Source organism: Myxine glutinosa, chromosome 4, assembly GCF_964187855.1.
Source record: "Myxine glutinosa chromosome 4, kmMyxGlut1.1, whole genome shotgun sequence".
NCBI lineage: Eukaryota > Metazoa > Chordata > Myxini > Myxiniformes > Myxinidae > Myxine > Myxine glutinosa.
The window spans coordinates 112017593-112161771 of record NC_136264.1 but is presented as its reverse complement, the minus strand read 5'-3'; the positions used below and the strand labels follow the sequence as shown (position 1 = coordinate 112161771).

The 144179-nt window shown below is 44.7% G+C and overlaps 1 long non-coding RNA gene and 1 pseudogene across 1 annotated transcript; one reads left to right on the top strand and one right to left on the bottom strand.

Annotated features, from left to right (window-relative positions):
• The first annotated feature begins 52700 nt into the window (after positions 1-52700).
• LOC137426241 (uncharacterized) lies at positions 52701-143741 on the top strand. The gene is made up of 3 exons (XR_013623133.1): positions 52701-53573; positions 53643-53974; positions 143225-143741. It is a non-coding gene; the product is annotated as an uncharacterized LOC137426241 (long non-coding RNA).
• LOC144891486 (uncharacterized) lies at positions 55811-66955 on the bottom strand (annotated as a pseudogene).
• Positions 143742-144179: the final 438 nt, after the last annotated feature.

Genomic DNA, 144179 nt, shown 5'->3' with positions numbered 1-144179 from the left:
TTGGAGAAAGCACCTATATCAACTGCCAAACAGATTCAAACTGACCTTCAGACACAAGGTACGACAGTGTCAACTCGCACCATTCGTCACCAACTCAATGAAAGGAGACCCATGAAGACCCCACTGCTGCTGAGAGATAGACATAAGAAAGCCCGAATGGAGTTTTCCAAAACGAACCTGAACAAGCCTAAATCCTTCTGGGAGAATGTCATGTGGACAGATGAGATCAAATTAGAGCTTTCTGGTAAAGCACATCATCTCTATGTTAACAGAAAACAAAATGAAGCTTTCAAAGAAAACAACACCTTCCCTGCAGTCAAACATGGAGGAGGTTCAGTGATGTTTTGGGGTTGCTGTGCTGCCTCTGGCACTGGGTGCCTTGAATGTGTGCATGGCATCATGAAATCAGGAGATTACCAAGGCATTTTGGAGCACAATGTTCATCCCATTGTCAGAAAGCTGGGTCTCCAACGAAGGTCATGGGTCTTGCAGCAGGACTATGCCCCCAAAAATACTTCAAACAGCACCCAGGAATAGTTCAAGACAAAACGCTGGACTGTTCTGAAGTGGCCACCAATGAGTCCAGGTCTAAATCCCATTGAACACCTGTGGGGAAATCTGAAAACAGCAGTTTGGAGAAGACACCCTTCAAATCTGGGAGAACTGGAGCAGTTTGCACGAGAATAGTGGGACAAACTGCCAGTAGAGAGGTGTAGGAAGGGCTTGACTGCAGTTATTTTGTCCAAAGGCTGTGCTAAAATTTCTATTTTCTGATTTAAAGCGACAGATTAAGTTCTGAATCAAAAACAAAGGTTCTGTAATATTAACAGTTAAATAAATAATAGTGGAGACCAAATAGTTTCGTCAATTTCAACATATTTATCGAGAAAATTGTGTTATTTGAAAAAACGTGCAAGGGTGCCAATATTTTTGAACACGAGTGGACCATTATATTCAAGAAAGAATATCGCACAGATCACTGACAAAGAAAGAGCAAGCAAAGGCCTATTATATTATTCATATGATAATCTGTGAAAAAAATGCCTCCATAAACTTAGAAAATATAAGATAAAAGAAACACAGATGCCTTCCATGTTGATCGATGTCAAGGTATACATTCCTTGCCCAAAGTAATTGGCACTTACCACCATGGTGTGGAACTTTCTGGATGTCAAAGCAAACGCCTCACCAACTGCTCGCACCTATACGGGTTTCCCACCTGGAAAACGTGCAATTCACCAGATGATGCATCATGTCATGCAAAGCGTTAACCTAATGAAAATGTAACGGTTTAAAAAAAAATGGATTCTTTATGAAATGGCCTTCCTTTAAAATCTCATGCACAATCATACAGGTTATATGATCAAATATTAACATGCATTATCAAAACTGCATATTGTACGTACTTTACTTCGAATGACAAAGCAAAGCAATCAGTGGTCTTTCCCTCGCGGTCCCTCTGTGCTGTCTTTCCCTCGCGGTCCCTCTGTGCTGTCTTTCCATCGTGGTCCCCCTGTGCTGTCTTTCCCTCGCAGTCCCCCCTGTGCTGTCTTTCCCTCGCGGTCCCTCTGTGCTGTCTTTCCCTCACAGTCCCCCTGTGCTGTCTTTCCCTCGCGGTCCCTCTGTGCTGTCTTTCCCTCGTGGTCCTACTGTACTGTCTTTCCCTCACGGTCCCTCTGTGCTTTCTTTCCCTCACGGTCCCTCTGTGCTGTCTTTCCCTCGCGGTCCCTCTGTGCTGTCTTTCCCTCGCGGTCCCCCTGTGCTGTCTTTCCCTCGTGGTCCTACTGTACTGTCTTTCCCTCTGGGCCCCCTGTGCTGTCCTTCCCTCACGGTCCCACTGTACTGTCTTTCCCTCGTGGTCCCACTGTACTGTCTTTCCCTCGTGGTCCCACTGTACTGTCTTTCCCTCGTGGTCCCCCTGTGCTGTCTTTCCCTCGCGGTCCCTCTGTGCTGTCTTTCCCTCGTGGTCCCACTGTACTGTCTTTCCCTCGCGCTCCCTCTGTGCTGTCTTTCCCTCGTGCTCCCTCTGTGCTGTCTTTCCCTCGCGGTCCCTCTGTGCTGTCTTTCCCTCGCGGTCCCTCTGTGCTGTCTTTCCCTCGCGGTCCCTCTGTGCTGTCTTTCCCTCGTATTCCTACGGTACTGTCTTTCCCTCGTGGTCCCCCTGTGCTGTCTTTCCCTCGCGGTCCCCCTGTACTGTCTTTCCCTCGTGGTCCCCCTGTGCTGTCTTTCCCTCGCGGTCCCCCTGTACTGTCTTTCCCTCGCGGTCCCTCTGTGCTGTCTTTCCCTCGCGGTCCCCCTGTGCTGTCTTTCCCTCGTGGTCCTACTGTACTGTCTTTCCCTCTGGGCCCCCTGTGCTGTCCTTCCCTCACGGTCCCACTGTACTGTCTTTCCCTCGTGGTCCCACTGTACTGTCTTTCCCTCGTGGTCCCACTGTACTGTCTTTCCCTCGTGGTCCCCCTGTGCTGTCTTTCCCTCGCGGTCCCTCTGTGCTGTCTTTCCCTCGTGGTCCCACTGTACTGTCTTTCCCTCGCGCTCCCTCTGTGCTGTCTTTCCCTCGCGCTCCCTCTGTGCGGTCTTTCCCTCGCGGTCCCTCTGTGCTGTCTTTCCCTCGCGGTCCCTCTGTGCTGTCTTTCCCTCGCGGTCCCTCTGTGCTGTCTTTCCCTCGTATTCCTACGGTACTGTCTTTCCCTCGTGGTCCCCCTGTGCTGTCTTTCCCTCGCGGTCCCCCTGTACTGTCTTTCCCTCGTGGTCCCCCTGTGCTGTCTTTCCCTCGTGGTCCCCCTGTGCTGTCTTTCCCTCGTGGTCCCCCTGTACTGTCTTTCCCTCGTGGTCCCCCTGTGCTGTCTTTCCCTCGTGGTCCCCCTGTGCTGTCTTTCCCTCGTGGTCCCCCTGTGCTGTCTTTCCCTCGCGGTCCCACTGTACTGTCTTTCCCTCGCGGTTGTCAGCTCTTTCACGAGCCTCGATTCAGTATTTAAAAAAAAAAAAAAAAAAATCTGTAATTGTGTTGAAAAAATAAACTGAATTTACAACAAACCTTGCTTGACATCCATTACCAAGGAACCTCCTGGAAATCTCGTGTTAATGACGGAAAAAAAGACGTCTCTCGAAAGCGTTTGTACTTACACAGAGTTTCCTCATCCCCGTTTGTATTGTGTAATTTAATTTAAATATGAGATAAAAATGGAGGGGCAATGCACCGGTAAAGGGGAGCTATGTCTCTCTCTCTCTCTGATGTGCTATGCTCTTCCAAACTTCCAAAACAAGTTCGTGAGCAAATATTACACTGGGTGGTTTGCAATTGTCTTCCAAGCGTTAGTTATGGCAGGAGTTTGGATGATTTTACCCTTGCATGTAGTGATTGGGCCTCGGAGGCTTACTTCAATTATAACCCGAAAATCCGACACGAATGCAGGCCTGAGGCCTTCGAGGCCCCACATAAATGTTGTTGTACTACTATGTTATATCATTATTTTCTTGATATGAGCCTCATTATATGCTCCTATAACTTCGTTACAAATAATTCAGTGACAAAAATATGAAAATTAAAAAACGTTACACCAATACATTTGTGGGGCCTCCTCCCAATGGCGGCATTGTTGTAGGATTTTTGACAGTTGTGGACATATACATTCTAAATAAAAGGATTTGTGAATCATATTTTTTGATCAAATACTCCTCCATGAGCCTCAACCTTTTAGAGAAAAAAAAGTTGAAAAACCAAGAACAAAATATTTTTTCAAAAAAAACCCAAACAATGATTCATTACGTGTATGGGATTCTTCCAACTAATAGGATTAATGATTCACATTTCTGAGCAAATACACATCTGAGCATCGACTTGGATTGAAAAAGCATATATGAAAGAAAAAAATCTATGAAAAAAATTAATGAATTAAAAAAACATCTATGGCTGCGGCTTCTATGGCTGCGGCCATCGATGTTTATATCTATGGCTGCGGCCCAATGGCTGCGTTTATGTCGGATTTTTGATGCCTGCATCGAAGAATTAAGAAGTACACACCTGCGTGTTTCGGAATTTGTTCAGGATGCTGGCGATGAGTCGCCTGCATGGACGTCGCATAAATTGGTGAATCACCCTGAGTGTGAAACAACTCGTGTCCATCACTAACAGGTATACATACCACCACGTGATTGAGAGTCTGGTTTAGAGCACCAAGGCCTACGAGCTGTGAATGCACGTCGAACGACAATGGATGAACGGACTGCACCTGCACTTGTTAGTCCCCTTCCGGTGTAAACCGGAGGGGACTTTAGGTTTGCACTCCGTCCCTCCGTATGTCAGTCCGTCACGCAAAGAACAGTTTTCCGGACTTTTTTTCGAAACGCTTAATGCCAATGATTTCAAACTTGGCACATGGTTTCCTCATGATAAGCTACAGATCAAGTTCGAACTTCACGACGTTTCGATCATTTTTGACAAAGTTATGGCACTTTGAACTTTGGTAATTTCCCCAACGGTTTTCCGGACGACAAACTGCCGGTAGGGGACATGTGTTGCAGCGCAATACTCACAATGCTTGTTTAACTTTGGTTACTTTACACGACGACGTTTACTTATTAATACAGCCGTAAACTTTTACTCGAATGACGGAATGTCGGTGTTAAAAGTTTGCGGTAAAGATGCAATTTACAACATAAAACGAATGAGAACTCTTCAACGTGAAGATAAAACTCGAACTTCTTGCGCGAATCGTGGGCGATGAAAATGGAGGCAAAAAGTTTGTTTGAAAACGTTTTCAAAAGTTAGCCAGTGCGCTCCGTCGTGGAAAGAACTAGAACGGCACTTAGTAGAGAGCATAGCCATATCACTCAATATCATATCATAGCCATATCATATCACAACCTCCACCTGGTTGGCCATATCACTCAACTTGGTGAAGAATCACTTTAAAAATTAAATAATTCTCATATCGGAATCCATATTAGGATGTTCAGCAAAATCGAAAAGAATCGTCCTGGTCAGACACACAACTTGTCCACCAAGTTTCATCCAAATCCATCCATAACTTTTTGAGATATCCTGCTATGTATCGTTTTTGGCCCCGTGTCGCAATGTTAAAGAATCACATGAAAAATTAAATAATTCTCATATCGGAATCCATATTAGGATGTTCAGCAAAATCGAATCTATTTGTCCTTGTCACACGCATGACATGTCCACCAAGTTTCGTCCAAATCCGTCCACAACTTCTTGAGATATCCTGCTATGTATCGTTTTGGCCCTATTTTCCAATGGTCGTCTCTCGCTGAAATTTTTCAGTTAAAAAATTCCAGTATCCGGATCCGAATCTTCACCAAAATGTAATCATTTCGTCCTTATCACATACAATAACTCTCTGCCAAATTTCGTCCGAATCCGTCCACAACCTTTTGCGATATTTCGTTCACAAACGGACAGACAGCGGTGAAAACAAAACGTCCATCAACCTTTGGTGGCGCAGGTAACAAACGGAGAAAGGAAGAACATCCGACTCGAAAGTTTTCTCAACAAACTCTCCGGTTCTCGCGATATTTTGTGATTATTGGTTCTCATCGACATACCTGTTAACCGAAGCTTTGCATCGAGGAGAGAGTGTCCACCGCGACAGCAAGAGGAGGCAATGGATCCTCGGCGATGTGAAGGTACAGCGGACTCGATGAGCACAACAGGAGGATGAGCCCGGGATGGTCCTGGTTTTATATCAAAATCCTAAATCCCGATTACAATCAAGTACAATTACACTTAATGTTGAGCAATCAACACGTGATTAAGTGTTCTTATTGAAATGTAAAGGAAACGATAATCGATGACAACACCTTTTTACATGAACCATTATCTTCAAAGAAACTTTACTGTGCGTACAGATTACATGATATAAATATTTAATTGCCTCATCAAAGCAAGAGCAAAGGCACGTGATGGATGACGCACCACGTGATGGGGGAGGCGGTGATGAACATTTGGAAGTTTCGTCAAAGATGGAAGTGTAAAAAATACGTTTTTGTTTTGAATTGTTCAGATCAACGTTTTGACGCCGTTTTCAAACCAGGCAGAAAAATATATTTAAAAATCGATGGAGGGAAACATCGAAAAGAAAGTTCCGTTTGTTCATTGCAGGAGAGTCCGAACTTTTAGATCGAAATGAATTCGCATGGAACATTTACCTGCCCTTCTTTTACCTGTCAATGAAGTTACATTCATTATAAAACATTGAATTCCGAGTCCCACGGACCGACGAGGAGAAAGTAACCATCTTGACCTCACATTATCCATGTCCCAGAGAGCTGCGAACAGTCCAACAGTTGAACATAAACAAGAATCTTCCTCTTCAGGTTCCTGATTATGAAACACATGTAGTTCGGCTGTTTCATTCATGACATTCCTCTTCACATTATAAATAAATATTTCCGCAAATTCAACTCACAGGGAATATTTTGTGACTTCAATTCGTGTCATTGCGAAATTTCCCATCCTCTCGGTACGTAATTAATCGACAGGGTTAACTTCTTCCAGACCCGAAACATCATTGAGAGCTGAATAAATTCATCATCATATATTATATTGTGTGAACTATAAGGTCGGAAGTATCAATACCTGAACCCGTTTACAATAAGGGAATTCTTATCAACATTCCCAACTCCCATCAAACTTTTCTCCACTTCATTTCACCCTTGACAGTTTATCCGTAAAACGAGAAACTCGATACAAGCGCCGAACAAATGATCATCAGTTTAAACGCGACAACATCCGCGTCTCGTCCAGCTCGGAGCCGCAGGGAGCGGCACACGTCGGGTGTGGGGGGTGCGGACTAGAGGGGGGATGGTGAAGGATTGGGGAACTTAGAGGTAGAGGTGGGGAATGGTGAGAGGTTAGAGCAGAGGGAATGGTGAGACGTGAGAGCAGAGGGGATGTTGAGAGGTTAGAGCAGAGAGAATGGTGAGAGGTTAGAGCAGAGGGGATGGTGAGAGGATAGGGCAGAGGGAATGGTGAGAGATTAGAGCAGAGGGAATGGTGAGAGGTTAGAGCAGAGGGAATGGTGAGAGGTTAGAGCAGAGGGGATGGTGAGAGGATAGGGCAGAGGGAATGTTGAGAGGTTAGAGCAGACGGAATGGTGAGAGATTAGAGCAGAGGGAATGGTGAGAGGTCAGAGCAGAGGGGATGGTGAGAGGTTAGAGCAGAGGGGATGGTGAGAGGATAGGGCAGAGGGAATGTTGAGAGGTTAGAGCAGACGGAATGGTGAGAGATTAGAGCAGAGGGAATGGTGAGAGGTTAGAGCAGAGGGAATGGTGAGAGGTTAGAGCAGAGGGGATGGTGAGAGGTTAGAGCAGAGGGGATGGTGAGAGGATAGGGCAGAGGGAATGTTGAGAGGTTAGAGCAGACGGAATGGTGAGAGATTAGAGCAGAGGGAATGGTGAGAGGTTAGAGCAGAGGGAATGGTGAGAGATTAGAGCAGACGGAATGGTGAGAGATTAGAGCAAAGGGAATGGTGAGAGGTTAGAGCAGAGGGAATGGTGAGAGGTTAGAGCAGAGGGAATGGTGAGAGGTTAGGGTGGAGGGGATGGTGAAGGATTGGGGGAGATAGAGATAGAAGTGGGGGATGGTGAGAGGTTAGAGCAGAGGGAATGGTGAGAGGTTAGGGTGGAGGGGATGGTGAAGGATTGGGGAAGTTAGAGGTAGAGGTGGGGGATGGTGAGAGGTTAGAGCAGAGGGGATGGTGAGAGGTTAGAGCAGAGGGAATGGTGAAAGGTTAGAGCAGAGGGGATGGTGAGAGGTTAGAGCAGAGAGGATGGTGAGAGGTGACAGCAGAGGGGATGGTGAGAGGATAGGGCAGAGGGGATGGTGAGAGGATAGGGCAGAGGGGATGGTGAGAGGATAGGGCAGAGGGGATGGTGAGAGGATAGGGCAGAGGGGATGGTGAGAGGATAGGGCAGAGGGGATGGTGAGAGGATAGGGCAGAGGGGATGGTGAGAGGATAGGGCAGAGGGGATGGTGAGAGGATAGGGCAGAGGGGATGGTGAGAGGATAGGGCAGAGGGGATGGTGAGAGATTAGGGCAGAGGGGATGGTGAGAGGTGAGGGCAGAGGGGATGGTGAGAGGTTAGGGCAGAGGGGATGGTGAGAGATTAGTGCAGAGGGGATGGTGAGAGATTAGGGCAGAGGGGATGGTGAGAGGTTAGGGCAGAGGGGATGGTGAGAGGTTAGGGCAGAGGGGATGGTGAGAGATTAGGGCAGAGGGGATGGTGAGAGATTAGGGCAGAGGAGATGGTTTTTTTTTTTGGTTTTTTTTTTTTTGTATGCTGAATCGAGGCTCGTGAAAGAGCTAACATTAACTTCACAAACAAATCGACCAGACAAACAAAATACACAAAAAGAGGGAGCGGAAGACAAGATGGGGAGAAAAGGGGTAGCACACACACACAACATCCGAGAGCAGGGAGATGTGTGGAAGGGAGAGGGCCCGGGGGGAGGAGGCGTGGGAAGGGGGGGGGGGGGAGGGAGAAGTATAAAGCACAAGGACACCAAGTACTTCCAGGACAAAAGTTGGTATTTCAAAAAGTGGAATTGGGGTGAAATTAGTGGGGGTAGAAAAGATCAAGGTTTTGGATGGGGGAAGATAAGAGATGGTGGTGAACAGCTGTTTTAAAGACTGGGAGGGTGGAGTGGGATTGAAGAGAGTGAGGGAGTTTGTTCCAGAGGCGGGAGAAAAGAGGAATGAAGGAGTGAAGGTGAGCAGAGAGTCTTGATTTTGGCAGTTTAACCAAAAGCGGGTTGCAGGCAGATCTTGTGCGACCTGTAGGAATATTTGCGGGACAGAGCCCAGAGAGAGCTGGGGGGGCAAGGCCAGAGAGGAGTCGGTAGAAGATGGAAAGACCACCAACCTGCCTGCGGTGAGTGAGTGAGAGGCCCTTGGAGTTAGCTTCATCGCGGGAGATTCCAATGATTCTGAATGCTTTGGTTTCAACAGCGTGAAGGCGAGCTAGGTGTGAAGCAGGAGCACCAGCCCAGAGGGGAGAGCAGTATTCCATTGAGCTGCGGATGAAAGCCTTGTATGTGGTGAGGTGCTCAGGTGTGCCAAGGAAGGACTTCGCACGACGGAGTATGCCCAGTCGGCGACTGGCTTTGGAGGCCAGATTTGAAATGTGGTTTTTCCAGGAAAGATCATGGCAGATAGTGAGACCCAAAAGCTTGAGTGACAGAACTTCTTGGAGAGGATTATTCAGAAAGTGGACGGGAGGGTTGTCCAGTCGGTCTTTTCGGAGAGACATCGTAAGAGTGTGAGATTTGTCAGGATTGAAAGACATGTTCCACTTGTTTGCCCAGTCTGTGATTTTGTCCAGGTCTGCAGAGAGTGAGGAGGCTGCAGACTGCCGATCTGAGGGATGAAGAATGGAGCGACAGAGAGTAGAGTCATCAGCAAAGAGATAGAGAGGATTTTCAAGAGAGTCAGAGAGATCATTGATGAAGACCAGAAAAAGCACAGGGCCCAGAACACTGCCTTGGGGAACTCCAGCCTGAACAGGAAGAGGAGATGAGAGAAACCCATTCAGGGCCACACGTTGACTACGACTAGAGAGGAAGTCCGCCAGCCATGCGTGGAGATTTCCATGGATATCAAAAGAGGAGAGTTTGTTGAGCAGAGCGGGGTGCCAGACCGTATCGAAGGCACGTGATATGTCAAGGGAGACTGCTCTAATTTCCTGTTTGGCATTGAGGACCTCCAACCATTGTTGAGAAAGCAGAAGCAGCATGTCCAGAGTGGAGTGTCCAGGTCTGAAACCAAATTGATGATCAGAGATCAAGCCATTGGAGAAGAGGAAAGATTTCATATCTGAAGCAATGATGGATTCCATGACTTTGCTGATAAAATTGGGAGAAGGCTGATTGGTCTGTAGTTGCTGGGATCTGTTTTTGCACCTTTTTTGTGCAAAGCGGTGATGTTGGCAGATTTCCAAGCAGATGGAAGATGACCTTGAGCAAAAGAGAGGGTGAAGAGAACAGAGAGGGGGAGTGAAAGAGCGGAAGAACATGATTTTAGGACCCGTGGGCTGATGCCGTCAGGTCCAGTTGCAGAATCAGAGTCGAGGGTTGACAGAAACTTTTCCACCTTGTCAGGAGGAAAGGACACAGAGTCCAGGAGCAGCTGGGTACGACTGGGTACGGTGGGTACAGAGAGGGATGGGTTTGGGACACAAGATTTAGAGGCAAACACAGAGTTGAGGCATTCAGCTTTTTCACGTGCGGAGTCAGCCGTGTGGCCATTTAAGGTGAGGGAGGGGATGGAGGGGGAACAAACACCAGAAACAGATTTCACCAGACGCCACCAGGATTTGGAAGAGGGAGACAGATAAGAGAGTTCGGTCCTGAGGACGGAGAGATATTGTTTCCTGGCTCTCCTGAGGGTGGACACACACTTGTTTCGGGCTTTGTGAAAGGAAATGAGATTTCCTTCCGTTGGATTTGCTTTCCAGGAGACGAAAGCAAGTTGTTTCTGGGCAATAGCCTCACCACAAGATTCCGTGTACCATGGACGGGAGGAAGGGTATGACAACTGAAGACGAGAAGGGATAAATCTGTGCATGAGAGAGAGCAATTTACTTTGGAAGAATTCCCAGGATGAGTTGATGTCAGAGGCAGTAGAGATGGGAGACCAGTCCAGATGATTGATGGCTGCTTGAAGACCGTGCCAGTTGGCCTGAGTGAAATGCCAGACTCGTCGACGCTGAGGAGGCTCTCTGAAAATGGTCAGAGAGATGTCCACTTTAACAAGCACATGATACTTTAACAAGCAAACAAGATAGATAGAAATGGTGAGAGGTTAGAGCAGAGGGGATGGTGAGAGGTTGGGGTAGAGGGGATGGTGAGAGGTTAGGGCAGAGGGGATGGTGAGAGGTTAGGGCAGAGGGGATGGGGAGAGGTTAGGGCAAAGGGGATGGTGAGAGGTTATAGCAGCGGGGATGGTGAGAGGTTGGGGTAGAGGGGATGGTGAGAGGTTAGGGCAGAGGGGATGGTGAGAGGTTAGGGCAGAGGGGATGGTGAGAGGTTAGTGTAGAGGGGATGGTGAGAGGTTAGTGTAGAGGGGGTGGAGAGAGGTTAGTGTGGAGGGGATGGTGAGAGGTTAGTGTAGAGGGGATGGTGAGAGGTTAGGGCAGAGGAGATGGTGAGAGGTTAGGGCAGAGGGGATGGTGAGAGGTTAGGGCAGAGGGGATGGTGAGGCGTTCGGGCAGAGGAGATGGTGAGGGGTTAGGGCAGAGGGGATGGTGAGAGGTTAGGGCAGAGGGGATGGTGAGAGGTTAGACGTCTTGATCAAAGCCCTCTCCAGCTCACGGTGTTTCCCAGCATTCGGACAGTCCGGGTTGTCGATTAGGCCACACATCTCTAGCATCTTCTCAAAGTACTGAGCACGGGTTGACGTCGTACGGCACCATCTTTGGAAGGCACCGGACATGGAGAAGAGCCCCACGAATCCACCTGGAGAGATAAATAATGGAGTGATAGAAAATATTTTAATACTAACTTTCATCTAAAACACCAAAGTAGTCACAGTATTTCAGTACCTGCTGACTTGGCGAACTTCATGAAGGTCTCCTCCATCGTCTTGCCCACCAGGCTGAGAGCACCAGGAATGAGAGACCGTGCCACGGCGATGCCACACTTCTTCAGCAGCTGCTTGGCTCCATGATGAGACTGATTGATATTTGTCAGGAACGCCTCCAGCCACAACAACAAGATAGAAAGGATGTAAGTAACTATTTCATCACGACTACAAATCAGATAATGACATCATTTATTCTAGTTTACTCACACTACTAATTTTAAGATGTCGTGGTCTTGCCGAGGTGGCCGGCACGCACCTTGTCTTCATAGGCCACATACTTCTCGAGGATGGTGAGAGTGGAAGGGTCCTGCAAAGTAAGGTCGAGGGTCTCGCGACTACATGTCTGCATGAGATTGAGCAGGGCCTCGGGGTTAGTGACCTCAACTTTCTCCTCCTCCGTGAATCTCTCAATTAACAACCGTTTCATGGCTTCACTGACTGTTTTGAGACAGAACAGGGCTTTAGTGTATGCCTTCCCACTCAGCACACTATTCAGGCAGCCACTTGTGACGAGTCCAGCCTCAATGAGGATTTCAGAGTAGCCTGAGCCCCTGCATTTGTGACCAGTCACCATACCCATGTAATTCATCCCGGTGTGGAATGGCCAATTGACATTGACATGAAAAAATGACATTGCTTACCGCTTCTGTGGCTTGACCTGTCGTGCAAGAGGAGAACATTATTGGCAAAGTTTTCTTCTTATTTTCATTTATTGAATTAATAGTGTGTTATATTGTCTTATTTAACCCTAATTAATCACAAGTATTATCATTTCCAGTATGCATGGGCATCTTATAGTTTGGTATATTTGAAGTTAGATGTCTGGCAAGATTTGGAGTGAAATTTTCCTGATTTTTTGCATACTCTTCGAGTTTTATTGTATTAAACTTGTTTAAATCATGAAAATAACCATCTCAAACGATTCCTCAGGCCAGAATTAGCCGGAAAATGGGATCATTTGCCTCTGTATGATGTCCAGTTCAAAAGTTATACCAATTAGCGATTTTCATCGGAAATCTAAGATGGCCGCAAAGATGGCAGTCAACGGACCCCATGGGACAATATTTCGTATTGGGAACATGAAAATTCGTTTATTAGACACCTTGAGGATTCCAAAAGTGTAAGTTAGACAAGTCAGGAGATGACGATGGTTCACGAGCGAGCGGTATTCAATGACAAAGGTCAAAACCGACATTGAAAATATATAAATAGGAATGTATTATCTGTTATGAGCCTAGTTAGCTCCACAATACCGAAAATTCGGTTCGATTCCGACAACTTTGAAAATTTGACCTTTGTGACCTTGAAATGTCAAAACGAAGGTTACTGACCTTGAAATGAGAAAGAAAATAATGTATAATCAGTTAAGAGGTTAGTTAGCTACACAATACCAAAAATTCGGTTCGATTCAGACAACTTTGAAAATTTGACCTCTGTGACCTTCAAAGTTCAATGGTCGAAGATTATGAAATTTTTTGGAAAACTTGTATTTCATGATGTATGTGATAATATAAGATCATGTACGACATTTCACCATCAGGAAGCGCACAATGTAATAAAACCATCAAAAATCGACTTTTCTAAATTTCGTGACCTTGTGACCTTGACCTTGGGGCGAAAGTGAAACATCGAGTTCCGTGGGGCTAGACACGTGACATTGGCCTAACCAAATATCGAAACACCTGTCACATTCCACCAAACGCCTCGGAGAAGATGTAGCTTGAACTCGATTACCCCCTCAGCTTAAAAAGACATCTTTTTCGGGCGTGGCTTCGCCCACAATGGGCCCCATACGCCCACTCTTGGCAGGACACAACTAGATCATGATATCAACCTCACACCCAAGTTTCATCAAGATCGGATCATATCATCGGGTAGTTATGCTGTGGACAGACAGCCACACAGACACACACACATGACGAATATAGTGGTCACTCTGTTTGATAACTCGTGAACCAAAAAATATATCAACGAGGTGCATGGGGACCCCTTCTTCCTTCTCAACTAATTGATGAACCATCTCTGCTCTGGTCGCGCAAGTGACGTCACAGTCATGATTCACAGGTTCATTACCAGACCTTGCAGATGGTTCGCTGTTCCCACTCACTGTGGCTTCAGAACTTGTTTTGGCCCGAATATTGATGGGGCACCGCATCGCACGCCGGGAGCTCCTGAATGAGAATTCGGTTGCATCGGAGTGTTTGACCATTTGCTGATGTGAGCAAATATGACCGTGGCTCTTCACACATGGAGAGAACCGTGGCCGGCTCCCAACAATGGGTGTTGTGGTTCTGAGGAGAGAACCATGGCCGGCTCCCAACAATGGGTGTTGTGGTTCTGAGGAGAGAACCGTGGCCGGCTCCCAACAATGGGTGTTGTGGTTCTGAGGAGAGAACCTTGGCCGGCTCCCAACAATGGGTGTTGTGGTTCTGAGGAGAGAACCATGGCCGGCTCCCAACAATGGGTGTTGTGGTTCTGAGGAGAGAACCGTGGCCGGCTCCCAACAATGGGTGTTGTGGTTCTGAGGAGAGAACCGTGGCCGGCTCCCAACAATGGGTGTTGTGGTTCTGAGGAGAGAACCGTGGCCGGCTCCGAAGAATGGGTCTTGTGGTTCTGAGGAGAGAACCGTGGCCGGCTCCCAAGAATGGGTGTTGTGGTTCTGAGGAGAGAACCTTGGCCAGCTCCCAACAATGGGTGTTGTGGTTCTGAGGAGAGAACCGTGGCCGGCTCCCAACAATGGGTGTTGTGGTTCTGAGGAGAGAACCGTGGCCGGCTCCCAACAATGGGTGTTGTGGTTCTGAACGCGAACTCACTGTCCAGGGTATAAGCCCGACATTTCGTGTGTCCGAGCATGGTTATCGTGGTGGTGCTTTTGTAAGTAGCGGCGCCTCTCCAGCTCCTCATGGATGAAGTTGTCATCGTCGTGCACGTTGGTAATTCTGGTTGGTACCAGCGATTTGATTTTTCTGCCGCATCAGCAGTTGAGCAGGACTTGCCAAGCTGTAGATCACCGGGGTGGACCTCCAAGCCAGCAGAGCCAGATGAAAATCGTTTTCCCACACTTTTTGATTTGCGGAGGATAGATTTCACAGTCTCGACTTGGCGCTCAATGAATCCATTAGATTTTGGGTATGTTGGGGATGAAGTGACATGGTCAAAATTCCATTTCCCAGCAAAATGAACGAAATTATGCGCTGGAGAAATGAGGACCATTATCACTCATAAACGTATCAGGAATTCCGAATTCAGAAAGCCTCTGTAAAACGCTTGTTTTGCTGAAATAATGTTCCACTTTGATCCAGGCGGTGGCGCTTCACATTCTCCTCCATTCGCTTGAAGAAGTCCACATCCTTATGTGGATAATGTGGATGAATCTTCTCCAAATGGAGCTTCAACTTCGATAGCAGCAAAGATTGATTTCCGAGAATTTTCTGGCACAGGACGCATTTTCCCTTTAATTCTCCACGATCATGTAAGGATGTGAATCCAAACCTTATTCATTGCTCATCATATCCTCGTTTTGTCATTTCAGGAGGGTTTCTGGAAAAAAAAAGGAATTTTTTTTTTTTAAAGACTAAAAAATATGCAGGGAATAGTGGGTGGCTACCACTGGCCACCACCAACACACACAGAATTGAACTCTTGTTTTAGGCCTTGTGCGTGAAAAGATTATATTATTTGGGCAAACATTGGGCAGTCCCTGTGGCCCACCTGGAAAACGTGCTGTGGCCCACTTATTGGGAACCCATGGCCTAGAGGCTTGTGTGCGTACATCTAGGGCCTAGGCCATCCTCCATCCGAGGCCATCCTGCCAGTCCATCTCATGAAGTTGCTTCTTGTTTAAAAAAATTAACTGCTCAAAGCAATTAGCCTCAAGGAATCAATCCTTCACAACAAACCTCTTTTAAGAAATAAATCCATATAAATATCCAACACACACAAACACGCACACAAACACACCCCGATCAACAAACACAAACACACCTCGATCAAACAATCAAACAAACACACACCCACATTGTAAGGTATCTCGACAGAATACAATCGATTGTTGCACATTTATTGACTCTCCAGATGAAGGCCCATTTCATCCCAGAGCCGTCCGAGCTGAGCCGTAACTCCCGGAAACGGAAATAAACCCGCGGTCACGATATCGGGATAAGACGGGGAATGTTTGCACCTTCATACATGACATCCTCCCCTTTAAGTCCAAAATTCCCAAGAGCAATACGTACGAGATTTCCAAAATTGACATTCCAAAAGCAACATTTCCAAAAACATGTGAAAATATGTGTGCAAACAAAAGCAAGTGCACACGGGGATATTTCTGCCCCTGTGTGTGTCAACGTGAAAAAAACATCTTCAAACATTCAAACGGTCGGGTGCTTTTCTCTCGCACATTGAGCGTCGCGGTGGACCAGTGGATACAGAGTCCGAGGTGATTCCTTTGGTCTCCACGAAGGGTGTAGCGTTCGCAGAGGTTTTCAGGACGTCCGACCCGACTGGAGCGGCCACGACGATCTCCGGCAGTGGCGATTCGAACTGTTTGGGCAGGGTTTGGGCAGGGTTTGGGCAGGAATTTGCAATTTTGTCAGGGTGCCGGCGATAGTTCACCTACTCTTCGCGAAGGACACCGTAGGATCTTTAACGTCCATCAACTAATACCGGTAGACGAGAACGCCAGTTTAAAGTTCATCCGAGGGCCGGCACACACATTGATTAACAGTTAACTAGATGGTATTCATAGAATAATTACCCGTGCAATCAACTTGGTGTGAGCCAACTCTTCTATTTTTAAAGATTTTTATTTGATCCAATATGGTTGCCAGACCACGTGACCAGACATCATCATTAACATATCTTATTCCCCTTGTGGAGCACTGTCTTGGCCAAAATATTGGCACCCTTGCACATTTTTCAAATATTGTAATATTTCTTCCAGAAAATTGTTGAAATTAAGAAATCTTTTGGAATCCACACATGTATTTCTTTGCTTTGCAGTGGAACAAAACAAAAAAAAGCTGAAACAAATTAATAAATACAGTATTAGCTTATTCCGCACAGAAATCCTAAAATGGCCCGGACAATATTATTGGTACCTTTGAGAAGTTGTTAGAAATAATTAGATTTCAAGTAGGTGATTCTCCTTTACTTTGGAATTTAACTCACCTGTGGTGAGTTGCAGGTGCCTGCAACATAAAAATCACTCATTCAACCGGTTTGAATAGAGAAAAGGCGTCATTCTGCTGTTTTGTGTCACTATCATGGAGAAAAGAAAGAAAACCAGAGAATTGTCTGTGGAAGTCAGACATAAGATTGTAGCCAAGCATGGACATTGGACAATCTCAAGGCTACAAGTCCATCTCCAGAGACCTTGATGTTCCTGTGTCCACCGTACTCAATGTTATCAGGAAGTTAAAGGCCCATGGCACTGGAACAAACCTCCCTGGACATGGCCGCAAGAGAAAACTTGATCATAGATTGCAGCGAAGGATTGCTCAAATCGTGGAGAAAGCACCTCGATCAACTGCCAAACAGATTCAAGCTGACCTTCAGACACAAGGTACGACAGTTTCAACTCGCAACATCCATCACCCAACTTAATGAAATGGGGTTCTATTCTATGGTAGGAGACCCAGGCTGAGAGAGAGACATAAGAAAGCCTAACTGGAGTTTTCCAAAACACACCTGAACAACCCAAAATCCTTCTGGGAGAATGTCCTGTGGACAGATGAGACCAAATTAGAGCTTTTTGGTAAAGCACATCATCTTTATGTTTACAGAAAACAAAATGAAGCATTCAAAGAAAAGAATACCTTCCCTACAGTCAAAGATGGAGGAAGGAAGTTCAGTGATGTTTTGGGGTTGCTGTGCTGCTTCTGGCCCTGGATGCCTTGAATGTGTGCATGGCATCATTAAATCAGGAGATTACGAAGGCATTTTGGAGCACAATGCTGAACCCAGTGTCAGAAAGATTGGTCTCCGTCAATGGTCATGGGTCTTGCAGCAGGACAATTACCCCAAACACACTTCAGAAAGCACGCAGGAATTGGTTCAAGAGAAAACGCTGGACTGTTCTGAAGTGACCAGCAATGAGTCCAGATCTAAATCCCATTGAACACCTGTGGGGAGATCTGAAAACAGCAGTTCGGAGAAGGCACCCTTCAAATCTGGAAGAACTGGAGCAGTTTGCAAAAGAAGAGTGGGCCAAACTGCCAGTAGAGGGGTGTAGGAAGCTCATTCATGGCTATAGGAAGCGCTTGATTACAGTATCCAAAGTCTGTGCTACCAAATATTAAGTCTCAGGTGTCAATAATTTTGTCAATGCCATTTCGTTTTATTCTCTGATTTTAAAGGATATATTAAGTTCTCAATCAAAAACAAAGGTTCTGTAATATTAACAATGAAATAAAGAATTGTGGAGACCAAATACTTTTGTTAATTTCAACTCATTTTTAGAGACAATTGTGAGTTATTTGAAAAAGTGCAAGAGTGTCAATATTTTTGGCCACGACTGTACTTGACAATGAACCATGTTTAATTTCTTTTTCATCGAGCGTTTTCGGAGATATAGAGGTCCAAGGTTTTTCCAAGATGGCGTCCTTACCACGTGATTTATGATGTCGTAATTATAACTACAAAATTATACAGGAGTCACTCCTTTCAGTCAGATGTCTTCGTGCTATATTTCAAGATTACCGTTACCGGGCGGATAAAAGCACAATTTTTGGCACGACGCTCCCTTACGGCCTATTAATTAATGTTAGCCTAGGAGCCCTCCTGAGTTTAAAAAAAAATTCTGCATTTCAAAAAAACATTTAAAATATATATATTCTTTTTTTTGAGTCTGCCACGGCTTGGAGAAACGATATGCAGAAGAAGAGTCGTACTTTCATGTACTGGGACCTGATCATGAAATATCAAACCCTCATTCTCATCTTCATCAGGGCTCACAGAAAGGAAAATTTCCCTCTAGATGTGGAAGTCTTGGAGGAACTCACACCACTGTTCTTTGCCTTGGATCATGTGAACTACTCATGGTGGATGCCTGTCCACATTAGGGACATGAAGTCCTTGCCTGAAACTATCAAGGATGAGTGTGAGAAGTGTTCTCACTGGGTCCTTTCCAAGACCACCAACAAGTTCTCTACTATCCCATTTGATCAGGCTCACGAGCAGGAGAACAAGTTGTGAAAGGTTCGGGTGGTGCTGTTGGGCTCACAGAAAACCCTGTTGCTTTTCGATGATGGATGCTCTCGGGGCCAGAGATGGCCAGACTGCTGAAGCAGTTTGAGGAAGAATACCTTCCTGATAATGACATGGAGATCCCAAAAAACTTCCAGCACCATGAGCAGGGTCTCTCAACACAGAAGATTTTCCAGAGACAGGTTTCCAGCCTCTCCGAAACCATCAGACGAATGGGAAATCCATTATTGGATGATTTCCTAGATCTAGTAACTCTCGACAGTTGCAACTGCACAGACGAATCAGTGGTAGCCGCAGTGCGCACCTTGGATGATACAGGCAAGAAATAGTACCAGGAATTTGTCAAGAATGTGCTTGATGTGCGCAGCCATTCTATCCATAACCCAATCAAGAGGAATTCTCTAGTGCTCTTCATGAAACCTCAACGCAAGGCAATATCTAAGCATGGGAAGAAGATCAAAGTGCTTCAGAACAATGTTGCACTCTTTGCCCAGCTATATATATCTATGCAGAACCGGGATGGTGACTTGGCCGACTTCTTTGCACATGAAATACAGTCCTTCCCTCCTTCCCTCTCAGACTTTGGCAAGCTTCATTTACCAAACACGATGTCTGACCTGCTGCAATGTCTTGAGCAGCCTGTACAATCAGAGCCACCTTAAACTTACGACTGCAAAGTCCTGGATGGTGCCGTCATCGTCCACTGCCTGCCCACTACCAGCATCAGCACCTTCCATGAGGATGCAGACAGGGTATTCATCCCTTACCTGGAGAAGCAGCTGCAGGCTGCCACGAGATTGGATGGTGTGTGGGACACCCACCAAGGATGTGCTACTCCAACATGTCCGACGCGCAGTGTATCAAGCAAGAATCTGGACGACCAGCACACAAACACAGCTAGTGGTTCCTTCTCCACAGGATTTTGCCTGGATCAAGGTATCACAGTCATGGATACCAGTTTGGGTGACAATTCCAGAGGTTTCCAGATCGTGCAGGGAGCTGATCAAATGCTCCTGCAAAGGAGACTGCTCTAGCTGCAAATGTGGCAAAGCAAATCTGGACTGCTCACCACTTTGCAAGTGCAAATGTACTCCAGAGAGCATTGCACACAGTGTGTTACTGCAAGAGACATCACAGGACAATGCCACAAACTTTGTAAGAAACTGTGACTGTTATTATGAACAAATTGCATTCCAACTCAACTCCATGAAATGGCCTACTATTGTCTCCGTAGTGTGAGAGAGTAAGGGAAATTGAGAACTACTTGGAGACCTACGAATAAAGCATAGAGATGTTATTTGCTTGAAAATTGAGTTTTGTCTGTACAATTCAAATTACTGTAGTTATTCTAATAAATGCCTTGGACTTTTTAATATCGTCTTGACTAGCACAAGGCCAGTTACTGAAATACATGATTCCCTATTATTCACTTTATTGGGTGATAATATTTCCCTTCCAGAAGAGGGTGGATGTTTATTTGAAATTTGTCATTTATTGGAATAATAACGGTCTTTATAATATTTTACAATGACAATGTATTGGTACTATTATAATGTCCACAATAACATTCAACTACCTCAAAAATCCCAAAATTGTCAACCACCCACGGTTTCTTATGACAACCAGGTTTCGAGAAAAGCTATATTTTGTCATCGGTCGGCCATCTTGAATTTTGGTGTTTTACATGAAAAAAAATTTAAACTACGGAGGGCTTCTAGGCTAACATTAATTAATAGACCCCAAGGGAGCCTCATGCCAAATATTGTGCTTTTATCCGCCTGGTAACGGTAATGTCACTAAGCCACCTGAATATATGGTGCAAAATTTAGTGTCAATCCGACCAGCGGTTGCTGAGAAAATGATTTTTTTTCAATGCAGACATGCAAGTACGTACGCCACACTTACGCACGCAAGCAATGGCTTAACCCCGTCTTTCGCTTCGTGAGTGCAGGGCAAAAACTCTACTTGTAAAACACCAGAATAACAGTTTATAGCTGGGTCGGGATTTTAACCCAGGGCTGTGTCGTATCTCATTACCAAGCAGCTAATTGCTATCGCTGGCCAAGCCTGTCTCAAGATCAAGTTCCTTATCAACTGTTTCGTTGGGTTGCTTACGCCACCTGGTGAGCGCTCCACAAGTGTAAATTATCCCGCGCACACAAAGCGAAAAGTGGGGTTTTCAACCCCCACCACCTTTCATGTAACAGTACCAAGCTGTTGCTGTCCCACATTTTGTACAATCCTATTCAGTGCTCTCTGTCACTTCCAAACCTCCTTCTCACTGACTGCCTTCGATACTTCCTCAGTCCACTACTCTTGATTAATATTACTTGATATTGTCGTGTGGCCGCCTTTGATTAAAATCAGATGGACACGGAAGCCGATTGCTAGGGCCTTAGCCCTTGAGGCGAACACTCAATGGCGGACTCCAAAAACAAAAAGCTACACCAAAGTGCGCGGAATGGAGGGCGGCGGCGCAAGAGCCCTGCAGTCTTACCTGTTAAATAATTGTTCTGCAGGGAAACTGCGTTCAGAAAAAAAATAGAAAATAATATAAGGGTTTATTCGCAAGGATGGTGGGACAGGAAAAGCATGCGCCGGTAATAAATATCCTAATCGGGACGTCCCCACACGACAGATTCCGGATACGAGACGAGGGAATGAATTACGAAAAGAAACGTTCGTTATGGTGTGTAAGTGGTGTGCGGTCTTATCTGTCCGTCGTCTTGTCCATACGCGGCTCCAAGCTCTGATGCGGAGAAACCCTCCGTCCGCCTCGCGTGCTTCGCCAGGCCCGAGCCAACGCCCTCGCTCCGCTGCACACCACGAGGTACCGTTCACCACTCTAAGCTCCAGAAGCACCGAGCACCGCTCCAAGCACAACGAGCGAACCGTCAGCCCGATGAAGAGAAGCGCAGGGACCAACAGATGTCGTTCAGCGCCAATAGACCAGCAAAGAAGAACGCCAAAAGGGGAGAGAGGGCCAAAGAAGAGCAATTGCGACTGCACGCTATGAAAACCCAAGAGAGCTGCTGCTCCGAGCCAAGTGCGAATGTCCTCCAGCGCCCCCTTTTATGGCCTGGCCTGCGACGTCGGTCTCGGCACACCCTCTGATTGGTCAAGTGCTTCCCGCACCGGTACTGCTCGACCCCCTCCCTGCCCAGCCAACCGTCCTCCCGCGTGTGGCCCCCGGCCTTGCCACGAGGCCGTTGCAGGCCAGCTGGAGGTGTAGTCGCCTGCAGCCCATGCAGCGGTACCCCGAACTGGCCCCCTGCCCGTTCTCTTCCGAAGTCCTCGTCAGGGAAGGGAATTTAATTACTGTGTGCAATAAAGGGCCTATCTAAGTGTCTACAGGTGTGCGTTGCCATAAGGGACAAATGTTTGATCACCAGGTTTGACAAACAAGGGCTGTTATCTTTAATCCCTACAACTACCGAGCACACGAACATCCTGGTATGTTCACAGGTATACTCCTTAACCGACAAACCGGACTAAACACACAGAACCTCTGAAAGGTCGCTGTTACATGGCAATCTAATATACTCGAAACACACAGACCACACAACACTTACCACACTCTAGCTATGGATCCCCCCCCAATCCCTTTCATGTAACAGTACCAAGCTGTTGCTGTCCCAAATTTTGTACAATCATATTCACTGCTCTCTATCACTTCCAAACCTCCTTCTCACTGACTGCCTTCGATACTTCCTCAGTCCACTACTCTTGATTTATATTCCTTGATATTTTACCCATTCCTGATGTTACCCATTTTCATCCACTCCTCCTCCAAGCCCTCGGCTGCCTCACTATAGCCTCTCCTTGTGCTTTGATGATGATGACCCCACCTTTTTGCATTGCGATGATGCATAGGGCTGCTGAACCAGTTTCCTTGGCTATTGGGTACAATCCTGGACCGGTCGCCACTCCCACACAGGATAACTGAATGACTCATTCATCCCAGTAAGCAGGTACTCATTTCACCGACCTCAGAAGGATGAGTCTGAGTAAACCCACCTGGTGTTAATTCAATAGCATGACAGGGACTTGAACTCAGGACCCTGAGATATCAAGCCAGCCACATTAACTGTTAAGCCAACACCAGGCCCCTTGTACTTTACAGCGACATTATATTTGCACTTCCACTACTTTATAGTCTTCCGGCCCACTCTCTTAACTTCCTTCCTCTTCTGCCTGCACACAACAAATACTACAGGCTTGTGCTGGGTTGTGACATGCTCTATTATCACTGCCTTGCAGCCCTTGATCCTCCACACCTGTTACTTCCTAACTATCAACAAACCCAATTCCATTTTGTGCTATCCTTGCATGCATACGATATTGTGGCTCTCCCACTGATGGACAAGCTATGGCTAAACTGTTCCATGCCACCAGTTCTACCAGATCTCTACCCTCACTAGGCCCTGTTACCCATCCGAATCTGCCAACATATTGTAACGAATGTGGAAACGTTACAATGTGAACGTTACAAAAGTATGGTAACATCCTCGTAATGTAAACAATGGTCGCAGCCGTCCTCCTAGTTAATTCCATGAAACTTACACGCAGGTCACGATATATCTTTCAAATAGTGTATTTCCTTATTCCATGTAGGCTAAATATGTGTTTCCCACTAGATTGACTTTGCATTGTATCAAACAAAATAAGCGTAGGCCCTTCCAATTTCCCCAAACATCTCCGCTCTCCAAAGTTCCTTTCAAAAGGGGAGTTGTTTTCAATCCCGCAGGCCGCCATTGCCCATGTGCTTTGAGTCGGAGAAGAAAGGCGTGTCTCCACCTCGTCATAAGAGGGAAGGAGTGAACCAGCCCTAACAGCCAATCAGCACCGCGGTGAGCGACCCGGTAGGCGTGCCCTCGGAGCCGGCGGCTTGATTTCGCCCGAGGTGATAAAAGCGACTGTAAGGGACTGCTTTAGGAGATGACCTGGGAGATGAGCAAAGAGGTTGCACCAAGAGGAGCGGTGAGATGCGAAACGCTCCAAGCCAAAGAGGAGAGGTACTCGGCAAGGAAACCAGCTTTGGAGAGACGCGCTGAAAGGAGGGAGACGGCTCCACCACAAGAAGAGGAGCAGGTGTGCCGAACCAGCGCGTGACGTCGACCGCAGCGGATACGCGACGGAGGGTTTTCCCGCCAAAACCGCGAGGAATTGCGAGCTGCTGCCTCCCGACTTTGCCTCCCTCTCAAGCAATCCACCTCAAGCCCTACCTGCCTGCATTATCCCCTGTGTAAGTGTGAACGTCCTGTCCTGCTCGTTGTCTTGGGGTTAAGTAAAAATGAATAGTGTAAGTTAACGATTCGCTGTGTTACTGCTTCTTCCATCCATTGCTGTGTGTGTATAATAAATCTGTTCTTCCTCCGTATTCTTCTTCTTCTTCTTTTTCATTCTCTTTCGGTCGCTTTAGAGGTTTCCCGATTGAATATCTGTGGGGCGATCTGGTCAACGTCGGGTGGAATCGGGTTCTAATCGGGGAGTAACTGTTCGGACGCGGTTAAATACACCACCGCTCGGTCAATATAACATCTAAAACCGCGTCTGTAACAATATATTATCTTCATCTGGCTCGATTACTCTCACGTGTGAGCTGAAGTCTCCTGCAACACATAGCATCACCGCCAATTCAGCCATTCCCAGCCTCCTCTTGAATGCATCCCTGAACTCCTGCTTCTCCACCTCAGTCCTTCCAGTCTGTATCCCATACACTGATATAACATCAGCCATTCGTTTCTGTATCACAAACCATGCCATAACTATCCAATCCTCCCATCTCTCATCAACTTCTTGTTAATCACTACCAAAACTATTGTCACGTCTGAAGCTCCCGTTAAAACAGGAACCTCAGCGCCGAGTTTGACTCGAGAGATTGGGCGAATGATATTTTATTATATATTTTACTTTATTTTAATATGATTTCTCTTATCTCCCCTTCCTGTTCAGGCTGGAGTTCCCCAAGGCAGTTTTCTGGGCCCTGTGCTTTTTCTGGTCTTCATCAATGATCTCTCCGACTCTCTGGAAAATCCTATCTGTTTGCTGATGACTCCACTATCTGCTGCTCCATACCTCATCCCTCAGATCGGCAGTCTCCTCACTCTCTGCAGACATGGTCAAAATCACAGACTGGACAAACAAGTTGAACATGTCTTTCAATCCTGACATATCTCACACTCTCACTATCTCTCTTCGAAAAGACCGACTGGACAACCCTCCCATCTACTTTCTCAACAATCCTCTCCAAGAAGTTCTGTCACTCAATCTCTTGGGTCTCACAATATGCCATGAACTTTCCTGGGAAAAACACATTTCCAAGCTGGCCTCCAAAGCCAGTCGCCAACTGGGCATTCTCCGTCGTCGTGTGAAGTCCTTCCTTGGCACACCTGAGCTCCGATACACATACGAGGCTTTCATCTGCAGGTCAATTGAATACTGCTCTCCCCTATGGGCCAGTGCTCCTGCCTCACACCTCGCTCGGCTTCACACTGTTGAAACCAAAGTTTTCAGAATCATTGGAATCTACCGCGAGGAAGCCGATTGTGAGGGCCTTTCACTTACTCACCGCAGGCAGGTTTGGTGGTCCTTCTGTCTTCTACCGACTCCTATCTGGCCTAGCCCCCCAGCCCTGTATGTGCTCTGTCCCCCAAGTACTCCTACAGGTCGCACAAGATCTGCCAGAAACCCTCTTCTGGTGAAATTGCCAAAATCAAGACTCTCTGCTCACCTTCACTCTTTCATTCCTCTTTTCTCCCGCCTCTGGAACAAACTCCCTCACTCTCTGCAACCCCACTCATCCCTCCAGGTCTTTAAAACATCTGTTCACTACCATCTCTTATCTTCCCCAATCCAAAACCTGATCTTTTCTTCACCTGTTAATTCCCCCAGATCCACTTTTCTGAAATACCGACTTCTTTCCTGGAAGTCCTAGCAGTGTCCATGTGTTTTTTACCTGTCCCACACCTCACCCCCCTTCCCACACCTCCCCCCCCAAGCCTCTACCTCCCACAGATCTCCCGAAGTCCCTGCTCTCAAATGTTGTACTTGTGTTCTTCCCCCTCTCTCCCCATCTTGTCTCCCGCTCCCTTTATTTCATCTTATGTGTCCTTTCGTTTTTGGGTTTTTTGTCATTAATGTTAGCTCTTACACGAGCCTCGATCTTTCTAACAACCTAACCTGACAGGTCCCTATTACATGTCAATTTAACTGCTACTTGAAACACATGGACCACACTACTTACCATGGTATGACTATGGATTCCCTCCACCAACCCCCTCCCACCCTCCCCCCTCCCACTATGACACTATGATTCAAACTCCATTACTTCTTCTATCTCTTCCTGCATGTAACGTCTTGTATCCTCATACCAACCTCTCACTCTGTCCACTTTCCATTTGGGCTCCTAAACACATAATCTCTAACGTCCTTCTCTACATCATCTCCACCACCTTAACTCCTCTTCCATCCGTTGTTCCCACATTCAGACTGTCTATCCCGACCTGCCATCTTAATCTGCCATTCTGGCAGAGCTATAGTGCCTAAAGGAGGTATTCACACCCCTTGACTTCTTTCACATTTTGTTGTTACAGCCAGAATTTAAAATGGATTAAATTGAGATTTTTTTGTCACTGATCTATCAACGGTTTGGTTGAACATTGGCGAGATCTTCTGATGCACTGCCCATTAACAGACTCGGCGCGCTCCGAGCGCCTCACCACACGTCGTTTAAGAGGGGTAGGCATCTTTGACCATTTCGGTGTCTTTTGGGTCTTCATGGTGTTTTGGGTCTTCAGGGCCATTTGGGTCTTCGGAGTATTTTGGATCCTCTGGGCCTTTAAGGTGTTTTGGGTCTTCAGGGTCTTTTGGGTCTTTGGTGTCTTCAGAGGCTTTTTGGGTCTTAAGGTTCTTTTGGTTCTTCTTGGTCTTTAAGGGTCTTTGGGATATTTTTGGTCTTTGGTGTGTTTTGGGTCTTCGGGGTCTTTTTGGTCTTCAGGATCTTTTGGGTCTTCGGGGTGTTTTGGGATTTCTGGGTGTTTTGGGTCTTCAGGGTGTTTTGGGTCTTCCGGGTGTTTTGGGTCTTCTGGGTGTTTTGGGTCTTCGGGGTGTTTTGGGTCTTCGGGGTGTTTTGGGTCTTTGGAGTCTTTCAGTTCTTCAAGGGTGATTTGGGTCTTCAGGGGTATTGGTGGTCTTAAGGGTCTTGGGGGAATTAAAGGGTCGTCAAAGGTCTGAGGGGGTTCAGCAGTCTAAACGTAATTATGAGGGTGTTCATTTTATTTGAAGAAGAAGAAGAAGAAGACGTTATCGTCTCTATATATAAAGGAGGAGTGTGTCTGTCTGTCTTGATGTCTGCTTAGAACTCAAGAACTACACATCGGAGAAAAGTTTTAGACACAGATTCGGAATCAGCATAAAATCCCGGTGGTTATAGGCGACTTTTTATTTTAATATCAATGGTTTAAAAAACCGGGCCAGCTGCAATTCCATGGTGTAGTTTGTGGCGGCGCTATTGCCCCTTTCCGATCCCATGACGCATTGCGGTTCCGATTCGCGATAAGGTCTATGCGCTATCACCGACACTTTTCCACCTTTTCCATACCTTTTAATCAGATTTACCTTATCGTCCATCGTAACCACATTACGCTTGGAAACACTAGCATTTATCCTTCTTCGGACCCATGGCTAACACAGACACAGTAAAGGAATACTGTACGTCGCCTGTTTTGAATGAGAATCAGCAGTGCGCATACGTACAGTATACTGTACGTACATATTTATATTTTTTTAATGTGCTTTTTATTGTATTTTAAATTGTTTTTTTAGCTTATTTTATTGTTAATTTATGTACTATTTTATGCGCACTGCTGCGCAACTCCAACACCTTAATCTGGGAGGACTCTGGGAGGCTCTGGGAGGACCAAAGGAGAAGGTTATTTTATTGTTAATTTATGTACTATTTTATTTATTTTAAATATATTTTTAAGGAAAACAAATGTTTTCACGTCCGTAGGAGTGACGTAATGTCGCACATAATGATGTTCGCTGCCCGGTCATGAAAGAAATTATGATTCTCTTGACAAAGTGACATGAAGATCAGGCAGTAAACCTCCCAACTGAGTTTCTCAACAGTCGTCAGCCTCAATTCTAAAATCCTTAATTTTCATCCTATTGACTTGAACTTTGAATAGGATTTACATATCGGCTTACTGAATTAAACCACCAACTATTTTTGAGATCGGCGTAGGCCAAAAGGTCAACGTAGGCCAAAGGTCAACCACTCTTTTTTTTTAGTTTCTAAAATCCTCAATTTTCATCCGATTCACTTGAAATTTGAATGGGATTTACATATCAGCAAACTGAATTCAACCAACAACTATTTTTGAGATCACCATAGGCCAAAAGAGCAACATAGGCCAAAAGTCAACAACAATTTCAAATTTCTAAAATCCTCAACTTTCATCTGATTGACTTGAAATGTGAAGAGGATTTGCATATCAGGTCACTGAAATTGAACCACCAATTCTTTTTGAGATCAGCATAGGCCAAAAAGTAAACATAGGCCAAAGGTCAACAACTTAAGGTGAAGTTTTTAAAATCCTACATTTTCATCCAATTGACTTGAAATTTGGATAGGATTTGCATATCGGGTCACCTAATTCAACCACCAATTATTTTTGAGGTCTAAAGGTGAAAATATCAATATGGGCCAAATTTCTAAAATCGTCAATTTTCATCTAATCGACTTGAAATTTGAAGAGGATTTGCATATCAGATCACTGAATTAAACCAACAACTATTTTTGAGATCACCATAGGCCAAAAGGTCAACATAGGCCAAAAGTCAACAACAATTTCGAATTTCTAAAATCCTCAACTTTCATCTGATTGACTTGAAATGTGAAGAGGATTTGCATATCAGGTCACTGAAATTGAACCACCAATTCTTTTTGAGATCAGCATAGGCCAAAAAGTAAACATAGGCCAAAGGTCAACAACTTAAGGTGAAGTTTTAAAAATCCTACATTTTCATCCAATTGACTTGAAATTTGGATAGGATTTGCATATCGGGTCACCTAATTCAACCACCAATTATTTTTGAGGTCTAAAGGTGAAAATATCAATATGGGCCAAATTTCTAAAATCGTCAATTTTCATCTAATTGACTTGAAATTTGAAGAGGATTTGCATATCAGATCACTGAATTAAACCACCAATTATTTTTGAGGTTAACGTAGGCCAAAAGGTCAACAACTTATTTCAGGAATATTTCAAGACATATTTCTGGCACAGGGGCAATCAATGAAGGTTGTAGGCTACACATGGGAAAACAAAATGTGGAATCGCAGGAAGAAGGACATTCCAGTAGACAATTATCCTGGAGTTTATGCCAGCAGCGCAATTGGCAGAGTCTACACAATTCATCCAAAGAACAGAGACTGTTTCTTTCTGTGCCTTCTCCTGCACACTGTCAGAGGTCCAACATCCTTTAAAGATTTGCGACGGGTTAATGGTCAAGATTGTGCCACCTTCCGCGATGCCTGCCGACTCCATGGTCTATTGGAAGAAGATGAACATTGGAAAAAAGCCATTGATGAGGCAGCAGTCTCACAGGCACCAAAACAACTACGGCAGCTGTTTTCCATCATATTGGCAGCATGTGACATTCAGGATCCAGAGAAGCTCTGGGAGGACCACAAAGGAAATATGTCTGAAGACTTTCTTGACTTGGCCAGACGTCAGAACCCTGGTGTGGATATTGATTTCAACTGTGCAATCTACAATCAAGCCCTGATTGAGCTAGAGAAGCACCTGATTGCCTATGGCACCACTATTGCAAATTGTGGAATGCCCCAACCAGAAAACAGCATTGAGGGAATGGCTCAGGGGCTTCTGAGGGAAACAAACTACAACATGGAAGAGCTGACCACATTTGTCGAGCAGAATGTCCCAAGAATGGTTGAGGACCAACAGCAAGCCTTTACTTCTATCCTGAAGAGTGTTGATGATGATGCTGGCAAGATATTCTTCCTCGATGCTCCTGGCGGGACAGGAAAAACATTCCTCATTAATATCATCCTGGCCAAGGTTCGTCAAAATTCGGAAATTGCTCTGGCTGTGGCCTCAAGTGGAATTGCAGCTATACTTCTTGAAGGAGGAAGGACAGCACACAACTTTCAAACTGCCTTTGGATTTGACCAAGCAAGACACCCCAACCTGCAACATTAGCAAGAATTCAGCAAACGCCAAGATCCTTCAACAGTGCAAAATCATCATCTGGGATGAGGCTACTATGAACCACAAGCAGGCATTCGAAGCAGTGAACAGAACACTCCAAGATATTCGCAACAACAAGAAAATCATGGGTGGTGTGACAACTGTTCTGGCTGGAGACTTTCGTCAGACTCTCCCAGTCATCCAACGGGGCACAAGAGCAGATCAAGTCAAGGCCTGCATCAAGTCTTCTTATCTCCTCTGGCCACATGTGCAAAGACTTACCCTGAATACCAACATGAGAGTCCACCTTCTTGGTGACAACACTGCAGGGGCGTTCTCAAGCCAGCTTTTGAAAGTTGGCAATGGCCTATACCCTCAAGATGCATCAGAACAAATAATTCTACCATTTGGACAGTTTGTTGATACAAAAGATGACTTGATCAAAAGGGTCTTCCCCAATATGGAGACCCAGTTCCAGGACTCATCATGGCTTGCCGAAAGAGCCATTTTGGCCCCCAAGAACAATGCTGTTCAAGAGATCAACAATTTGCTCCTCCACCAACTTCCCAGTCATGAAATAAATTATGATTCTCTTGACAAAGTGACAGATGAAGATCAGGCAGTAAACTTCCCAACTGAGTTTCTCAACAGTCTTCAGCCTCAAGGACTCCCAACACACAGGTTGATTCTCAAGGTGGGAGCACCAATCATGCTTCTAAGGAATCTTGATCCACCAAAGCTGTGTAATGGAACACGAATGACAATCCAGCAAATGATGCCGCATGTCCTAGAGGCAACCATCCTCTCAGGACAATACAGAGGAGAGAAAGTATTCATTCCAAGGATACCACTTATTCCACCTGACCTTCCATTCTCCTTCAAGAGGCTTCTGTTCCCCATCAGGCTATGTTTTGCTATGTCCATCAACAAGGCGTAGGGGCAATCAATGAAGGTTGGAGGTTTGAACTTCACAGAACAAGTGTTTGCCCATGGCCAGCTGTACGTGGGCTGCTCGAGGGTTGGAAAACCAAGCAATCTTTGTCTTGGCACCAAGTGTTACATATTTATGTGAATGTATGTGAATTACCATTCAGGTCTTTGCTTATCCATGCGTATTAGATTAAGGGTTGTTGTGGTTGGAGGGTCAGGAGCCCTTCTGAAAAAGTGTCCGGAAACGGAAGTGACCGGAAACGGAAGTGACCGGAAACGGAAGAAGAAAAGACACGAGGAAGAAAAGGGACGAGTATTATTCTTCCTCGCCCCGCTCCGACGAAAGGTGGGATCGACCTTGCGCTGCGTGGAAAATCGGCGTTCCGAAGCCCGTCTGGCGAGAGGAGTTAACGGGACGTGTACCTACCCGGTGGAGACGTCAAGTTGACGTGGGGCCGTGCATCGACCCCGCGTCTGGCACCGTTCGCGGCACCGTCTAAACAGACGCGTACGGGTCGCACGTTGGGGGCCTAACACGCCTTGCAAGCAGCGTGGGGCTTTTGGCTTGCTTTACCGAACCCGTGTCGCGTGGCCACGAGGGGCTGCCGCCGCGGTGCCTGGTACGATACCTGCTCGGTGGAAACACGTCCACCCGGGGTTCGTTCAACCGCCCGAGTGCGGCGACGCCGACCAGCATCTCGGTCAGGAGGGGCCCAGAGACATTGTGAGGGGCAGAGACCAAAAGGGGGTCGTGAGTACAGAAGTGGACACACATATATAAGATGGCCATCTTAATCATATAGGGAATTGATTGTGGATTGGGAATTGTTGATGGTTGCTTGTTGTTGATTGCTCGGGGAATATCCGTGATTGTATCATTGAAATCGTATGATATCCTTACCCTGGAAATATATCATTGCACATCAGTTTCTCTTGGGTGGAATTCATAGGGATTGCGTTGCGAAAGCGCATATATATAATACTACTTTCTGGCGAAGGTCCTCTCACGGTCCGGGGGTCACCGAGACCAGGTAGTCACCGAGGGGACCACGTAACACAAGTAAGAAAACCAGTAATGTTGTATACCCAGAGGTTTTGAGAAATTGAAAATTGACAAAACGTCATGTAGGAAATGTACTGTGATATTGCTCTAAAATATACATGTTCTTTTCATCATATATTTGTCTTATTCTTATTCAACCCGGGCGAAGCCGGGTACCTCAGCTAGTCGCATATAAACATAGCGACAAACATAGTGACATAACCATATACGTTTGCTCTATTACAATAAGATGGTTGAACATTGGCGAGAACTGCTGATGCACTGCCCATTAACGGTATGGTTGAACATTGGCGAGAACTTCTGATGCACTGCTCGTCAACGGTGTGGTTGAACTTCCCAGAAATGGCGAGTCTGGATTATTACCCTCACAGGAGGAGAGGGTATTTTATTTGAGTCCGTTCGTTTGAGTCCGTTTGGCAAAAAAAAAAAAAAAAATTTTGCAAGTCTGTTGATCACTCCGGTTTGTGTGTGTGTTTGTCTGTCCGCTCACATATACTTGCCTACAGGTCACAATTTTAAACCGATCTTCACCACACTTTAACAAATGGTAGAGTTGGTAGTCCGACAAAATCCTATGTATTTTGGGGTCAAAAGGTCAAAAGGTCAACATAGGCCGAAGGTCAACCACTTTTTTCAAATTTCTAAAATCCTCAATTTTCATCCGATTGACTTGAAATTTGAATAAGATATACATATCGGTAAATTTAATTTAACAACCAACTATTTTTGAGATCAGCATAGGCCAAAAGGTCAACATAGGCCAAAGGTCAACAACCATTTCAAATTTCTAAAATCCTCAATTTTCATCCGATTGACTTGATATTTGAATAGGATATACATATCGGCTTAATTAATTCAACCACCAACTATTTTTGAGATCAGCGTTGGCGAAAAAGTAGGCCAAAGGTCAACCACTTTTTGGGGAATTCTAAAATCCTCAATTTTCATCCGATTGACTTGAAATTTGAATGGAATATGCACATCAGTGGACAGAATTCAACCACAAACTATTTTTGAGATCAGCTGAGGCCAAAAGGTCAACATAGGCCAAAGGTCTACCACTTTTTTTCAAATTTCTAAAATCCTCAATTTTCATCCGATTGACTTGAACTTTGAATAGGATTTACATATCAGTGGACAGAATTCAACCACAAACTATTTTTGAGATCAGCTGAGGCCAAAAGGTCAACATAGGCCAAAGGTCAACCACTTTTTCCGAATTTCTAAAATGCCCAATTTTCATACGATTGACTTGAAATTTGAAAAGGATTTACATATTGGCTAACTAAATTCAACCACCAACTATTTTTGAGATCACCTTAAGCCAAAAGAGCAACAAACGCCAAAAGTCAACAACAATTTCAAATTTCTAAAATCCTCAATTTTCATAAGATTCACTTGAAATTTGAATGGGATATGCACATCAGTTAACTGAATTCAACGAACAACTATTTTTGAGATCAGCATGGGCCAACAGGTCAACATAGGCCAAAGGTCAACAATTTCAAATTTCTATAACCCTCAATTTCCATCCGATTCACTTGAAATTTGAATAGGATTTACATATCAGCAAACTAAATTCAACCACCAACTATTTTTGGGATCACCATAGGTCAAAGGTCAACAACAATTTCAATTTTCTAAAATCGTAAATTTTCATCCGATTGGCTTGAAATTTGAAAAGGATTTTCATATCACCTTACTGAAAGCAACCACCAACTATTTTTGAGATCAGCGTATGCCAAAAGGTCAACATAGGCCAAAGGTCAACAACAATTTCAAATTTCTAAAATCCTCAATTTTCATCCGATTCACTTGAAATTTGAATAGGATTTACATATCAGCAAACTAAATTCAACCACCAACTATTTTTGGGATCACCATCGGTCAAATGTCACCAAAAATTTAAAATTTCTAAAATCGTCAATTTTTATCCGATTGGCTTGATATTTAAAAAGGATTTTCATATCACCTTACTGAAAGCAACCACCAACAATTTTTGAGGTCAACATAGGCCAAAAGTTCAACATAGGCCGAATTTCTAAAATTGTCAATTTTCATCTGATTAACTTAAACTTTGAAGACGGTTTGCATATATCAGGTCACTGAATTCAAGCACTAATTATTTTTGAGGTCAAAAGGATGCCCCACTGAGTGCCATTCCACTTTGTTCTGTTTTGCCAAGTGTCACTCTACGAGTGATTTTTCATATTGTCTGTTTGTCTGTCCGCTCACTTATACTTGCATACAGGTCACAATTTTAAACCGATCTTCACGAAACTTCACCAAATAGTAGAGTTCATGGTCCGACAAAATCCTATATATTTTTTGAGGTCAAAAGGTCAAAAGATTACAACATAGGCCAAAGGTCAACCACCTTTTACAAATTTCTAAAATCCTCAATTTTCATCCGATTGACTTGAAATCTGAATAGGATATACATATCGGCAAACTGAATTCAACCACCAACTATATTTGGGATCACCATAGGTCAAACGTCAACAAAAACGTCAACAACCTCTCAGTGACGGATTAATACAGCAAGTACCCAGTTGTGAAGAGAATGGAAGGCACGAGGAGCAGTGCTTTGATGCATGACGAGCAGACCAAGCCAAGGTCACATCCGAGTGCTTCAGTATGTTCGGCACCTGAGGTGAACACATGTAGATTCCCACCTCCCAAGTCCAAGCGAAATGCTGTTCAAGCGGCCAACACGCACCAACATACCAAGCATTCTGTTGCTTCCTGCACAACAAGGACATCAGGAAATTCAGGAACGATTTAAGTAACGGGGAGACCGGATGGCGAAGCAACACAAGAGAACGGATGGGCCGGAATGACCTGAATTGGCTATTGGACATCAGGTTCGGATTGTGAACAAGGACACGGACCAATGGTAGGCCAACCCCGGGGAAAGTTATGGTGCGCTGCAACAAACCCCGTGTTGTATCCAGTAATCACACGAAACGTAGGCCTACTGCTTGTGAACGTCAACGGTTTAATCACCAATCACCCAGCCTTCGCCTTCAGGACTCATGCCAAACCGCGTGCCTCTCTCAGCTCCTCCCACACTTTCTACTCCAACCGTCATTTCCGTTTCCGATGACGTCACTCCCATATTCCAAACATATCAATCATAAACATGTGAATTCCAAACATAACACTCCGCTCTGCGCGGGGTGCGCAGAACACAGCAAAGGTGAAAAGTTCAGGCTCTCGATCGCTTTGGTGTGTGTGTGAGTGTGTGTGTGTGTGTGTGTGTGTGTGTGTGTGTGTGTGTGTGTGTGTGTGTGTGTGTGTGTGTGTGTGTTAGTTGTGATTTTTCACTAACACATAACCATTTACAGTGTGAATTGAAGTAAAATATTACTTCATGACCTGAGGGCTGAGTTCAACAAATTAATTAAATATCAGAAATATTGTTGTTTCCTTCACTGAGCGCATGCACAAAGTGGATTCATTCATTCCCAGGGAGCGTCCAAAGCGAGGCCACGCCTATCTAGCCAGGGCAACGTTTAGGGAGCCATCTGTTGACATGAGACAGCGATGTATACAGGTCTCATACGTCAACACGTCTCTCAATCATGGAGACTCATTCACGTCGCGAGCCCATCCCCACACACGTCTCTCTGTTCGCTTCTGCATCTTCCAAGCGGCCATACCGCCCTCGACCGACCACAAAACTCCCTTTCCGCTGTCATAGTAGTTCGAGAACACATGAGGAAACCGTGGTAGCTGTATTCGAGTCTATATACCTATTGTGTATATCCCTTTACAAACTCTCACCCAATCATCACTAAATATAACCAATGCCTGTTCAGCCTTGACTTCCTCAAGGCAGTTTTCTGGGCCCTGTGAGCTTTTTCTGGTCTTCATCAATGATATCTCCGACTCTGGAAAATCCTCTCTATCTCTTTGCTGATGACTCCACTCTCTGCCGCTCCCTTCCTCATCCCTCAGATCAGGCAGGCAGCAGCCTCTTCACTCCTTCACTACTTTCTGAACAATCCTCTTGAAGAAGTTCTGTCACTCAAGCTTTTGTGTCTCACTATCTGCCATGATCTATCCTGGGAAAACAACATTTCCAGGCTGGCCTCCAAAGCGAGTCGCCGACTGGGCTTCCTCCGTCGTGTGAAGTCCTTACTTGGCACACCTGGTGCTCCTCATCACATACAAGGCTTTCATCCACAGCTGAATGGAATACTGCTCTCCACTCTGGGCTGGTGCTCCTGCCTCGCACCTTGCTCAGCTTCACGCTGTTGACACCAAAGCTTTCAGAATCATTGGAATCTCCGCGATGAAGCTACCTCCGAGGGCCTTTCACTCTACTCACTCACCGCAGGCAGGTTGGTGGTCTTTCTGTCTTCTACCGACTCCTCTCCGGCCTTACTCCCCCAGCTGTCTCTGTGCTCTGTCCTCCAAGTATTCCTGCAGGACACACAATATCTCCCAGCAACCCTCTTCTGGTGAAACTGCCAAAATCAAGACTCTCTGCTCATCTTCACTCTTTCATTCCTCTTTTCTCCCACCTCTGGAACAAACTCCCTCACTCTCTTCAATCCCACTCCCCCCTCCAGGTCTTTAAAACAGCTGTTCACCACCATCTCTTATCTTCCCCCATCCAAAACCATGAGGTTTACTACCCCCGTTAATTCACCCCAGACCTGCCTTTTTGAAATACCGACTTCTTTCCTGGAAGTCGAAGCAGCGTCCATGTGTTTTATACCTCTCCCATCTTCCTCCCTCCTCCCCCCCCCCCCCCCAAGCTAATTTGTTAGCTCCCCCCCCCCCACCCCACACAGATCTCCTGATGTCCCTGTTCTCTCCTGTTGTACTTGTGTGCTTCCCTCTCTCTTCCAATCTTATCTCGTCCTCCCTTTAGTTTACCATGTTTTATGCGTCAGTTTGTTCTTATGTGATTATGTTAGCGCTTACACGAGCCTCGATCTTGTATCCAAAAAAAAAAAAAAAAAACGCCGCCTCGTTGGCCATATCACTCAATGGTGAAGAATCACTTAAAAAACTTATACTAGCTGGATCCGGATCAGGATCTTCACCAAAAGTAAATCGATTCTTCCTTGTCAGACACTCATTCTGTCCAACAAGTTTCATCCAAATCCATCCATAACTTTTTGAGATATCCTGCTTTGTATCGTTTTTGGCCCTATATCCCAATGGTGAAGAATCACTTGAAAAATTCTACGAGCAGGATCTGAATCCGGATCTTCACCAAAATCTAACCATTTAGTTATTGTCACATACGCTACATCTCTGCCAAATTTCGTCCGAATCCATCCACAACTTTGAGATCTTTTGTTTACAAATGGGCAAACAAGCATACAGACAAACAAGACAGATATGAAAACATAACCTCCATCCACCTTTTGTTGGGGAGGTAAGAACAACTGAACAAGACCTCTTAAGCCATAACTAATGCAATGGCACATCAAATGAGGAACAGTCTGATGATGAACATAATGTCATGAGGTTCTTCTTCATCCCTCGTACGCAGCACAAGGCTGTGGGGTGGCACCATTGGCTGTGTGGTGCGGCTGTGCCATGATGTTTGAATGAGTGAAAGCCCTCTGCTGGTTAGGGCAGGAATTTGTAATTGGTTCAAGGCGTCTGCATTTGCTCGCCTACTCTTCACAAAGGACACCATAGGATCTTTAACATCCGCCAATGAATTCTGGCGTTTAACAGGACGCCCGTTTAACGTCCATCCGAGGGATGGAACACACATTGATGAATCACCTGCCTGTGAAACACCAGGGTAATAGTTTATAGCTGGGTCGGGATTCAAACCTAGGCTAGACGGTCTAGAGCAGTGTTTCCCAACTTTTTTCGCTTTGTGGCCCAACTGGCTTTTGACCTGAGTCATGGCCCATGTCATGTGTCATGGCCCAGTGGGGATCATAGCAATTTTTTGAAACCAAATAATGTCAACAAGACCCACAACTTAATTCAATTTAGACTTTTAGAGTGTTTAATGGAACAATATTTCTCATTTGAACAATTTATTTGTGAAATGAATTAATGCGAGTGAGTAAAGCAAATGTATTTGTGACAAAGGGTCTTGCGAGAAATTTTTAGAACAGAACATCAAGAAAATCAATTGAAAAGGCAAATGAACACTTCAGACTTCAAGGCTTTTCATAATAAACGAATATTTATTATAAATTAAGAAATGAAACTCTATTAACACATTGCAATAATAACCAGGAAAATAAAAAATATTTGAAAACTCATCTCCAGGGTGCTTTGCTTCTGGGCTGTAACACAAAATGATTGCAGTATCTGCCAATTGAAAAAAAACCTCAAACCAGTTTAACCTGAAGCTACTTTAATGAGAGATGTTCTCCTGAATTTTCTGCACCAGTTTCCAAATCCTAGGTTCTGTTGTATGAAGCGCACATCTAAGATCTGCCTCACATTCAAGGCGGTTCCGAGCCTTTGTCTTCAGCTGCACAAACGTTGAGAAGCCTGATTTACAAAGATAAGTTGTTGCAAAGGGCAGGAGTTTCCGAAGGTGTTCCTTTGCAATGTTGGGGTAGCTTCCCATCATTTCTGGCCAAAACTCAGATATAGAGGAAGCTTCAAAGACATCTCTGCATCCAGAATCATTTTGAAATTCAATCAGTTCATCTTGCAGGTCATCCTGGACGTCACTGACTTTAACAAGAAAAGGATTCTCATGAGCTCCAGTCCTTCTCTCCCAATTTCTGGAAAGTACTGCAGAAATTATTCTCTGAGACAGCTGAGGTGTGTCACAACATCCTTTGCAACGCCAGGATCCAACGACTCATTAATAGTGACTTCTGAAAGAGATTCAAACATGGTAAAGTTCCCTTCCTCAGCCTCTCGTTTCCAGTTTTCAAGTTTCTGTATAAATGCACTGAGAGTGTCAATGAACTGAATGATAGTTGTTCCCTTTCCTTACAGCTTTAGATTCAGTCTGTTCAGTTGATCAAAAATATGCACAAGGTATGCAAGGCGAAAGACCCACAGCTTTTCATGGAAGTTTGTGCTTTTCTTGCATCTGTAGGAAACTCTGCAACTCTTCTCGGAGTTCAACCACTCTTGCCACAACATTTCCTTTTGATAGCCAACGCACCTTGGTGTAGTGAAGCAGGTTCTTATGCTCTGAATCCATTTCTGTGCACAATTGCTTGAACAGTCGGGAATTCGAAGCATGCTTTTCACGCAGTTCACAATTTTGATGACTTGTTCAAGAACATCCTGAAGATGAGATGGAAGGGTTTTTGAAGCAAGAGCTAGCCGATGAATCAGACAATGAACAGAAATGATACCTGGAGATAGATTTCGAACAAGCGCTTGGAAGCCACTTTTTGCTCCGAGCATAACTGGGGCGCCATCGGTGCACACTCCACAGAGATTGTGCCAGTTCAGTTCCTCATGGTCAAAGAACTCTGTTACTTTTTCTATCACATCCACAGCTCTGGTATTTCTTTCGAGAGACCGGCAAAATAAGAATTCTTCCTTGATGGAATCACCTTTCACATACCAAACGAAGGCAAGAAGCTGGGAACAGGATGAAACATCTGTGGATTCAAAATGCAGCGTCTTTGATTTCAGCAATCACCTCTTCTTTTATGTCGCTAGACAAGTCAGCAATCCTCCTTTGAACCGTATTATTTGACAGAGAAATTTTGTTGAACTTTTTTTCAGCTTCTTCTCCAAGCAGAATCCTAGCCATCTTCAGAGCACATGGCTTGATCAGAGTCTCTCCGACTGTGTGAGGTTTCTTCTGTTGCGCATTGAGGAGGCTGACTGCTAGTGGGGCAGCGAAGTGCCAAATATCAGTACAATTGTTCAGATTGTGGTAAAAGCACCAAATTTCGTACAGTTCATCTTGAATACATAATAATCAATTTCAGATATAGTGCAAAGAAAAAAATCCCCCTGGTGGCCATATTTGGCCAAAATCCAAGATGGCCACCAGCCGAGCCGTGAATTTCTATTAAACCCGAAATTTACTTTAATATTCAAGCTACAGACATGAATAAAACATCATTTTGTATGTTTTCAGACACAAGGAATCCAATTACAGCATTAATTCTTTCATAAAATGCATATATTTCAGCATAAAGGGCATGTTTATGTCGAAATTTTCAACAATCGACGAACAATTGACCGGATTACATTTTGGAATATTCACGATGACAACAGTCGGAAAGGTGAATGCTTACTTTCTAATATGACTATTAACTGTATTCAGAAACAATTCTTTTCTCTTTTCTGTCAGGTCTACATGTATGGCGCCAATGATGCCATCCAGGTGTTAAGTCTGAACCTTCGGAGCTCCCACAATGTCGACACGGAAAAAGTGTAAGCTCATTGAACATGAGAAGCTGTCCTCACCTCGAAACACACCAGGACCTATTGATTGGACAATATGTGTGCTATTTCAAGAACGTTCGACTGCACGACTTCAGTGTCCTGCACTATCAAAACGAACAGATGTGGGAGCTGGTTATGACACATTGGCTGACAATTTGAAATGTTTTCATGACTTGGGCAAGCCAGCGGTGGCTATAGATATATCACAGCTTGATGAGGGTGATGGCATTGCAAATACGTTGTCCAAACATAGTGCCAAATGGCATCACTCCTGCCGCTTGAAGTACTCTGCTAGTCGGCTGACAAGACTACAACCGGTGGAACCATGCACCAGTCAGAAAGGAGATGGTCCTTATATGCGTCGACAAGCTAGTGAAGATCAAAGTAGTGATACATGTTTCTTCTGTGACATAATGGGAACAGAAAGTAGTCCGCTGCACGAAGCAATCACGTCAAAACTTACACAACGTGTCAATCACTGTGCTTTCAAGCTACAGGATCAAAAGCTAATTGCCAAACTTAGTGCGGGTGACCTAGTGGCACAGGAAGCGAAATACCATTCAGCATGTCTGGTGAAACTGTACAATGCTAGCAACAGGAAAGTAGAGGAAGAACAAAACCAGAGCCCAGATGGACAGGCTCACGGTATAGCTTTGGTCGAGGTAATTGGCTATATCGAAGATATACGTTTAGCTGACAAGACCGTGGCTCCAATATTCAAATTGAGTAATCTCCTGCAGCTGTATACGGATCGCTTACGAGAGCTAGGGGTGGACATATCGGGCCGTATAAACTCGACACGTCTGAAAGAGAGACTCCTTGCCCATGTATCAGGTCTTCACGCATACAGGCAAGGTCGCGACATCCTTCTGACATTCGAAGAGGATGTAGGACTTGCTCTGAAAGATGCATGTTTGGATGACTTCGATGATGAAGCTATTTGCATCGCAAAGGCAGCACAGATTATTCGCCGAGACATGCTGAAGAAGCACACATCACACTTTGATGGCTACTTTGAAAAAGGATGCCAGGAAGATGCTGTACCAAAGTCGTTGGTAGCACTACTTGGTATGCTAATGGATGAACCCAATATAAATAACAAGGCATCAGACACAGTGGGACAAGCAACTCTGAGTCTCGCTCAGCTGTTGCAATACAACAGTCATGTGAGAAGGCGCCAGGAGTCCACCAATTCGCATCACTGTAAGGACAGAGAGACCCCACTGCCTGTTTATATTGGCCTGATGATCCATGGACATACGCATAAACGTGAACTGGTGGATATACTGTTTCATCTCGGCTTGTCAGTTTCATATGACAGGGTTCTTGGCATATCGACAGAACTTGCCATCTCAGCGTCTGAGCAATATCAAACTGATGGGGTTGTGTGTCCACTTGTCCTGCGTAAAAATCTATTTACAACTGTAATTTAGATTTACAAAATATGATAGATTTACAAAATCTATCAAACTGCTGCAGTGGACAATATCGACCACAACCCCAGCTCAACTACAGCATGCGAGGCCTTTCATGGTACAGGAATATCCCTGTTTCAAAACTGAGCAACAGCGTCTGATGGTATTGTACGTGAACCCGCCATTCTGCAACCAACGTCTTCAAAAACACAGATACCGCAACTTCCGGACTCGTACACAACTTTGACACCGGTTACACTGATCAAGAAGGATCCCATTGTTCCATTGCAGAATGGTCCACGAACATGTGACAAAGAACTTGTGAAATCTTCTATTGATTGTGAAACTAAATGGCTGAACAATACCCAAGACCTTATCACCAAAGAGCTTCAGAGCACAGATGAGCCAATATCGTGGGGTGCGTTCCATGCAAACAAACTGGAAAGTCCAATAAACTTTGATGTCACAATTACATCACTGTTACCGTTGTTCTCAGACGATTCCAAGTCTGTCGCCATGATCCGTCACGCAATGGATGTTGTAAAATCTGCGGTTGAACTTCTGAATTCTGGTCAGGTACCAGTGTTAACAGCGGACCAGCCTCTGTTTGCAATTGCAAAGCTGATCCAGTGGAACTGGCCAGATGTGTATGGAGAAGAAAAGTTTGTTATTCTGCTTGGTGGACTCCACACAGAGATGGACATCTTGAGAGTCCTTGGAAAGTTGCTGGACGGAAGTGGCTGGACACATGCGCTAACCCAAGCAAACGTTGCCACAGCAGGGATGGCTGACTCATTTTTAAAGGCGTCACATGTTACAAGAACGAGGCATGCCCATCAAGTCACTTCTAGTGCATTGTCAATCCTCATGCGTAAAGCTTACGACACCTACATGTGTGAGGAAATAGAACCATTGGCCTTTGACAAGTGGTGCCTTAAACAGGCTGAGATGTCTCCACAGTTCCAGTACTGGCTGATAATTATATGATTAGAGCTCCTCGTTTTGGTGTAAGTGAGGTCTATTCGTGAAGGGAACTTCGCACTCTATGTCGCAACCCTAGAAGCAATGGCTCCCTGGTTCTTGGTCTTGGATAGCCGAGATATTGTTGATTCAGAAATAGCGGATAACGTGCGCTCCATAGAGAATTTGGGCCAGCAGCGTATGTTAGAGAGAACAACCCCTATAATGGATCCCATCAAGAGAAACAACATACCTTTGTTCAGCCGACCACCACCAAAGGTCTCATCTAAAGCAACACACCTATCATCACTTAAAAGTGACTGTGCACTGTTTTCGAGACTCTACATAGCTCTACAAAGCCCATTATGTTGAAATAAATGTATTTTATGAAAGAATTAATGCTGTAATTGGATTCCTTGTGTCTGAAAACATACAAAATGATGTTTTATTCATGTCTGTAGCTTGAATATTAAAGAAAATATCGGGTTTAATAGAAATTCACGGCTCGGCTGGTGGCCTTTTTGGATTTTGGCCAAATATGGCCACCAGGGTGATTTTTATCTTGGCACTATATCTGAAATCGATTAATATGTATTCAAGATGAACTGTACGAAATTTGGTGCTTTTACCACAATCTGAACAATTGTTTCACATATCTGCCCCGCTATGGAGATGTTTACGTTGTCGGTTGCTTTGTTAGCAAAATCACTCATAGTATGCAGCTGTTTGATGTATGTGGCCGACGTCTCGTATGTGCGCCCCAGTTTCAAGGCCTCGTTAAGAGTAAAGGTCTTAGGTTTTGTCAGAAGCACCTTCTGAAGTCGGACATTTGGGTACTTGCAATGATCTGTTCTATCAAGCGGTGATCCTCCACTTGTCTGGAGCTGAAATCACACTTCTGAGATTGAAGCTTGCACCGGCTGATGAAGGCATCCAGCCACTCACCGAGATTCTGGCAGCAGTAACGAAGCTCCAGTCGACAGATCCTGAAGTTATCCGAGGGTTCCATTTGTTCCAGGAAGCAATTGAAAATATGTGCGGGTTGCTGCCGCTGTTTTTCTGTTAAAGTCCATGTGTTGTACCGGTTGAGGCCTTCCTCTCCCACTTGAAGCAGGATCAGTGGCACCTGGTTGTTCTCTGTAATGCCTCAAACTTGAAAGTACAGCCCCAATCGCTGCCTAAACATCTTAAAGGCCGCCGCTGTGTTAAGCGCGGTCCAATCCATGCACGGCATTCCCGCCAGGTCCGCCATTGTGAACGGTGGCTGCGAGGTCAACGAGGAATGAGCCGATTATAAGAAGCACGGGAAACACTGGCTTTTTGCCTCGATGAGCTCGAATATGCGTCGTAAAACCGCTGCCACCATGTAAAGTTCCGATGTAAAATAGATCACGAGGTGATGTCAAAGAGAACAATCACTTATTGCAACACCCGGAATCATGTTCATGTCGACGACCCCGACGACCCCGGAACTCCGCCTTCATACTCCAGTCCAAAACGCAAGCAAGCACTTCCGGTTCCACACAACTAATGTAATACTGTCAGGGAATAAATATTCATATTGACAGTATTGCTAAAATATATATATCTCAATGTGATCATGTGTAAAGTAGTATATGTTTTACTTTACGAATGAGTAAAGTGCATAGAACTAGCAGGTGGGTGGGAGAGTTAATTTCAGACAAAAATGTGTAACGCTCGTGGACTGCCATCTGTGTAGAAAAATAGCCTATGTTCAGTTCACTGCAGGCTGCAAATTCTTCCTCAGCAGGTCAGAGTATTTGACCTCTTGAACAGAAATAAGTACTAGCTGGCCAAGAGAGAGCCAAATAAGGTTTTGGATAAGGGACACCCTGCATGCTCTGCAACATCAAAGGAGTTTGGGGCTTTAAAACCAGGAGAAAGTTGCGAGCAGAGAGGAGAGTGGACGGGGAACAACTGGAGACTGGTCAACAACTGAACGAGCTTCAAAAGACCTACAGACCGAGCTTCAACCAAGACCTACCAAACAAGCTTCAACAAAGACTGGAACAAAGACTCATTAAAGATCTCGGCTTAGTATACAACAAATTCTCAAGTATACAACAAATTCTCAAAAGTGAATAAAACATTGATTTTGCTAAACCGAGTCTCTTGAAGTTTTAGTAACATAACACCAGTAATTGTTAATAATTCTCCAAGAAGTGGTGGCCCGTAAGGGAGTCAACTCCACAGAACAAGGTAAGCTTTTGTTTGTTATCTGTGTAGTCTGATGTTAATCTGCGCAAAATAGTTCAGTGTTTGAGTTTTGTGTATGTTTGTTGATATGTGGGAAGAGAAAAAAAAAAAAAAAAAAAAAAACACGAGGCCTTTAACAGGTTTCAGAAATGATGACAATTTTTTTTCTTTTCTCTTTTTCTTCCAAAATTTCTGTATACGCATTTTTCAGGGATGGTGCCATGGACCGTCACAAATATCCACTAAAGCCTTTTGTCTTTAGAAAAGGTGCTGTGCTTTCATGAAGGACCACTGATATGGTATATACTGTATAATTATTGTACGATTTTTTTAATTTCAGAAATCATGACGATAAAAATGTTTAAAAAAAAAAAAAAAAAATTGTTTTTTTTTGTTTTTTTCTGTAATTTGAATTTTTTTTTTCGGTACATTCTACGAGTGCAAAGAGCCACTAACGAATCCCGGGACGTTAGCGAAAACGGTGCTGCATTCGTCCAGTCATGAAAATATTTTGTGTGTATGAATATGCTTTTTGTGTATTCATTTGATTTCATACGTGATTCCAGTTCAATGGTCTGTGTCACATATCTCCCCATTCCTTTTGTATGATGATTCAAATTTGTTGGGTTCCTACGGTTGAGACTTATACAATATTTTTCCTGTGGTGAGCCTCTTCTTTGATGTGGTCACGAGGGACGAGTCGATATGCTCTCGCACAAGTTGAACAGCGATTTAAAAAAAAATTTTTTTTTAAAGTGATTAAAGCGATTTTTAAAAGCGATTTTAAAGCGAAAAAGCGATTTTTTAAACACGATTATCTGAGGATTTTTTAATAATTAGCGATTTTTGTAAAAAACTGCATTTTATACAGCATACATTGCTAGGGACAATCGGCTGGATTCGATTTTCAAACATGCATTCCCAGTGTGGTAACAACAGTGAGCATTGTGAGCATTGTCACAAAAGCATTGTCATAAAAATTCATCTGACACGTGTTAGCGTGCGCGCCAGGCCAATTTGTCTGCACGAGTCGACAGACAGTCCAAAAATAGGCATTCTTTTCCACGTCCAGCCAGGCACGTTGTAAAATGCGTGCAGGCAGGTTGCCCATGGCAACGCTTGGTGTTGCGGTTTGGTCCCGTCCACTTTTACATATGGGATCAGAAGCGATTTTTTTAATGTAACCTCTTTCACCTTTTCTTGCCCTACACCCCCCAACCTTCCCCCGCCCTTTCCCCCTCCCTCCTTCCGTTCCCCCCCCCTCCTTCCTAACTCCTTACCCTTACCCCATCTAACTATTATCCAAACCCCCCCCCCCCCATTTTTTCTTCCCTTCTGCATCCCTTTCCCCTTCCTTTTTTCTCTCCAAACTTACTTTTTACCTGTATATTTACATCCTGATTAGAAAAAATATATATATTTTTAGGATTTTTTATGGCGGCGGCCATCTTGGACCACAGCTAAAAATCCTTCAATCAAGATGAAATTTAATGAGAGCCAATCCCATGCTACTGTGATCCGGAATCTCTAAAAAAATAGAACCGTGGAATGTACATTTGATCATTTTATATTTCATCTGTCTTTTTAATATTTTAAAAAGGGAATTTATTGATATAAGATATTATGACATTTGGCAAGGCAATTAAATGGAGGGAAACCAATGATGAAATATATTGTGATCTGTTTATACATGAATGAATTTACATGTACATGAATTTGTTGACCCCAACCCAATCCTAACCCTAACTTCATTCTACCATTATCCACCCCCTCCAAATCATGTTATATTACTGATTGTATGAGGCATGTATAGGATCGTTGATTGTATGGGATTGAATGGGATTGCATATCCCATTGGATCCCATGTTGATTTCGCATATCACCTCATTATGTGGCTTTATGTGTTTTTGTGTGTGTGGGTATGTGTTTTTCATTCTCATTTTTTAAATTTCTCCCTCTCCCTAAAAAATATGGCCCCATAGTGTTAAAGTGATGAGTGCCATGATACGACACAGTTGGAATGGTTAAATAATACACAGATGAGTGTAATGGCTCGCACAGAAGTTCGAGAGGGAGACAGTATTTACCATATAATCTCTCACAGCCTTGTAAGGGAGTCATGAGTGCGGCCAATGATACACAGCTATCTTTAGGTTAACTTTAGGTTAGGTTAGGTTAGGTTTAGGTTAACTGAACAATGAGTGTCGTATTTCGCATAGTATTAATACCCCTAAGGGAGCCCCCCACCCCCCCCCCCCCCAGCCTCATTCCTCCCTTGTTTGCTTTCTCCTCTTTCAGTGCATCCTGCCACTCCTCCTACTCCCTTGCCCCACCCTTTTTCCTCCCCTCTTTCCTCCTCTTTTTACTCCTTTTTTACCTGTCTTTTACCTGTTTTCACCTTTCATAGTTCTCATTGTTTTCTCTCATTGTTGATGAGATTCATCATTGTCATCATGATTGTCATATTGTTGATTATTATTGATGTTCATTCTCAAATTTTGTTAATGATAACTGTTTCATTGTTGATTATACCACGTGGATGTGTTGATACAGGAAATGTTTGTCTTCTGCAATGGATGATTATGGTATGACTATGTTTATGAATTGCCATTCATTGGTACACATTTCAGGAATCTTACACCATTTTAATTGTCAAGAACTTTGAGTGTCTTGCAAAGTGAGACATGGTGGGTGACACATGACATGACATGTGACATCACATGACGTGTGACATGTGACACGTGACATGTGGCACGTGACATGTGAGACATTGCCCAATGGACTGGCTCATGTCTGTCGGTTCAATTTTCGCTGATTGTCTCACAAATGAAGGGTTGAGTTGCCTTCAGTGGTTGTTCAACTTTAATTTGTGATACTAGGGCATGCCCGTACTATATATATATCTAAAATTATATCCCCCCCCCCCTCTATTTACATGAAATGGTTTGGTCCAAAGCGAACGGCTTGCGAGTACGGTGACAATCCCCCCCCTCTATTTACATGAAATGGTTTGGTCCAAAGTGAACGGCTTGCGGAGTTTGGTAAAGAAATCGCCATAGCGTGCACAAACGCGCAGGAAAGCGAAAGAATCGCAAATTAGTTTTAATTAGTTTTAAAACATAGTTTAACGCCAACATAGCGGCAACATAGTTTGCCAACGTGAAAAAAATGAATACGCTCTCAAATGTGCCGTCCGAGGCAGAGTCTGTTCGCCACGTTCGGCACACGTGATAGCTCGCTGCTCTCTGATTGGTTGAATCGTTTTTTGGACATAGCTCGGTAACTACTTGTCCGATTAATATGAAACCTTGAAAAGGCACATCCTCAGGTCACCAGCAATATACCTGGCAAGTTTCAAGTATATCAGACCGGTAGTTGTCGAGAAACAGCGGTCGCATACACACACACACACACAGAGATTACTGGAATTATAGATAGATAATGACCACACAGGATTGAACAAATATGTCAGATATGATCCAGAGGCAGAACGGTTATTTGTCAATTGGCGGAAGGTATGGGTACGAGGTGACGACCGACATGATCGAATACCTCCGCCAGCGGACGGAACTGTTTTGCCTACATTGGGAACAGGCTTAGATATAGAGTTATCAGACTGATAAATGTGACTTTTGATATTGTCATATATGATGTATTATTATTAGGATTTTATTGATTAATGTTGGTAAATTGATTGAAATTGCATATTTGAATTGATTCTGATTCTGATCCGATTGATCTGATTGATTTTGATCTGATTAATTTAATCTGATCTGATTTATTTAAATTTAATTTAATCAAGTCAATTGATGGATGAATAAAAAGTGCGGTCTCAAGAAAGAAGCTTTGAGACATTTGCAAAACATCAATGTGCAGACAACCTGGGATGATGAGCGAGGTGGTGAGTCTAGTGGTTATTTGTTATATTATGTGGTTATTTTTGTTTGACCCCCCCTTAACAGGACTTACTGATCCAGACTCATCTGCAACACTGATCAGTGAGATTGGGGTGTGGGAAAAGCCACAGAACAGGGAGACTCTCTGGCAATCACTTGAAGTCATCAATTGCAAAGGTGGAGAGACACTTCCTGGACGATTACGGAGTCAAGCTTATAAGAAATAAGCTAGGAAATTGACAGGGGGTACAAGTGTAATTTAAAGTGTAGTCTTGGTAGTTCTCTGGTACATTGAGTAAATACTGAGTGTTATTCATATACAGGCAGAATGGGGAATGCAGCTTGTAAGAATACACAAGGACACCCAGATATTCCAAAAAAAGGTACTTGTGCATATTATATGTATGACCGATATGGTGAAGAGGCGATTAGTGAGGTTGAAAATTGGTATTTGTGGACAAAGGGACATGATAAGGAGTTTCCAAGAGATGGTACATTTGAGCGAAGTCGATTGGAGAGATTAGGACAAGAATTGAAAGCCAGGAAGCAACATAATTTAACAGTAGACTGGCTTGCATTCCATTATTGGGATATGGAATCCAGGAATAGGGCACAGCAAGGACGTATATTGGACCTAGAACTTAAAATAAAAACGATGCAGGATACATTAGAGGACATAAATGCACAACTGCCCTCGAACATAGGAATAAAAGTGACAGTTGTCCCATCTGATTCCCATTTGTCTCCCCAAAAAGGACGGTACAGAGAATTTTTTCGTGTTTCAGGTGAGAACCAGAGATTGCAGTGGCAACTCAGGGATCTGGAGATGCAGCCCAGAAATACAAGTGAACAGGTGGGCAGATCAGGCAATGACAGAAACCGATGTTACAAGTGTGGAAATATGGGACACTGGAAACGACGTTGTCCATATTCAAATAGGAAGACTAGTTCATAGGACAAACCAGGATCAAGGGTACCAGTGCTTACTGGTACCTCAGATAACGATTAGGCCTTCATTGCTGCAGATCCCAAATGCCAACAGACCAACATGAATAATTGTTCATGCTTCTTGTCTAAAAAAAAAAAAAATTTTTTCGGAGCAAGAATGAATTTTACTTTTGCTTATTAGCGAATTAATAATTAATTGATTAAAATGCCAAAATTGGATTTTTTTTGGAACATGAATTAAAAGATCCAGAATTAGAGTTCATTCTGGAAGCCTCATATTTGCCAATTATAAATGTGGTTTTAGGGAGTATTTTGGGCGAAACAATTTTTTACAACAAAACAATTACCAAAGTGTGGAACATTGCTTTGCAAAATTTTTTGGAAACCAAGTGACGAGCATCACATGATCAGCAGGTGGGCATTTTGGACTATTTTTTGCATGCTGATAGGTCAGTGGTCGACTGACATGTAAATAGAGGTGTTGTAAAATTTGTACAATTTGTAAATTTGTACAATTTGGATAAATTATTGTGGGACCAAAAAGGGTAATTTCAATGTGACATTATAGGGGTTTTCTAAAAAATAAACTTTTTGTCTATTTGTGTATTAGCGTTTCTAAAATTAAAGGATAAATTTTACGAAATTGAAATGCAATTGACACCCATCTTGATCTGTTAATGATGGTTCAAATGCAAACAAATATACATAATGCTTGGGTTTGTGTATGTTTGTGTGTCAATGTTTTTTTGTTTTGTGTGTCAATCTTATAAGAATAGCCAGAAAATTCGTAAAATAAAATAGGAATATAATTTGATTATGAACATTATCTCTTTTGTCAAGGGCGATGGAATATACGGATGTGATGTGCTAGGTTATGAGCGGCCATTAATTAATAGTAGAATTGTGAGTAATTTTGGGATTCCATTTTTGATAGAATTTATATGAGAATAACAGCTATTTATGGATAGGAGCTTCATAAACAAAATGAGTACAAAATTAGTCAAATTTGGAAGTGGTCTTACACTGACTTTCCAGAGTACTCTGGTCATGGATTTTTACATATATAAACTTGACCTTTATCAGCATATAAATTGTGCTGTATGTATGGATGTGTCTTAGGCATAGATGATATGGGCAGATAGTAAAGAAAATTTTGTTGCATTGAACTATTGTGAGTTTTACAACGAAATGCATTGTGAATCTTAAAACCGAGGGGCAGACGTGAACGCGCTGTTATGTTTTTTTTACACTCAGAACACGATGTTACGTGTACCTGCAACATATTTTGTTAATCTGCCACACCTATATTGGCATACTGGTGTCAGTAGTATTCACTAAGTTGCATAGGAATGGATGAGCAACAGTTGAAGGGGGTATACAACCACGTATTTGGATATTTTCTACAAAAGTAGGGGTTTCAATAAGTGGTAGCTGTACACATGGGATTTATCAAATTAAGTTATGCAGTTTAAACAATGTTACTGGTAAACAGAAGGGAAATGGATAGTAAATAAATTCTTCAATGCTGGGTAAATTTAATGAGATATTACAAAGACTTATAAGAGCTACTGTTCTTCCTTATAGCAGTGGGAAAAGCGAGAATTACAACCAAATGAATCTATAAATGAATGTGATAGGGATAATATCCTCAATTTGTGTTAGCCACTTTTGCGGCCATTTAGGCCAAACACATTGAGAGAAAATTGTCGTTCACTACGTAATTTACACATGGCTATTTGTAAAAGGGAAGTTGTTGCGATGGGCAACATTTCTGAAGGTTTATTAAAATGTTATAATATGACATGTGTCAAGGCAAACTATTGGATGGGAAAATTAGATCTGGTTATAGAATGAATTTGCTGACCCTTTGAAGTTAATTCTTTGAAATTGATTGTTTTACTAGTATTTTGAGTTCACATTGGAAATAGTTTGGTAGAGCTTTGTTAAAACCTATGGTTGTGGTATTTTGGAACGAATTCACAGATCATAGGAAGTTGATAACAATAGAAATAAATATGGACCCCGGGAGATAGGGGCATCAGGATAAGGCAAATAATCAGATTTATGTTATAGATTAAGGGATTTTTCTTTAGTCACATTTTAAGAAGTTGTTAGTTTGGTATATAATGTTGAATGTCATTGACATATAATTATGTTATAGGTATGAACAAATACGAGGAGTAGCAGCTGAGATACTCCAATATTTGTTTATTGGATTAGTGTTTATATTGGCAATAGTTTTAGTAGTGGCTTGCTTGAAAACCTTAGTGACGGTGGGTTTGAATAAGATAACAAACAACACTATGATAGTGCAAGCAGCCACAAAAGAGGGAATAAACAAAGCAACAAATGAGGAAATGAATGTGGAACCACAAAAGAGGAAGACTTCTATGGCGACATGAATACTGAGATTCAACGATTGAATCAAGTAATGTTGAAAATGAATACAGTAGATTTAAAATAAGGGCATAACAACTTGTTGTGAACTATGTCCGTTTTATAAGATCAATGAACTCATATCACCACAAGTTACGCTGTTAAAGAAAAACAAAAAGCGGGGAGGACTATGCTAATAACACATTAGGCATAGTTTGCTTGTTTGCAAGAATTGTTGGGAATTAGATATTCCTGTTTGTGATTTAAATCATATATAATCATTATTAATGCATTTATTTTCTTTGAGTTGAGTTACAACACCTGCATGTGTTTAATTTTTTGAATTATATGAACCTGAAAGCAATTGTGGATGCTATTCTTAGTTTTAGTAGTGTAAAACACATGTCTGATTTGAATATTATTCGTGTGAAGTTGTTATAAAATATAGTGATTTCATATTACAATGTACCCCATCTGATTCAATCTGTGTGGAGAGCAGATATAAATGTGGCTAAGTAAAGGAAAGACAAGACCATATCCCAAATGGAGTGATAACGACATCTGGGAAGAAGTTTGAAAAAGGAAAATTTGTGAAAATGAAGTTAATCTTGGCATACACCCTCTTTCTCAAAGAATGATGAAGAAATGCTCCTTTGGAAGATGGATGTTTACCTTCACCAAGGGAAAATTATGTGACCATTTGTCTGGGTCACACTGCAACATATGGAAAAGGGCGATCACTTACTTGTGTTCAAATACCTCGAACATTCATCACATCAGCAATTGCAGGACGACGATATTTTACCTGCAACGTTTACGGGATACGGTGACGTGTGTCATTACTTCACCAACTTCCGGGGAGCCAGCATGGAGCTGCAAGCGAACGACTGCCTTTTCCTTCACAACAGCTGTGCACGATTCTGCTGTGGGCTCCTGGTATGGACCATGGGCAACTGAGTACCATGGTCCCAACATCATCATTGCGGATGCATCCGGCATCCCTGCTCCACATCTTGTTGACAAATCAACATCACATCAATACTTGCTCCATGCTCACGATTAGTGAGGAGGCAAGTCGACTACAACTGGATGGAGGCCTTGTTCAAATCTACTATGGCTCACAGCAAGAGTGGCAAGGATGCTGCATGGAGAGCAGGGTCAGTCTTTGACTCTGCCCAGCTATCACAACAGCGGAAAATCCTATGCAAATAGTGAAGGTGTGATGAAGACAACAGGAGAAAAATGTTTTATGCTGAAATTCCAAACACAAGTGATCCGCCCCTTTTTTCAAACAAAGAAAGTCAATATTTGATTAAAGGCAAATATTTTGCCAAATGTTGCAGATGCTTTATTATTTTGATGAACTGAAATTATTGCGTTTTGGTGAAGGTGAAATGTTTTGTGATCTTTATGCAAATGAGTTGAATTGAATTATCAACATAGAAAGAGTCAATGAAGGTGAAATGTTTTGTGATCTTTATGCAAATGAGTTGAATTGAATTATCAACATAGAAAGAGTCAATGAACAAGGAAATGTATTGTGATCAAAATTCTTCCAGAATGACGGTGTATGCCTTAGGAAATTGAATTACCAGATTAGTGTTTTGAATATTTAAATGTGGTAATGTTTAGATTAATGGTTAATATAAACATAAATGAAAAACTGGGGATTGTCAGGGAATAAATATTCATATTGACAGTATTGCTAAAATATATATATCTCAATGTGATCGTGTGTAAAGTAGTATATGTTTTACTTTACGAATGAGTAAAGTGCATAGAACTAGCAGGTGGGTGGGAGAGTTAATTTCAGACAAAAATGTGTAACGCTCGTGGACTGCCATCTGTGTAGAAAAATAGCCTATGTTCAGTTCACTGCAGGCTGCAAATTCTTCCTCAGCAGGTCAGAGTATTTGACCTCTTGAACAGAAATAAGTACTAGCTGGCCAAGAGAGAGCCAAATAAGGTTTTGGATAAGGGACACCCTGCATGCTCTGCAACATCAAAGGAGTTTGGGGCTTTAAAACCAGGAGAAAGTTGCGAGCAGAGAGGAGAGTGGACGGGGAACAACTGGAGACTGGTCAACAACTGAACGAGCTTCAAAAGACCTACAGACCGAGCTTCAACCAAGACCTACCAAACAAGCTTCAACAAAGACTGGAACAAAGCCTCATTAAAGATCTCGGCTTAGTATACAACAAATTCTCAAGTATACAACAAATTCTCAAAAGTGAATAAAACATTGATTTTGCTAAACCGAGTCTCTTGAAGTTTTAGTAACATAACACCAGTAATTGTTAATAATTCTCCAAGAATACCATTACACGTACCACAGCCTCAAGCGCCCCCACCGTCTTGCTTATACGGTATCTACCCGCTGCCTCGTAGAAACGCACACACATGTGTGATGACATCTTTGCCATGGTCCTTCAGGGTGGTGAAATGCGTGCTTTGATGCCTTTGTGCTTTGTTGATTTTTGAAACGTGTGTGAATGGGTAAGGGATTTGTGTGAATGAATGAGGGTGAAATCCACCGAGCCAGGTCACTCACCTGTAACACCAGGACAGGGCCCGTGGAAATTTGGGGCCCATTGGGATGGCCCCGCAGGTAACATTTGGTATTGTGGCACCCACGGGGGAACGTGGTCTGAAGGAAGGGGTATGTTGTTTTTATTGAAATTTTGCAATGGTTGATAAGTTTTGTGGTTAACGTAAGTTTGTGTGTGTTGCTGTTTTTCTCTTCCTCCCCAGGAGTTACGAACGAGGATTCTAATGATTGTAAATATTTGAAATGTAAGTTGTTGCTTAAGGGGGTAGAACGGTATGGAGAACAGGTAAGTCGATATGGCTCACTTCGCACAGCCCTCCTGATTTATTTCATAGGCTGATTAAGTGTGAGTCAGTAAGTTGCAAGACTGGGTGGGTAGCACCTGTAATGAACCTTGCGGGAGCTACGGTTCCAGAAGGGGGGCTGTGTTATCTCATCTCAACATCTCAAGGAATCACAATTTGTATTCTGCTTCACATACTTTTATTCAAAGGACAAGGAACTCAAAACATTTCCCCAGTTTCACAGATTGTAGCAAGGAGAAAGGCTCGGCAGGCGGGGAGCTGCTCATCAGAAAAGATTGTTGTTGCAAGGTCAAACAAAGATTTTGTCAACAGCTTCCCAAAACAAGACAGTCAGACGCTAGGGAGGCAAATGGGTCATATTGCCCCTAATTAGCCTGAGATTCGAATGAAATCCCTTACACATGTTTCAGAAGGTGCAACCCAGGTCTCAAAGTATCCACCTTCGTGTGTGTGTGAGTTGTGTTTGTGTGATTGTGTGCGTGTCCATATATGCATGTATAGGTGTGTATGTTTGTGTTGTTGGCTGCTATCTCCACATGTGGGTGAGTTTCTAGTGTGCGGTGTCTTCTCCCCCATGTGAATTAGTTTGTGTTTATTTAAATTTGATAACTGATTAAAAACCTTCGAACACACAGCACACTTGTATGGTTTGTCCCCAATGTGAATGTGTCTATGTTCATTTAAGGCTAATTGACGACCAAAAACCTTAGAACACACGGAACACTTGGGAACACTTTCCGGCTTCTCCCCCATGTGAATGAGTTTGTGTGTATTTAAATGTGATGATTGACGAAAAACCTTTGAACACACAGAACACTTGTCCGGTTTCTCCCCGTGTGAAATAGTTTGTGTGTATTTAAAGTTGATGAATGACGAAAACCTCCAGAACACACAGAACATTTGAATGGTTTGTCCCCAATGTGAATGTGTCTGTGTTGATTTATGGCTACTGGACGACTAAAAACCTGAGAACACACAGAACACTTCTACGGTTTCTCCCCCGTGTGAATTAGTTTGTGTTTATTTAAGCTTGATGAATGACGAAAAACCTTCGAACACACAGCACACTTGTACGGTTTCTCCCCCGTGTGAATTAGTTTGTGTTTATTTAAGCTTGATGAATAACGAAAAACCTTCGAACACACAGCACACTTGTACGGTTTCTCCCCCGTGTGAATTAGTTTGTGTTTATTTAAGCTTGATGAATAACGAAAAACCTTTGAACACACAGCACACTTGTACGGTTTCTCTCCCGTGTGAATTAGGTTGTGTTCATTTAAGCTTGATGAATGACGAAAAACCTTCGAACACACAGCACACTTGTACGGTTTCTCCCCCGTGTGAATTAGTTTGTGTTTATTTAAGCTTGATGAAGAACGAAAAACCTTAGAACACACAGCACACTTGTACCGTTTCTCCCCCGTGTGAATTAGTTTGTGTTTATTTAAGCTTGATGAATAACGAAAAACCTTCGAACACACAGCACACTTGTACGGTTTCTCTCCCGTGTGAATTAGGTTGTGTTCATTTAAGCTTGATGAATGACGAAAAACCTTCGAACACACAGCACACTTGTACGGTTCTCCCCCGTGTGAATTAGTTTGTGTATCTTTAAGCTTGATGAATGACGAAAATCTTCAGAACACACAGCACACTTGTATGGCTTCCCCCCAATGTGAATGTATCTGTGTTTATTTAAGGCTACTGGACGACTAAAAACCTTAGAACACACGGAACACTTGTATGGCTTCTCTCCCGCGTGAATTAGTTTGTGTGTATTTAAATTTGATAACTGATTAAAAACCTTCGAACACACAGCACACTTGTATGGCTTCTCCCCCGTGTGAATTAGTTTGTGTTTATTTAAGCTTGATAAATGACGAAAATCTACAGAACACACAGCACACTTGTATGGCTTCTCCCCCGTGTGAATTAGTTTGTGTCTATTTAAGCTTGATGAAAAACGAAAATCTTCAAAACACACAGAACATGTGAATGATTTGTCCCCAATGTGAATGTGTCTGTGTTGATTTAAGGCTAATGGATGACTAAAAACCTTTGAACACACAGAACACTTGAACGGCTTCTCCCCCGGATGAATTCGTTTATGTATATTTAAATTTGATAACTGATTAAAAACCTTTGAACACACATAACACTTGTACAACTTCCCTCGTTGGTTGTTATCTTCATTCGCAGGTTTCAGCAGGTGCAACGCAGTCCTCCCACAACTTGATGTGTCCATCTCCATTTGATCCTTTTGACTTGCTGCTGATAATCACAAAATCCTTACAACGCTTGTGCTGATTCTTCACAAATTTTGTCTCAATGTGCACGAGTGTGCAAAATCCTTAGGACACAATGAGCATGTGTTCAACTTCTTCCCAGTTTGTCCTTTGTGATGTTGAAATAAAACTGAATAAGACAAAAAAAGGAGAAACAGCAGAGAGGGAGAGAGAGAGAGAGAGAGAGAGAGAGAGAGGGAGAGAGAGAGAGAGAGAGAGAGAGAACAGACAATTAGCCTATTAAAAATCATTTACAAAAACCCTTTTTAATGAGCGATCATTCAAATTTCACCACCTCCCTACACCACAACAATGATACGTTACACGTCGTGAATAACTTTTGACAAATATATTCCATTCACGAAACCTCCGCGGAGGTGATTATTTCCCTGGTGATGATTAAAGGGAATTTACCAATCAATTTCAGATTCCCAAACAAAGGCACCAAGACTTGCTCATAGAGCTTGAAGGTGTTGTCACGTAGTGTGCTTGACCGAGTCTTCATCGTGCCTAATTAGTGTGCGAATAAAGATAGGTCGAGGTGCTTGTCTCTTCACACCCTCTTCAACCTTTTGGACTGGCGTCGTAACGGGCGGTCGCGTTTTTCGTGTGCACCGTGAAGGGAACATTCGGAGCTTTATTGAGCCTTTACCACGTTGGGGGATGGGGGTGGGGAGGGGGGGGGAGGTGTTGTTAGACTCAGTGCTTCTCGAAAACCAGAAAACAACAAAAACCAGAAAATTGTCTGAGCAGGTCAGACACAAGATTGTAGCCAAGCATGGACAATCTCAAGGCTACAAGTCCATCTCCAGAGACCTTGATGTTCCTGTGTCCACCGTACACAATGTTATCAGGAATAGAGTAGCCAACCTCCCTGGACGTGACCGCAAGAGAAAACCTGATCGAAGATTGCAGCGAAGGATTGTTTCAATGTTGGAGAAAGCACCTATATCAACTGCCAAACAGATTCAAACTGACCTTCAGACACAAGGTACGACAGTGTCAACTCGCACCATTCGTCACCAACTCAATGAAAGGAGACCCATGAAGACCCCACTGCTGCTGAGAGATAGACATAAGAAAGCCCGAATGGAGTTTTCCAAAACGAACCTGAACAAGCCTAAATCCTTCTGGGAGAATGTCATGTGGACAGATGAGATCAAATTAGAGCTTTCTGGTAAAGCACATAATCTCTATGTTAACAGAAAACAAAATGAAGCTTTCAAAGAAAACAACACCTTCCCTGCAGTCAAACATGGAGGAGGTTCAGTGATGTTTTGGGGTTGCTGTGCTGCCTCTGGCACTGGGTGCCTTGAATGTGTGCATGGCATCATGAATTCAGGAGATTACCAAGGCATTTTGGAGCACAATGTTCATCCCATTGTGAGAAAGCTGGGTCTCCAACGAAGGTCATGGGTCTTGCAGCAGGACTATGCCCCCAAAAATACTTCAAACAGCACCCAGGAATAGTTCAAGACAAAACGCTGGACTGTTCTGAAGTGGCCAGCAATGAGTCCAGGTCTAAATCCCATTGAACACCTGTGGGGAAATCTGAAAACAGCAGTTGGGAGAAGACACCCTTCAAATCTGGGAGAACTGGAGCAAGTTTGCATGAGAATAGTGGGACAAACTGCCAGTAGAGAGGTGTAGGAAGCGCTTGACTGCAGTTATTTTGTCCAAAGGCTGTGCTAAAATTTCTATTTTCTGATTTAAAGCGACAGATTAAGTTCTGAATCAAAAACAAAGGTTCTGTAATATTAACAGTTAAATAAATAATCGTGGAGACCAAATAGTTTCGTCAATTTCAACATATTTTTCGAGAAAACTGTGTTATTTGAAAAAAAGTTCAAGGGTGCCAATATTTTTGAACACGAGTGGACCATTATATTCAAGAAAGAATATCGCACAGATCACTGACAAAGAAAGAGCAAGCAAAGGCCTATTATATTATTCATATGATAATCTGTGAAAAAAATGCCTCCATAAACTTAGAAAATATAAGATAAAAGAAACACAGATGCCTTCCATGTTGATCGATTTCAAGGTATACATTCCTTGCCCAAAGTAATTGGCACTTACCACCATGGTGTGGAACTTTCTGGATGTCAAAGCAAACGCCTCACCAACTGCTCGCACCTATACGCTCGCACCAAAGCAATTTCCCACCTGGAAAACGTGCAATTCACCAGATGATGCATCATGTCATGCAAAGCGTTAACCTAATGAAAATGTAACGGTTTAAAAAAAAATGGAATCTTTATGAAATGGCCTTCCTTTAAAATCTCATGCACAATCATACAGGTTATATGATCAAATATTAACATGCATTTTCAAAACTGCATATTGTACGTACTTTACTTCGAATGACAAAGCAAAGCAATCAGTGGTCTTTCCTTCGTGGTCCCTCTGTGCTGTGTTTCCCTCGCGGTCCCTCTGCACTGTCTTTCCCTCGCGGTCCCTCTGTGCTGTCTTTCCCTCACGGTCCCTCTGTGCTGTCTTTCCCTCGCGGTCCCTCTGTGCTGTCTTTCCCTCGCGGTCCCTCTGTACTGTCTTTCCCTCGTGGTCCCTCTGTGCTGTCTTTCCCTCACGGTCCCTCTGTGCTGTCTTTCCCTCACGGTCCCTCTGTGCTGTCTTTCCCTCACGGTCCCTCTGTGCTGTCTTTCCCTCGCGGTCCCTCTGTGCTGTCTTTCCCTCGCGGTCCCCCCTGTGCTGTCTTTCCCTCGCGGTCCCACTGCACTGTCTTTCCCTCGCGGTCCCACTGTACTGTCTTTCCCTCGTGGTCCCTCTGTGCTGTCTTTCCCTCACGGTCCCTCTGTGCTGTCTTTCCCTCACAGTCCCTCTGTGCTGTCTTTCCCTCACGGTCCCTCTGTGCTGTCTTTCCCTCGCGGTCCCTCTGTGCTGTCTTTCCCCCGCGCTCCCTCTGTGCTGTCTTTCCCTCGCGGTCCCTCTGTGCTGTCTTTCCCTCACGGTCCCTCTGGGCTGTCTTTCCCTCACAGTCCCTCTGTGCTGTCTTTCCCTCACGGTCCCTCTGTGCTGTCTTTCCCTCGCGGTCCCTCTGTGCTGTCTTTCCCTCGCGGTCCCTCTGTGCTGGCTTTCCCTCGCGGTCCCTCTGTGCTGTCTTTCCCTCGTGTTCCTACGGTACTGTCTTTCCCTCGCGGTCCCTCTGTGCTGTCTTTCCCTCGTGGTCCCCCTGTACTGTCTTTCCCTCGTGGTCCCCCTGTGCTGTCTTTCCCCCGCGCTCCCTCTGTGCTGTCTTTCCCTCGTGGTCCCTCTGTGCTGTCTTTCCCCCACGCTCCCTCTGTGCTGTCTTTCCCTCGCAGTCCCTCTGTGCTGTCTTTCCCTCGCGGTCCCTCTGTGCTGTCTTTCCCCCGCGCTCCCTCTGTGCTGTCTTTCCCTCGCGGTCCCTCTGTGCTGTCTTTCCCTCACGGTCCCTCTGTGCTGTCTTTCCCTCACAGTCCCTCTGTGCTGTCTTTCCCTCACGGTCCCTCTGTGCTGTCTTTCCCTCGCAGTCCCTGTGCTGTCTTTCCCTCGCGGTCCCTCTGTGCTGGCTTTCCCTCGCGGTCCCTCTGTGCTGTCTTTCCCTCATGTTCCTACGGTACTGTCTTTCCCTCGCGGTCCCTCTGTGCTGGCTTTCCCTCGCGGTCCCTCTGTGCTGTCTTTCCCTCGTGTTCCTACGGTACTGTCTTTCCCTCACAGTCCCTCTGTGCTGTCTTTCCCTCACGGTCCCTCTGTGCTGTCTTTCCCTCGCGGTCCCTCTGTGCTGTCTTTCCCTCATGTTCCTACGGTACTGTCTTTCCCTCGCGGTCCCTCTGTGCTGGCTTTCCCTCGCGGTCCCTCTGTGCTGTCTTTCCCTCGTGTTCCTACGGTACTGTCTTTCCCTCACAGTCCCTCTGTGCTGTCTTTCCCTCACGGTCCCTCTGTGCTGTCTTTCCCTCGCGGTCCCTCTGTGCTGTCTTTCCCTCGCAGTCCCTCTGTGCTGGCTTTCCCTCGCGGTCCCTCTGTGCTGTCTTTCCCTCGTGGTCCCACTGTACTGTCTTTCCCTCGTGGTCCCCCTGTGCTGTCTTTCCCTCGCGGTCCCACTGTACTGTCTTTCCCTCGTGGTCCCCCTGTGCTGTCTTTCCCTCGTGGTCCCCCTGTGCTGTCTTTCCCTCGCGGTCCCCCTGTACTGTCTTTCCCTCGCAGTTGTCAGCTCTTTCACGAGCCTCGATTCAGTATTTAAAAAAAAAAAAAAAAAAATCTGTAATTGTGTTGAAAAAATAAACTGAATTTACAACAAACCTTGCTTGACATCCATTACCAAGGAACCTCCTGGAAATCTCGTGTTAATGAAGGAAAAAAAGACGTCTCTCGAAAGCGTTTGTACTTACACAGAGTTTCCTCATCCCCGTTTGTATTGTGTAATTTAATTTAAATATGAGATAAAAATGGAGGGGCAATGCACCGGTAAAGGGGTGCTATGTCTCTCTCTCTCTCTCTGATGTGCTATGCTCTTCCAAACTTCCAAAACAAGTTCGTGAGCAAATATTACACTGGGTGGTTTGCAATTGTCTTCCAAGCGTTAGTTATGGCAGGAGTTTGGATGATTTTACCCTTGCATGTAGTGATTGGGCCTCGGAGGCTTACTTCAATTATAACCCGAAAATCCGACACGAATGCAGGCCTGAGGCCTTCGAGGCCCCACATAAATGTTGTTGTACTACTACTATGTTATATCATTATTTTCTTGATATGAGCCTCATATGCCTATAGATATGCTCCTATAACTTCGTTACAAATAATTCAGTGACAAAAATATGAAAATTAAAAAACGTTACACCAATACATTTGTGGGGCCTCCTCCCAATGGCGGCATTGTTGAAGGATTTTTGACAGTTGTGGACATATACATTCTAAATAAAAGGATTTGTGAATCATATTTTTTGAGCAAATACTCCTCCATGAGCCTCAACCTTTTAGAGAAAAAAAAGTTGAAAAACCAAGAACAAAATATTTTTTCCAAAAAACCCCAACAATGATTCATTACGTGTATGGGATTCTTCCAACTAATAGGATTAATGATTCACATTTCTGAGCAAATACACATCTGAGCATCGACTTGGATTGAAAAAGCATATATGAAAGAAAAAAATCTATTAAAAAAATTAATGAATTAAAAAAACATCTATGGCTGCGGCTTCTATGGCTGCGGCCATCGATGTTTATATCTATGGCTGCGGCATCTATGGCTGCGTTTATGTCGGATTTTTTATGCCTGCATCGAAGAATTAAGAAGTACACACCTGCGTGTTTCGGAATTTGTTCAGGATGCTGGCGATGAGTCGCCTGCATGGACGTCGCATAAATTGGTGAATCACCCTGAGTGTGAAACAACTCGTGTCCATCACTAACAGGTATACATACCACCACGTGATTGAGAGTCTGGTTTAGAGCACCAAGACCTACGAGCTGTGAATGCACGTCGAACGACAATGGATGAACGGACTGCACCTGCACTTGTTAGTCCCCTTCCGGTGTAAACCGGAGGGGACTAGAGGTTTGCACTCCGTCCCTCCGTATGTCAGTCCGTCACGCAAAGAACAGTTTTCCGGACTTTTTTTCGAAACGCTTAATGCCCATGATTTCAAACTTGGTGCATGGTTTCCTCATGATAAGTTACAGATCAAGTTCGAACTTCACGACGTTTCGATCATTTTTGACAAAGTTATGGCACTTTGAACTTTGGTAATTTCCCCAACGGTTTTCCGGACGACAAACTGCCGGTAGGGGACATGTGTTGCAGCGCAATACTCACAATGCTTGTTTAACTTTGGTTCCTTTACACGACGACGTTTACTTATTAATACAGCCGTAAACTTTTACTCGAATGACGGAATGTCGGTGTTAAAAGTTTGCGGTAAAGATGCAATTTACAACATAAAACGAATGAGAACTCTTCAACGTGAAGATAAAACTCGAACTTCTTGCGCGAATCGTGGGCGATGAAAATGGAGGCAAAAAGTTTGTTTGAAAACGTTTTCAAAAGTTAGCCCGTGCGCTCCGTCGTGGAAAGAACTAGAACGGCACTTAGTAGAGAGCATAGCCATATCACTCCATATCATATCATAGCCATATCATATCACAACCTCCACCTGGTTGGCCATATCACTCAACTTGGTGAAGAATCACTTAAAAAATTAAATAATTCTCATATCGGAATCCATATTAGGATGTTCAGCAAAATCGAAAAGAATCGTCCTGGTCAGACACCACAACTTGTCCAAGTTTCATCCAAATCCATCCATAACTTTTTGAGATATCCTGCTATGTATCGTTTTTGGCCCCGTGTCGCAATGTTAAAGAATCACATGAAAAATTAAATAATTCTCATATCGGAATCCACATTAGGATGTTCACCAAAATCGAAAAGAATCGTCCTGGTCAGACACCACAACTTGTCCAACAAGTTTCATCCAAATCCATCCATAACTTTTTGAGATATCCTGCTATGTATCGTTTTTGGCCCCGTGTCGCAATGTTAAAGAATCACATGAAAAACTAAATAATTCTCATATCGGAATCCATATTAGGATGTTCACCAAAATCGAATCTATTTGTCCTTGTCACACGCATGACATGTCCACCAAGTTTCGTCCAAATCCGTCCACAACTTCTTGAGATATCCTGCTATGTATCGTTTTGGCCCTATTTTCCAATGGTCGTCTCTCGCTGAAATTTTTCAGTTAAAAAATTCCAGTATCCGGTTCCATATCCGGATCTTCACCAAAATGTAATCATTTCGTCCTTATCACATACAATAACTCTCTGCCAAATTTCGTCCAAATCCGTCCACAACCTTTTGCGATATTTCGTTCACAAACGGACAGACAGCGGTGAAAACAAAACCTCCATCAACCTTTGGTGGCGCAGGTAACAAACGGAGAAAGGAAGAACATCCGACTCGAAAGTTTTCTCAACAAACTCTCCGGTTCTCGCGATATTTTGTGATTATTGGTTCTCATCGACATACCTGTTAACCGAAGCTTTGCATCGAGGAGAGAGTGTCCACCGCGACAGCAAGAGGAGGCAATGGATCCTCGGCGATGTGAAGGTACAGCGGACTCGATGAGCACAACAGGAGGATGAGCCCGGGATGGTCCTGGTTTTATATCAAAATCCTAAATCCCGATTACAATCAAGTACAATTACACTTAATGTTGAGCAATCAACACGTGATTAAGTGTTCTTATTGAAATGTAAAGGAAACGATAATCGATGACAACACCTTTTTACATGAACCATTATCTTCAAAGAAACTTTACTGTGCGTACAGATTACATGATATAAATATTTAATTGCCTCATCAAAGCAAGAGCAAAGGCACGTGATGGATGACGCACCACGTGATGGGGGAGGCGGTGATGAACATTTGGAAGTTTCGTCAAAGATGGAAGTGTAAAAAATACGTTTTTGGTTTGAATTGTTCAGATCAACGTTTTGACGCCGTTTTCAAACCAGGCAGAAAAATATATTTAAAAATCGATGGAGGGAAACATCGAAAAGAAAGTTCCGTTTGTTCATTGCAGGAGAGTCCGAACTTTTAGATCGAAATGAATTCGCATGGAACATTTACCTGCCCTTCTTTTACCTGTCAATGAAGTTACATTCATTATAAAACATTGAATTCCGAGTCCCACGTACCGACGAGGAGAAAGTAACCATCTTGACCTCACATTATCCATGTCCCAGAGAGCTGCGAACAGTCCAACAGTTGAACATAAACAAGAATCTTCCTCTTCAGGTTCCTGATTATGAAACACATGTAGTTCGGCTGTTTCATTCATGACATTCCTCTTTACATTATAAATAAATATTTCCGCAAATTCAACTCACAGGGAATATTTTGTGACTTCAATTCGTGTCATTGCGAAATTTCCCATCCTCTCGGTACGTAATTAATCGACAGGGTTAACTTCTTCCAGACCCGAAACATCATTGAGAGCTGAATAAATTCATCATCATATGTTCTATTGTGTGAACTATGAGGTCGGAAGCATCAATACCTGAACCCGTTTACGATAAGGGAATTCTTATCAACATTCCCAACTCGCATCAAACTTTTCTCCACTTCATTTCACCCTTGACAGTTTATCCGTAAAACGAGAAACTCGATACAAGCGCCGAACAAATGATCATCAGTTTAAACGCGACAACATCCGCGTCTCGTCCAGCTCGGAGCCGCAGGGAGCGGCACACGTCGGGTGTGGGGTGTGGGGGGTTATGGGTAGAGGGGGGATGGTGAGAGGTTAGAGCAGAGAGAATGGTGAGAGGTTAGAGCAGAGGGAATGGTGAGAGGTCAGAGCAGAGGGAATGGTGAGAGGTTAGAGCAGAGGGAATGGTGAGAGGTTAGAGCTGAGGGAATGGTGAGAGGTTAGAGCAGAGGGAATGGTGAGAGGTTAGAGCAGAGGGAATGGTGAGAGGTTAGAGCAGAGGGAATGGTGAGAGGTTAGAGCAGAGGGAATGGTGAGAGGTTAGAGCAGAGGGAATGGTGAGAGGTTAGGGCAGAGTAGATGGTGAGAGGTGAGAGCAGAGAGGATGGTGAGAGGTGAGAGCAGAGGGGATGGTGAGAGGTTAGAGCAGAGGTAATGGTGAGAGGTTATGGCAGAGGGGATGGTGAGAGGTTAGGGCAGAGGAGATGGTGAGAGGTTAGAGCAGAGGGGATGGTGAGAGGTTAGGGCAAAGGGGATGGTGAGAGGTTAGGGCAGAGGGGATGGTGAGAGGTTAGGGCAGAGGGGATGGTGAGAGGTTAGGGCAGAGGGGATGGTGAGAGGTTAGTGTAGAGGGGATGGTGAGAGGTTAGTGTGGAGGGGATGGTGAGAGGTTAGTGTAGAGGAGATGGTGAGGGGTTAGGGCAGAGGGGATGGTGAGAGGTTAGACGTCTTGATCTCAGCTCTCTCCAGCTCACGGTGTTTCCCAGCATTCGGACAGTCCGGGTTGTCGAATAGGCCACACATCTCTCGCATCTTCTCAAAGTACTGAGCACGGGTTGACGTCGTACGGCACCATCTTTGGAAGGCACCGGACATGGAGAAGAGCCCCACGAATCCACCTGGAGAGATAAATAATGGAGTGATAGAAAATATTTTAATACTAACTTTCATCTAAAACACCAAAGTAGTCATAGTATTTCAGTACCTGCTGACTTGGCGAACTTCATGAAGGTCTCCTCCATCGTCTTGCCCACCAGGCTGAGAGCACCAGGAATGAGAGACCGTGCCACGGCGATGCCACACTTCTTCAGCAGCTGCTTGGCTCCATGATGACTGATTGATATTTGTCAGGAACTCCTCCAGCCACAACAACAAGATAGAAAGGATGTAACTATTTCATCACGACTACAAATCAGATAATGACATCATTTCTTCTAGTTTACTCACAATACTAATTTTAAGATGTAGTGGTCTTGCCGAGGTGGCCGGCACGCACCTTGTCTTCATAGGCCACATACTGCTCGAGGATGGTGAGAGTGGAAGGGTCCTGCAAAGTAAGGTCGAGGGTCTCGCGACTACATGTCTGCATGAGATTGAGCAGGGCCTCGGGGTTAGTGACCTCAACCTTCTCCTCCTCCGTGAATCTCTCAATTAACAACCGTTTCATGGCTTCGCTGACTGTTTTGAGACATTACAGGGCTTCAGTGTATGCCTTCCCACTCAGCACACTATGCAGGCAGCCACTTGTGACGAGTCCAGCCTCAATGAGGATTTCAGAGTAGCCTGAGCCCCTGCATTTGTGACCAGTCACCACACCCATGTAATTCATCCCGGTGTGGAATGGCCAATTGACATTGACATGAAAAAATGACATTGCTTACTGCTTCTGTGGCTTGACCTGTCGTGCAAGAGGAGAACATTATTGGCAAAGTTTTCTTCTTATTTTCATTTATTGAATTAATAGTGTGTTATATTGTCTTATTTAACCCTAATTACTCACAAGTATTATCATTTCCAGTATGCATGGGCATCTTATAGTTTGGTATATTTGAAGGTAGATGTCTGGCAAGATTTGGAGTGAAATCTTCCTGATTTTTTGCATACTCTTCGAGTTTTATTGTATTAAACTTGTTTAAATCATGAAAATAACCATCTCAAACGATTCCTCAGGCCAGAATTAGCCGGAAAATGGGATCATTTGCCTCTGTATGATGTCCAGTTCAAAAGTTATACCAATTAGCGATTTTCATCGGAAATCTAAGATGGCCGCAAAGATGGCAGTCAACGGACCCCATGGGACAATATTTCGTATTGGGAACATGAAAATTCGTTTATTAGACACCTTGAGGATTCCAAAAGTGTAAGTTAGACAAGTCAGGAGATGACGATGGTTCACGAGCGAGCGGTATTCAATGACAAAGGTCAAAACCGACATTGAACATATATAAATAGGAATGTATTATCTGTTATGAGACTAGTTAGCTCCACAATACCGAAAATTCGGTTCGATTCTGACAACTTTGAAAATTTGACCTTTGTGACCTTGAAATGTCAAAACGAAGGTTACTGACCTTGAAATGAGATAGAAAATAATGTATAATCAGTTATGAGGTTAGTTAGCTGCACAATACCGAAAATTCGGTTCGATTCAGACAACTTTGAAAATTTGACCTCTGTGACCTTCAAAGTTCAATGGTCGAAGATTATGAAATTTTTTGGAAAACTTGTATTTCATGATGTATGTGATAATATAAGATCATGTACGACATTTCACCATCAGGAAGCGCACAATGTAATAAAACCATCAAAAATCGACTTTTCTAAATTTCGTGACCTTGTGACCTTGACCTTGGGGCGAAAATGAAAAATCGAGCTCCGTGGGGCTAGACACGTGACATTGGCCTCACCAAATATCGAAACACCTGTCACATTCCACCAAACCCCTCGGAGAAGATGTAGCTTGAACTCGATTACCCCCTCAGCTTAAAAAGACATCTTTTTCGGGCGTGGCTTCGCCCACAATGGGCCCCATACGCCCACTCTTGGCAGGACACAACTAGATCATGATATCAACCTCACACCCAAGTTTCATCAAGATCGGATCATATCATCGGGCAGTTATGCTGTGGACAGACACACAGACACACACACATGACGAATATAGTGGTCACTCTGTTTGATAACTCGTGAACCAAAGAATATATCAACGAGGTGCATGGGGACCCCTTCTTTCTTCTCAACTAATTGATGAACCATATCTGCTCTGGTCGCGCAAGTGACGTAACAGTCATGATTCACAGGTTCATTACCAGACCTTGCAGATGGTTCGCTGTTCCCACTCACTGTGGCTTCAGAACTTGTTTTGGCCCGAATATTGATGGGGCACCGCATCACACGCCGGGAGCTCCTGAATGTGTTGAAGTGTTTTACCATTTCCTGATGCGAGCAAATATGACCGTGGCTCTTCACACATGGAGAGAACCGTGGCCGGCTCCCAACAATGGGTGTTGTGGTTCTGAGGAGAGAACCGTGGCCGGCTCCCAACAATGGGTGTTGTGGTTCTGAGGAGCGAACCGTGGCCGGCTCCCAACAATGGGTGTTGTGGTCCTGAACGCGAACTCACTGTCCAGGGTATAAGCCCGACATTTCGTGTGTCCGAGCATGCCTATCGTGGTGGTGCTTTTGTAAGTAGCGGCGCCTCTCCAGCTCCTCATGGATGAAGTTGTCATCGTCGTGCACGTTGGTGATTCTGGTTGGTACCAGCGATTTGATTTTTCTGCCCCCATCAGCAGTTGAGCAGGACTTGCCAAGCTGTAGATCACCGGGGTGGACCTCCAAGCTAGCAGAGCCAGATGAAAATCGTTTTCGCACACTTTTTGATTTGCGGAGGATAGATTTCACAGTCTCGACTTGGCGCTCAATGAATCCATTAGATTTTGGGTATGTTGGGGATGAAGTGACGTGGTCAAAATTCCATTTCCCAGCAAAATGAACGAAATTATGCGCTGGAGAAATGAGGACCATTATCACTCATAAACGTATCAGGAATTCCGAATTCAGAAAGCCTCTGTAAAACGCTTGTTTTGCTGAAATAATGTTCCACTTTGATCCAGGCGGTGGCGCTTCACATTCTCTTCCATTCGCTTGAAGAAGTCCACATCCTTATGTGGATAATGTGGATGAATCTTCTCCAAATGGAGCTTCAACTTCGATGGCAGCAAAGATTGATTTCCGAGAATTTTCTGGCACAGGACGCATTTTCCCTTTAATTCTCCACGATCATGTAAGGATGTGAATCCAAACCTTATTCATTGCTCATCATATCCTCGTTTTGTCATTTCATGAGGGTTTCTGGAAAAAAAAAAGGAAATCTTTTTTTTTTAAAGACTATAAAATATGCAGGGAATAGTGGGTGGCTACCACTGGCCACCACCAACACACACAGAATTGAACTCTTGTTTTAGGCCTTGTGCGTGAAAAGATTATATTATTTGGGCAAACATTGGGCAGTCTCTGTGGCCCACCTGGAAAACGTGCTGTGGCCCACTTATTGGGAACCCATGGCCTAGAGGCTTGTGTGCGTACATCTAGGGCCTAGGCCATCCTCCATCCGAGGCCATCCTGCCAGTCCATCTCATGAAGTTGCTTCTTGTTTTAAAAAATTAACTGCTCAAAGCAATTAGCCTCAAGGAATCAATCCTTCACAGCAAACCTCTTTTAAGAAATAAATCCATATAAATATCCAACACACACAAACACACACACAAACACACCTCGATCAAACAATCAAACAAACACACACCCACATTGTAAGGTATCTCGACAGAATACAATCGATTGTTGCACATTTATTGACTCTCCAGATGAAGGCCCATTTCATCCCAGAGCCGTCCGAGCTGAGCCGTAACTCCCGGAAACGGAAATAAACCCGCGGTCACGATATCGGGATAAGACGGGGAATGTTTGCACCTTCATACATCACATCCTCCCCTTTAAGTCCAAAATTCCCAAGAGCAATACGTACGAGATTTCCAAAATTGACATTCCAAAAGCAACATTTCCAAAAACATATGAAAATATGTGTGCAAACAAAAGCAAGTGCACACGGGGATATTTCTGCCCCTGTGTGTGTCAACGTGAAAAAAACATCTTCAAAGATTCAAACGGTCGGGTGCTTTTCTCTCGCACATTGAGCGTCGCGGTGGACCAGTGGATGCAGAGTCCGAGGTGATTCCTTTGGTCTCCACGAAGGGTGTAGCGTTCGCACAGGTTTTCAGGACGTCCGACCCGACTGGAGCAGCCACGACGATCTCCGGCAGTGGCGATTCGAACTGTTTGGGCAGGGTTTGGGCAGGAATTCGCAATTTTGTCAGGGTGCCGGCGATAGTTCACCTACTCTTCGCGAAGGACACCGTAGGATCTTTAACGTCCATCAACTAATACCGGTAGACGAGAACACCAGTTTAAAGTTCATCCGAGGGCCGGCACACACATTGATTAACAGTTAACTAGATGGTATTCATAGAATAATTACCCGTGCAATCAACTTGGTGTGAGCCAACTCTTCTATTTTTAAAGATTTTTATTTGATCCAATATGGTTGCCAGACCACGTGACCAGACATCATCATTGTACACCGCTCCTTTCCTATGCCATCTCCAGGCATTGCAAATCGTCATTGCCGGGCACCAAAGGGGGCTCGGCAGTGACGCACGCTGAAAGAGAGTACTCAGTTTTCACTCTGGTTTCTTTCTTTCTTGTTTTCTTTCTTTCTTGTTTGTCCGGGCGATATCTCAGCCATCCTTTGAGCTAGGAAGCTGAAATTTCGGCACAATAGTGAGCAAGTCTTTTGTCAAAACCGGTATTTTTTTTTTTGATTAATCAATAAATTGAGGAGTTATTTAATTATTAGCGATTAATTAAGTACTTATTTAATTAATCAAATTTCCTTTCTCTTCTGACCATTAACTCAGGCACCTTTTGAGTTAGGAAGCTGACATTTGGACATGCCAATGACCAGGTGATTTGGCTGCAAAGGATATTTTTGATTTATTAATTAATCAATTAATCGATTAATTATTTAATTATTCGATGAATGACAAAAATTTTTTTTTTTTTTAAGTTACAGATTCTGATGAAATAGTGGTAGTTCATGTGTTCTCTGACCAAATTGATTAATAATTTAATTTTTTTATGATTATTATTTATTTATTTTCATTATTAATCATTTATTTTCTTTCTCATTTGGCCAATATCTCAGGCACCTTTTGAGCTGGGAAGCTAATATTTGGACATGAGTGACCAAGTGATGTGGCTATCAAGGATATTTTTGATTTATTGATTAATCATTTAATCGATTAATTATTTATTGATTAATCGATTAATTATTTATTGAGTAATCAATTAATTATTTAATTTTTTATTAATGACTTATTTAATTAAATTTCTGAAAGATACATCTTCGGATGAAGCACTAGTGGTTTAGTTATGCTATTAGCCAATTGATTATGAAAATATTTTGTGATAATCTTTTATTGATTTTAATTATACAATTCATCAATCAATTAGTGTACACCTCTCCCTCCCAATGCAGCCTCAATGAGCTGCACTGCGGTATTGCCAGGCGCCGGAGGCGCCCCGGCAATGCCGCTCTGTAGGATATTTAATTATTTGGCATGGGGGCGGTGTACTTTGAATGTATGTGTACTTGTTAACATATCTTATTCCCCTTGTGGAGCACTGTCTTGGCCAAAATATTGGCACCCTTGCACATTTTTCAAATATTGTAATATTTCTTCCAGAAAATTGTTGAAATTAAGAAATCTTTTGGAATCCACACATGTATTTCTTTGCTTTGCAGTGGAACAAAACAAAAAAAAGCTGAAACAAATTAATAAATACAGTATTAGCTTATTCCGCACAGAAATCCTAAAATGGCCCGGACAATATTATTGGTACCTTTGAGAAGTTGTTAGAAATAATTAGATTTCAAGTAGGTGATTCTCCTTTACTTTGGAATTTAACTCACCTGTGGTGAGTTGCAGGTGCCTGCAACATAAAAATCACTCATTCAACCGGTTTGAATAGAGAAAAGGAGTCATTCTGCTGTTTTGTGTCACTATCATGGAGAAAAGAAAGAAAACCAGAGAATTGTCTGTGGAAGTCAGACACAAGATTGTAGCCAAGCATGGACATTGGACAATCTCAAGGCTACAAGTCCATCTCCAGAGACCTTGATGTTCCTGTGTCCACCGTACGCAATGTTATCAGGAAGTTAAAGGCCCATGGCACTGGAACAAACCTCCCTGGACATGGCCGCAAGAGAAAACTTGATCATAGATTGCAGCGAAGGATTGCTCAAATCGTGGAGAAAGCACCTCGATCAACTGCCAAACAGATTCAAGCTGTCCTTCAGACACAAGGTACGACAGTTTCAACTCGCAACATCCATCACCCAACTTAATGAAATGGGGTTCTATGGTAGGAGACCCAGGCTGAGAGAGAGACATAAGAAAGCCTAACTGGAGTTTTCCAAAACACACCTGAACAACCCAAAATCCTTCTGGGAGAATGTCCTGTGGACAGATGAGACCAAATTAGAGCTTTTTGGTAAAGCACATCATCTTTATGTTTACAGAAAACAAAATGAAGCATTCAAAGAAAAGAATACCTTCCCTACAGTCAAAGATGGAGGAAGGAAGTTCAGTGATGTTTTGGGGTTTCTGTGCTGCTTCTGGCCCTGGATGCCTTGAATGTGTGCATGGCATCATTAAATCAGGAGATTACCAAGGCATTTTGGAGCGCAATGCTGAACCCAGTGTCAGAAAGATTGGTCTCCGTCAATGGTCATGGGTCTTGCAGCAGGACAATTACCCCAAACACACTTCAGAAAGCACCCAGGAATGGTTCAAGAGAAAACGCTGGACTGTTCTGAAGTGACCAGCAATGAGTCCAGATCGAAATCCCATTGAACACCTGTGGGGAGATCTGAAAACAGCAGTTTGGAGAAGGCACCCTTCAAATCTGGAAGAACTGGAGCAGTTTGCAAAAGAAGAGTGGGCCAAACTGCCAGTAGAGGGGTGTAGGAAGCTCATTCATGGCTATAGGAAGCGCTTGATTACAGTATCCAAAGTCTGTGCTACCAAATATTAAGTCTCAGGTGTCAATAATTTTGTCAATGCCATTTCGTTTTATTCTCTGATTTTAAAGGATATATTAAGTTCTCAATCAAAAACAAAGGTTCTGTAATATTAACAGTGAAATAAAGAATTGTGGAGACCAAATACTTTTGTTAATTTCAACTCATTTTTAGAGACAATTGTGAGTTATTTGAAAAAGTGCAAGAGTGTCAATATTTTTGGCCACGACTGTACTTGACAATGAACCATGTTTAATTTCTTTTTCATCGAGCGTTTTCGGAGATACAGAGGTCCAAGGTTTTTCCAAGATGGCGTCCTTACCACGTGATTTATGATGTCGTAATTATAACTACAAAATTATACAGGAGTCACTCCTTTCAGTCAGATGGCTTCGTGCTATATTTCAAGATTACCGTTACCGGGCGGATAAAAGCACAATTTTTGGCACGACGCTCCCTTACGGCCTATTAATTAATGTTAGCCTAGGAGCCCTCCTGAGTTTAAAAAAAAATTCTGCATTTCAAAAAAACATTAAAAATATATATATATTGTTTTTTTTGAGTCTGCCACGGCTTGGAGAAACGATATGCAGAAGAAGAGTCGTACTTTCATGTACTGGGACCTGATCATGAAATATCAAACCCTCATTCTCATCTTCATCAGGGCTCACAGAAAGGAAAATTTCCCTCCAGATGTGGAAGTCTTGGAGGAACTCACACCACTGTTCTTTGCCTTGGATCATGTGAACTACTCATGGTGGATGCCTGTCCACATCAGGGACATGAAGTCCTTGCCTGAAACTATCAAGGATGAGTGTGAGAAGTGTTCTCACTGGGTCCTTTCCAAGACCACCAACAAGTTCTCTACTATCCCATTTGATCAGGCTCACGAGCAGGAGAACAAGATTGTGAAAGGTTCGGGTGGTGCTGTTGGGCTCACAGAAAACCCTGTTGCTTTTCGATGATGGATGCTCTCGGGGCCAGAGATGGCCAGACTGCTGAAGCAGTTTGAGGAAGTATACCTTCCTGATAATGACATGGAGATCCCAAAAAACTTCCAGCACCATGAGCAGGGTCTCTCAACACAGAAGATTTTCCAGAGACAGGTTTCCAGCCTCTCCGAAACCATCAGACGAATGGGAAATCCATTATTGGATGATTTCCTAGATCTAGTAACTCTCGACAGTCGCAACTGCACAGACGAATCAGTGGTAGCCGCAGTGTGCACCTTGGACGATACAGGCAAGAAATAGTACCAGGAATTTGTCAAGAATGTGCTTGATGTGCGCAGCCATTCTATCCATAACCCAATCAAGAGGAATTATCTAGTGCTCTTCATGAAACCTCAATGCAAGGCAATATCTAAGCATGGGAAGAAGATCAAAGTGCTTCAGAACAATGTTGCACTCTTTGCCCAGCTATATATATCTATGCAGAACCGGGATGGTGACTTGGCCGACTTATTTGCACATGAAATACAGTCCTTCCCTCCTTCCCTCTCAGACTTTGGCAAGCTTCATTTACCAAACACGATGTCTGACCTGCTGCAATGTCTTGAGCAACCTGTGCAATCAGAGCCACCTTCAACTTACGACTGCAAAGTCCTGGATGGTGCCGTCATCATCCACTGCCTGCCCACTACCAGCATCAGCACCTTCCATGAGTATGCAGACAGGGTATTCATCCCTTACCTGGAGAAGCAGCTGCAGGCTGCCACGAGATTGGATGGTGTGTGGGACACCCACCAAGGATGTGCTACTCCAACATGTCCAACGCGCAGTGTATCAAGCAAGAATCTGGACGACCAGCACACAAACACAGCTAGTGGTTCCTTCTCCACCAGATTTTGCCTGGACCAAGGTATCACAGTCATGGATACCAGTTTAGGTGACAATTCCAGAGGTTTCCAGATCGTGCAGGGAGCTGATCAAATTCTCCTGCAAAGGAGACTGCTCTAGCTGCAAATGTGGCAAAGCAAATCTGGACTGCTCACCACTTTGCAAGTTCAAATGTACTCCATAGAGCATTGCACACTGTGTGTTACTGCAAGAGACATCACAGGACAATGCCACAAACTTTGTAAGAAACTGACTGTTATTATGAACAAATTGCATTCCAACTCAACTCCATGAAATGGCCTACTATTGTCTCCATAGTGTGAGAGAGTAAGGGAAATTGAGAACTACTTGGAGACCTACGAATAAAGCATAGAGATGTTATTTGCTTGAAAATTGAGTTTTGTCTGTACAATTCAAATTACTGTAGTTATTCTAATAAATGCCTTGGACTTTTTAATATCGTCTTGACTAGCACAAGGCCAGTTACTGAAATACATGATTCACTATTATTCACTTTATTGAGTGATAATATTTCCCTTCCAGAAGAGGGTGGATGTTTATTTGAAATTTGTCATTTATTGGAATAATAACGGTCTTTATAATATTTTACAATGACAATGTATTGGTACTATTATAATGTCCACAATAACATTCAACTACCTCAAAAATCCCAAAATTGTCAACCACCCGCGGTTTCTTATGACAACCAGGATTCGAGAAAAGCTATATTTTGTCATTGGTCGGCCATCTTGAATTTTGGTGTTTTACATGAAAAAAATTTAAAACTACGGAGGGCTTCTAGGCTAACATTAATTAATAGACCCTAAGGAAGCCTCATGCCAAATATTGTGCTTTTATCCACCTGGTAACGGTAATGTCACTAAGCCACCTGAATATATGGTGCAAAATTTAGTGTCAATCCGACCAGCGGTTGCTGAGAAAATGATTTTTTTTCAATGCAGACATGCAAGTACGTATGCCACACTTACGCACCCAAGCAATGGCTTAACCCCGTCTTTCGCTTCGTGAGTGCAGGGCAAAAACTCTACTTGTAAAACACCAGAATAACAGTTTATAGCTGGGTCGGGATTTTAACCCAGGGCTGTGTCGTATCTCATTACCAAGCAGCTAATTGCTATCGCTGGCCAAGCCAGTCTCAAGATCAAGTTCCTTATCAACTGTTTCGTTGGGTTGCTTACGCCACCTGGTGAGCGCTCCACAAGTGTAAATTATCACGCGCACACAAAGCGAAAAGTGGGGTTTTCCACCCCCACCCCCTTTCATGTAACAGTACCAAGCTGTTGCTGTCCCACATTTTGTACAATCCTATTCAGTGCTCTCTGTCACTTCCAAACCTCCTTCTCACCGACTGCCTTCGATACTTCCTCAGTCCACTACTCTTGATTTATATTACTTGATATTGTCGTGTGGCCGCGTTTGATTAAAATCAGATGGACACGGAAGCCGATTGCTAGGGCCTTAGCCCTTGAGGCGAACACTCAATGGCGGACTCCAAAAACAAAAAGCTACACCAAAGTGCGCGGAATGGAGGGTGGCGGCGCAAGAGCCCTGCAGTCTTACCTGTAAAATAAACCACAGGCAAACTGCGTTCAGAAAAAAAATAGAAAATAATATAAGGGTTTATTCGCAAGGATGGTGGGACAGGAAAAGCATGCGCCGGTAATAAATATCCTAATCGGGACGTCCCCACACGACAGATTCCGGATACGAGACGAGGGAATGAATTACGAAAAGAAACGTTCATTATGGTGTGTAAGTGGTGTGCGGTCTTATCTGTCCGTCGTCCTGTCCCGACACGGCTCCAAGCTCCGATGCGGAGAAACTTTCCGTCCGCCTCGCATGCTTCGCCAGGCCCGAGCCAACGCCCTCGCTCCGCTGCACACCACGAGGTACCGTTCACCACTCTAAGCTCCAGAAGCGCCGAGCACCGCTCCAAGCACAACGAGCGAACCGTCAGCCCGATGAAGAGAAGCGCAGGGACCAACAGATGTCGTTCAGCGCCAATAGACCAGCAAAGAAGAACGGCAAAAGGGGAGAGAGGGCCAAAGGAGAGCAATTGCGACTGCACGCTATGAAAACCCAAGAGAGCTGCTGCTCCGAGCCAAGTGCGAATGTCCTCCAGCGCCCCCTTTTATGGCCTGGCCTGTGACGTCGGTCTCGGCACACCGTCTGATTGGTCAAGTGCTTCCCGCACCGGTACTGCTCGACCCCCTCCCTGCCCAGCCAACCGTCCTCCTGCGTGTGGCCCCCGGCCTTGCCACGAGGCCGTTGCAGGCCAGCTGGAGGTGTAGTCGCCTGCAGCCCATGCAGCGGTGCCCCGAACTGGCCCCCTGCCCGTTCTCTTCCGAAGTCCTCGTCAGGGAAGGGAATTTAATTACTGTGTGCAATAAAGGGCCTATCTAAGTGTCTACAGGTGTGCGTTGCCATAAGGGACAAATGTTTGATCACCAGGTTTGACAAACAAGGGCTGTTATCTTTAATCCCTACAACTACCTAGCACACGAACATCCTGGTATGTTCACAGGTATACTCCTTAACCGAGAAACCGGACTAAACACACAGAACCTCTGAAAGGTCGCTGTTACATGGCAATCTAATATACTCGAAACACACAGACCACACAACACTTACCACACTCTAGCTATGGATCCCCCCACCCCCTTTCATGTAACAGTACCAAGCTGTTGCTGTCCCACATTTTGTACAATCATATTCACTGCTCTCTATCACTTCCAAACCTCCTTCTCACTGACTGCCTTCGATACTTCCTCAGTCCACTACTCTTGATTTATATTCCTTGATATTTTACCCATTCCTGATGTTACCCATTTTCATCCACTCCTCCTCCAAGCCCTCGGCGTCCTCACTATAACCTCTCCTTGTACTTTGATGATGATGACCCCACCTTTTTGCATTGCGATGATGCATAGGGCTGCTGAACCAGTTTCCTTGGCTATTGGGTACAATCCTGGACCGGTCGCCACTCCCACACAGGATAACTGAATGACTCATTCATCCCAGTAAGCAGGTACTCATTTCACCGACCTCAGAAGGATGAGTCTGAGTAAACCCACCTGGTGTTAATTCAATAGCATGACAGGGACTTGAACTCAGGACCCTGAGATATCAAGCCAGCCACATTAACTGTTAAGCCAACACCAGGCCCCTTGTACTTTACAGCGACATTATATTTGCACTTCCACTACTTTATAGTCTTCCGGCCCACTCTCTTAACTTCCTTCCTCTTCTGCCTGCACACAACAAATACTACAGGCTTGTGCTGGGTTGTGACATGCTCTATTATCACTGCCTTGCAGCCCTTGATCCTCCACACCTGTTACTTCCTAACTATCAACAAACCCAATTCCATTTTGTGCTATCCTTGCATGCATACGATATTGTGGCTCTCCCACTGATGGACAAGCTATGGCTAAACTGTTCCATGCCACCAGTTCTACCAGATCTCTACCCTCTCTAGGCCCTGTTACCCATCCGAATCTACCAACATATATTATCTTCATCTGGCTCGATTACTCTCACGTGTGAGCTGTAGTCTCATGCAACACATAGCATCACCGCCAATTCAGCCATTCCCAGCCTCCTCTTGAATGCATCCCTGAACTCCTGCTTCTCCACCTCAGTCATTCCAGTCTGTTTCCCATACACTGATATAACATCAGCCATTCGTTTCTGTATCACAAACCATGCCATAACTATCCAATCCTCCCATCTCTCATCAACTTCTTGTTAATCACTACCAAAACTATTGTCACGTCTGAAGCTCCCGTTAAAACAGGAACCTCAGCGCCGAGTTTGACTCGAGAGATTGGGCGAATGATATTTTATTATATATTTTACTTTATTTTAATATGATTTCTCTTATCTCCCCTTCCTGTTCAGGCTGGAGTTCCCCAAGGCAGTTTTCTGGGCCCTGTGCTTTTTCTGGTCTTCATCAATGATCTCTCCGACTCTCTGGAAAATCCTAGCTGTTTGCTGATGACTCCACTATCTGCTGCTCCATACCTCATCCCTCAGATCGGCAGTCTCCTCACTCTCTGCAGACATGGTCAAAATCACAGACTGGACAAACAAGTGGAACATGTCTTTCAATCCTGACATATCTCACACTCTCACTATCTCTCTTTGAAAAGACCGACTGGACAACCCTCCCATCTACTTTCTCAACAATCCTCTCCAAGAAGTTCTGTCACTCAATCTCTTGGGTCTCACAATATGCCATGAACTTTCCTGGGAAAAACACATTTCCAAGCTGGCCTCCAAAGCCGGTCGCCAACTGGGCATTCTCCGTCGTCGTGTGAAGTCCTTCCTTGGCACACCTGAGCTCCGATACACATACAAGGCTTTCATCCGCAGGTCAATTGAATACTGCTCTCCCCTATGGGCCAGTGCTCATGCCTCACACCTCGCTCGGCTTCACACTGTTGAAACCAAAGTTTTCAGAATCATTGGAATCTACCGCGAGGACGCCGATTGCGAGGGCCTTTCACTTACTCACCGCAGGCAGGTTTGGTGGTCCTTCTGTCTTCTACCGACTCCTATCTGGCCTAGACCCCCAGCCCTGTATGTGCTCTGTCCCTCAAGTACTCCTACAGGTCGCACAAGATCTGCCAGAAACCCTCTTCTGGTGAAATTGCCAAAATCAAGACTCTCTGCTCACCTTCACTCTTTCATTCCTCTTTTCTCCCACCTCTGGAACAAACTCCCTCACTCTCTTCAATCCCACTCATCCCTCCAGGTCTTTAAAACATCTGTTCACTACCATCTCTTATCTTCCCCAATCCAAAACCTGATCTTTTCTTCACCTGTTATTTCCCCCAGATCCACTTTTCTGAAATACCGACTTCTTTCCTGGAAGTCCTAGCAGTGTCCATGTGTTTTTTTACCTGTCCCACACCTCACCCCCCTTCCCACACCTCCTCCCGCCCAAGCCTCTACCTCCCACAGATCTCCCGAAGTCCCTGCTCTCAAATGTTGTACTTGTGTTCTTCCCCCTCTCTCCCCATCTTGTCTCCCGCTCCCTTTATTTCATCTTATGTGTCCGTTCGTTTTTGGGTTTTTTGTCATTAATGTTAGCTCTTACACGAGCCTCGATCTTTCTAACAACCTAACCTGACAGGTCCCTATTACATGTCAATTTAACTGCTACTTGAAACACATGGACCACACTACTTACCACGGTATGACGATGGATTCCCTCCGCCAACCCCCTCCCACCCTCCCCCGCCCCCCTCCCACTATGACACTATGATTCAAACTCCATTACTTCTTCTATCTCTTCCTGCATGTAACGTCTTGTATCCTCATACCAACCTCTCATTCTGTCCACTTTCCATTTGGGCTCCTAAACACATAATCTCTAACGTCCTTCTCTACATCATCTCCACCACCTTAACTCCTCTTCCATCCGTTGTTCCCACATTCAGACTGTCTATCCCGACCTGCCATCTTAATCTGCCATTCTGGCAGAGCTATAGTGCCTAAAGGAGGTATTCACACCCCTTGACTTCTTTCACATTTTGTTGTTACAGCCTGAATTTAAAATGGATTAAATTGAGATTTTTTTGTCACTGATCTATCAACGGTTTGGTTGAACATTGGCGAGATCTTCTGATGCACTGCCCATTAACAGACTCGGCGCGCTCCGAGCGCCTCACCACACGTCGTTTCAGAGGGGTAGGCATCTTTGACCATTTCGGTGTCTTTTGGGTCTTCATGGTGTTTTGGGTCTTCAGGGCCATTTGGGTCTTCAGAGTATTTTGGATCCTCTGGGCCTTTAAGGTGTTTTGGGTCTTAAGGGTCTTTTGGTTCTTCTTGGTCTTCAAGGGTCTTTGGGATATTTTTGGTCTTTGGTGTGTTTTGGGTCTTCGGGGTCTTTTTGGTCTTCAGGATATTTTGGGTCTTCGGGGTGTTTTGGGATTTCTGGGTGTTTTGGGTCTTCAGGGTATTTTGGGTCTTCCGGGTGTTTTGGGTCTTCTGGGTGTTTTGGGTCTTCGGGGTGTTTTGGGTCTTCGGGGTGTTTTGGGTCTTCAGGGGTATTGGTGGTCTTAAGGGTCTTGGGGGAATTAAAGGGTCGTCAAAGGTCTGAGGGGTTTCAGCAGTCTAAACGTAATTACGAGGGTGTTCATTTTATTTGAAGAAGAAGAAGAAGACGTTATCATCTCTATATATAAAGGAGGAGTGTCTGTCTGTCTGTCTTGATGTCCACTTATAACTCAAGAACTACACATCGGAGAAAAGTTTTAGACACAGATTCGGAATCAGCATAAAATCCCGGTGGTTGCAGGCGACTTTTTATTTTAATATCAATGGTTTAAAAAACCGGGCCAGCTGCAATTCCATGGTGTAGTTTGTGGCGGCGCTATTGCCCCTTTCCGATCCCATGACGCATTGCGGTTCCGATTCGCGATAAGGTCTATGCGCTATCACCGACACTTTTCCACCTTTTCCATACCTTTTAATCAGATTTACCTTATCGTCCATCGTAACCACATTACGCTTGGAAACACTAGCATTATCCTTCTTCGGACCCATGGCTAACACAGACACAGTAAAGGAATACTGTACGTCGCCTGTTTTGAATGAGAATCAGCAGTGCGCATACGTACAGTATACTGTACGTACATATTTATATATTTTTAATGTGCTTGGTATTGTATTTTAAATTGTTTTTTTAGCTTCTTTTATTGTTAATTTATGTACTATTTTATTTATTTTAAATATATTTTTGAGGAAAACAAATGTTTTCACGTCCGTAGGAGTGACGTAATGTCGCACATAATGACGTTCGCTGCCCGGTCATGAAAGAAATTATGATTCTCTTGACAAAGTGACATGAAGATCAGGCAGTAAACCTCCCAACTGAGTTTCTCAACAGTCGTCAGCCTCAATTCTAAAATCCTCAATTTTCATCCTATTGACTTGAACTTTGAATACGATTTACATATCGGCTTACTGAATTAAACCACCAACTATTTTTGAGATCGGCGTAGGCCAAAAGGTCAACGTAGGCCAAAGGTCAACCGCTCTTTTTTTTTTAGTTTCTAAAATCCTCAATTTTCATCCGATTCACTTGAAATTTGAATGGGATTTACATATCAGCAAACTGAATTCAACCAACAACTATTTTTGAGATCACCATAGGCCAAAAGAGCAACATAGGCCAAAAGTCAACAACAATTTCAAATTTCTAAAATCCTCAACTTTCATCTGATTGACTTGAAATGTGAGGAGGATTTGCATATCAGGTCACTGAAATTGAACCACCAATTCTTTTTGAGATCAGCATAGGCCAAAAAGTAAACATAGGCCAAAGGTCAACAACTTAAGGTGAAGTTTTTAAAATCCGACATTTTCATCCAATTGACTTGAAATTTGGATAGGATTTGCATATCGGGCCACCTAATTCAACCACCAATTATTTTTGAGGTCTAAAGGTGAAAATATCAATATGGGCCAAATTTCTAAAATCGTCAATTTTCATCTAATCGACTTGAAATTTGAAGAGGATTTGCATATCACATCACTGAATTAAACCAACAACTATTTTTGAGATCACCATAGGCCAAAAGGTCAACATAGGCCAAAAGTCAACAACAATTTCAAATTTCTAAAATCCTCAACTTTCATCTGATTGACTTTTAATGTGAAGAGGATTTGCATATCAGGTCACTGAAATTGAACCACCAATTCTTTTTGAGATCAGCATCGGCCAAAAAGTAAACATCGGCCAAAGGTCAACAACTTAAGGTGAAGTTTTTAAAATCCTACATTTTCATCCAATTGACTTGAAATTTGGGTAGGATTTGCATATCGGGTCACCTAATTCAACCACCAATTATTTTTGAGGTCTAAAGGTGAAAATATCAATATGGGCCAAATTTCTAAAATCGTAAATTTTCATCTAATTGACTTGAAATTTGAAGAGGATTTGCATATCAGATCACTGAATTAAACCACCAATTATTTTTGAGGTTAACATAGGCCAAAAGGTCAACAACCTATTTCAGGAATATTTCAAGACATATTTCTGGCGCAGGGGCAATCAATGAAGGTTGTAGGCTGCACATGGGAAAACAAAATGTGGAATCGCAGGAAGAAGGACATTCCAGTAGACAATTATCCCGGAGTTTATGCCAGCAGCGCAATTGGCAGAGTCTACACAGTTCATCCAAAGAACAGAGACTGTTTCTTTCTGCGCCTTCTCCTGCACACTGTCAGAGGTCCAACATCCTTGCGACGGGTTAATGGTCAAGATTGTGCCACCTTCCGCGATGCCTGCCGACTCCATGGTCTATTGGAAGAAGATGAACATTGGAAAAAAGCCATGGATGAGGCAGCAGTCTCACAGGCACCAAAACAACTACGGCAGCTGTTTTCCATCATATTGGCAGCATGTGACATTCAGGATCCAGAGAAGCTCTGGGAGGACCACAAAGGAAATATGTCTGAAGACTTTCTTCACTTGGCCAGACGTCAGAACCCTGGTGTGGATATTGATTTCAACTGTGCAATCTACAATCAAGCCCTGATTGAGCTAGAGAAGCACCTGATTGCCTATGGAACCACTATGGCAAATTGTGGAATGCCCCAACCAGAAAACAGCATTGAGGGAATGGCTCAGGGGCTTCTGAGGGAAACAAACGACAACATGGAAGAGCTGACCACATTTGTAGAGCAGAATGTCCCAAGAATGGTTGAGGACCAACAGCAAGCCTTTACTTCTATCCTGAAGAGTGTTGATGATGATGCTGGCAAGATATTCTTCCTCGATGCTCCTGGCGGGACAGGAAAAACATTCCTCATTAATATCATCCTGGCCAAGGTTCGTCAAAATTCGGAAATTGCTCTGGCTGTGGCCTCAAGTGGAATTGCAGCTACACTTCTTGAAGGAGGAAGGACAGCACACAACTTTCAAACTGCCTTTGGATTTGACCAAGCAAGACACCCCAACCTGCAACATTAGCAAGAATTCAGCAAACGCCAAGATCCTTCAACAGTGCAAAATCATCATCTGGGATGAGGCTACTATGAACCACAAGCAGGCATTCGAAGCAGTGAACAGAACACTCCAAGATATTCGCAACAACAAGAAAATCATGGGTGGTGTGACAACTGTTCTGGCTGGAGACTTTCGTCAGACTCTCCCAGTCATCCAACGGGGCACAAGAGCAGATCAAGTCGAGGCCTGCATCAAGTCTTCTTATCTCCTCTGGCCACATGTGCAAAGACTTACCCTGAATACCAACATGAGAGTCCACCTTCTTGGTGACAACACTGCAGGGGCGTTCTCAAGCCAGCTTTTGAAAGTTGGCAATGGCCTATACCCTCAAGATGCATCAGAACAAATAATTCTACCATTTGGACAGTTTGTTGAAACAAAAGATGACTTGATCAAAAAGGCCTTTCCCAATATGGAGACCCAGTTCCAGGACTCATCATGGCTTGCCGAAAGAGCCATTTTGGCCCCCAAGAACAATGCTGTTCAAGAGATCAACAATTTGCTCCTCCACCAACTTCCCGGTCATGAAATAAATTATGATTCTCTTGACAAAGTGACAGATGAAGATCAGGCAGTAAACTTCCCAACTGAGTTTCTCAACAGTCTTCAGCCTCAAGGACTCCCAACACACAGGTTGATTCTCAAGGTGGGAGCACCAATCATGCTTCTAAGGAATCTTGATCCACCAAAGCTGTGTAATGGAACACGAATGACAATCCAGCAAATGATGCCGCATGTCCTAGAGGCAACCATCCTCTCAGGACAATACAGAGGAGAGAAAGTATTCATTCCAAGGATACCACTTATTCCACCTGACCTTCCATTCTCCTTCAAGAGGATTCTGTTCCCCATCAGGCTATGTTTTGCTATGTCCATCAACAAGGCGTAGGGGCAATCAATGAAGGTTGGAGGTTTGAACTTCACAGAACAAGTGTTTGCCCATGGCCAGCTGTACGTGGGCTGCTCGAGGGTTGGAAAACCAAGCAATCTTTGTCTTGGCACCAAGTAAGAAAACCAGAAATGTTGTATACCCAGAGGTTTTGAGAAATTGAAAATTGACAAAACGCCATGTAGGAAATGTACTGTGATATTGCTCTAAAATATACATGTTCTTTTCATCATATATTTGTCTTATTCTTATTCAACCCGGGCGAAGCCGGGTACCTCAGCTAGTCGCATATAAACATAGCGACAAACATAGTGACATAACCATATACGTTTGCTCTATTACAATAAGATGGTTGAACATTGGCGAGAACTGCTGATGCACTGCCCATTAACGGTATGGTTGAACATTGGCGAGAACTTCTGATGCACTGCTCGTCAACGGTGTGGTTGAACTTCCCAGAAATGGCGAGTCTGGATTATTACCCTCACAGGAGGAGAGGGTATTTTATTTGAGTCCGTTTGTTACTTGGCAAAAAAAATTAAAAAAAATTTTGCAAGTCTGTGGATCACTCCGGTTTGTGTGTGTGTTTGTCTGTCCGCTCACTTATACTTGCCTACAGGTCACAATTTTAAACCGATCTTCACCACACTTTAACAAATGGTAGAGTTGGTAGTCCGACAAAATCCTATGTATTTTGGGGTCAAAAGGTCAAAAGGTCAACATAGGCCGAAGGTCAACCACTTTTTTCAAATTTCTAAAATCCTCAATTTTCATCCGATTGACTTGAAATTTGAATAGTATATACATATCGGCAAATTGAATTTAACCACCAACTATTTTTGAGATCAGCATAGGCCAAAAGGTCAACATAGGCCAAAGGTCAACAACCATTTCAAATTTCTAAAATCCTCAATTTTCATCCGATTTTTTTTTTTTTTTTTTTTTTTTTGTATACAAAATCGAGGCTCGTGAAAGAGCGAACATTAATCACACAGAAAGACAAACCGACACATAAAACATATAACATCGGGAGCGGTAGACAAGATGGGGAGAGAGGGGGAAGGACACAAACACAACATTTGAGAGCAGGGACCGAGAGACATGGAGACATCGAGAAATCTGAGAGAGGGCAAGGGCTTTAGGGGGGGGGGGGGGCATGGGAAGGGGGCGGTGGGAGAGGTATAAAACATCTGGACACTGCCAGGACTTCCAGGAAAAGAGTTGGAATTTCAAACAAGGTGGATCTGGGGTGAATTAGCGGGGGTAGAAAAGATCAAGGTTTTGGATGGGGGAAGATAAGAGATGGTGGTGAACAGCTGTTTTAAAGACCTGGAGGGAGGAGTGGGATTGAAGGGAGTGAGGGAGTTTGTTCCAGAGGCGGGAGAAAAGAGGAATGAAAGAGTGAAGGTGAGCAGAGAGCCGAGATTTCGGCAGTTTAACCATCAGAGGGTTGCTGGCAGATCTTGTGCGACCTGTAGGAATATTTGGGGGACAGAGCACAGAGAGAGCTGGGGGTGCAAGGCCGGAGAGGAGTCGGTAGAAGAAAGAAAGACCACCTACCTGCCTGCGGTGAGTGAGTGAAAGGCCCTCAGAGATAGCTTCATCGCGGGAGATTCCAATAATTCTGAAAGCTTTGGTTTCAACAGCGTGAAGCCGAGCTAGGTGTGAGGCAGGAGCACCGGCCCATAGGGGAGAACAGTATTCCATTGAGCTGCGGATGAAAGCCTTGTATGTGGTGAGGAGCTCAGGTGTGCCGAGGAAGGACTTCGCACGACGGAGGATGCCCAGTCGGCGACTGGCTTTGGAGGCCAGCTTGGAAATGTGGTTTTCCCAAGAAAGATCATGGCAGATAGTGAGACCCAAAAGCTTGAGCGACAGAACTTCTTGGAGAGGATTGTTGAGAAAGTAGATGGGGGGGTTGTCCAGTCAATCTTTTCGGAGAGACATAGTAAGAGTGTGAGATTTGTCAGGATTGAAAGACATGTTCCACTTGTTTGACCAGTCTGTGATTTTGTCCAAGTCTTCAGAGAGTGAGGAGGCTGCAGACTGCCGATCTGAGGGAAGAGGAATGGAGCGGCAGAGAGTGGAGTCATCAGCAAAGAGATAGAGAGGATTTTCAAGAGAGCCAGAAAGATCATTGATGAAGACCAGAAAAAGCACGGGGCCCAGAACACTGCCTTGGGGAACTCCAGCCTGAACAGGAAGAGCAGATGAGAGAAACCCATTCAGGGCCACACGTTGACGACGACTAGAGAGGAAGTCCGCCAGCCATGCGTGGAGATTTCCATGGATACCAAAGGAGGAGAGTTTGGTGAGCAGAGCGGGGTGCCAGACCGTGTCGAAGGCACGTGATATGTCGAGGGAGACAGCTCTAATTTCCTGTTTGGCATTGAGGACCTCCATCCATTGTTGAGACAGCAGAAGCAGCATGTCCAGAGTAGAGTGACCTGGTCTGAAACCAAATTGATGATCAGAGATCAAGCCATTGGAGAAGAGGAAAGATTTCATATCCGAAGCAATGATGGATTCCATGACTTTGCTGATAATTGGGAGAAGGCTGATTGGTCTGTAGTTGCTAGGATCTGTTTTTGCACCTTTTTTGTGCATAGCGGTGATGTTGGCTGATTTCCAAGCAGATGGCAGTTGACCTTGAGCAAAAGAGAGGGTGAAGAGAACAGAGAGAGGGTGAGATAGAGCGGCAGAGCAGGATTTTAGGAGCCGTGGGCTGATGCCGTCGGGTCCAGTTGCAGAATCAGAGTCGAGGGTTGACAGAAACTTTTCCACCTTGTCAGGAGGAAAGGACACGGAGTCCAGGAGCAGCAGGGTACGACTGGGTATGGTGGGTACAGAGAGGGATGGGTTTGGGACACAAGATTTAGAGGCAAACACAGAGTTGAGGCATTCAGCTTTTTCACGTGCGGAGTCAGCTGTGTAGCCATTTGAGGTAAGGGAGGGGATGGAGGGGGAACAAACACCAGAAACGGATTTGACCAGACGCCACCAGGATTTGGAAGAGGGAGACAGATAAGAGAGTTCGGTCTTGAGAATGGAGAGATATTGTTTCCTGGCTCTCCTGAGGGTGGACACACACTTGTTTCGGGCTTTGTGAAAGGAAATGAGATTTCCTTCCGTTGGATTTGCTTTCCAGGAGATGAAGGCAAGTTGTTTCTGGGCAACAGCCTCACCACAAGAATCCGTGTACCATGGACGGGAGGAAGGGTATGACAACTGAAGACGAGATGGGATAAATCTGTGCATGAGAGAGAGCAATTTACTTTGGAAGAATTCCCAGGATGAGTTGATGTCAGAGGTGGTCGAGATGGGAGACCAGTCCAGATGATTGATGGCTGCTTGAAGACCGTGCCAGTTGGCCTGAGTGAAATGCCAGACTCGTCGACGCTGAGCAGGCTCCCTGAGGATGGTCAGAGAGATGTCCACTTTAACAAGGACATGATCAGATGAGCCGATTGGAGCAGAAGAAGAGCAGCAGACATTTTCAGGGAAGTTAGTCATAACCAAGTCCAGAAGAGAAGATGTTCCGTTGACTGAGATCCGGGTCGGGAAATTGACAGATTGTGTCAGTCCCAGTGAGTCGCAGAAGTCCTTTGCTGAGGAGCCATGGCTAGTGAGAGAGGTACCCACACCCAGCCAACTGGCAGGATGACAGTTGAAATCACCACATATGAGGAAGAGAGAGTTGGGATGAGTAGATAGAAGTTGGTCCATATTATCAGACAGCGAGATGTAGATGGAGTCATCACTGTTTGGTGGACGGTACAACACACATATGAACAAGAGGTGGGAGCGAAGGGGAAGCCGTAGCCAGAGGTATTCCTGGGGGTGAGGTGGAGAGAGTGCAGTGCAGGGCGAGTGAGGAAGAGAGTTTTTGATAAAGATAGCAACCCCACCTCCAGGACGAGGCTCAGGTCTATCATACCGGAGGAGGGAGTAGCCCGGGAGAGATACTAAGGAATCAGAGACATCATAAAGGAGGAAAGTTTCTGTTAAGCAGATCACGTCTGGTTTGACAGAAGCAACCTGTATGGAGAGATCAGTTAAGTTTGAACGAAGGCCCCGGATGTTTGAGGTCCATACCGTTAATGAAGAGGAAGGGGGAGCATCAGATACAGAACAGGGGGGAGGAGGGGTAGGGTAAGATGTGGAAGAGGTGGAAGAGGTAGGGAGAGCTGTTGAAGGTGTGTCAGAGATTTCAGAATAGCTCGGAGAAAGGGAAGGATGGGGCGGACAAAAGGTTTGATGGTGACTGGGTGAGGCACAATGAGGTGTTATTTGAGGAGGGGGAAGAGCGAGGCAGAAGGTTGGGGGAGCTGGAGGTGAGAGTTGGAAGGGGGAAGAAGCGGGGAGGACGCTTTGAGGAGGCGGAGTGAGAGGGGGGAAATTGAGAAGCAATGAGGGTGGGGAGATTTGAAGGGGAGGGGTGAGGGGGGAGTTTGGGAGGGAAGGGACAAGGGGAGGGATTTGAAAGGGATGGGATATGGGGGAGATTTGGAGGGGAGGGGTGAGGGAGGAGTCTAGGAGGGGAGGGGCGAGGGGGCGTCTTGGCGGGGAGGGGTGAGGGGGTAGTTTAGGAGGGAGGGGGCAAGGGGGGAGATTTGAAAGGGATGGGTGATGGGGAAGATTTGGAGGGGAGGGGTGATGGGGAAGACTTGGAGGGGAGGGGTTATGGGGAAGATTTGGAGGGGAGGGGTGAGATTGGATTTTAGAAAGTGTACGATTTATGGGAAACGAACATTTATTGCAAAATGAGTTTCTTGTGACCTTCGAGTTAAAAATACGTTTAAGGACGCTGGATGGAGGATGGAGTGCAGGAGAGTTTAGGGAATGTAGAAAAAAGGCACTATAGGAGATGGATATTTTTTTTGGGATGAATTGATTTGGTGAGCAAGTCGAAAGCAGCCTTTTAAAGAAGAAGAAGAAAAAGGTGTTATAAAATATGACGGAATACATAACTTGATGGGAAAGTGTAAACATTGAAGGTTAACAGTGAAAACTATCTGGGGAAATGGGGGAGAAACACGTGGTCGAAGAACGAACGAACGAATAAGAATGATTAAACGAATGAGAACAGAGAAGGAAATGTTGTTTTTTTTTTGTTTGTTTTGAGTTGAGATTTACACAAGGAAGTAGGCCTTGGGTGAAAAGACTGGGAATACAGAGAACGAAAGTTATTGGATCACAAATGACGGACCGCTGAGAGAAAAACAAAGCCTCAAGGTTGTACAGTGTACACTGTACAAGGCCTCAAGACACGACACGAATTAACACGATTTTCAATACAGGTATGAAAGATTTGCACCGAAAAATCTTCGTCGGGATACAATATACGTACAACACCATAAATAAATACAGTTTTAACGAAAATACAAATGGGAACAATCACTTAACTTCGATTTCAAATCGTTCGCGACGCGGCAAAGGCCTTGCTCGCGACACGGCAAACAGACGATCAATTTATGAAAGATAAACACCGAGAAACAACCAAAGTTGCACACAATAACTTCACACACCGAAAGATAAATACAGTTTCGACAAAATACAATTGTGAACAGACTTGACTTGATATTTGACTTGATATTTGAATAGGATATACATATCGGCTTAATTAATTCAACCACCAACTATTTTTGAGATCAGCGTTGGCGAAAAAGTAGGCCAAAGGTCAACCACTTTTTGGGGAATTCTAAAATCCTCAATTTTCATCCGATTGACTTGAAATTTGAATGGAATATGCACATCAGTTGACTGAATTCAACGAACAACTATTTTTGAGATCAGCATAGGCCAAAAGGTCAACATAGGCCAAAGGTCTCCCACTTTTTTTCAAATTTCTAAAATCCTCAATTTTCATCCGATTGACTTGAACTTTGAATAGGATTTACATATCAGTGGACTGAATTCAAACACAAACTATTTTTGAGATCAGCTGAGGCCAAAAGAGCAACAAACGCCAAAAGTCAACAATTTCAAATTTCTAAAATCCTCAATTTTCATCCGATTCACTTGAAATTTGAATGGGATATACACATCAGTTAACTGAATTCAACGAACAACTATTTTTGAGATCAGCATGGGCCAACAGGCCAACATAGGCCAAAGGTCAACAATTTCAAATTTCTATAACCCTCAATTTCCATCCGATTCACTTGAAATTTGAATAGGATTTACATATCAGCAAACTAAATTCAACCACCAACTATTTTTGGGATCACCATCGGTCAAATGTCAACAAAAATTTCAATTTTCTAAAATAGTCAATTTTTATCCGATTGGCTTGATATTTAAAAAGGATTTTCATATCACCTTACTGAAAGCAACCACCAACAATTTTTGAGGTCAACATAGGCCAAAAGGTCAACATAGGCCTAATTTCTAAAATTGTCAATTTTCATCTGATTAACTTAAACTTTGAAGACGGTCTGCATATATCAGGTCACTGAATTCAAGCACTAATTATTTTTGAGGTCAAAAGGATGCCCCATTGAGTGCCATTCCACTTTGTTCTGTTTTGCCAAGTGTCACTCTATGAGTGATTTTTCATATTGTCTGTCTGTCCGCTCACTTATACTTGCCTACAGGTCACAATTTTAAACCGATCTTCACGAAACTTCACCAAATAGTAGAGTTCATGGTCCGACAAAAACCTATATATTTTTTGAGGTCAAAAGGTCAAAAGATTACAACATAGGCCAAAGGTCAACCACCTTTTACAAATTTCTAAAATCCTCAATTTTCATCCGATTGACTTGAAATCTGAATAGGGATATACATATCGGCAAACTGAATTCAACCACCAACTATTTTTGAGATCAGCATAGGCCAAAAGGTCAACATAGGCCAAAGGTCAACAACCATTTCAAATTTCTAAAATCCCCAATTTTCATCTGATTGACTTGAAATCTGAATAGGATATACATATCGGCAAACTGAATTCAACCACCAACTATTTTTGAGATCAGCATAGGCCAAAAGGTCAACATAGGCCAAAGGTCAACAACAATTTCAAATTTCTAAAATCCTCAATTTTCAACCGAATCACTTGAAATTTGAATGGGATTTACATATCAGCAAACTAAATTCAACCACCAACTATATTTGGGATCACCATAGGTCAAACGTCAACAAAAACGTCAACAACCTCTCAGTGACGGATTAATACAGCAAGTACCCAGTTGTGAAGAGAATGGAAGGCACGACGAGCAGTGCTTTGATGCATGACGAGCAGACCAAGCCAAGGTCACATCCGAGTGCTTCAGTATGTTCGGCACCTGAGGTGAACACATGTAGATTCCCACCTCCCAAGTCCAAGCGAAATGCTGTTCAAGCGGCCAACACGCACCAACATACCAAGCATTCTGTTGCTTCCTGCACAACAAAGACATCAGGAAATTCAGGAACGATTTAAGTAACGGGGAGACCGGATGGCGAAGCAACACAAGAGAACGGATGGGCCGGAATGACCTGAATTGGCTATTGGACATCAGGTTCGGATTGTGAACAAGGACACGGACCAATGGTAGGCCAACCCCGGGAAAGTTATGGTGCGCTGCAATGAACCCCGCTCTGCACGCTGCAACAAACCCCGTCTTGTATCCAGTAATCACACGAAACGTAGGCCTAATGCTTGTGAACGTCAACGGTTTAATCACCAATCACCCAGCCTTCGCCTTCAGGACTCATGCCAAACCGCGTATCTCTCTCAGCTCCTCCCACACTTTCTACCCCAACCGTAATTTCCGTTTCCGATGACGTCACTCCCATATTCCAAACATGTCAATCATAAACATGTGAATTCCAAATATAACATTTCCCTCCCCTTTTCAAAAACAATTAGCCAATCACATAGTCCTTCATCCATGTACGCTGTTGCGTAGCCCTTTGAGGTCGCTGAACAACTTGAGGAGCCCTTGGAGGTGCAGGTGTGTCCGCAGGCCTGTAGTCAATCCCAGTTGGCGGCTGCCAGGAAAGAAGAGGAGAAATGCTTCCCTGTCCTTGCCCGACCGGTGATACAGGAACCTTCCTCAAGCGATTCGCATGCCATCGTGATCCATCGTGTAGACCAGGGGTGGGGAACCTTTTTCCTGTCGAGGGCCATTTCGATTTTTAGAACATCCTTCGAGGGCCATGCTAAATTATTGAATACATATATCGGACTCACCTAATGCGATGGCTGGAACTGTTTCTCTTTGGCGAGGCGTTTGGTGTCAGGTGGTAGTGATGATGATGCTACTCGCAGCTGGTTTTGCAGGTTTGGGTCAGTCAGTCATGAGCGAAACCGAGTCTTTGCAAGAGTCAGTTTTGAAAAGAACTGCTCACAGCTGTAGGTCGTCCCAAACAGTGATGCAAACTTCAGTGCATGTCTCCTCAGAATGGGAAAATCCTCAGCACGTACATACAGTTTGTAGAACTCGAGCAAAGGGAGGACAAATCTCACACTCTTACTATGTCTCTCCGAAAAGATCGACTGGACAACCCTCCCATCTACTTTCTCAACAATCCTCTCCAAGAAGTTCTGTCGCTCAAGCTTTTGGGTCTCACTATCTGCCATGATCTTTCTTGGGAAAACCACATTTCCCAGCTGGCCTCCAAAGCCAGTCGCCGACTGGGCATCCTCCGTCGTGCGAAGTCCTTCCTCGGCACACCTGAGCTCCTCACCACATACAAGGCTTTCATCCGCAGCTCAATGGAATACTGTTCTCCCCTATGGGCCGGTGCTCCTGCCTCACACCTAGCTCGGCTTCACGCTGTTGAAACCAAAGCTTTCAGAATTATTGGAATCTCCCGCGATGAAGCTATCTCTGAGGGCCTTTCACTCACTCACCGCAGGCAGGTAGGTGGTCTTTCTGTCTTCTTCCGACTCCTCTCCGGCCTTGCACCCCCAGCTCTCTCTGTGCTCTGTCCCCCATATATTCTTACAGGTCGCACAAGATCTGCCAGCAACCCTCTGATGGTTAAACTGCCGAAATCTCAGCTGTCTGCTCACCTTCACTCTTTCATTCCTCTTTTCCCCCGCCTCTGGAACAAACTCCCTCACTCCCTTCAATCCCACTCGTCCCTCCAGGTCTTTAAAACAGCTGTTCACCACCATCTCTTATCTTCCCCCATCCAAAACCTTGATCTTTTCTACCCCCGCTAATTCACCCCAGATCCACCTTGTTTGAAATTCCAACTTCTTTCCTGGAAGTCCTGGCAGTGTCCATATGTTTTATACCTCTCCCACCCCCCTTCCCATGCCCCCCCCCTTCCCATCCCCCCCCCCCCCCCCCCCAAAGCCCTTTCCCTCTCACAGATCTCTCGATGTCTCCATGTCTCTCGGTCCCTGCTCTTAAATGTTGTGTTTGTGTCCTTCCCCCTCTCTCCCCATCTTATCTACTTCTCCCGATGTTATATGTTTTATGTGTCGGTTTGTCTTTCTGTGTGATTAATGTTCGCTCTTTCACGAGCCTCGATCTTGTATACAAAAAAAAAAAAAAAAAAAAAAAATTTTTTTTTTTTAATAGATAGATGAATTGCCTCGCGGGCCGGATCAAACGGTCTCGCGGGCCGTATACGGCCCGGAGGCCGGGGGTTCCCTACCCCAGGTGTAGACGATAGGTGGCTGCTCCCAATCTCTTAACGATTTGCAATGGGTCCGACCATCGAGGCTGCAGCTTGTTGCGACGCCGAGGCAGCCAGACATGCACCCAGTCCTGCTCCTGTAACGTCGGTGGTTTGGCCCTTTTGGACTCGTCAAACCTCAACTTCATATGCTGCTGCTGGGTCTCTACCTGCAAACGTGTAGCTGACAATGTAGGATTACCCTTGGTAAAGCCAAGGCGATCGAGCGGGAGTTGTAGTTCCCTTCCCAGCATCAGCGACGCGGGGGATACCCCTGTAGTTGTGTGCTTGGAGGCCCGAAAGTGTGAGTGTTTGCAGGAGAGCTGCTTCAAACTGCCAACCTTCGGTCAGGTAAGCATGGATGCCGTTCTTTAGCGTCTGGTTGAGGCGCTCCACACCTCCATTAGCTTGAGGATGGTACACGGCTGTTCTAATGTGCTAGATAGCTCTCACTGCCAGGTAAGCTGTAAAGTAATCGGCAGAAATAAATTGGGGACTTTGTCTGTGGTAATTATATCTGGGAGACCCCACCGGGCAAACAATGTATCAAGCTTTTGAATAACCGATTGCTTGGTGACTGACCCCAGCAGCAAAGCTTCAGGCCACTTTGAATGGAGGTCATACACCACGAGTAGGTAACGAGCATGGGCTGGTGCCCCTTGCAGTTCTCCACAGAGGTCCACGTGGAGATGTTTCCAAGGTGCGGATGGCCACTGTATAGGGGATAGAGGGGCAGGAGTTGGCTGAGAGGATTTTCCGCTGAGGAGACATGCAGTGCAATCCTTGACCATCAGTTCGATGTCATGATCGATAGTGGGCCACCAGACAATGTCTCTGCAGCGCTGTTTAACTTTCACTACTCCAAGGTGTCCCTCATGTGCCATTCGCAAGACCTGCACTCTAAGGGATGCTGGAATCAAGGTTCGGTGACCTCTGGCAATGCAGACATCCTCCCAGCAGGATAATTCTGCCCTCACTCTGTAGTAGGGTAACAGCTCCCCTTTCACGTTGGACGGCCACCCCCCTCTAATGTAGGTACGGAGCGTGGTAAGCAGGGCGTCGTCCTGGGACCCTTTACAAAGTGATTCCATGGAAACAACAGTGGACAAGGGTGCCTGAAGCAGTTGCACTAGATCAGGTTCGGTGTCTGTTTCCTGCTGAGTCGTTGATGGTGGAACGACCGCTCTTGACAGAAGGTCCGCAACGGTGTTCTGGTGTCCTGGTGTGAATTCCAACTTAAAATTGTACTGATTCAAGCGGTCTGCCCACCTGAGTAATCGTAGTGGTTTATGTCCTGAGCCGTTGGTCGTCAAAAGTGCCGTGAGAGCTTGATGGTCTGTTCGCATTGTGAAGGCTCTGCCGTAGAGGTAGAGATGCCAGCGCTCACATGCCCAAATGCATGCCAACGCTTCCCTCCACCCACCGAGTACTTTTGTTCAGCCGTAGTGAGGGAACGGGAAGCGAACGCCACTGGTTTCTCTACCCCATCATGAAGCTGTGACAGTACAGCATCCAGTACCACCAAGGAGGCGTCACAGATACCCATCGTGGACGCTGTGAGACTGAAGTGCGCTAGAGTAGGGGCAGAAGTGAGCTGATGCTTAAGTGTCTGTACAGCGTGGCTACAAGCCGTGGTCCATTCCCAAGGTACATCCTTTTTGAGGAGGTGGCGTCATGGCGCTGTATTAGAGGCAAACTGTGGGAGGAAGTGGAGGTAATATGTGGCCATACCCAGGAAGGAGGCTAGGTGGGATACTGACTGTGGCTCAGGAAGGCCATGGATGGTGTCAACATGTGATAAGATAGGAGTGATGCCTTGCCCTGAGAGCTTGTATCCCACAAACTCTATCTCTGGAACCCCGAGGAGGCATTTCGCAGAGTTGTGTGACGTGATGGGCCGAGAGCTGACCAAAAACTTGTTGTAGTCGAGCATCATGTTGAGGCTGGGTGGCACCATGTACCACAATATCGTCCAAGTAGATTGACACCCCAGGTATGCCGGCTAGGAGAAGAGACATTATTTTCTGAAAACAGCTGGGAGCCGAGCAGAGGCCGAAAGGCATGCGCTTGTATTGGAAAACCCCCATGTGCATGACAAAGGCTGTGAGGTCTCTGCTGACTGGTGCCAGGGGTACTTGTAATTAACCTTGCTTTAAATCCAGTTTGCTGAAAACAGTGGAGCCATGGAAATGTGTGATGAGTTCTTCTGCGGTGGGCAGGGGATATTTATCCAGAATGATGGCCTTGTTGACTGCCCGGAGGTCCACACACAGTCGCAGCTCCCCAGATTTTTTCCATGCAACGACCAGGTTTGAAATCCAAGGGGATGCATTGATGGATTCGATGACGTCAGAGTCGAGGAGATGCTGTAGTTCGGCCGTGACCTGGTCCCGGAGAGCCGGAGGTACCCTCCGCAGGGGTTGAATGACTGGTGCAACAGCAGCGTTAACTGTAGGCTGGTGTACAAAGTCAAAGATGCACTCCAGGTCTGTAAACAATGCAGGAAACATGTGGTGCCAGGTGGTCGTGACCTGCAGGGCATCTGTGCCACAGGAATCAGCCAGCCGAAAGACTGTGGAATTGGCACGCGGTTTGGCATGAGGCCTGAGGGCCTGAGGCCGAAGGCTGGGTGATTGGTGATTAAACCGTTGACATTCACAAGCAGTACGTTTCGTGTGATTACTGGATACAACAAATGGAATAAGTCCAGCCCCATCAGATTGGCACCCATTGTGGTAATGTAGAAAACTGAAGGAGCAGCAGTGTGGTTTTTGTACCGCACTGGTAGGCTGACAGAACCCAGCATGGTAATGTTGGTGTTGCCATAACCCGACAGAGCCACTGCAGTCTGTTTCAGAGGAATTTGCGAAAAAATATTGTCATAAGTTGCCTTTTTGAGAATCGAGACCTTGGCACCTGTATCACCCAGAAGCGGTTTCAAAATATCATTCACGTAGCATCCACAAGTTTTGAATGCAGTGACTGGCTGGGACACCGCGTTGATTGCGACTGGTGATGAAGTTGCTGTGCCAGATGTGGTAGCTGAAAGGACGGGCGATGAGCGGCAGCACCGGGCAGAGTGGTGCATTTTTTTGCAATTCCTACAGCGCTGGCCATTTGCAGGGCACTCTGGGGACCGGGCTGCATGTCCGAGTGATCCACAGTTAGTGCAACGCCAGGAGGTACTTTGAACTTTTTGCACAGGCACTTGTGCTGTAGTATCCAAAGATGGCGCTGTGGAGGTGTCTGCCAATGTACATGCCGCTGCTAATGCCGTTTCCATTTGCTTTGCGATATCCACCGCTTTCCCCAATGATAAATCATCAGATTCTAACAGCAGGCGCTCCCTCAGCGGAACACAAGATGTTTTTTCAATGAGCTGATCCCTTATTAACTCGTCCTGCAGTGCTCCGAATTTGCAGTGCTGTACTGGCTCTCTCAGTGCAGACACAAGTTGGATCATGGACTCACCCGGCCGCTGAGACCGCTGACGAAACTGAAAGTGATTGAGAAGAAGATTCCGCCGAGAATCGAAATGTGCAGAGAGTGCATCCACCGCTGCTTGGAACGTGTCGTTCGCCGGTTCGAAAGTGGAGAAAATCCGCTGGCCTTCCGTACCCAAGCAGTGAATAAGAATGGCTCGCTTACGTGGAGCCGCCGTGGCTTGTAAATCCAGCGCAAGTAAGTACGTTTCAAATGACTGATACCACCGCCGCCATGGTACTGTGGGTTCGCCTGGGACCGGCAGGGATGGTGCCGGTGGAGGTAACGAAATATCAGCCATCCTCGTCACCATATGTTGTATCCAGTAATCACACGAAACGTACTGCTTGTGAACGTCAACGGTTTAATCACCAATCACCAACACTGATCTCTATAATAACTGGATGGGCGGAGACGCCTCATTGGATGATGCAAAACCGCCGCCATCTTGGAACCCCCAAAAAGAGCGATGCCTTGTACTAACTATACGATGACCGTCACCAAACACTGCACGCAAATGACAATAACTATTATTATAATAAACATAAAAGATATATAATATGATGTTTTATATAGCGCTTGAATCATACTTGAATATCAAAACGCTTTGGAAGGATCAATTTTAGGCTTTTAGTGAGAACTGTCCAACTCACTTTGCGGATGTTCATTAGCAACGCATTCAAATACGTGTTTCATAACAGAACCAGTGCTATATTAAAACATAAATTGCACCTACTTCATATGGTGTATATAGTGTATAATAGTTATGTTTACTATAGGTTGTTTGTTCTTGCCAACTCCAGGTTATCCTCATTAATAATTGTCTCAGTTTCAGTTAAATGAGGAGGTGCATTTTGGTTTCTATTCAGCGTCAGATATCTGAAAATTTATCATAATGATGTATACATGGATTGAGAAGATGTTGTTATTCAGTGTATCCGAAGTGAATTACAAGGTTAAGTTCAGCTTAAAACGCCATTCAAACAAGCATTTTAACATACTTTTGAACAATCTTGGAAAATGCAGCAACAAAACTTAATTATTATTTATAACAAATTTATTGTATGATTTATTGTGCAAAAGAATTTGTCTTGTAGATATAGTACCAATACATCAAGAGCGAGATTCCAACAATTACAAAATGAAAAAGTAATTACAAAACACATGTATAGGAATTATTAATAAATTTGGCAAGATGCAACTTTCACTGAAACAATAATAACAAACCCAAATATTTGTGCAAATAAAAATTACATGTGCAAAAATGATGTCACGATATTAACTAGGTAAGTAATAACAAACATATACAACATCCATGTCACATTTGACAGTATATAAACAGGACTTGTGGACATTAATGTTCCACAAAATACTGAAGTTCACAATGATGAACACTACATGGACGCAAACCACTGATCTCTATAGTTATTATAGAGATCAGTGCACAAAATACACAACTAGATTCAATTCACTGATGCTTGAACAGCACTAATCTTGACATTTGCTTTCGCACTTTATCACCAGTAATCATTTCTGTGTGTTCTTTTCCCATGTGGAAAAGCTTTATTTTGCTGTAGCAGGATGAAGCCATGGTCACCAGCTTGTGGATGTGGTTGTCTTCCACTGCTGTATCGAACTGGTGCGAATGGAGATCAGGAAAAAGATTCATTGCAGATGAGTTTTTTAGTACACTCCTTGCCACTGCGGAACAGATTCCTTGACCTTGTGGAAGTTTTCCATCCGATATTTTCATCATACGTTGAAAACATTTCTCAGTTTCCATGCATACAGAGACGATGCTTGAGGATGCCTTCTCCAGGCCTCCACGGTCCTTCATGGCCACAAACTGGTGGCTCTCTCCATTGATAGCACCCAATGCTTTCGTGCACTGCATGCAACTTGTTCTTTTCCGCATCATGCGCACCACAAAACCAGCAATGTAGTTGACAGCAGCTTCTTTGTACTCTGACACCTCCTCAAAATTCGGTGTATCTGCATAATCATGTTCATCTGCAGTGGGATCTGATGAGCAGGTCATATTTTCTTGCCACGTTAACTGTGGATTGCGATACGTTGTCAATGTGGAGAACATCAGTTCTGTCCAAGATTGCACAATTTCCTGTTCCGTTCTTGACTGCATGTCGGACCAGAAGGTGCTTATACGCCGCCTTGAACTGTCTCGCTGTGGGATTGTTGTTGAAGCCACCTCGTGCCCGTACAGCTGCAAAGAATAGTTCGATGTGATCCTGACTGAATTTGTATGTCAGGAGATATGTCAGAGAGGCATTTGGTGAATCGACAAGTTCAGAGAACAAGTTGATTGTGCTCTCCATGCTAACAATAAAACCAATGAACCCTGTCTTCCGAGGACCGAGATGCATCGGAGAGCCTGATCTATCTTTCAGACTGAGGAGGAATTTTTTGGCTCCTTCCATTATTTTCCACCATCTGTCTTTGTTGGTTTTCCTCATAGGTGCTTTGAAGCCTTTCCCAAGGGGATTTCTGCTGTTCAACACATCAAAGGCACTGTCGATGTGCCTGATAAATTCCACTGTCGCTTCACATCCCTTGAACTGTGGCAGTTGGAGACCCTCATTGCAGTATTGCAATGCATCAGCAACACTGGCACTGAAAACTTGCGCAGCGAGATTTACCTTCATCTTCTGCTTCTTCCACTGTATGTGAGCACTCCTCAGTTTATTTCTAAGACGAAGTCCTTCGGATTTTTGGAGAGCGTTCAACTCTTCAATGTACTGCCACCTTACAGTCCTGCAATCACTGGTCTGGAAAAGTCCACCGTCTGCCAATGCATTCCGCAACAGCTTCAACATGTGGCAGGCATCCAGAATCACATGCACTCTTTGGGTTGGATCAGCTGGATGGGCGAAAGATGGATCCAATGCAGTGACATCGATTTTTGCACCCAAACAACGCATCATGGCCAGGTGACAAGAAGGTCCATCACATGTAAGCGAGACGGCTCGAACACCTGCCTCATGTAGACGGTGAAAGCATTCCGTGACAACATTAGCGCGGTGCTCGCCATTCATGGCAACTATGAGGAAATATCCCAAGGGTATTTTCCAAGATTAATTCACCGATACGGCCATGAACACCAGAGCATCTCTTGCCACCGGTGTAGAATCATCAAATTTCCCACTACCGATGTCGACATATCCATGGTATCTTCCATTGGCGAATTCAACATGCTTGCGAATTGCAATCTCATCAAACATGATGGCACACACAACCTCCTTCCCTTGGCTTGCGTAGTCTTTGGCGCGCATTTGTAGGGCATTAAATGCAGCCTTGGTGAAACCTGGATCTCCTTCGATGCCCTTGTACCATGACCTAATTTGACGTGGATGTGGCAAGGCCAAATCAAAAGACTCTCTCACATAGTCATATGCTTTACTGGAGTAAAACTGAAGAGTCATAGCAAATGATCTTAGTTCCTCTGGATAGGATGCAGATTTATTCGTATTGCTCAGAATTCTCTTCATGACTTCTTTTGGAATACCACTGAATGTTGTCTCCAACATTTCCGCACAATTTGTGGTGATCAAGTTCTTATCACGCAAAGATGTCACAACCACACTCATATCATTCACTTTTTGCAACAAACGCCTTGTTTTCTGCTTTTCAAGTTTTAGTTTCTTATTGCAACTTTGCAGCTGAGCACTGGCGTCATCCAATTTGTGTTTCAATTTTCTTGGAGATGCCATCGTGGCATAGGAGTGGTCTTGGTGGCACATGGACTCAGATGTTGGATCAGGTTGAGTGGACTCTGTGCTGGAGCCTGGTTCAGTGGTGCAGTCGTTCCTGACTTTGGTTTGTCTGCGAGTTGTAGCTTTCTGGAAATTAAATATTAAAAATAATTATATTCCAGTATATATATATCCAGAACAACTTTACAAATGCTCTGGTGCTTTATAATACGAGCTGTACGAGATCAGGATCTCAAAAAACCTTAGAATCACATTTTGCGTAATATCTCAGGAACTAATTGACATAGAAACACAAGGCTGATTGCGTTGGAATCGTCTCAAGAAGGCATCCTGAGACTGCTGAATTCACATCGTCTTGTGTAATGCAGTGAAATCGATAGCAATTACATCAGCTAACATCAAATGACAAAAGACATGAAACTTAATTTGTTGTTGAAAATGTACTCATGAGATCATGACATTTGCATTTACCTTCTGAAGGTGGTCAGGAAATCCAAAAATGGTGGGAACTGCATTTGGCCTCAGACGAACTGTTTGACCAGTCCTGTCAAAACTGTCATCTGTGAAATGGTCGGAACAGAGACGTGATCTTGAATTAGGTAGCCACTTGTCCCTCTTTGTGTTCAACACCCACCTCCGTAGCCTTTCTGGATCACAGTGTGGGAACCTGCATGCCAAATACATTGTTTTTTGTTTTTTGTTTTTTTTTTGGATACAAGATCGAGGCTCGTGAAAGAGCTAACATTAATCACACAAAACACAAAAAACAAGGGGAGCGGCAGACAAGATGGGGAGAGAGGGGGAAGGACACAAAAGAGAGGAGGAAGAGGGGGAAGGACACAAACACAACATTTGAGAGCAGGGACATCGGGAGGACTTGGGGGGAGGTGGGAGAGGAATAAAACATATGAACACTGCAAGGACTCTGGGGTGAATTACCGGGGGTAGAAAAGATCAAGGTTTTCGATGGGGGAAGATAAGAGATGGTGGTGAACAGCTGTTTTAAAGACCTGGAGGGAGGAGTGGGATTGAAGGGAGTGGGGGAGTTTGTTCCAGAGGCGGGAGAAAAGGGGAATGAAAGAGTGAAGGTGAGCAGAGAGCCTAGACTTTGGCAGTTTAACCATAAGAGGGTAGCAGGCAGATCTTGTGCGACCTGAAGGAATATTGGGGGGACAGAGCACAGAGAGAGCTGGGGGAGCAAGGCCGGAGAGGAGTCGGTAGAAGACAGAAAGACCACCAACCTGCCTGTGGTGAGTGAGTGAAAGGCCTTCGGTGTTGACTACATCGCAGGAGATTCCAATGATTCTGAAAGCTTTGGCCTCAACAGCGTGAAGCCGAGCAAGGTGTGAGGCAGGAGCACCAGCCCAGAGGGGGGAACAGTATTCCATTGAGCTGTGAATGAAAGCCTTGTATGTGGTGAGGAGCTCAGGTGTGCCAAGGAAGGACTTCGCACGACGGAGGATGCCCAGTCGGCGACTGGCTTTGGAGGCCAGCTTGGAAATGTGGTTTTCCCAAGAAAGATCATGGCAGATAGTGAGACCCAAAAGCTTGAGCGACAGAACTTCTTGGAGAGGATTGTTGAGAAAGTAGATGGGAGGGTTGTCCAGTCGGTCCTTTCGGAGAGACATTGTAAGAGTGTGAGATTTGTCAGGATTGAAAGACATGTTCCACTTGTTTGACCAGTCTGTGATTTTGTCCAGGTCTGCAGAGAGTGAGGAGGCTGCAGACTGCCGATCTGAGGGATGAGGAATGGAGCGACAGAGAGTAGAGTCGTCAGCAAAGAGATAGAGAGGATTTTCAAGAGAGTCAGAGAGATCATTGATGAAGACCAGAAAAAGCACAGGGCCCAGAACACTACCTTGGGGAACTCCAGCCTGAACAGGAGGAGGAGATGAGAGAAACCCATTCGGGGCCACACGTTGACTACGACCAGAGAGGAAGTCCGCCAGCCATGCGTGGATATTTCCATGGATACCAAAGGAGGAGAGTTTGGTGAGCAGAGCAGGGTGCCAGACCGTATCGAAGGCACGTGAAATGTCAAGGGAGACAGCTCTAATTTCCTGTTTGGCGTTGAGGACCTCCATCCATTGTTGAGAAAGCAGAAGCAGCATGTCCAGAGTAGAGTGACCAGGTCTGAAACCAAATTGATGATCAGAGATCAAGCCATTGGAGAAGAGGAAAGATTTAATATCTGAAGCAATGATGGATGCCATGACTTTGCTGATAATTGGGAGAAGGCCGATTGGTCTGTAGTTGCTGGGATCTGTTTTTGCACCTTTTTTGTGCAAAGCGGTGATGTTGGCTGATTTCCAAGCAGATGGCAGATGACCTTGAGCAAAAGAGAGGGTGAAGAGAACAGAAAGAGGGAGTGAAAGAGCAGAAGAACATGATTTTAGGACCAGTGGGCTGATGCCGTCAGGACCAGTTGCAGAATCAGAGTCGATGGTTGACAGAAACTTTTCCACCTTGTCAGGAGGAAAGGACACAGAGTCCAGGAGCAGCTGGGTACGACTGGGTACGGTGGGTACAGAGAGGGATGGGTTTGGGACACAAGATTTAGAGGCAAACACAGAGTTGAGGCATTCAGCTTTTTCACGTGCGGAGTCAGCCGTTAAGCCGTTTGAGGTGAGGGAGGGGATGGAGGGGGAACAAACACCAGAAACAGATTTGACCAGACGCCACCAGGATTTGGAAGAGGGAGACAGATAAGAGAGTTTGGTCTTGAGAATGGTGAGATATTGTTTCCTGGCTCTCCTGAGGGTGGACACACACTTGTTTCGGGCTTTGTGAAAGGAAATGAGATTTCCTTCCGTTGGATTTGCTTTCCAGGAGACGAAAGCAAGTTGTTTCAGGGCAACAGCCTCACCACAAGATTCCGTGTACCATGGACGGGATGAAGGGTATGACAACTGAAGACGAGATGGTATAAATCTGTGCATGAGAGAGAGCAATTTACTTTGAAAGAATTCCCAGGATGAGTTGATGTCAGAGGCGGTAGAGATGGGAGACCAGTCCAGATGATTGATGGCTGCTTGAAGACCGTGCCAGTTGGCCTGAGTGAAATGCCAGACTCGTCGACGCTGAGGAGGCTCTCTGAGAATGGTCAGAGAGATGTCCACTTTGACAAGCACATGATCAGATGAGCCGATTGGAGCAGAAGAAGAGCAGCAGACATTTTCAGGGAAGTTTGTCATAACCAAATCCAGAAGAGAAGATGCTCCGTTGACTGAGATCCGGGTCGGGAAATTGACAGATTGTGTCAGTCCCAGTGAGTCGCAGAAGTCCTTTGCTGAAGAGCCATGGCTGGTGAGAGAGGTACCCACACCCAGCCAACTGGCATGGTGACAATTGAAATCACCACATATGAGGAAGAGAGAGTTGGGATGGGTACATAGAAGTTGGTCCATATTATCAGACAGTGAGATGTAGATGGAGTCATCGCTGTTTGGTGGACGGTACAACACACATATGAACAAAAGGTGGGAGCGAAGGGGAAGCCGTAGCCAAAGGTATTCCTGGGGGTGAGGTGGAGAGAGGGCAGTGGAGGGCGAGTGAGGAAGAGAGTTTTTTATAAAGATAGTAACCCCACCTCCAGGACGAGGCTCAGGTCTATCATACCGGAGGAGGGAGTAACCTGAGAGAGATACCAAGGCATCAGAGACATCATGAAGGAGGAAAGTTTCTGTTAAGCAGATCACATCTTGTTTGTCAGAAGCAACCTGTATGGAGAGGTCAGTCAAGTTTGAGTGAAGGCCCCGGATGTTTGAGGTCCATACCGTTAATGAAGAGGAAGGGGGAGCATCGGGTCCAGAACAGGGGGGGGGGAGGGGTAGGGTAAGATGTGGAAGAGGAGGAAGAGGTAGGGAGAGCTGTTGAAGGTGTGTCAGAGATTTCAGAGATTTCAGAATAGCTTGGAGAAAGGGAAGAATGGGGCGGACAAAAGGTTTGATGGAGATTGGGTGAGGCACAGTGAGGTGTTATTTGAGGAGGGGGAAGAGCGAGGCAGAAGGTTTGGGGAGATGAAGGTGAAAGTTGGAAGGGGGAAGAAGCAGGGAGGATGCTTTGAGGAGGAGGGGTGAGAGGGGAGTCTAGGAGGGGAGGAGCGAGGGAGAGTCTCGGAGGGGAGGGGTGTGGGGGGAGTTTAGGAGGGAGGGGAGGGAAGGGGCAAGGGGGGAGATTTGAAAGGGATGGGTGATGGGGAGGATTTGGAGGGGATGGGTGAGATTGGATTTTGAAAAGTGTACGATTCATGGGAAACGAACATTTTTTGAAAAATGAGTTTGAGACCTTCGAGTCAAAAATACGTTTGAGGACACTGGAGGAGGGGTGGAGTTCTGGATAGTTTAGGGAATGTAGAAAGGAGGAACTGTAAGAGATGGTATTATATATATTTTTTGGAATGAATAGATTTGGTGAGCAAGATGAAAGCATCCTTTTGTAGGAAAAGAAGACTTCCAAGGTCTTCCTTCCAAGGTCTTCTTAGTCAAGGTCTTCAGTCAGGTCTTCAGTCAAAGTCTTCAGTCTTAGTCAAGTCAAGGTCTTAGTCCAAGGTCTTCCAAGGTCCAAGGTCTTCAAGGTCAAAAAGAAAATCCAAGGTCTTCTTTTCCTACAAAAGGATGCTTTCGTCTTGCTCACCAAATCTATTCATTCCAAAAAATATATATAATACCATCTCTTACAGTTCCTCCTTTCTACATTCCCTAAACTATCCAGAACTCCACCCCTCCTCCAGTGTCCTCAAACGTATTTTTGCCTCGAAGGTCTCAAACTCATTTTGCAAAAAATGTTCGTTTCCCATGAATCGAACACTTTTCAAAATCCAATCTCACCCCTCATTGGTTGACATTTCATTGGTTGACAGATGTTGTCATGAAATATAAGAATAGTCGGTCATGATAAAATGAAAATGGGAATTCCCACACAGGGAGAACAAAATTTACTATAAACAATACTTGTCGGTTGACATAAAAATAAAAGTAAAATTTGAAATTATAGTCTGTATTTTTGTTTGCTGCTAGGCCAAAATTATTTTGTTCTTTGCCTGATTATCAACAGCAGTTCTGCGAGTTGAAGATCTGTTATAACAAGTTAGAACAGACCAGGGATAAACCCATGCAATTAAATATTTCCTGCTCTAATATGTGCCTCTGTACGCTGATACATTGAGATCACTGTCAACGAGTCATTCCACAAATGAATAAACAGTCAACAATTACATTTTAGTGCATAAATTATACAATTGCTGGTCAACTTAGTCCTAGCGAACTAGCAGACCCGGGCAATGTCACTGTGCAGGTTAATATTTCATCAATGACAATTCACAATATGCGGTCCGCTAGGGCTACGTGAGCCTGACGACAAGACCCGACAGACATTGAAAATCAAAGTCATGAAGAAAAAATTTAAAACTTACTGATGGAAAGTCACTCCTTTCCCTCTTTTGTTGCGCTCATCGCGGTTTGCACAACCAAACGAAACGCACGCAGGCATCCTGCCGCTTGTCACAATAAAATTCTTAAAAGAGTTGATTTGCAATCCAAAATTACTATAAATATCTAGCTTTTATGGCAGCATTCACCAGGTCCGCAAGCACGCAACAAGTCGAATGAACGATTGTTTTGGGGGTGTCAAGATGGCGCCAGGTCACTTCCTGTTGCCTCAACGAGAATAGGCCAATCACCATTAGTCCACCCATCCAGTTATTATAGAGATCAGTGATCACCAATCACCAATCACCAATCACCCAGCCTAAGGCCTCATGCCAAACCGCGTGCCTCTCTCAGCTCCTCCCACACTTTCTACTCCAACCGTCATTTCCGTTTCCGATGACGTCACTCCCATATTCCAAACATATCAATCATAAACATGTGAATTCCAAACATAACACTCCGCTCTGCGCGGGGTGCGCATAACACAGCAAAGGGAAAAAGTTCAGGCTCTCGATCGCTTTGCTGTGTGTGTGTGTGTGTGTGTGTGTGTGTGTGTGTGTGTGTGTGTGTGTGTGTGTGTGTGTGTGTGTGTGTGTGTGTGTGTGTGTGTGTGTGTTAGTTTTGATTTTTCACGAACACATAACCATTTACAGTGTGAATTGAAGTAAAATATTACTTTGTGGCGGTTACCGCTGGATGCACACAATCGCCTTGCACCGGCCAGAACACGGCCAGACGCGCCTCTCCCGGGCATGCCCGGACTCACTGTTCCCGGTCTCGTCTTTCCCGGGCATGCCCGCTATCGCCTTTCCAGGGCTCGCCCAGCCTCGACTTGCCAGGCCGCAGCCAAACACGCCCGGGCAGGTCCAGACTCGCCTTTCCAAGGCTCGCCCTTGATACCCGGGCATGCCCGGTATAGCTTTTGCCGGGCAAACTTCCCGACATAAATGTGTATATATATTGCTGCCCGATAAACGGGCTTTTCAGAGTACCCGAGTGTGATACATTTATTAAACCGACTCGGACGAATTTCCATCTTTGGTCGCGTCAATTCTTTCAACTCGCGTTGGAGCACAGCTCCTTCAACTTCATGACCTGAGTTCAACAAATTAATTAAATATGAGAAATATTGTTGTTTCCTTCACTGAGCGCATGCACAAAGTGGTTTCATTCATTCCCAGGGAGCGTCCAAAGCGAGGCCACGCCTATCTCGCCAGGGCAACGTTTAGAGAGCCATCTGTTGACATGAGACAGCGATGTACATACAGGTCTCATACGTCAACACGTCTCTCAATCATGGAGACTCATTCACGTCGCGAGCCCATCCCCACACACGTCTCTCTGTTCGCTTCTGCATCTTCCAAGCGGCCATACCGCCCTCGACTGACCACAAAACTCCCTTTCCGCTGTCATAATAGTTCGAGAACACATGAGGAAACCGTGGTAGCTGTATTCGAGTCTATATACCTATTGTGTATATCCCTTTACAAACTCTCACCCAATCATCACTAAATATAACCAAGTCCTGTTCAGCCTTGACTTCCTCAAGGCAGTTTTCTGGGCCCTGTGAGCTTTTTCTGGTCTTCATCAATGATATCTCCGACTCTGGAAAATCCTCTCTAATTCTTTGCTGATGACTCCACTCTCTGCCGCTCCCTTCCTCATCCCTCAGATCAGGCAGGCAGCAGCCTCTTCACTCCTTCACTACTTTCTGAACAATCCTCTTGAAGAAGTTCTGTCACTCAAGCTTTTGTGTCTCACTATCTGCCATGATCTATCCTGGGAAAACAACATTTCCAGGCTGGCCTCCAAAGCGAGTCGCCGACTGGGCTTCCTCCGTCGTGTGAAGTCCTTACTTGGCACACCTGAGCTCCTCATCACATACAAGGCTTTCATCCACAGCTGAATGGAATACTGCTCTCCACTCTGGGCTGGTGCTCCTGCCTCGCACCTTGCTCGGCTTCACGCTGTTGACACCAAAGCTTTCAGAATCATTGGAATCTCCACGATGAAGCTAACTCCGAGGGCCTTTCACTCTACTCACTCACCGCAGGCAGGTTGGTGGTCTTTCTGTCTTCTACCGACTCCTCTCCGGCCTTACTCCCCCAGCTCTCTCTGTGCTCTGTCCTCCAAGTATTCCTGCAGGACACACAATATCTCCCAGCAACCCTCTTCTGGTGAAACTGCCAAAATCAAGACTCTCTGCTCATCTTCACTCTTTCATTCCTCTTTTCTCCCACCTCTGGAACAAACTCCCTCACTCTCTTCAATCCCACTCCCCCCTCCAGGTCTTTAAAACAGCTGTTCACCACCATCTCTTATCTTCCCCCATCCAAAATCATGATGTTTTCTACCCCCGTTAATTCACCCCAGACCTGCCTTTTTGAAATACCGACTTCTTTCCTGGAAGTCCTAGCAGCGTCCATGTGTTTTATACCTCTCCCATCTTCCTCCCTCCTCCCCCCCCCCCCCCCCCCGAGCCCTCTCTCTCCCACAGATCTCCTGATGTCCCTGTTCTCTCCTGTTGTACTTGTGTGCTTCCCTCTCTCTTCCAATCTTATCTCCTCCTCCCTTTAGTTTACCATGTTTTATGCGTCAGTTTGTTCTTATGTGATTATGTTAGCGCTTACACGAGCCTCGATCTTGTATCCAAAATAAATAAATAAATAACGCCGCCTCGTTGGCCATATCACTCAATGGTGAAGAATCACTTAAAAAACTTATACTAGCTGGATCCGGATCCGGATCTTCACCAAAAGTAAATCGATTCTTCCTTGTCAGACACTCAACCTGTCCAACAAGTTTCATCCAAATCCATCCATAACTTTTTGAGATATCCTGCTTTGTATCGTTTTTGGCCCTATATCCCAATGGTGAAGAATCACTTGAAAAATTCTACGAGCAGGATCTGAATCCGGATCTTCACCAAAATCTAATCATTTAGTTATTGTCACATACGCTACATCTCTGCCAAATTTCGTCCGAATCCATCCACAACTTTGAGATCTTTTGTTTACAAATGGACAAACAAGCAGACAGACAAACAGGACAGATATGAAAACATAACCTCCATCCACCTTTTGTTGGGGAGGTAAGAACAACTGAACAAGACCTCTTAAGCCATAACTAATGCAATGGCACATCAAATGAGGAACAGTCTGATGATGAACATAATGTCATGAGGTTCTTCTTCATCCCTCGTACGCAGCACAAGGCTGTGGGGTGGCACCATTGGCTGTGTGGTGCGGCTGTGCCATGATGTTTGAATGAGTGAATGCCCTCTGCTGGTTAGGGCAGGAATTTGTAATTGGTTCAAGGCGTCTGCATTTGCTCGCCTACTCTCCACAAAGGACACCATAGGATCTTTAACATCCGCCAATGAATTCTGGCGTTTAACAGGACGCCCGTTTAACGTCCATCCGAGGGATGGAACACACATTGATGAATCACCTGCCTGTGAAACACCAGGGTAATAGTTTATAGCTGGGTCGGGATTCAAACCTAGGCTAGACGGTCTAGAGCAGTGTTTCCCAACTTTTTTCGCTTTGTGGCCCAACTGGCTTTTGACCTGACTCATGGCCCATGTCATGTGTCATGGCCCAGTGGAGATCATAGCAATTTTTTGAAACCAAATAATGTCAACAAGACCCACAACTTAATTCAATTTAGACTTTTAGAGTGTTTAATGGAACAATATTTCTCATTTGAACAATTTATTTGTGAAATGAATTAATGCGAGTGAGTAAAGCAAATGTATTTGTGACAAAGAGTCTTGCGAGAAATTTTTAGAACAGAACATCAAGAAAATCAATTGAAAAGGCAAATGAACACTTCAGACTTCAAGGCTTTTCATAATAAACGAATATTTATTATAAATTAAGAAATGAAACTCTATTAACACATTGCAATAATAACCAGGAAAATAAAAAATATTTGAAAACTCATCTCCAGGGTGCTTTGCTTCTGGGCTGTAACACAAAATGATTGCAGTATCTGCCAATTGAAAAAAAACCTCAAACCAGTTTAACCTGAAGCTACTTTAATGAGAGATGTTCTCCTGAATTTTCTGCACCAGTTTCCAAATCCTAGGTTCTGTTGTATAAAGCGCACACCTAAGATCTGCCTCACATTCAAGGCGGTTCCGAGCCTTTGTCTTCAGCTGCACAAACGTTGAGAAGCCTGATTTACAAAGATACGTTGTTGCAAAGGGCAGGAGTTTCCGAAGGTGTTCCTTTGCAATGTTGGGGTAGCTTCCCATCATTTCTGGCCAAAACTCAGATATAGAGGAAGCTTCAAAGACATCTCTGCATCCAGAATCATTTTGAAATTCAATCAGTTCATCTTGCAGGTCATCCTGGACGTCACTGACTTTAACAAGAAAAGGATTCTCATGAGCTCCAGTCCTTCTCTCCCAATTTCTGGAAAGTACTGCAGAAATTATTCTCTGAGACAGCTGAGGTGTGTCACAACATCCTTTGCAACGCCAGGATCCAACGGCTCATTAATAGTGACTTCTGAAAGAGATTCAAACATGGTAAAGTTCCCTTCCTCAGCCTCTCGTTTCCAGTTTTCAAGTTTCTGTATAAATGCACTGAGAGTGTCAATGAACTGAATGATAGTTGTTCCCTTTCCTTACAGCTTTAGATTCAGTCTGTTCAGTTGATCAAAAATATGCACAAGGTATGCAAGGCGAAAGACCCACAGCTTTTCATGGAAGGAAGCTTCAAGTGTGTGCTTTTCTTGCATCTGTAGGAAACTCTGCAACTCTTCTCGGAGTTCAACCACTCTTGCCACAACATTTCCTTTTGATAGCCAACGCACCTTGGTGTAGTGAAGCAGGTTCTTATGCTCTGAATCCATTTCTGTGCACAATTGCTTGAACAGTCGGGAATTCGAAGCATGCTTTTCACGCAGTTCACAATTTTGATGACTTGTTCAAGAACATCCTGAAGATGAGATGGAAGGGTTTTTGAAGCAAGAGCTAGCCGATGAATCAGACAATGAACAGAAATGATACCTGGAGATAGATTTCAAACAAGCGCTTGGAAGCCACTTTTTGCTCCGAGCATAACTGGGGCGCCATCGGTGCACACTCCACAGAGATTGTGCCAGTTCAGTTCCTCATGGTCAAAGAACTCTGTTACTTTTTCTACCACATCCAAAGCTCTGGTATTTCTTTCGAGAGACCGGCAAAATAAGAATTCTTCCTTGATGGAATCACCTTTCACATACCAAACGAAGGCAAGAAGCTGGGAACAGGATGAAACATCTGTGCATTCAAAATGTAGCGTCTTTGATTTCAGCAATCACCTGTTCTTTTATGTCGCTAGACAAGTCAGCAATCCTCCTTTGAACTGTATTATTTGACAGAGAAATTTTGTTGAACTTTTTTTCAGCTTCTTCTCCAAGCAGAATCCTAGCCATCTTCAGAGCACATGGCTTGATCAGAGTCTCTCCGACTGTGTGAGGTTTCTTCTGTTGTGCATTGAGGAGGCTGACTGCTAGCGGGGCAGCTAAGTGCCAAATATCAGTACAATTGTTCAGATTGTGGTAAAAGCACCAAATTTCGTACAGTTCATCTTGAATACATAATAATCAATTTCAGATATAGTGCCAAGAAAAAAATCCCCCTGGTGGCCATATTTGGCCAAAATCAAAGATGGCCACCAGCCGAGCCGTGAATTTCTATTAAACCCGATATTTTCTTTAATATTCAAGCTACAGACATGAATAAAACATCATTTTGTATGTTTTCAGACACAAGGAATCCAATTACAGCATTAATTCTTTCATAAAATGCATATATTTCAGCATAAAGGGCATGTTTATGTCGAAACTGTCAACAATCGACGAACAGTTGACCGGATTACATTTTGGAATATTCACGATGACAACAGTCGGAAAGGTGAATGCTTACTTTCTAATATGACTATTAACTGTATTCAGAAACAATTCTTTTCTCTTTTCTGTCAGGTCTACATGTATGGCGCCAATGATGCCATCCAGGTGTTAAGTCTGAACCTTCGGAGCTCCCACAATGTCGACACGGAAAAAGTGTAAGCTCATTGAACATGAGAAGCTGTCCTCACCTCGAAACACACCAGGACCTATTGATTGGACAATATGTGTGCTATTTCAAGAACGTTCGACTGCACCACTTCAGTGTCCTGCACTATCAAAACGAACAGATGTGGGAGCTGGTTATGACACATTGGCTGACAATTTGAAATGTTTTCATGACTTGGGCAAGCTAGCAGTGGCTATAGATATATCACAGCTTGATGAGGGCGATGGCATTGCAAATACGTTGTCCAAACATAGTGCCAAATGGCATCACTCCTGCCGCTTGAAGTACTCTGCTAGTAGGCTGACAAGACTACAACCAGTGGAACCATGCACCAGTCCGAAAGGAGATGGTCCTTATATGCGTCGACAAGCTAGTGAAGATCAAAGTAGTGATACATGTTTCTTCTGTGACATATAGGGAACAGAAAGTAGTCCGCTGCACGAAGCAATGACGTCAAAACTTACACAACGTGTCAATCACTGTGCTTTCAAGCTACAGGATCAAAAGCTAATTTGCCAAACTTCGTGCGGGTGACCTAGTGGCACAGGAAGCGAAATATCATTCAGCATGTCTGGTGAAACTGTACAATGCTAGCAACAGGAAAGTAGAGGAAGAACAAAACCAGAGCCCAGATGGACAGGCTCACGGTATAGCTTTGGTCGAGGTAAATGGCTATATCGAAGATATACGTTTAGCTGACAAGACCGTGGCTCCAATATTCCAATTGAGTAATCTCCTGCAGCTGTATAGGGATCGCTTACGAGAGCTAGGGGTGGACATATCGGGCCGTATAAACTCTACACGTCTGAAAGAGAGACTCCTTGTCCATGTATCAGGTCTTCACACGTACAGGCAAGGTCGCGACATCCTTCTGACATTCGATGAGGATGTATGACTTGCTCTGAAAGATGCATGTTTGGATGACTTCGATGATGAAGCTATTTGCATAGCAAAGGCAGCACAGATTATTCGCCGAGACATGCTGAAGAAGCACACATCACACTTTGATGGCTACTTTGAAAAAGGATGCCAGGAAGATGCTGTACCAAAGTCGTTGGTAGCACTACTTGGTATGCTAATGGATGAACCCAATATAAAGAACAAGGCATCAGACACAGTGAGACAAGCAACTCTGAGTCTCGCTCAGCTGTTGCAATACAACAGTCATGTGAGAAGGCACCAGGAGTCCACCAATTCGCATCACTGTAAGGACAGAGAGACCCCACTGCCTGTTTATATTGGCCTGATGATCCATGGACATACGCGTAAACGTGAACTGGTGGATATACTGTTTCATCTCGGCTTGTCAGTTTCATATGACAGGGTTCTTGGCATATCGACAGAACTTGCCATCTCAGCGTCTGAGCAATATCAAACTGATGGGGTTGTGTGTCCACTTGTCGTGCGTAAAAATCTATTTACAACTGCTGCAGTGGACAATATCGACCACAACCCCAGCTCAACTACAGCATGCGAGGCCTTTCATGGTACAGGAATATCCCTGTTTCAAAACTGAGCAACAGCGTCTGATGGTATTGTACGTGAACCCGCCATTCTGCAACCAACGTCTTCAAAAACACAGATACCGCCACTTCCGGACTCGTACACAACTTTGACACCGGTTACACTGATCAAGAAGGATCCCATTGTTCCATTGCAGAATGGTCCACTAACATGTGACAAAGAACTTGTGAAATCGTCTCTTGATTGTGAAACTAAATGGCTGAACAATACCCAAGACCTTATCACCAAAGAGCTTCAGAGCACAGATGAGCCAATATCGTGGGGTGCGTTCCATGCAAACACACTGGAAAGTCCAAGAAACTTTGATGTCACAATTACATCACTGTTACCGTTGTTCTCAGACGATTCCAAGTCTGTCGCCATGATCCGTCATGCAATGGATGTTGTAAAATCTGCGGTTGAACTTCTGAATTCTGGTCAGGTACCAGTGTTAACAGCGGACCAGCCTCTGTTTGCAATTGCAAAGCTGATCCAGTGGAACTGGCCAGATGTGTATGGAGAAGAAAAGTTTGTTATTCTGCTTGGTGGACTCCACACAGAGATGGACATCTTGAGAGTCCTTGGAAAGTTGCTGGAGGGAAGTGGCTGGACACATGCGCTAACCCAAGCAAACGTTGCCACAGCAGGGATGGCTGACTCATTTTTAAAGGCGTCACATGTTACAAGAACGAGGCATGCCCATCAAGTCACTTCTAGTGCATTGTCAATCCTCATGCGTAAAGCTTACGACACCTACATGTGTGAGGAAATATAACCATTGGCCTTTGACAAGTGGTGCATTAAACAGGCTGAGATGTCTCCACAGTTCCAGTACTGGCTGATAATTATACGATTAGAGCTCCTCGTTTTGGTTTAAGTGAGGTCTATTCGTGAAGGGAACTTCGCACTCTACGTCGCAGCCCTAGAAGCAATGGCTCCCTGGTTTTTGCCCTTGATCAAACACACTATTCCAGATGGATTCCCGTTCATATTCGGGACATGGTTACACTGCAGGACAGACTTCCTGATGTAGCGAGGCAGTTTGAACAAGGTGACTTTGTGGTGCACAAAACAAATCGTCCATTCTCAGCTCTTGCCATAGATCATGCACACGAACAAAATAATGCGGTCGTAAAGAGTGATGGTGGGGCGGTTGGTCTTCTGCAAAATCCACGAGCACTCCTACGGTGGATGGTAGCAGGTCCTGAACTGTCTAGGGTTGTACATGGCTTTGAAACAGTTGCCCTCGAGAGCAGTACTTCGAAGAACAATCTTAAGCATCATGAGCATACGCTGTCCGCACAAGTCTCCTTTGCAAAAGAGGTCACGACGCTCGTTCAAGTAATTGCTGACATGGGAAATCCATTCACAGACGAAAGCGGGGACTTGCTGGTCTTGGATAGCCGAGATATTGTTGATTCAGAAATAGCGGATAACGTGCGCTCCATAGAGAATTTGGGCCAGCAGCAGTATGAGCAATATGTCAAAGAGCGTATGTTAGAGAGAACAACCCCTATAATGGATCCCATCAAGAGAAACAACATACCTTTGTTCAGCCGACCACCACCAAAGGTCTCATCTAAAGCAACACACCTATCATCACTTAAAAGTGACTGTGCACTGTTTTCGAGACTCTACATAGCTCTACAAAGCCCATTATGTTGAAATAAATGTATTTTATGAAAGAATTAATGCTGTAATTGGATTCCTTGTGTCTGAAAACATACAAAATGATGTTTTATTCATGTCTGTAGCTTGAATATTAAAGAAAATATCGGGTTTAATAGAAATTCACGGCTCGGCTGTTGGCCTTTTTGGATTTTGGCCAAATATGGCCACCAGGGTGATTTATTTCTTGGCACTATATCTGAAATCGATTAATATGTATTCAAGATGAACTGTACGAAATTTGGTGCTTTTACCACAATCTGAACAATTGTTTCACATATCTGCCCCGCTATGGAGATGTTTACGTTGTCGGTTGCTTAGCAAAATCACTCATAGTATGCAGCTGTTTGATGTATGTGGCCGACGCCTCATATGTGCGCCCCAGTTTCAAGGCCTCGTTAAGAGTAAAGGTCTTAGGTTTTGTCAGAAGCTCCTTCTGAAGTCGGACATTTGGGTACTTGCAATGATCTGTTCTATCAAGCGGTGATCCTCTCCTTGTTTGGAGCTGAAATCACACTTCTGAGATTGAAGCTTGCACCTCCTGATGAAGGCATCCAGCCACTCACCGAGATTCTGGCAGCAGTAACGAAGCTCCAGTCGACAGATCCTGAAGTTATCCGAGGGTTCCATTTGTTCCAGGAAGCAATTGAAAATATGTGCGGGTTGCTGCCGCTGTTTTTCTGTTAAAGTCCATGTGTTGTACCGGTTGAGGCCTTCCTCTCCCACTTGAAGCAGGATCAGTGGCACCTGGTTGTTCTCTGTAATGCCTCAAACTTGAAAGTACAGCCCCAATCGCTGCCTAAACATCTTAAAGGCCGCCGCTGTGTTAAGCGCGGTCCAATCCATGCACGGCATTCCCGCCAGGTCCGCCATTGTGAACGGTGGCTGCGAGGTCAACGAGGAATGAGCCGATTATAAGAAGCACGGGAAACACTGGCTTTTTGCCTCGATGAGCTCGAATATGCGTCGTAAAACCGCTGCCACCATGTAAAGTTCCGATGTAAAATAGATCACGAGGTGATGTCAAAGAGAACAATCACTTATTGCAACACCCGGAATCATGTTCATGTCGACGACCCCGACGACCCCGGAACTCCGCCTTCATACTCCAGTCCAAAACGCAAGCAAGCACTTCCGGTTCCACACAACTAATGTAATACCATTACACGTACCACACTACCACAGCCTCAAGCGCCCCCACCGTCTTGCTTGTACGGTACCTACCCGCTGCCTCGTAGAAACGCACACACGTGTGATGACATCTTTGCCATGGTCCTTCAGGGTGGTGAAATGCGTGCTTTGATGCCTTTGTGCTTTGTTGATTTTTGAAACGTGTGTGAATGGTTAAGGGATTTGTGTGAATGAATGAGGGTGAAATCCACCGAGCCAGGTCACTCACCTGTAACACCAGGACAGGGCCCGTGGAAATTTGGGGCCCATTGGGATGGCCCCGCAGGTAACATTTGGTATTGTGGCACCCACGGGGGAACGTGGTCTGAAGGAAGGGGTATGTTGTTTTTATTGAAATTTTGCAATGGTTGATAAGTTTTGTGGTTAACGTAGGTTTGTGTGTGTTGCTGTTTTTCTCTTCCTCCCCAGGAGTTACGAACGAGGATTCTAATGATTGTAAATATTTGAAATGTAAGTTGTTGCTTAAGGGGGTAGAACGGTATGGAGAACAGGTAAGTCGATATGGCTCACTTCGCACAGCACTCCTGATTTATTTCATAGGCTGATTAAGTGTGAGTCAGTAAGTTGCAAGACTGGGTGGGTAGCACCTGTAATGAACCTTGCGGGAGCTACGGTTCCAGGAGGGGGGCTGTGTTATCTCATCTCAACATCTCAAGGAATCACAATTTGTATTCTGCTTCACATACTTTTATTCAAAGGACAAGGAACTCAAAACATTTCCCCAGTTTCACAGATTGTAGCAAGGAGAAAGGCTCGGCAGGCGGGGAGCTGCTCATAAGGAAAGAATGTTGTTGCAAGGTCAAACAAAGATTTTGTCAACAGCTTCCCAAAACAAGACAGTCAGACGCTAGGGAGGCAAATGGGTCATATTGCCCCTAATTAGCCTGAGATTCGAATGAAATCCCTTACACATGTTTCAGAAGGTGCAACCCAGGTCTCAAAGTATCCACCTTCGTGTGTGTGTGAGTTGTGTTTGTGTGATTGTGTGCGTGTCCATATATGCATGTATAGGTGTGTATGTTTGTGTTGTTGGCTGCTATCTCCACATGTGGGTGAGTTTCTAGTGTGCGGTGTCTTCTCCCCCATGTGAATTAGCTTGTGTTTATTTAAATTTGATAACTGATTAAAAACCTTCGAACACACAGCGCACTTGTATGGTTTGTCCCCAATGTGAATGTGTCTATGTTCATTTAAGGCTAATTGACGACGAAAAACCTTAGAACACACGGAACACTTGGGAACACTTTCCGGCTTCTCCCCCATGTGAATGAGTTTGTGTGTATTTAAATGTGATGATTGACGAAAAACCTTTGAACACACAGAACACTTGTCCGGTTTCTCCCCGTGTGAAATAGTTTGTGTGTATTTAAATGTGATGATTGACGAAAAACCTTATAACACACAGCACACTTGTACGGTTTCTCTCCCGTGTGAATTAGTTTGTGTTTATTTAAGCTTGATGATTGACGAAAAACCTTCGAACACACAGCACACATGTATGGCTTCTCCCCCGTGTGAATTAGTTTGTGGTTATTTAAATTTGATAACTGATTAAAAACCTTCGAACACACAGCACACTTGTATGGCTTCTCCCCCGTGTGAATTAGTTTGTGTCTATTTAAGCTTGATGAAAAACGAAAATCTTCAGAACACACAGAACTTGTGAATGATTTGTCCCCAATGTGAATGTGTCTGTGTTGATTTAACGCTAATGGATGACTAAAAACCTTTGAACACACAGAACACTTGAACGGCTTCTCCCCCGGATGAATTCGTTTATGTATATTTAAATTTGATAACTGATTAAAAACCTTTGAACACACATAACTAGACTACGGATTTTTATGTTAAGAAAATAGGCCTTTTATGTTTTGAAAAGCGGAATTTTTTTTTTTTTATGTGAAAAAATCCCGAAATATTTTTTTCCCCCGTTTTATTCATTTTTTATTATTACCAAGTTTTTCAGAAATCAGTCAAAAAAAGAACAAAAAATGGTCAGCTTTTTCCTGCACAACATTAAGCACTCTGGGCTAGCAAACAGGTAAAAAATGACGTTCAGGTACCTTTATTGCAACCGCATTGTTTGATAAGTAGAGGACTAGAAGAAATTGACAGAACTTCCTTTTAGGAACGGTTAAAGTAGGTGTTTGAAATCATTATCTTGATAATGTTCTCCTTGGTGAGGCGGTGTCGGCGGTCGGTGAGGACGTTTCTGTAGACGGAGAAGGACCTTTCCACGTCGACGCTGACGATGGGGCAGTACCTCAAGAGGGGGATGTCGGCAAGCTTGACTCCAGCCAGCACACCAACCTCAGATCCGTGCTGATCTCCATCCAGGATCAAAGCCACTGTCCTCAGCACACCAATGTCGGGATTGCGCTGCAGCACCGCCTTGAACTTGGTGAGCAGGATCTCCTTACGGCAGCCTCGGATCTTTTCGAGCTCCTCCTTGGCCTGATCAAGGAGCTGGAAGGCCTTGGCCAGCTCCATGCCGGCCTCCTCCAGCTGCTTAAGGATCTTCGGGATGAACGACACGTGGGCATTTAAGAAGACCAAACTGAGCTTGATGTCCGCCTTTCCGAACAGGTCTTTGGCACTCCGGATTGCCATCGCGTCGTCATCGTTCAGCTGGTCCACAATGTCCTTGACGGCCTCGAAGTGCTCGGCGTAAAACACCGCGGCGTCGATCCACGTCCCCCACCGAGTCAGAATGGGCTCCGGGGGGGAGAGAAAGATTGGGCTGCTGCTCCCTCCAAAGGACAACACGCCACGGGGCTTTGACGAACACCTTCTTCATCATGGCAATCAGGTCGTTGACGTCCTTGAACATTTCTCGGACTGTCTCGCAGACACGGTAGAGCGCGTGGGCAATGCAAGTCACATGCAGCAAGTCCGGGAAGAGTTCCGTCAGGGCATGGCCGGCCTTGATCATATAGGCCGCGGCGTCGCTGACGAGGACCTTGAGGCACTCCGGCTTGAAATCAGGCCAAAGATAGCGCAGCGTGTCATTGATTGCGCGCACGATCTCCCCGGAGTTGGTCTTCTCCAGAAACATGCACTGGACGAGGTGGGGACGAAAGTACCCCTCCTTGGACAAGCGTCCCGCGATGATGTTGGCCACATATCGACCTGCCGAATCGGTCGTCTCGTCGACGGACAGCCAGATGGGCTGCTGTCCGAGGTCGGCACGGATCCCCACCAAGGCCTCGTCGTAGCACTTGTCGAGGTAGTGCTTTCGAATCCAGCTTTCATCGGGGATCTGGAGAGTGATGTGCTTCTCCAGGAACGACCGGAGGGCAGGGTTTTCCAATTTCGACCATGGGATGCCAGCGGCCAGCATGGCCTGGCACAGTTCCCGAGCCACAACGTCGCACTTGTGCCTCTTTCCGCCACCAAAGTCCTCCATGGTGGCTTGCGTGACCGTCCTCTTCTTCTTCAAGGCCAAGTTGCTCTTGTGACGGTCTCCTCGGACATGTTGGGCCAGCTCAGACTTCTGCTTCGCCCGGAAAGTCTTTTCACAAGCTCGACAGAAGCCGTGTCACTCGACACGTACTTGAAGGTGGCCCCATCGCCGCCAGCGTTGAATTCCTTCAGCCACTTGTCACGAAGAGCAGCACCCATCTTGATAGGAGACTTGTTCACACTTTGTGTACACTCTCACTATAGTACACCGCCTCACTGCTGTACACGCTGGGGGACGCAATGCACGCAAGTGGACGCAACGTTTTGTTTTTGAGATCGATCGCAGTTAAAAATTTCGATCGCAGTTAAAAATTTCGAAAAATTCCCTAATTTTTTTAGCGTTGCCAGACATTTCGACCAAAAAGGACATTTTATTTTATTTTTCCCGAAAAAGGGCGAAATATTTTTTTTCTCCGAAAATAGCAAAATAATTTTTTTGCGCGCAAAAAAGCCGTTTTATGTGAAAAAATATTTTTTATTTTTTCACATAAACATCCGATGTGGACACATAACACTTGTACATTCCCTCGTTGGTTGTTATCTTCATTCGCGGGTTTCAGCAGGTGCAACGCAGTCCTCCCACAACTTGATGTGTCCATCTCCATTTGATCCTTTTGACTTGCTGCTGATAATCACAAAATCCTTACAACGCTTGTGCTGATTCTTCACAAATTTTGTCTCAATGTGCACGAGTGTGCAAAATCCTTAGGACACAATGAGCATGTGTTCAACTTCTTCCCAGTTTGTCCTTTGTGATGTTGAAATAAAACTAAAAAGGAGAGAGAGAGAGACAGAGAGACAGAGAGACAGAGAGACAGAGAGACAGAGAGACAGAGAGACAGAGAGAGAGAGAGAGAGAGAGAGAACAGACAATTAGCCTATTAAAAATCATTTACAAAAACCCTTTTTAATGAGCGATCATTCAAATTTCACCACCTCCCTACACCATAACAGTGATACGTTACACGTCGTGAATAACTTTTGACAAATATATTCCATTCACGAAACCTCCGCGGAGGTGATTATTTCCCTGGTGATGATTAAAGGGCATTTACCAATCAATTTCAGATTCCCAAACAAAGGCACAAAGACTTGCTCATAGAGCTTGAAGGTGTTGTCACGTAGTGTGCTTGACCGAGTCTTCATCGTGCCTAATTAGTGTGCGAATAAAGATAGGTCGAGGTGCTTGTCTCTTCACACCCTCTTCAACCTTTTGGACTGGCGTCGTGACGGGCGGTCGCGTTTTTCGTGTGCACCGTGAAGGGAACATTCGGAGCTTTATTGAGCCTTTACCACGTTGGGGGATGGGGGGGGGGGGGGAGGTGTTGTTAGACTCAGTGCTTCTCGAAAACCAGAAAAGAACAAAAACCAGAAAATTGTCTGAGCAGGTCAGACACAAGATTGTAGCCAAGCATGGACAATCTCAAGGCTACAAGTCCATCTCCAGAGACCTTGATGTTCCTGTGTGCACCGTACACAATGTTATCAGGAATAGAGTAGCCAACCTCCCTGGACGTGACCGCAAGAGAAAACCTGACCGAAGATTGCAGCGAAGGATTGTTTCAATGTTGGAGAAAGCACCTATATCAACAGCCAAACAGATTCAAACTGACCTTCAGACACAAGGTACGACAGTGTCAACTCGCACCATTCGTCACCAACTCAATGAAAGGAGACCCATGAAGACCCCACTGCTGCTGAGATATAGACATAAGAAAGCCCGAATGGAGTTTTCCAAAACGAACCTGAACAAGCCTAAATCCTTCTGGGAGAATGTCATGTGGACAGATGAGATCAAATTAGAGCTTTCTGGTAAAGCACATCATCTCTATGTTAACAGAAAACAAAATGAAGCTTTCAAAGAAAACAACACCTTCCCTGCAGTCAAACATGGAGGAGGTTCAGTGATGTTTTGGGGTTGCTGTGCTGCCTCTGGCACTGGGTGCCTTGAATGTGTGCATGGCATCATGAATTCAGGAGATTACCAAGGCATTTTGGAGCACAATGTTCATCCCATTGTGAGAAAGCTGGGTCTCCAACGAAGGTCATGGGTCTTGCAGCAGGACTATGCCCCCAAAAATACTTCAAACAGCACCCAGGAATAGTTCAAGACAAAACGCTGGACTGTTCTGAAGTGGCCAGCAATGAGTCCAGGTCTAAATCCCATTGAACACCTGTGGGGAAATCTGAAAACAGCGGTTGGGAGAAGACACCCTTCAAATGTGGGAGAACTGGAGCAGTTTGCACGAGAATAGTGGGACAAACTGCCAGTAGAGAGGTGTAGGAAGCGCTTGACTGCAGTTATTTTGTCCAAAGGCTGTGCTAAAATTTCTATTTTCTGATTTAAAGCGACAGATTAAGTTCTGAATCAAAAACAAAGGTTCTGTAATATTAACAGTTAAATAAATAATAGTGGAGACCAAATAGTTTCGTCAATTTCAACATATTTTTCGAGAAAACTGTGTTATTTGAAAAAAAGTGCAAGGGTGCCAATATTTTTGAACACAAGTGGACCATTATATTCAAGAAAGAATATCGCACAGATCACTGACAAACAAAGAGCAAGCAAAGGCCTATTATATTATTCATATGATAATCTGTGAAAAAAATGCCTCCATAAACTTAAAAAATATAAGATAAAAGAAACACAGATGCCTTCCATGTTGATCGATGTCAAGGTATACATTCCTTGCCCAAAGTAATTGGCACTTACCACCATGGTGTGGAACTTTCTGGATGTCAAAGAAAACGCCTCACCAACTGCTCGCACCTATACGGTTTTCCCACCTGGAAAACGTGCAATTCACCAGATGATGCATCATGTCATGCAAAGCGTTAACCTAATGAAAATGTAACGGTTAAAAAAAAAAAGGATTCTTTATGAAATGGCCTTCCTTTAAAATCTCATGCACAATCATACAGGTTATATGATCAAATATTAACATGCATTATTATCAAAACTGCATATTGTACGTACTTTACTTCGAATGACAAAGCAAAGCAATCAGTGGTCTTTCCCTCACGGTCCCTCTGTGCTGTCTTTCCCTCGTGGTCCCCCCTGTGCTGTCTTTCCCTCGCGGTCCCACTGTACTGTCTTTCCCTCGCGGTCCCACTGTACTATCTTTCCCTCGCGGTCCCTCTGTGCTGTCTTTCCCTCGCGGTCCCTCTGTGCTGTCTTTCCCTCACGGTCCCCCTGTGCTGTCTTTCCCTCGCGGTCCCTCTGTGCTGTCTTTCCCTCGTGGTCCCTCTGTGCTGTCTTTCCCTCGCGGTCCCTCTGTGCTGTCTTTCCCTCACGGTCCCTCTGTGCTGTCTTTCCCTCACGGTCCCTCTGTGCTGTCTTTCCCTCGAGGTCCTACTGTACTGTCTTTCCCACCTGGTCCCTCTGTGCTGTCTTTCCCTCGCGGTCCCTCTGTGCTGTCTTTCCCTCACGGTCCCTCTGTGCTGTCTTTCCCTCATGGTCCCTCTGTGCTGTCTTTCCCTCATTGTCCCTCTGTGCTGTCTTTCCCTCGCAGTCCCTCTGTGCTGTCTTTCCCTCGCGGTCCCTCTGTGCTGTCTTTCCCTCGTGGTCCCCCTGTGCTGTCTTTCCCTCGTGGTCCCCCTGTGCTGTCTTTCCCTCGCAGTCCCTCTGTGCTGTCTTTCCCTCGTGTTCCTACGGTACTGTCTTTCCCTCGCGGTCCCTCTGTGCTGTCTTTCCCTCGTGGTCCCCCTGTGCTGTCTTTCCCTCGCGGTCCCTCTGTGCTGTCTTTCCCTCGTGGTCCCCCTGTGCTGTCTTTCCCTCGTGGTCCCCCTGTGCTGTCTTTCCCTCGTGGTCCCTCTGTGCTGTCTTTCCCTCGTGGTCCCCCTGTGCTGTCTTTCCCTCGTGGTCGCCCTGTGCTGTCTTTCCCTCGTGGTCCCTCTGTGCTGTCTTTCCCTCATGGTCCCTCTGTGCTGTCTTTCCCTCGCAGTCCCTCTGTGCTGTCTTTCCCTCGCGGTCCCACTGTACTGTCTTTCCCTCGCGGTCCCACTGTACTATCTTTCCCTCGCGGTCCCTCTGTGCTGTCTTTCCCTCGCGGTCCCTCTGTGCTGTCTTTCCCTCACGGTCCCCCTGTGCTGTCTTTCCCTCGCGGTCCCTCTGTGCTGTCTTTCCCTCGTGGTCCCTCTGTGCTGTCTTTCCCTCGCGGTCCCTCTGTGCTGTCTTTCCCTCACGGTCCCTCTGTGCTGTCTTTCCCTCACGGTCCCTCTGTGCTGTCTTTCCCTCGAGGTCCTACTGTACTGTCTTTCCCACCTGGTCCCTCTGTGCTGTCTTTCCCTCGCGGTCCCTCTGTGCTGTCTTTCCCTCACGGTCCCTCTGTGCTGTCTTTCCCTCATGGTCCCTCTGTGCTGTCTTTCCCTCATGGTCCCTCTGTGCTGTCTTTCCCTCGCAGTCCCTCTGTGCTGTCTTTCCCTCGCGGTCCCTCTGTGCTGTCTTTCCCTCATGGTCCCCCTGTGCTGTCTTTCCCTCGTGGTCCCCCTGTGCTGTCTTTCCCTCGCAGTCCCTCTGTGCTGTCTTTCCCTCGTGTTCCTACGGTACTGTCTTTCCCTCGCGGTCCCTCTGTGCTGTCTTTCCCTCGTGGTCCCCCTGTGCTGTCTTTCCCTCGCGGTCCCTCTGTGCTGTCTTTCCCTCGTGGTCCCCCTGTGCTGTCTTTCCCTCGTGGTCCCCCTGTGCTGTCTTTCCCTCGTGGTCCCTCTGTGCTGTCTTTCCCTCGTGGTCCCCCTGTGCTGTCTTTCCCTCGTGGTCGCCCTGTGCTGTCTTTCCCTCGTGGTCCCTCTGTGCTGTCTTTCCCTCGCGGTCCCTCTGTGCTGTCTTTCCCTCGCGGTCCCTCTGTGCTGTCTTTCCCTCGTGTTCCTACGGTACTGTCTTTCCCTCGTGGTCCCCCTGTGCTGTCTTTCCCTCGCGGTCCCTCTGTGCTGTCTTTCCCTCGTGTTCCTACGGTACTGTCTTTCCCTCGCGGTCCCTCTGTGCTGTCTTTCCCTCGTGGTCCCCCTGTGCTGTCTTTCCCTCGCGGTCCCTCTGTGCTGTCTTTCCCTCGTGTTCCTACGGTACTGTCTTTCCCTCGCGGTCCCTCTGTGCTGTCTTTCCCTCGTGGTCCCCCTGTGCTGTCTTTCCCTCGTGGTCCCCCTGTGCTGTCTTTCCCTCGCGGTCCCACTGTACTGTCTTTCCCTCGCGGTTGTCAGCTCTTTCACGAGCCTCGATTCAGTATTTAAAAAAAAAAAAAAAAAAAAATCTGTAATTGTGTTGAAAAAATAAACTGAATATACAACAAACCTTGCTTGACATCCATTACCAAGGAACCTCCTGGAAATCTCGTGTTAATGAAGGAAAAAAAGACGTCTCTCGAAAGCGTTTGTACTTACACAGAGTTTCCTCATCCCCGTTTGTATTGTCTAATTTAATTTAAATATGAGATAAAAATGGAGGGGCAATGCACCGGTAAAGGGGAGCTATGTCTCTCTCTCTCTCTCTGATGTGCTATGCTCTTCCAAACTTCCAAAACAAGTTCGTGAGCAAATATTACACTGGGTGGTTTGCAATTGTGTTCCAAGCGTTAGTTATGGCAGGAGTTTGGATGATTTTACCCTTGCATGTAGTGATTGGGCCTCGGAGGCTTACTTCAATTATAACCCGAAAATCCGACACGAATGCAGGCCTGAGGCCTTCGAGGCCCCACATAAATGTTGTTGTACTACTATGTTATATCATTATTTTCTTGATATGAGCCTCATTATATGCTCCTATAACTTCGTTACAAATAATTCAGTGACAAAAATATGAAAATTTAAAAACGTTACACTAATACATTTGTGGGGCCTCCTCCCAATGGCGGCATTGTTGTAGGATTTTTGACAGTTGAGGACATATACATTCTAAATAAAAGGATTTGTGAATCATATTTTTTGAGCAAATACTCCTCCATGAGCCTCAACCTTTTAGAGAAAAAAAAGTTGAAAAACCAAGAACAAAATATTTTTTCCAAAAAAACCCAACAATGATTCATTACGTGTATGGGCTTCTTCCAACTAATAGGATTAATGATTCACATTTCTGAGCAAATACACATCTGAGCATCGACTTGGATTGAAAAAGCATATATGAAAGAAAAAAATCTATTAAAAAAATTAATGAATTAAAAAAACATCTATGGCTGCGGCTTCTATGGCTGCGGCCATCGATGTTTATATCTATGGCTGCGGCCCAATGGCTGCGTTTATGTCGGATTTTTGATGCTTGCATCGAAGAATTAAGAAGTACACACCTGCGTGTTTCGGAATATGTTCAGGATGCTGGCGATGAGTCGCCTGCATGGACGTCGCATAAATTGGTGAATCACCCTGAGTGTGAAACAACTCGTGTCCATCACTAACAGGTATACATACCACCACGTGATTGAGAGTCTGGTTTAGAGCACCAAGACCTACGAGCTGTGAATGCACGTCGAACGACAATGGATGAACGGACTGCACCTGTACTTGTTAGTCCCCTTCCGGTGTAAACCGGAGGGGACTATAGGTTTGCACTCCGTCCCTCCGAATGTCAGTCCGTCACGCAAAGAACAGTTTTCCGGACTTTTTTTCGAAACGCTTAATGCCAATGATTTCAAACTTGGTGCATGGTTTCCTCATGATAAGTTACAGATCAAGTTCGAACTTCACGACGTTTCGATCATTTTTGACAAAGTTATGGCACTTTGAACTTTGGTAATTTCCCCAACGGTTTTCCGGACGACAAACTGCCGGTAGGGGACATGTGTTGCAGCGCAATACTCACAATGCTTGTTTAACTTTGGTTCCTTTACACGACGACGTTTACTTATTAATACAGCCGTAAACTTTTACTCGAATGACGGAATGTCGGTGTTAAAAGTTTGCGGTAAAGATGCAATTTACAACATAAAACGAATGAGAACTCTTCAACGTGAAGATAAAACTCGAACTTCTTGCGCGAATCGTGGGCGATGAAAATGGAGGCAAAAAGTTTGTTTGAAAACGTTTTCAAAAGTTAGCCAGTGCGCTCCGTCGCGGAAAGAACTAGAACGGCACTTAGTAGAGAGCATAGCCATATCACTCCATATCATATCATAGCCATATCACTCCATATCATATCACAACCTCCACCTGGTTGGCCATATCACTCAACTTGGTGAAGAATCACTTAAAAAATTAAATAATTCTCATATCGGAATCCATATTAGGATGTTCACCAAAATCGAAAAGAATCGTCCTGGTCAGACACACAACTTGTCCAACAAGTTTCATCCAAATCCATCCATAACTTTTTGAGATATCCTGCTATGTATCGTTTTTGGCCCCATGTCGCAATGTAAAAGAATCACATGAAAAATTAAATAATTCTCATATCGGAATCCACATTCAGATCTTCACCAAAATCGAATCTATTTGTCCTTGTCACACGCATGACATGTCCACCAAGTTTCGTCCAAATCCGTCCACAACTTCTTGAGATATCCTGCTATGTATCGTTTTGGCCCTATTTTCCAATGGTCGTCTCTCGCTGAAATTTTTCAGTTAGAAAATTCCAGTATCCGGATCCGAATCCGGATCTTCACCAAAATGTAATCATTTCGTCCTTATCACATACAATAACTCTCTGCCAAATTTCGTCCGAATCCGTCCACAACCTTTTGCGATATTTCGTTCACAAACGGACAGACAGCGGTGAAAACAAAACCTCCATCAACCTTTGGTGGCGCAGGTAACAAACGGAGAAAGGAAGAACATCCGACTCGAAAGTTTTCTCAACAAACTCTCCGGTTCTCGCGATATTTTGTGATTATTGGTTCTCATCGACATACCTGTTAACCGAAGCTTTGCATCGAGGAGAGAGTGTCCACCGCGACAGCAAGAGGAGGCAATGGATCCTCGGCGATGTGAAGGTACAGCGGACTCGATGAGCACAACAGGAGGATGAGCCCGGGATGGTCCTGGTTTTATAACAAAATCCTAAATCCCGATTACAATCAAGTACAATTACACTTAATGTTGAGCAATCAACACGTGATTAAGTGTTCTTATTGAAATGTAAAGGAAACGATAATCGATGACAACACCTTTTTACATGAACCATTATCTTCAAAGAAACTTTACTGTGCGTACAGATTACATGATATAAATATTTAATTGCCTCATCAAAGCAAGAGCAAAGGCACGTGATGGATGACGCACCACGTGATGGGGGAGGCGGTGATGAACATTTGGAAGTTTCGTCAAAGATGGAAGTGTAAAAAATACGTTTTTGGTTTGAATTGTTCAGATCAACGTTTTGACGCCGTTTTCAAACCAGGCAGAAAAATATATTTAAAAATCGATGGAGGGAAACATCGAAAAGAAAGTTCCGTTTGTTCATTGCAGGAGAGTCCGAACTTTTAGATCGAAATGAATTCGCATGGAACATTTACCTGCCCTTCTTTTACCTGTCAATGAAGTTACATTCATTATAAAACATTGAATTCCGAGTCCCACGGACCGACGAGGAGAAAGTAACCATCTTGACTTCACATTATCCATGTCCCAGAGAGCTGCGAACAGTCCAACAGTTGAACAGAAACAAGAATCTTCCTCTTCAGGTTCCTGATTATGAAACACATGTAGTTCGGCTGTTTCATTCATGACATTCCTCTTCACATTATAAATAAATATTTCCGCAAATTCAACTCACAGGGAATATTTTGTGACTTCAATTCGTGTCATTGCGAAATTTCCCATCCTCTCGGTACGTAATTAATCGACAGGGTTAACTTTTTCCAGACCCGAAACATCATTGAGAGCTGAATAAATTCATCATCATATATTCTATTGTGTGAACTATAAGGTCGGAAGTATCAATACCTGAACCCGTTTACAATAAGGGAATCCTGATCAACATTCCCAACTCCCATCAAACTTTTCTCCACTTCATTTCACCCTTGACAGTTTATCCGTAAAACGAGAAACTCGATACAAGCGCCGAACAAATGATCATCAGTTTAAACGCGACAACATCCGCGTCCCGTCCAGCTCGGAGCCGCAGGGAGCGGCACACGTCGGGTGTGGGGGGTTATGGGTAGAGGGGGGATGGTGAAGGATTGCGGAAGTTAGAGGTAGAGGTGGGGGATGGTGAGAGGTTAGAGCAGAGGGAATGGTGAGAGGTTAGAGCAGAGGGAATGGTGAGAGGTTAGAGCAGAGGGAATGGTGACAGGTTAGAGCAGAGGGAATGGTGAGAGGTTAGAGCAGAGGGAATGGTGAGAGGTTAGAGCAGAGGGAATGGTGAGAGGTTAGGGTGGAGGGTTGGTGAAGGATTGGGGAAGTTAGAGGTAGACATGGGGGATGGTGAGAGGTTAGAGCAGAGGGGATGGTGAGAGGTTAGAGCAGAGGGAATGGTGAGAGGTTAGAGCAGAGGGGATGGTGAGAGGTTAGAGCAGAGAGAATGGTGAGAGGTTAGGGCAAAGGGGATGGTGAGAGGTTATAGCAGCGGGGATGGTGAGAGGTTGGGGTAGAGGGGATGGTGAGAGGTTATGGCAGAGGGGATGGTGAGAGGTTAGTGTAGAGGGGATGGTGAGAGGTTAGTGTAGAGGGGATGGTGAGAGGTTAGTGTGGAGGGGATGGTGAGAGGTTAGTGTGGAGGGGATGGTGAGAGGTTAGGGCAGAGGGGATGGTGAGAGATTAGAGCAGAGGGGATGGTGAGAGATTATGGCAGAGGGGATGGTGAGAGGTTAGGGCAGAGGGGATGGTGAGAGGTTAGGGCAGAGGGGATGGTGAGAGGTTAGGGCAGAGGGGATGGTGAGAGGTTAGGGCAGAGGAGATGGTGAGAGGTTAGGGCAGAGGAGATGGTGAGAGGTTAGTGTAGAGGGGATGGTGAGAGGTTAGGGCAGAGGAGATGGTGAGAGGTTAGTGTAGAGGGGATGGTGAGAGGTTAGGGCAGAGGAGATGGTGAGAGGTTAGAGCAGAGGGGATGGTGAGAGGTTATAGCAGCGGGGATGGTGAGAGGTTGGGGTAGAGGGGATGGTGAGAGGTTAGACGTCTTGATCTCAGCTCTCTCCAGCTCACGGTGTTTCCCAGCATTCGGACAGTCCGGGTTGTCGATTAGGCCACACATCTCTAGCATCTTCTCAAAGTACTGAGCACGGGTTGACGTCGTACGGCACCATCTTTGGAAGGCACCGGACATGGAGAAGAGCCCCACGAATCCACCTGGAGAGATAAATAATGGAGTGATAGAAAATATTTTAATACTAACTTTCATCTAAAACACCAAAGTAGTCATAGTATTTCAGTACCTGCTGACTTGGCGAACTTCATGAAGGTGTCCTCCATCGTCTTGCCCACCAGGCTGAGAGCACCAGGAATGAGTGACCGTGTCACGGCGATGCCACACTTCTTCAGCAGCTGCTTGGCTCCATGATGAGACTGATTGATATTTGTCAGGAACTCCTCCAGCCACAACAAGATAGAAAGGATGCAAGTAACTATTTCATCACGACTACAAATCAGATAATGACATTATTTATTCTAGTTTACTTACAATACTAATTTTAAGATGTAGTGGTCTTGCCGAGGTGGCCGGCACGCACCTTGTCTTCATAGGCCACATACTGCTCGAGGATGGTGAGAGTGGAAGGGTCCTGCAAAGTAAGGTCGAGGGTCTCGCGACTACATGTCTGCATGGGATTGAGCAGGGCCTCGGGGTTAGTGACCTCAACCTTCTCCCCCTCCGTGAATCTCTCAATTAACAACCGTTTCATGGCTTCACTGACTGTTTTTAGACAGAACAGGGCTTTAGTGTATGCCTTCCCACTCAGCACACTATGCAGGCAGCCACTTGTGACGAGTCCAGCCTCAATGAGGATTTCAGAGTAGCCTGAGCCCCTGCATTTGTGACCAGTCACCATACCCATGTAAATCATCCCGGTGTGGAATGGCCAATTGACATTGACATGAAAAAATGACATTGCTTACCGCTTCTGTGGCTTGACCTGTCGTGCAAGAGGAGAACATTATTGGCAAAGTTTTCCTCTTATTTTCATTTATTGAATTAATAGTGTGTTATATTGTCTTATTCAACCCTAATTACTCACAAGTATTATCATTTCCAGTATGCATGGGCATCTTATATTTTGGTAGATTTGAAGTTAGATGTCTGGCAAGATTTGGAGTGAAATTTTCTTGATTTTTTGCATACTCTTCGAGTTTTATTGTATTAAACTTGTTTAAATCATGAAATAACCATCTCCAACGATTCCTCAGGCCAGAATTAGCTGGAAAATGGGATCATTTGCCTTTGTATGATGTCCAGTTCAAAAGTTATACCAATTAGCGATTTTCATCGGAAATCTAAGATGACCGCAAAGATGGCAGTCAACGGACCCCATGGGACAATATTTCGTATTGGGAACATGAAAATTCGTTTATTAGACACCTTGAGGATTCCAAAAGTGTAAGTTAGACAAGTCAGGAGATGACGATGGTTCACGAGCGAGTGGTATTCAATGACAAAGGTCAAAACCGACATTGAAAATATATAAATAGGAATGTATTATCTGTTATGAGACTAGTTAGCTCCACAATACCGAAAATTCGGTTCGATTCCGACAACTTTGAAAATTTGACCTTTGTGACCTTGAAATGTCAAAACGAAGGTTACTGACCTTGAAATGAGATAGAAAATAATGTATAATCAGTTATGAGGTTAGTTAGCTACACAATACCGAAAATTCGGTTCGATTCAGACAACTTTGAAAATTTGACCTCTGTGACCTTCAAAGTTCAATGGTCGAAGATTATGAAATTTTTTGGAAAACTTGTATTTCATGATGTATGTGATAATATAAGATCATGTACGACATTTCACCATCAGGAAGCGCACAATGTAATAAAACCATCAAAAATCGACTTTTCTAAATTTCGTGACCTTGTGACCTTGACCTTGGGGCGAAAGTGAAAAATCGAGCTCCGTGGGGCTAGACACGTGACATTGGCCTCACCAAATATCGAAACACCTGTCACATTCCACCAAACCCCTCGGAGAAGATGTAGCTTGAACTCGATTACCCCCTCAGCTTAAAAAGACATCTTTTTCGGGCGTGGCTTCGCCCACAATGGGCCCCATACGCCCACTCTTGGCAGGACACAAGTCGATCATGATATCAACCTCACACCCAAGTTTCATCAAGATCGGATCATATCATCGGGCAGTTATGCTGTGGACAGACAGACAGCCACACACACATGACGAATATAGTGGTCACTCTGTTTGATCACTCGTGAACCAAAAAATATATCAACGAGGTGCATGGGGACCCCTTCTTCCTTCTCAACTAATTGATGAACCATCTCTGCTCTGGTCGCGCAAGTGACGTCACAGTCATGATTCACAGGTTCATTACCAGACCTTGCAGATGGTTCGCTGTTCCCACTCACTGTGGCTTCAGAACTTGTTTTGGCCCGAATATTGATGGGGCACCGCATCACACGCCGGGAGCTCCTGAATGAGAATTCGGTTGCGTCGGAGTGTTTGTCCATTTGCTGATGCGAGCAAATATGACCGTGGCTCTTCACGCATGGAGAGAACCGTGGCCGGCTCCCAACAATGGGTGTTGTGGTTCTGAGGAGAGAACCGTGGCCGGCTCCCAACAATGGGTGTTGTGGTCCTGAACGCGAACTCACTGTCCAGGGTATAAGCCCGACATTTCGTGTGTCCGAGCATGCCTATCGTGGTGGTGCTTTTGTAAGTAGCGGCGCCTCTCCAGCTCCTCATGGATGAAGTTGTCATCGTCGTGCACGTTGGTGATTCTGGTTGGTACCAGCAATTTGATTTTTCTGCCCCATCAGCAGTTGAGCAGGACTTGCCAAGCTGTAGATCACCGGGGTGGACCTCCAAGCTAGCAGAGCCAGATGAAAATAGTTTTCCCACACTTTTTGATTTGCGGAGGATAGATTTCACTGCTAGCTGGGCGGCTTAGCTAAAAAATTCGGATCGATTGTGCCTTTTCCCTTAAAAGCATGAAACTTGGCACATGGCTAGAATACCCGAAAAGAAAGATTTTTAGCCCAGGGGGCATCCCCAATTTCACCCCATATGGCGGCCATCTTGAAATCCAAGATGGCCGTCATACAAGACCTATTTTGATGAATATCTCCATAATTAGAACAGATATCAAAATGGTTGAAATGCCTATACCTACATTTTTAGGGTCTAGGAATCCAATGGCAACATAAAATATTCAATAGTATATGGCAGCCATCTTGAAATCCAAGATGGCCGCCATAACAGACCTGTTTTGATGAATATCTCCATAATTAGAACAGCTATCTAAATGGTTGCACTGCCTACACCTACATTTTTAGGGTCTAGGAATCCAATGGTAACATAAAATATTAAGCAGTATGTGGCAGCCATATGAAAATATTAATTTTGCATAGTATCATGCAAACTGGGAAAGCACATAAATACTCTTACCAGGTTGGCATTCTTCTGTGATTTAAAGCGTCTATGAAAGTAATTATTTTTTTAACGCTGATGCCAATTTTCTGGGTCAATGATCAAATGAAAACGTAGAATATTGGTTAATATGTGGCATCACAAGATGGCCACCATCTGGGGACCATTTTTATTCACGTCGTATTATGTAATGCATCAGAGTATTGTAAGATATTCAGGCCTAGGTTTTGGTTCAGTGGTCAAGAAATCTCTGAAGCTGCACTTTCGTGACCAAATGCAATTTGTATTTATATTGTTAAGCTCATTTCAGATGCCCTTTGATGAACCTATTTTTGTTTTCTTTTTCTCTCATTTCAGGACAATCATCTGCTTCTGAGGTAACCGTTAGAAGTCATCACCGTGTCCGCCGTTGAGGATGTCAAAGCGGATGAAACTCGTAGACCCTTCACAGCCGCTTGCTGAACGGCATCGGGAGATTCAATGGGAACTGTGCATTTTGTGCCAGGAGTCAACAGCTGAGGATGTTCAGCATCCAAAAAAACGAAAAGGGGAAAAGGGTGAAACAGTGCTTGCTGGTTACAAAACAATGACTGCAAACCTCCGTGAGTTTAATAAAATCGGTCTACTACCAAGGACAATAAACATTGATGCGTTAGATGAAGGTGACGGTATTGAGGCAGCCCTTATTGCACATAATGGCTGTTGGCATAGGTCCTGCAGACTGAAGTATAACAATACGGAACTGGAACGTGCAAGGAAACGTTCTAAAGATAGACCTGCATTGGCTGATGATGCAGGCGAGGGTCCATCTGGTGTTTCTAAGCGCACTCGTCAGTCGACTTCTGCATTGTCAATTTGTGAAGACCTCTGCTTTTTCTGCCAGAAGTCATCTGGAAAAGACCAGCTTCATGATGTTTCCACATTCAAGACTGACAGACGTGTTCGGGAGTGTGCTGCACTTGTAGAAGACGATGACTTGCTAAGACGTCTCAGCGGTGGAGATATGATTGCACTGGAATCAAAATACCATGCGAAGTGCCTAGCATCTCTATATTATCGTGCATCCACCATTCAAACAGAGCAAGCACCAGCAGACTATCGCGATAACATGCGCCACAGCACTGCATTTGCAGAACTTGTGACATTCATTGAAGAGAGCCGCTTTGAGGACCCCGCCACTGCTCCAGTATTTAAGCTAGCTGACCTTTCAAATCTGTATTCTTCACGGCTGGAACAACTGGGTATCAAGCATGAAAGCCGCATACATTCTACAAAGCTCAAGCAGAGAATTCTTTCCCGTTTTCCTGATATGAGAGCGACTAAAAAGGGCAGAGATGTTTTGTTAGTCTTTGATGAGGACATCGGGCATGCCTTAGCGAAGGTGTGTAAACAGGACAGCGATAGTGATGCAATCCACCTTGCTCAGGCAGCTGAAATCGTCCGCCGACAGTTGTTTGATAAGTGTAAGCCATTTGATGGTTCATTTCGTGAAACATGTCAGGAGGAATCTGTGCCTGATTTGCTGGTATCGCTAGTCAACATGATTCTAGAGGGTCCAAGTATTAAGGACCAGGCATTCCAACCTTCCAGTCCAGCTGCACTAAGCTTAGCACAGCTTCTTAAGTTCAATGCTGTAAAGCATGTCCGCAAGCAAAAGGATAAATCCACCTATGTAAGACACAGTCAGGAACGGGAAACCCCAGTGCCAATTTATGTTGGGTTGAAGTTGCATGCAGAAACTAGGAAAAGAGAGTTGGTCGAAAAGCTATCCCAACTTGGTGTCAGCATTTCGTATGATAGGGTTCTTCAGATATCTACCGAAATGGGGAATAGTGTTTGCCGGCTATACAGATTGGAACAGGTCGTGTGTCCATCTAAACTTAAGGGGAACCTGTTCACTACATCTGCCGTTGACAACATAGATGTCAATAAGAGCTCGACAACAGCAAAACACCATTTCCATGGAACTGGCATCTCATTATTCCAGCATCCAAAGGAACATGATGAGGGTACTGATCGTGGAAGAGCCATACTTGGTGGTGCTGTCGGCATGAAGAAACTTGAACCTTTGCCAAATTACTACACGAACGTACCACCTATTCAGACGAGTGTAAAAGGATCTGTAGTTCCAGACATAGGTCTGAAGACCCTTGCATGGGAGAAACCGGATGAGAATGAGGACAAATGGCTCCAGAACGTAAGAGAACACATTGAAAACGACACTTCAACCTCCCGTGCAGAGAACATTTCCTGGGCTGCATACCATGCTCACAACCTGTCTCAGTCAACTCGACCAACATCTGTAACGGCTCTAATGCCGCTGTTTCATGAAAGTGCACACACTGTGGCCATGATAAAACACTCCATGGATGTCATTGGGAGTGCCGTGCAACATCTAAATCCAGGACAGACTCCTGTCATTGCCCTTGATCAACCATTATTTGCAATTGCAAAACAGATTCAATGGAAATGGCATGAGCAATATGGAGAGGACAGATTTGTTCTGCTATTCGGAGGATTGCACTTTGAAATGACTGCACTGAAGACATCGGGTGACTGGTTATCTGGAAGCGGCTGGGTAGAAGCATTGGTGCAAGCCAATATTGCCTCAGCGGGAAGTGCAGATTCTTTCCTGCGAGCTGCACATGTTTCACGCTCGCGCAATGCCCATCAGGTGACAGCTGCAGCCTTGCACATACTGCAGCATCGGGCATACAATGACTGTGCAATAGAAGCTGAGACGAAACTTTCATTTACTGATTGGTGTGGCAAAATGACTAAGGAACACCCACAGTTCCAATACTGGAGTCTCACGATGGCATTGGAGAACAGCATCCTGACCTTTGTGCGCTCATTGAGGGAGGCTGACTTTGAAATGTACTTAGATGCTTTATGGGAGCTCCTTCCGTGGTTCTTTGCTCTTGACCATACGCACTATGCAAGATGGGTCACAGTCCATTTGCGTGATATGATGGACTTGCACAAGACACACCCTAAAGTTCTGGATAATTTCCGAGCTGGCATGTTCACGGTACAAAAGACCCAACGCAAATTTTCTTCAATTGCTACAGATCATGTACATGAACAGAACAATGCACGTATCAAGGGAGATGGAGGAGCTGTGGGTCTGCTGGACAATGCCCATGCTCTGCAAAGATGGATGGTTGCAGGTCCAGAGGTCTCAAGGGTGATTGATGAGTTTGAGACTGCACAGGAGCAACATGAAAGCAAAGCGCCATCACTGCATCATGATCAGAATAAAAGCCGCCAGATGACCTTTGACAAACATGTCAGATCACTTGTATCAGTTATCGAGGAGCTAGGTAATCCATTTCTTGAAGAAACCGCTGACCTTTTGGTCCTTGACACAAAGGATATAGCAAGTGCATCAGTCGTACAAAGTGTGAAAGACGTGCAGAAAGTGGGAAAGGAGGCTCTGGAGTCATTTGTGCAAGAGAGGCTGATTGAACGCTCAAAACCTTTGAATGATGTCATCCTGCGCAAAAAGTTACCTCTGTTTGGCAGCTCATCAGTAACAGACCAGCTGACAGATAAACATAAGGTAGCCTCATTGAAGAGTGATGTTCAAATGTTTTCTCGCCTCTATATTGCCTGTCAAACCCGCGAGGGAAACCTGGATGAATTTTTCCGTCATGAAAATCAATCTTTCCCTCCATCTCTGTCCAAGGATGGGAAGCTTCGACCTGGTACAAAGAGCGACCTTTTGGACTGCTTAGAGGAACTTTCACCATCAAGCACACAGATGCCAGAGGTGACATGTGTCATACTTGATGGGGCAGTAATTGTTCAAAAGCTAAAGCCCGATGTTGGCACAGTCAAAACATTTGGCGAATATGCCGAAAAGGTCTTCATCCCATTTGTTTTCTCACAGTACAAATCTGCAACCCGACTTGATCTGGTGTGGGACCGTTACCTACCCGACAGCCTTAAGCGTGGCAAGGGGGTTCGCCGACGAGTAGATACCTCAGTTGCATTTCCTGGACAGTGGCAGAACTTTCTTCGAGTTGATGAAAACAAGCGTGAACTCTTCAGCTTCCTTTCCAATGAAACAATTAAATCATTTGAAGACCAGCGCAAGGAGCTAGTTGTCACACTTGATACAGAGGTTCTTACTGCTCCACCACGCATTGATCTAGAATCACTCTCCCCGTGCACTCAGGAAGAGGCAGATGGTCGGATGTTCCTACATGCTGCTGATGCAACACAGAGAGGGCATAGTAAGGTCCTCATACAAACTGTGGACACAGATGTTGTCGTGCTTGCAGTTACAGCATCCCAGAAGCTTTCAGTGATGATATGGTTAAAATTTGGGACAGGCAAGAACATGCGATTTATCTCTGCACATGATATAGCCACAGCTCTTGGCCCTGAGAAATCTAAAGCCCTCCCCATGTTTCATGCAATAACAGGGTGTGACACTTCTTCAGCGTTTAATGGGCGTGGAAAGGTAACTGCATGGAATGTGTGGGAATCATTCCCTGAGCTCACAGAGGTACTAGCAGAAATTTGCCACCAGAGCACAGAGATAACTGAAACCTGCATGAACGTCATTGAGAGATTTGTTATTCTGTTGTATGATCGCACAAGTACTGCTACTGACATTAACATTGTACGAAAGAAACTGTTTGCAAAGAAGGGCAGACCTGTGGAATCAATTCCACCAACACATGATGCCCTTGTGCAGCACGTAAAGCGGGCAGTATACCAAGGCGCACTATGCTGGGGACAAGCATTGCATGCTAAGCCTGATCTACCAAGCCCCACTGAATGGGGTTGGCAAAAAACGTCTGCTGGCCAGTTCAAACCAATATGGACAACACTTCCAGAGGCTGCAAAGATCTGCAATGAACTTGTTAAGTGTGGGTGCAAAAAAGGATGTACTGGTCGTTGCCAGTGTAAGAAAGCTGCACTTCCCTGTACTTCTCTCTGCGCATGTGATGGAGAATGCAGCAAAGACTAGAAAACCACAAGATTGCACAGTTACAGTCTGCGATGTCATAGACACTTTTAATCAATGAAGAATGCCAACCTGTTAAGAGTATTTATATGCATTCCCAGTATGCATGATACTATGCAAAATTAATATTTTCATATGACTGCTTAATATTTTATGTTACCATTGGATTCCTAGACCCTAAAAATGTAGGTGTAGGCACTGCAACCATTTAGATAGCTGTTCTAATTATGGAGATATTCATCAAAACAGGTCTGTTATGGCGGCCATCTTGGATTTCAAGATGGCTGCCATATACTATTGAATATTTTATGTTGCCATTGGATTCCTAGACCCTAAAAATGTAGGTATAGGCACTTCAACCATTTTGATATCTGTTCTAATTATGGAGATATTCATCAAAACAGGTCTTGTATGATGGCCATCTTGAATTTCAAGATGGCCGCCATATGGGGTGAAATTGGAGATGTCCCCTGGACTAAAAATCTTTCTTTTGGGGTATTCTAGCCATGTGCCAAGTTTCATGCTTTTAAGGGAAAAGGCACAATTCATCAGTTAAGCAGCCCCACTATGCCTCGACTTGGCGCTCAATGAATCCATTAGATTTTGGCTATGTTGGGGATGAAGTGACGTGGTCAAAATTCCATTTCCCAGCAAAATGAACGAAATTATGCGCTGGAGAAATGAGGACCATTATCACTCATAAACGTATCAGGAATTCCGAATTCAGAAAGCCTCTGTAAAACGCTTGTTTTGCTGAAATAATGTGCCACTTTGATCCAGGCGGTGGCGCTTCACATTCTCTTCCATTCGCTTGAAGAAGTCCACATCCTTATGTGGATAATGTGGATGAATCTTCTCCAAATGGAGCTTCAACTTCGATGGCAGCAAAGATTGATTTCCGAGAATTTTCTGGCACAGGACGAATTTTCCCTTTAATTCTCCACGATCATGTAAGGATGTGAATCCAAACCTTATTCATTGCTCATCATATCCTCGTTTTGTCATTTCAAGAGGGTTTCTGGAAAAAAAAAGGAATATATATATATTTTTTAAAGACTAAAAAATATGCAGGGAATAGTGGGTGGCTACCACTGGCCACCACCAACACAAACAGAATTGAACTCTTGTTTTAGGCCTTGTGCGTGAAAAGATTATATTATTTGGGCAAACATTGGGCAGTCTCTGTGGCCCACCTGGAAAACGTGCTGTGGCCCACTTATTGGGAACCCATGGCCTAGAGGCTTGTGTGCGTAGGCCTACATCTAGGGCCTAGGCCATCCTCCATCTGAGGCCATCCTGCCAGTCCATCTCATGAAGTTGCTTCTTGTTTAAAAAAATTAACTGCTCAAAGCAATTAGCCTCAAGGAATCAATCCTTCACAACAAACCTCTTTTAAGAAATAAATCCATATAAATATCCAACACACACAAACACACACACAAACACACCCCGATCAACAAACATAAACACACCTCGATCAAACAATCAAACAAACACACACCCACATTGTAAGGTATCTCGACAGAATACAATCGATTGTTGCACATTTATTGACTCTCCAGATGAAGGCCCATTTCATCCCAGAGCCGTCCGAGCTGAGCCGTAACTCCCGGAATCGGAAATAAACCCGCGGTCACGATATCGGGATAAGACGGGGAATGTTTGCACCTTCATACATGACATCCTCCCCTTTAAGTCCAAAATTCCCAAGTGCAATACGTACGAGATTTCCAAAATTGACATTCCAAAAGCAACATTTCCAAAAACATGTGAAAATATGTGTGCAAACAAAAGCAAGTGCACACGGGGATATTTCTGCCGCTGTGTGTGTCAACGTGAAAAAAACATCTTCAAAGATTCAAACGGTCGGGTGCTTTTCTCTCGCACATTGAGCGTCGCGGTGGATCAGTGGATGCAGAGTCCGAGGTGATTCCTTTGGTCTCCACGAAGGGTGTAGCGTTCGCAGAGGTTTTCAGGACGTCCGAGTCGGCTGGAGCGGCCACGACGATCTCCGGCAGTGGTGGGTCGAACTGTTGTCCTGACTGTGACGATGCTGCAGGCTCTATCGACTCACAGTGACGGTATGTGGTCCTGATGTCGACGAATTTCGCGGCCGTCCTGCAGACGAATCACGCAGGTCAGTGCACCTGGCTTCTCGATGATGTCCCCCGGTAGCCACGTCGCAATTGCTCCAAAATTTCGGGCAAACACTGTATCTCCGATGTTGATACAGCGACTGTTGGACGTCTTATCGTGCACCAACTTTTGATTAAGCTGGCTCTGATCAACATTTCATGATATGTCTGGTTTGAGATTGTCAAGTGTCGATCTCAGGTGTCGTTTCATCAATAACTCAGACGGAGCTGCACCGGTTGTTGATTGTGGCGTGATGTGGTATTTGAACAGATGAGAAAGCTTTGTTTCCACGCCCCTCACACGCCCCTCACAACTGCTAAGCCACGCCCCTCACTCTGCGTTGCCTGGGTGGAAATCGTTAAGCCACGCCCTTCACTCAGTTGTGTTTTTAATGAGTTGAAATTGATGAACTAGTGTAACTTATAAACGTCTAATTGCTTCACTGTGATTTGTGTCGTCCTTTAAAAGGAGCAAATATTATATGTAAACGGAGGTGGTTTGATCGAGGGGAAGGAACGAGGTCAGAATACCTTCGAAGTATTAAATTGTTTATTTCAGTTGTGATTTTTACAGCTTTTGAGCTTGTTTGAAGATGATTAAAGGAAAGTTCTTCGAATATTTCCTTTTGGAGAATTACTCAAAGAAATCCGCAATGAGGGAAACTCGTGAGAGCTCGATGTGATATTGAACGGAGGGATGGATACGGTACAGAGAGGGAAAGAAAGCAGAAACGGTGGAATGGATCAGAGGGGCCTGTCCTCCACGAGGTCTGCCTTTCCGGCATATAAAGCGGGCAATTCAGCCACTTGATCTGGGTAGTGACCGGTCACGACTTTGTTGTCTGTTGTGGTGAAAGGTTCCCACCCTTGTGTAATTCTTTGTTTTCATGCGAAGGAGGGGGTCTTTTGAGTTATCCTGGTCTTTTCGATCGTAGGGGACTTTTGGGTCTTCGGGGACTTTTGGCTATTTTTGGTCCTCGGGGATTTTTACGTCTCCTGTGTCCTTTTGATCCTTGGGGTCTTCTGGGTCTTCTGGGACTTTTGGGTAATTTGGGTCCCCGGGGATTCATGGTTCTTCGGGAAATTTTGCGTCTACTGGATATTTTGGGTTCTCGGGATCTTTTGTGTAATCTGGGTCTTTCAGGTCCTCAGGGCTTTTGGGTCATCTGGGTCTTTTGGGTCTTTGAGGACCGTTGCGTTGTCAGGGAATAAATATTCATATTGACAGTATTGCTAGAATATATATCTCAATGTGATCGTGTGTAAAGTGGTATATGTTTTACTTTACGAATGAGTAAAGAGCATAGAACTAGAGTTAACAGGTGGGTGGGAGAGTTAATTTCAGACAAAATGTGTAACGCTCGTGGACCGCCATCTGTGTAGAAAAATAGCCTATGTTCAGTTCACTGCGCACAGGCTGCAAATTCTTCCTCAGCAGGTCAGAGTATTTGACCTCTTGAACAGAAATAAGTACTAGCTGGCCAAGCAAGAGCCAAATAAGGGTTTTGAACAAGAGAACCAGAGACGCTTGCAGGCTCTCATGTCCCAAGGGGATTTAACCTCGGGGGTGACCCTGCATACTCCGCAACATCAAAGGAGTTTGGGGCTTTAAAACCAGGAGAAAGTTGCGAGCAGAGAGCAGAGTGGACGGGGAGAGTGAATGAAGAGGAGTGAACAACTGGAGACTGGTCAACAACTGAACGAGGTTCAACGAAGACCTAGAGAAAGGAGCTGCAGCCACGACCGGCAGAACAACGTCATTAATATCTAATTCGTGCATTTAGTGAAATACAGCAAATCTCTCAAAAGTGAATAAAACATTGATTTTGCTATAACGAAGTTTCTGGAAGTTTCTGAAGTAGAAAAGAAGTTAAATTTATTATTCTACAATTGGTGGATGCGCCTCAGCCTGCGCCTCAGCCACAAAAGAGAACCAGACGCCACCTCCGAGCGCTGTGAGACCTCCCGCATCTCTGGACCGGACCGGGTCGATTCTGTCCCTGAGCCAAGAGTGCACCTTGAGCCATCGACTACCCGCCTTTCCTTGCCATCAATCCCCGTGTGAGTCAGTCTTGTCCCGTTTATCTGTCGTCTGTCGGGGCTAAGATAAGACCGTGTTTAAGTGCCCACCTTTCTATGCTGTCTCTCTTGTCTTTGTAATCTAACCTTCCGCAATATTATAACCTCCTCCGGAGGTCTTGAGAACCGTACCCCTGGTGTCGTGTCATTTTAATCCAGCCGTTGTGTCCTTTCCGTAATTGATTTAGCGTAGCGCGA